Source organism: Pipistrellus hanaki (assembly GCF_964339955.1).
Source record: "Pipistrellus hanaki genome assembly, chromosome: 13".
NCBI lineage: Eukaryota > Metazoa > Chordata > Mammalia > Chiroptera > Vespertilionidae > Pipistrellus > Pipistrellus hanaki.
The window spans coordinates 37,934,170-38,057,368 of NC_140515.1; the positions used below are offsets into that span (position 1 = coordinate 37,934,170).

Genomic DNA, 123,199 nt, shown 5'->3' on the forward strand with positions numbered 1-123,199 from the left:
TCTTTACCAATACACCTCCTAGGGTAATGGAAATGAAGGAGAAAAAATAAACAAAAGGGACTACATCAAAATTAAAAGCTTCTGCACATCAAAAGAAACCATCAACAAAACAGTAAGAAAGCCCACTACATGGGAGAACATATTTGCCACTGTTATATCCTATAAGGGCCAAATCTCCAAAACTTATATTATAGAAAACTCATACATCTTAACAAAAGAAAGATAAACAATCCAATCAAGAAATGGACAAATAATTTAAATAGACACTTTTTGAAAGAGGAGATATAGAAGGCTGAGAGACATATGAAAGCATGTTCAAAGTCACTAACTATCCAAGATATGCAAATCAAAATGATAATGAGATAACATCTCACACCTGTCAGAATGGCTATCATCAAAAATCAACAACTGTGCACTCTGGTGGGAATGCAAACTGGTGCAACCACTGTGGAGAACAGTATGGAGTTTCCTCAAAAAATTAAAAACGGAACTCCCATTTGACCAGTGATCCACTTTTAGGAATATATTCTAAGATATCAAAAACATCAGTCAGAAAGGACATTTGCACTCCTATGTTCATAGCAGCACAATTTACAATAGCTAAGATTTGGAAACAACCTCAACCTAAGTGCTCATCAGCAGTTGAGTGGATTAAAAAACAGTGGTACATCTACACAATGGAATACTACACTGCTATAAAAAAAGGAACTTTTATCATTTGCAACAGCATGGATGTACCTAGAGAGCATTATGCTAAGTGAAATAAACCAGTTGGAGGAAGATAAATATCACATGATCTCACTCATTTGTGAAATATAATGAACAACAAAAACTGTTGAATAAAAATAGATCCAAGACAGAGAAGCATCAAATAGGCTGTCAAACTTCAGAGGGAAGATTGGGTCCAGGGTCGGGGGGCAGAGGTAAGAGATTAACCAAAGAACTTGCTTGCATTTATATAAGCATAACGAATGGACAAAGACACTAGGAAAGTGAGGGTATGTGCTGGGTGGGGAGGGGAGGGTACATGGCTGGGGAGAGGTCAATGGTGGAGGGGGGGAGATACATGTAATACTATATGTAATACTTTAAACAATAAAGAATTTTTAAAATAAATAAAAATAAAATGTACTACAAAGCAAAAAAAAAAAGAAAGAAAGAAAAAAGAATAGCACAGATTGCAGTGAGCAGGCAGCACACCAAATGATTTCATGGAGATCGCCTTTATTTTCACATTCAGTAGTCAGGATGAAATTCCACATTAGATGTGCCTTTTTGCGAACCCCAGCTTTGACGAATACTTCCAGGTTTTCAAGTGGTAAAAAAAAAAAAAAAAAATCAAGTTGCAACTCACTTCCAAATTAGCTTTTACTCATTGCGTACACGTTGATTTCTCTTTTGCTGCATAGCCAAAAAAACGAATGTTAGGTCAAGTTCAAATTTCTTTATCATTCAGGTCTACATCATTTAAATAATGTTCAGGAAAGTTTCGGTTGCTTTTTTAAACTACTAGAATGCAGTCCTTCCCCAATCACAAATCGTTTTTCCCAAGTCCTCCGCCGGCAGGAAACAGTTCAGTGGTTAGGAATGGACCTCTGTGACTGCAGAGCGGGCTTCACCACTCAGGAGCTGCCGCACTGTCTCAGGAAGGCAATCTCGATTTCATCCATGATTAAAGCAGAGGCGACCGTAATGAGACTCTGCCCGACTCTATAGGGGCGTTGGGACACATCAAACCTTACATTCTTCCTTGGTTTCAAACCGGTTGGCGTTGCCCCCACAGCTGCCATACCAGAACTGTTAGCAAGCCCGCTTGTCCTTGTTATAGTACTACTTCAGGGTGTAATCCTGGCACTCGCCTTCCATGGGACCCATCAAACAGGGACCTGCCACAAAACAAAGGCGAGGGGTTGAATTTCCTGTATGACAATGACAGGAAGGGAGCAATGGTTTGGTGGCACAGGCCTGAAAATGAATCCTAGCCCCACTATCTACTTGCTGTGTAGCCTTGAGCAAGACACAATCTTTCTGAGCCTCAGTTTTCTAGACCAGTGGTGGGCAAACTGTGGCTCACGAGCCACATGCGGCTCTTTGGCCCACAAAATACCACGGTCTGGGCATTAAAAGAAGTTTAAGTTTAAAATTTTTGGCTCGCAAAAGAAATTTCAATCGTTGTACTGTTGATATTTGGCTCTGTTGACTAATGAGTTTGCCAACCTTTGTCCTAAACCATACAAACAATCTTAAAAAAAACAAAAAAACCTTCATAAGTTGTTGTTGTAAGGTGTTACATAACATGTGTGAAAGGTGTAATACAATTTCAGGTATTATTTTGCACAGTACCTAACACATTTATACTCAACGCATAAATGAGTGAGTGGATGAATAAATAAATCTTTCTGATACTGAGAATTCCTTACTTGTTTATTATACTTATTTCCCTCTTTATTCAAACCATCTCAGTCGCTTCCTAATCTCAAAGCCTTCTAATAGCCTAAGCAAATACAGTTTATGTATTATTTATTGCATCTTGACACTTACCCAAGAACTTAATATTAAAAGGAAAACAGGATGTTCCTGGGAAATGCAGAAACCGTTGGGAATCAACAAGTGACAACCGAGCAAAATCTGGGATACAGTGGGTTCTAAATCAGACATTAATTTTCATTGTAGGCCAGCTCCTTACCTCCCGTTTCCCTGGGCCTTCCAATCACTCCCACATAAGGAAGTTATCTTGCTTCAGAAAGTGAGCATTAAAATTGTGGTTTGTTCCTGGGAAGCTACTGATACACTCTCATTAGTGTAATCAGCACAGACTAGTTCTCTTGAATGAGTGACCAGATGCGCTGGACCCAAGGGGATGAGATGCACTCTTAGTGGGGTAACGAACAGTCCTACGCCTTGAACAGGCACATTGGAATTGGTCTGCTGCATGGCTCTGACTTAGGGGTTGGGGGGGGGCGGGGGTAAACAGGCAGTGAGGGCTCAGGAGAAGGATCCAGAGAAGGATACATGCAAATGCTCCTCCAAAAATATTATTGGAGTCAATAGAAAAATATTCCGGTGGTGAACTTTTGACTGTACTCTCTGGATCCAACAAAAAGATCAAATAGATTGAGGGCTCAGCAATCAGCTGACACCAACTTCTACCATTACAAACCAATTCCAAACTGACAGGCCAAGGACTTGTTTAAATGGATCCTTACTTTGCCCTGGATGGGTGGCTCAGTTGCTTAGAATGTCAGGCCATACACCAGAAGGTCTCAGGTTCAATTCCTGGTCAGGACACACAATCAGGTTGTACAATAGATTTGATCCCCATCAGAATGCACATGGGAGGTAACTGATCAATGTTTTTCTTCTCTCTCTCTCTCTCTCTCTCTCTCTCTCTCTCTCTCTCTCTCTCTCTCTCTCTTCTCCCCTCCCTTCCCCTCCCCTCTCCTCTCCTCTCCTTCTCTCTACCTCTTTTTCCCTTCCTCTATCTCTAGAATCAATAAAAGACATATTCACAGTTGAGTATTTATAAATAAACAAACAAATCAATCAATCTATCTATCATTACTTTTCCTAGTGAGACTTTGTGGCTTTTGGCTTTAGAAGTCCCACCCTTGAATTTAATCTGGGAGACAACCAGCGGTTTATTCTTCAAGAGCAGCATGCCTCGCCGAAACCAGTTTGGCTCAGCAGTAGAGTGTCAGTCTGTGGACTGAAAGATCCCGGGTTCGATTCCAGTCAAGGGCATGTACATTGGTTGTGGGCACATCCCTGGTGGGGGGTGTGCAAGAGGCAGCTGGTCGATGTTTCTCTCTCATTGACATTTCTAGCTCTCTATCTCTCTCCTTTCCTCTCTGTAAGAAATCAATAAAATATATATTTTTTTTAAAAAAGAGCAGCATGCCTTACAGACCCTCTGCAATGAGGGACATATTCTATGTCCGCACTAACACAGTAGTCACTGCTCATGTGACTGTTGAGTATTTGAAATATGGCTGTTGCATCCAAGGAACTGAATTTTCAGTTTTATTTAATTTAAATGATTTTCTATTTAAATAGCCCATGTGGCTAGTCGTCGGTCAGCACAGCTACAGGAAGTCAATCCTCGATGCTTTAAACTATCATCTCCAAGGTACTCTGTGCAACCTAAAGGAGCCTCAGAGTCGTAAGTTTTCTTTTATCAGTATGATATGGCATTTGGGGGGGGGGGGGGGGGAGGAGGGGGAAAGAAAGTTTTCACCCAAGCAATTATTGCTATGTCCTAATGTTACATTCACATTGTTTTTACCAAGAGTGTTAACATTGGCCTTTCTTAAAAGAATTCTATAGCAGCAATCAATTTTACTCAAACAAGTCCACGGAACCAGGAGTGAAGAAAAGGGGAAGAGAAAGGAGAACACTGGATAGGTTTGAAGAAAAGCTACAATGAGATTGCAATACGCCTGGCCTGGTTCTCTCTACTGACACATATGTCTCATGATGTAGCCCTTCTTGGAGGAGAAAGCCATGTGTGTGTGCTTTGGAGATAGCACTGAAATTGAAAATTATACCAAGATCAGCCTGGGTTCTATGACAATTCTTTACAAGTACATGCAACAAAAGGTTGCAGGTACCATGGAAGAATTTAGCTTAAGATACAGGCACACAAAGAAGGCCATGAAAATTTAAGACTACATAGGGGCCAGAAAGGACTCTAAGTAGTAGTGAAACTTGAACTAAATATTAAGAGATGAGTAGATGAGCCGAAACCGGTTTGGCTCCGTGGTGGAGCGTCGGTCTGCGGGACTGAAAGGTCCCAGGTTCGATTCCGGTCAAGGGCATGTACCTTGGTTGCGGGCACATCCCCGGTGGGGGGTGTGCAGGAGGCAGCTGGTGGATGTTTCTCTGTCATTGACGTTTTTAACTCTCTCTCCCTCTCTCTTCCTCTCTGTAAAAAAAAAAAATCAATAAAATATATTTTAAAAAAAAGAGAGAGAGATAAGTAGATGGAATCCAGGTGGAAGGCAGCAAATGGACAGATGAGCATGAGCAAAGGCATGGGGACTTGGAATAAAGAACAGGAGATCAGGGCTACTGCAAATGGTGCAAAAGGTGTATGTAGGGAAGTGGCAACCAGTAGGCCTCCGAAGACACTGCAAGGTCTAATCACAGAGGACTGTGTGCCTTATGCAGGCATCTGAACATTGTCTTATAAACCAGGGGAATGTCCAGCTCGTGAAATTATTTGGTCTGGCCCTGCCCAGGCATTAGGGTGAGATAATTAAGTGTCTGACCAAAGATAGCAGGCTAATTTTTAAGTTGCTATGTTTATATGACCCAGAAATGATGTTATAAATATCCAAATGGCCCTTGGCAAGAAAAAAAGTTCCCCGCCCCTATAATATAAACCATTGGGAAATAAAGAAGACAAACGACAGGATCAGATTTCCATTTTAGATAACTTAATTTGGTGTTCAGAATGGAATAGGAAGTAGGACCAACTGGAAGAAATGAGACTCGTTAAACAGCATTGCAATTACACTCAAGGTGAAAGCCAAGGCATTAAAAGGGAAGATTGCGGGAAAGGGAATGGAACTGAGAGATGCTGAGGAGGAAGTCACACGAAGATGTGGTCACCAGTTAGAGGCAGGAGAGGAGAGGAGAGGAGAAAATTAGTGATGTTTGGGTTCTAGCTTTCCATTCCTGGGTCAGTGGAGGTTCATTCCAATAAAGAATAAAGGTGAAGAAAATTTGAATGGGAAAGATGAGTCCCATTTGTTTAATTAAGTTTGTCTGAAATGACTGCGGGCATGTGCAATGGTGCCATCTGGAGGGCAGCTGGCTAAGCTGGTCTGCAGCTCAGGAGAGAGTGCAAGATGGAAGGTAGGGATTTGAAGTCATCAGTACAGAGGAGCTAGAGGAAGTCATGGCGGGAAAACTTGTCCCTGTAGGATGTGCAGAGTCCTTGGAGGACTGAAGAAAGGACGTTGGGGAAGGCATTGCAGGTTTACCATCAAATTCGTGAAGCCTAAGCTTCAGGGCCCCTCATTTGTATCAAATATTCACTTTTGATTTAAATGTTAATAATTTCATATGCTTTCTAAATTAAAGAGGGCTCCTAGATGATAAATTTCAGGTTTTATGAAACTTGGTTCTTTCTGTGGGGCTAGACCTGGAAAGAGGAGCCCAGGTGGACTGGTCAGAAGTAGAACAAGAGGAGAATATCTCTGGGGCGAAGAGAGGACAATGTTTGAAGAAGGTTGCAGCCAGCAATGGCCCCCTCCCAAAGAGCTCAAGTCAAGACTAGAGACAGCTCTTCAGAAATCTGGGGGACCCTCAGGCCTTTGTTTTTGTCTGTGAGTAGGACTGAATTAGATGGCCTGTCAGCTGTCCTCCTCCTCTTTCACCTTGACTTTGTAGGAAAGGCTCCTTTGGAGCAGGGGTACTCACTCGTGGCTGCTCAGTGGAATTGCTGGGTAGCTCCCCAGCCCAGCAATTCTGATTGAATTGGTCTGGGATGCGGTCTGGGCTTTGAGAATTTTTAGAGATTCCTATTTTACAGCCAAGACTGAAAACAACTGCCTCAGCGAAGTACCTGACAATATTACATACTGAGAACACAATGGTCAACAGGTGAAGTGCGATCCTGAATTTTTCAGCTAAGGAGGTAGACTGTGCTGCTGGGAGTGACCACTCCTCTGTCCATCAGTTTTGTTATTTCCTTTAAACATCTGTTTACTTTGGAACCTAAGTGATAGGACATATCTGCATCTTAATACCTACCTTGGGTTGTAGGCTTGTTACGTGGCAAACACATAAATTAACAAGTTTTATCCTCAAAACAACCCTGTGAGATAGGTATTCACACAATTCTCACTTTACGGATCATAAAACTGAGCCACAGAAGTGTGGCCACTTAGCTAGCTGCCCCAGATAGAGAACCATCTAGGCACATTCAAAACCTCTGGGCAATTATCTTATTTATTGTAAGCAGGACTGACCACCCACTCACTAGAAATTCTTCCAGCCATCTTTTTCCCTACATTTTACAAACTTGAGAGTCAAATCCTCCCAAACCTCTTTCTAATGCTGTCACTGAGTTGTTCACTTTGTTGAGCCCATGTAAGGGGTCACATCGTATCTGCATTATTACCTGCGATAGCCCTAAATCATTGCTAGTTGTTTTAGATGAACCCAAAGGTTCCTGAAACTTGGTCAGCACCTATGTGGCCATTCATAGATGGAGGAGCTTCCTACAAGCCAGTGCATTGTCCTACAGGTCAGGAGTATGTTTGCTGCTTCTGCAATAGATCATTGCTTCGCCACAATGAAATACAGACATTTCATAGGATGTGCTCCCATCCGACCCACTGAAACAGCTTCTGTTCAGCACCAAGTTTACATGTAGGTGAAAGTTAGTTCTTAAATATGGTCTTAAACTAATTTCTTTAGCTGCATATATGAATTTGTATATTTGGAAGGAAGGTATATAAAAGCCAACATTTGTAAGCTAACACACATAGTATGCAGGATTAAAAAAAAAAAAGATAAAGATTTTAAAAAGTAAACTCAAGGAGTAAGGAATAGTTGTTTTTGTTTTTTACCAGAAGTAGTGTCTGAATTTACTTCTCTCCCATTTTTCTTCTGTTTTGCAGACATTTCTTGTTTGTTTTCTTCAGTGGCATATCCATTCTTTACATAATTTTCAAGTGTTTCTGGCTGAGTTATAGATGTCATCATTGCTGTTCTGTTCTCCTCTAGAAAAAAATGTGTTGCTTCAAGTGCTTCCAAATCATCAGCAAAGCCAGATATGCCACGCTGGCGCTTGGGCAGCCTGTATAAAAACAATCCGTGCCAAACTGATTAACTAAACCATGAGACCTGAGAGATTCATTTCCCAATCGACACTACTGAGCTCAATAAAGCTGTGGGTTTGAGCATTTCCCAATGACTTCGTTATCACATTGGACAAAAGTAGCAATAATATGTTTCGCATTATTAACTTTAATAAGATGGGCATGGGGTGGAATGGAAATTTTTAATTTTTGCTTTTATACACTTATGTGTTCTTTCAATGTTTTATATTGTCCTGTCTTACTCTTAAGGAAAGAAAAGACACACCATATCAGAGTTGTCAAACACAGGAGCATTCTCTCTCCAATAGTTTGGGTCAGGTCAAGGACTGACCCTGCCTGTGACCTTTCTCTAGGTCACAGGCAAACCACAGCTCGCGAGCCACATGCGGCTCTTTGGCCCCTTGAGTGTGGCTCTTCCATAAAATACCACGTGCGGACATGCTCATATAGTGCGGTTGAAACTTCGTGGCCCATGAGCAGAAGTCGGTTTTCAGCCTGGGCAAGTCTATTTTGAAGAAGTGGCATTAGAACAATCAAGGGGCCAAAGAGCCGCATGTTGCTCGTGAGCCACAGTTTGCCAACCACTGCTTTAGGGAGTTGTCTCCTGCAAGAGACAGAGCTATGAGACAATCTCAGCTCTGCCCTCAGCCTACCTCTGAATAAGTGATTGCATCCGAGTGTCCCCTCGGCTGGGGCCCCCACATTCTTCAATGAGCTCTGGGGGTGGGTACTGGTTTGTTCCACCTGAAAGTAAAATTTCAAAATAAAGTCAAGTCAAATAAAGCATAAAATAATATAAAACTTGAAAATAAACTAAACATAAGGTAAAATGAAGCATAAAAACAAAATATTATCCATTAACACAAAAACTTAAAAGACAAAATAAACTCAAATAAAGCATAAAATACAGTAAAACACACAACAAAGCAAAATAAAAAGCAAAACAAAATAAAAATGAAATGAAGCAAAACATAAAATTAAAAATCCATTGACATAAAATTAAAAAAATGTAAAATTTAAGCAAAGCATAAAACAAATACAAAAATAAAATTTAAAAAATGAAAACATAAAATGCATGCTATCATATGAATAATGTAAAATCACAACATAAAAGACTATAAGAAAACAAAGTGCAACCTAACATAATAAAACATTAAAAAGATGAAATTAAAACAAAGTAGAAAGGGGATTCCTTCAGTCTTCGTCTCCCTCAAAGAATCACTAAGCCATCAGCCATATCTTGCAAATCTCTCTTCCATCTCCTACAACAATAAGAAATCTCAAGCTTGCCAAAACCGGTTTGGCTCAATGGATAGAGTGTCGGCTTGGGGACTGAAAGTTCCCGGGTTCGATTCCGGTCAAGGGCATGTACTTTGGTTGCGGGCATATCCCCAGTAGGGGGTGTGCAAGAGACAGCTGATCGATGACTCTCTCTCATCGATGTTTCTAACTCTCTATCTCTCTCCCTTCCTCTCTGTACAAAATCAATAAAATATATATATTTTTTTAAAGAAAAGAAATCGCAAGCTCAGAGTGCTTCACTGACCTTTCTAGGGCCCCAGAGCTCCCTAGTGGCAAAAGTAGGACTTGAACTAAGCCATTGATCTTTGTGTCTCTCCAACTTGAGGGGCACAAATGCTGTGTCAGTACTTCTAGGTGTCCATCAGATCCCCTTTGAGCCCTTCACTGAGGGGCAGATCTTCCTCAAGTCTCCCAGCAGGAAGCCTTGATATCACACCCACTTATAAACTGAGAAACTCATGTCTCCCAGAAGGAAGGCCTCACAGGTCACTTTGAGGCGCCCTGTACATGACCTGATTTGGATTAGCAGTGGTGGATGGAGCCCAAGACAAACTCCTGGAAATGTGACCAGATCAATATCCACCGCCAAATCCCAATGATCTCCATTATCATGCTAGGAATACAGCTTTGGTACCTGCTGCTCATGAATTTGATTCAACTAGTTTGGTTCTGATTGGAGGTGAGGAGATGGGGAAGAATTCCTGTCCAGGTGCACTGTCAGGGTGCCCCTTAACCTTCACTATTGGCTCCATCCACCCAACCTGAGCAAGTCCCAGAAAAAGAAATGTCATATATTCTTGTTACTCAAAGCGTGGACTACCAGCATCAGCATCATTTGGGAGCTTGAGAAAAATGCAGAATCCCAGACCCAGCTCAGACCTACTGAATCCGAAGCTACATTTGACAAGACTCCCCAGGAGATACATGTGAAAATTAGAGAAGCACTGTTATACACCACTGGATTCTGGGAAATAGTAATAGCAATAACTATGCCACTTAATTGTACAGCACTGGTGCTTTCGAACCCCCTCCATGCACATATTTGAATGTAGGCTTCACAAATAAGGAAGAGATTGTCATTTTCATTTTGGTAAATGAGAAAATTGAGAGGTTTTGGGGAGACTTGAGGCTTCCCAACAACCAGCTGAGAGGTTCCAGACAAAAAAAACCAACACTAGGCTTGGCACAGTGTCAGGGCAATGGCAGCTCAGGCTTTTCAGGAAACAGGGTGCTCCTCTACCATCTTCCCAGAGGTTGTGGGGCTGCATGCACCTCAGCAAGGATGAAGGTTCAATGGGCGCCTGCTTGGCCAAATGCCAGGCTGTGCAGTAGTTCTCCCTCCCTGAAACCCGCCCCGCCCCCCAGGCATCCCCGTGCTCAAAGACTGCTCACTTTTTAGGAGGTTCAGGAAGGCCCATGTGAAGCGCCTGGCGTAGGCCACCTCTGGGTCTGAGATGCCCTGCAGGTACAGCAGGTGCTGCTCAGAGGGGGCGCTGGCCACTCCAGCCAGCTCAGCCAGCTCACGGGTCCCCACGCCCGGACCCAAGGCCAGCACAAACAGAGTGATGCCCTTGCACTTGGCCTCCAGGGACAGAGTCCTCAGCTTCTCCCGGTCCCAGCTGCTCGTCTCACTGGCCACGATGGCGAAGAGAACCTGTGCCCTCCTGGGCAGCGGGGCTGCCTGGAGCACCTTCTCTAGTGTCCACTCCAGGGCGTAGCCCAGGGCTGGGGCTCCCTGCAGGGGGTGGCCCATGGCCTCCCGGATGTGCCTCTGCATCTGTGTCTGGTGGCCATGGGAGGTCAGGAGGAAAGCCTCCAGCACGGGGGGCTGTGACGCTCCCGGCCGGAAGCCTGGAGTCGTGTACGTCACCAGAGCCACGCGTGCTCCGTAGAGAGACGTGTCGGGCTGCGCAGCCACCTCCAGGTTGTCGAGCACAGTGTCCACTAGATGCAACGCGGCTTGGTACACATCGGTGCCGACGCTGTGGGAGCTGTCCACCACGAACGCCATGTCCACGTCCACTGCCAGGGGCCCAGGGGACCTGCACTCCGGGGCTGGTCGGCACTTGTCTGGGAAGGAAGGGCAGGAGAGGCCAGAGTTACCATGCATCCCTTTCCTTTCCGTGCAAACACACTTCCAGACTCTCGGCAAGAACAGGCGCTGCTAAACGGTATTTGCATTGTGTTGACAAGGGCCGCAGATGGGCGCTGTAAGTAAATGCCCGTTTTTCAGGAGAAAGAATTGAGACGACGATCCCACGTTTAATATTTTTAACTACTGGGCCATGTGGCTTCTTCATTTTTAGGTTCCTAGACATCTGCCTGGGTCAGTCCAGGTTCTACCTATTCCTGGGTGGGTGGCCTTGAGCAAATTACTCAGCCTTCCCGCTGCCTCAGTTTCCTCATCTGTCAGACAGGGACAGTGATGAGAATGATAGTACCTACCTTGTGAGGTTTAAGTTTTTAAAATGATTTAATATTTGTAACTGCTCAGAACAATGCCTGATACAGGAAAAAAAAAAAAAAAAAAAAAAAAAAAAAAAAAAAACCCTCAAGTTCAATGAATACCAGCTAGGTCTATGCTTCTTCGGGAGAGAAAACTGAGGCCCAGAGTGTCAAATGAGATGATGGATGTGAAAGCAGTTCATCCGCTGTAACATTCTCTGCCAATGGCAATGATTGCATTTGACTTGACCCAGTTCTCAGGACCAGATCTCTGATGGCAGCGATACATCTTAGTGTGGATCAAGAAGAGGAAACAATTAAATCCCCTTTTGATTTCACAAATAGGACTCCAGCCCTGTGGACATGGATGAAAACCCTCTACACATGGGCATGCATGGGTTTCAGCACAAAATTTTCTCTGGCACAGGCTGGTGTGACATGTGGGACAGAGTGATGGATGCTGAAGACAGAGACATTGAATGACCTGCCAATATCCCATGATGACCTGCCAAATCCAGGCCTAAACCCAGGACTCTTGACTCATAGTTCTGTGGTCTTCTGCCCTTCACACTACGGTGCCACAAAAGAAAGAACACAAACCCAGCCATCCACAGGAACCTGGCAAGACAGGTAAGTAAGCAGAGCAAGAGGCAAGACAATAGGGAGGGAAGGAGAGAGGAGGCACTAGCAGGCACTTGCCCCATCCAAAGTGGGTAGACACAGCCGAAACTGGATTGGCTCAGTGGATAGAGCGTCAGCCTGTGGACTGAAAAGTCCCGGGTTTGATTCTGGTCAAGGGCATATACCTTAGTTGCGGGCACATCCCCAGTAGGGGGTGTGCAAGAGGCAGCTGATAGATGATTCTCTCATCGATGTTTTTAACTCTCTATCCCTCTCTCTTCCTCTCTCTGTAAAAATAAAATAAAATAAAATAAAATAAAATAAAATAAAATAAAATAAAATAAAATAAAATAAAATAAAATAAAATAAAATAAAATAAAATTAAAATTAAATAAAATAAAATAAAATAAAAATAATAATAACAAAGTGGGTAGACACAGCTCAGCTCTGGCTGATTGTGGCCACATGGGAACCCAGCATCTGTGACTCCAGACCATTCTGACTTCCTAAGAAAAAGGGATTTCCAGATTAACAGGAAATTCCCAGATTCTAAAACTCTGCACGTGCCAATAAAATAAGACATCTGCAGAACAGACCTGGCCTTTGGCCACCAATTAATTAATCCTGTTCTATGCACATCAGTCCAATCAGAAATGCTGCCCATGCTTACCATAGCAGAGGACGCAGCGGGCCATGTGCTCCACATCCTGCTGGCTCTTGGTCTCCCAGGAGAATAAGTGAAATCTGTTGGTTCCATCCATCTAATCCAAACACACACACAAGTTTGTCATTTACTGAATTGAATTTAGGCCTTGTTTTTGTTTTGTTTTTTTTTCAATTCAGATGAGAAAAATATTAATATGGCATTTTTAAAAGAAAATAATTATACATTTTAAATAATATTATATATATATTAATATAGGCATACATAGGCATTATATTCATATATATAACTCGTATATATATTGGCATTATCTATTACAGTTCTTAATAGTCATTTAGTTCTCTGGTTCTAACCTGGAGGTTGGACTGTGGATACAAGAGCTGTGGGTTTTCAGGCTCCTGATGTGTATAAACCTCAATCAGTATAATGTTGTGTTGAATGAGGGTCAGGGAGCTGAGGGTTCGATCATTTATAAATTCCATAAGTCTTTAGAGGTTGTCCACAGTCTGCAGGATGCAGTGTGATGAGAGCTATAAACATGAACAGCGCCTCTCTTTAAGGAGGTGGCTATATAAATCATATTCCATTAGACTGGAAAGAGGCAATTACCTAAGGGAGGCTTTCTGGTATTCAGAGATGAGATATATCAAAGCCAGAAGGCAGGAATGAGGAGGAATCAGGGAAGGCTTTGTAGGAATGGCAAATCTGTTTATCTCCTTCACTTCACCTTTCCAGTTAGGATTAGTTAATAACTGATATCGAGGTTTAAACATAAAATGTTGAATAATAGCAACAATAAATCCAACAAGGTCCATGTGACAAGTGGTTAGATGATTAGCAAACCCACTCCCTCTTCTTCCTACACTACATTTCCCACCCTCCCCTGCAGTTCAGTGGGACCCTAGGGTCAGAGTCTAACCAATGGCATGCAGGTGAAAGTGATGTATGTCGTTCCTAGTGCATGCACTAAACCCTCCTGCTCCCATGGACCTCATGTAGAAGACCCAGAAGGAGGCTTTGAGGCCAATGGGTATGACGAGCGCCGCTGATAAAAGGAGCCCAGGTCCTGAAATGGCTGCAGCAACACCCCCCACCCAACCTCCTCTCACACATACCCAGTCCTGCGTGCACGTGTGATAGATGACAGAAATAATACTTTATTGTCTGAGCCACTGAAACTTGGGTATGAATGGTTTCACAGTCAACCTGCCCTGATGAATACAGACTTTTTGCAGAACTTTCACCTCATGATGAAATTAAACATGCTTTTAGATTGCTTCTGTCAGGAATTGAGGTGTGGTTTGTAAAGAGGTGGATATCTAGGTCTAGTCATGTCCAATCTCTGTCTACACTCTGTCAGATCATATAGGTCAGGGCCCCACTGAAGGTCAGTTTCTCCTCCTTCATCCCTGTGGCTCAGACCAAGCAAGCTAGGGACCGTCGCCTGGCAACAAGGTGCTAGGCATTTGAAGATGTCATGCTAGCCCTCAGAAAGATAGGTAGGCAAGGCTTACTTTGAAAAAGAACTTTCTGTAGCATATGCTCCAGACATAGCTCTTTACTCTTTCTGTTTAGGACTACAGCATCCCTCAAACATTCAAGTGCAACCCTTGCAGGGGGAAGAAATATAAAGAGTTGAACTTTTGTTTATGCTAATGTAAACACATAAAAACACATAAAAATTTATGTGTAACACATAAAAAGAAAGAAGAAGAAAACCCAAACATAAGAACTTTCCTAAATCTCCTGAGAAGAAAGGCGAAATGCATCCTCTCTTATTCTTCACATGACAAAGGCAACCTAAATTATGCTTTTTTGTGACTTAGAAATTTAAATCAGCCAGGACTAATTAAACATCTACTACATAAAAGTGCTAACAAGCCATATGGAAGATTTAAAAAAAAAAAAATGACACACAGCCACAACTACAAAGAGCTTAAATGGAAAGATAGACAAACCATTTTCAAGAAAATGGCCCAATAATATGTTTTAGGAACACAGAAAAGGGAGACTAATTTCAAGGGAAAGGATAGAGAGACCCCGAGGAATATAACAGCATGTGGCACTTTTGAAAGAATGATTAGGATATTTACCAGGCAAATAAGCAGGGAAAAGCATGATGGTATGGAGGAACAGCATATACAAAGGCCCAGAGGTAAGCAGGTTATCTATAGAATTCTTCTCAATTCTATAGGTTATAACCTCAATCCCAGAGATTGGAAAACCTGACACTCTTTGAGAGATGGATGAGGCTAACATGAAGTCTGAGTGTAGAGTTGCCAATATTCAACATTCATTCAGATCTGCTTCACCAAACCAAATGGATCTAATTAATCGCCAAAGATTAGAGAAAACAGTGTAGGCACGCATATGACACATGGATCGCTTTCCGGGAAATTACATGAGGCAATTTGGAAGGCTTTTGAAATCAGGATCCCCGGCAGGGGATATAGGAAAACAAGATAACCCTAGGAGCATCAATATTTACCCCAAGAGTTGTGGGAAAATGCTAAGCTAGGATACATGAGCTTCAAATCACGGGAAACATGAGTGAAGTGTGTTCTGAAATGTAGAATTTATGTGAATTTTGAGGTAGTATGAAAAACTTCAAAACAAGTTCAAATAGTTCCCCAAGCGTGTACAAAGGAGTGATTTATTAAAAAAAAAAAAAAAAAAAAAAAAAAGTTGATGGGATACAAATGGCTTTTGTGTCATAATTCAGATCCTAGTCTTTGATCTAGCATGATTGACTACGTGGCCTTAGACAAGCCTCTGGCCTCAGTTTCCTCAGCAACAGAGTTTTAGGGTAGGACTCAATGCTGCTAAGTTTTCTTCCTGTTCCAACGATTACTGTTTTCTGTTTGTGTCTCAAGGTCAGGACACTGTGTTACCTTTTACTCTGAACAGCTAAGAGAATGCACTTGTGCATCTGTTTCTCTGTTTGTTGGAAAATGACCAAATTCAAATGAAGTGGAATAGTTTAAAAACTTGCATCGGTGGAAAATCTTTTCTGCCCAGTCACCGTGATTCAGTGGTTGAGCATCAACCTATGAACCAGGAGGCCATGGTTTGATTCCCGTCAGTGTATATGCTGGGTTGTGGACTCGATCTCCAGTGTCAAGCATGCAGGAGGCAGCCTATCAATGATTCTCTCTCATCATTGATGTTTCTATCTCTCTCCCCCTCTCCCTTCCTCTCTGAAATCAATAAAAGTGTATTTACAAAAAAAAAAAAAAAAAAACCTTTTCTTAGGAAGAATAATTTTATGATCATGTTTAAATTTTTCCTTTTCCTACAAAAATAAAATTATGGGAATAAGTTTACAAAAACACAATGGAATTTCATAGGGAAGCTATGATTCAGTATATATTCATCTATATTTAGTTGTTATTCATTAACATTTAATTACTTGGGTTTTGAACTTGCCAGCATAGTCCTAGTCACTGATAAGGAAGTAGACAAGATAATTCCTGAGAAACTTGGAGCAGAGAGATAGTGTTAGGAGAGAATCCCAGTGTGAAGAGAGAAAACAGACTCTACAATGCCTTCTGCAAACTCCCATCAGCACCCAAAAAGGAAATCTCAAAAATTAAATACCTTAAATACAAATTGAAGTCTCAGTGCTAAGTAACATGTCCAGACAACATAGGAGACAAATTCACATAAGTTCACAAAATTCACATAAATTCTACTCAAGGTTTAAAGCTTTACTAAAGTTTGAATCAGCACCTTTGGTAATTCTCTCAACCAACTTTATTCCTGAACTAGAGGCCCAGTGCATGGATTCATGCACCAGTGGGGTCCCTTGACCTGGCCTGCAAGGATTGGGCTGAAATTGGCTCTCCAACATCCCTCGAGGGATTCTGGATTGCAAGAAGGTGCAGGCCAGGCTGAGGGACCACACCAGTGCATGATAAGGGCCAGGAAGGGACCAAGGAGGGCTCCAGGGCATGTCCATCCCTTCTTGCCCAGTCCTAGTTGGGGCCAATCGGGACTGTCTTTCCCAGTCCCGATGGGTCAGACCCCAGCAGCAAGCTAACCTACTGGAGCATCTGCCCCTGATGGTCAGTGCGCATTATAGTGACTGGTCAAACGGTCAAACAGTCAGACACTTAGCTATTAGGCTTTTATTATATAGGATATCCAGTTATGGTCTATAGGGACAAGTTGTATGCTAAAGACAGAAGTATAAGGGGTCTGAGGGGATGAAGCACAGGGATTTACATTAGCATTCTCTTTTATTTAATAAACAGTTAGACATTTCCTGAAAGGATATAGGCAACCCTTGGACCTGAGCCCTCACTATTCAAAAACTCTCCATAGACCCTAAGCTAGAAATACCCACAGGGTCTCAGCTGTTGTATTCAGCTGCCAGAGGCCATGGAACAATGTTCATTCCTGGGAGTGAGTTGGGGGAGACTTTTGGCTTAGACAGAAGGGAGGAAAGGGATATAAATAAAGTGCTGGGGAGGAGGATTTGGCAGAAGAAGGGCTAACTGGACCCTAAAGAGGGAGAGTTGGAAAAAATCTGACATCCAGTTGAGGTAAGGGCTCAGGGAACAAGGAGGGGGAAACAGAAACAATGAGGGAAGGACACAGAAAAGAACAATTCTGTAACTGACCCGGGAGCCTGAGTCTAGTTTGGGCTCCTGTCATTTGGTGTGGTCCCACCAAGACTGCCATGAGGTCTTCCTGGATTCCCCAGCAAATATTTGAGGTCAGCATTGGATTGAGATTGCTGGATGGCAGGGTACAACTAGGGAACCAGACATATGGGGAAGCCAATGCCAGGACTATATAAGTTTAGAACAAGTCACTTCACTTCTGACCTTTCCTTCTCTGGAAATGCAGACTAGCATTAACTTGTAGGATAGTTGAGATCATACTGACATTCCTCAAACTTTAACATTTATGCAAACCATCTGGGAATCTTATTAAAAATACAGACAGTTTTTTAATATAGAGCTTGAGATTTGGCATTTCTCACACACATGGGTGATGCTGGTGTGGCTGGTCCCAGGACCACATTTGAGTAGTGAGGGGCTAAGATGACAAAACATGAAAAGCATGTAGCAGGGCAGTTGGAACTCCATAGGCATTCACCAAATAAAAGCTATCCAATTTAACCTACAGATACTGGGCCAAGGTTCCCTCTTAAGGACCTTAAGAAGATTGTAATAATAATGGCTTACACTGAGTGTACACACAGAACGTGTCAGATGCCTCTGTAGTACTATCTCTTATAATTCCCACAACAAACCTGTGAGGTTATCCCTGTTTTATGGGTGAATAAATTGAAGTCTCAGTGCTAAGTAACATGTCCAGACAACATAGGAGACAAAGCCAGAGTTTGAAGCCTCATTGCCTAATTTGTTCCTCAGTTGCTGATCCTGCCTTTAGGGGAGTTACAACCCAACAGAAAACAGCAGTCCCCAAGGCCTCAGCAGAGTGGTATCCATGGCCTCTAAAAGGACCTGTCTGGACAACCCAGTATTTTCTTAAAAAGAAAAAGTATATATATATATATATATATATATATATATATATATATATATATATATAAACTTTTATGAATTCTGAAATTATACCAACATTTTTAAAAACCCCAGATTCTCTTTGCCCTTCCTCTTAACATAGGGGTGAGCAAAAGTAGGTCTGCAGTTGTAATTAATAATACAATAATTAATAAATAAGAATATAATAATAAATTCTGTTGCCCTGGACATTGTGCCTCAGGTGATTGAGCATCATAAAAAAGAATGATTGTGTGTACTCACAACTTTGATAAGTCTACTTTTGCCCACCCCTGTATTTTCATTTTCTAAAGCTGATTTTACTTTTTATCTTCATGATAGTCAGAAATCCAAATCCATTCTTTAGGGTTATGCTTTTGTTTTGTTTTTTTAAGAACAATACACAAATAGAAATAGGGCCAGTTCATAGATCTATCTCATAGTATTGTTGTAAATATAAAATAAATTAATGCGTGGGAAGAACTTTGAACTTTCTTCCTATTTTTGAATTCTGAATTAAAATCCCATTACTAATGGGAATTCCAAACCTTGAGCAAGTTAACTTCTCTTAGTTTCATCACCTAATACATGAGCCCATAGTAATAGTAGTCTCATTGGGATTAAGTGAATCAATAAGTGGGAAGATCTTAAAACCGAGCCTCGCTCCATAAAAATGAGTTATTTTCTTAGGTAATGTTTCAAGGGAGCATGTGCTATATTTTTTATAAAGAGAAATTGCATTTGAGATCTGGCCCACAAATTACATTTTTTCTGTAATTTGTGTGCCAGATCTCAGATTGTTAACTTTTTAAAAATTGGGTGAATGAAGTCATGTTTTGAGACACTTGGACACTTCTTGACAATGGGATTACGCTCAAATAGTACAAATGCTGTAATACTGTTTTATCCAGGGCTGAGAGGACTCAATGGGTGGTTTAAAGAATCTTTTCAATATACCCACAGCCTCCAAGCATGTTTAAATGGACTGAGACATTATGGCATCTGTTTATATAATTATTTCAAATTGAATAATCATCATTTTGCCAGAAGCATCTGGATGTTGTTCTGAAAAATAAAATATCATAGAGGTGAAAAACAAAATCTCCACAGAAATAGTCAAGGAAAGCCCTCAGGCAGGTCAATCAGAAAAAAAAGTCATAGGATATTCACACGCACCTAACTGGACTCCCCAATGGATAGAGCACATGATAGGGGAGGTTAAGGTTGCAATATGCCCAGTTGTAAAGAAATCAGAATTTTTCTAAAAGGCCCTGAAAGGCGGTTCTTGTTTTTACAGTTTATCTCCTTGCTAATATCACCAGAAATGAGGTCATTTATTACATTTGAGCTGGCAAGCACCATTTAACATCCTTTCTAAATTGTTAAATATAAGAAACAGAGTGGTCTCCCAGCAACCTGGGGCAAGAATATGCCCAAGAAATGGAGAGGAGAGCAGATAGAAATGACAGGACTGAGGTCCATGAATATTTAAGCTGGCAAGTTCTTCTCACAGGTCACTGTAACATTTTACTCCGAACCTAAGGCAACAAAGAGGGCAAGAACATTTTGGGGAAGGATCATCTCTACATCAGATCCAAAAACTGCTCCCAGAAAGCAGCACTGCTGAGCATTTGGGGGATGTAACTTTACCGTATATATCACTCTCCAATCATTAGGAAAATGCCTTCCAGAAAATAGATAATTACACCTGGCAAGAAGCCTAGATAATATCTAGTTGTGATCCTCTCCATTTTAGAGCTGAGCAAAATGAGACTCAGCAAGGTGAAGAGACTTTTCCAAAGTCACCTCCTTATCAATGATGAAAGAGCCAAAGACAAAAGCTACATCTGCAATGTAAACCATTGTTTATACTCTGCCTTTATTACTCCTTTCAGGAGGTTATTGAGAGTTGCTTCCATTCTCATTAACCCATCCCTGTCCAGACATCCTGCTAGGCAAGAGGGATGTACTCTGAACAAGGAATGCGCCCTCTGCATTTTAACTTTGTTTCTCAAAGCTCAAAATATTTTGTCCATCCTTTCCATCAGTTTTCAAGTTGTCACAGTTTTATCTACTGACTCTTAGAAGTATATTCACAGCTGTGTCAACAAAATCTATTACCTACTGCTTCTGTTGCACACTCAACCTTCAAAGAAAATTAAGTATTCTAGCCCAAACTCATTAGCTATTAGGTTGAATGATAGGACATTCCCACGTTTGCCAGTCAAAAACAATTGAATATTGGCAATGTCACATGGCTCAACCTGACACTCATAAGCATCCGGGAAGCTCTTAAACAGAGAATAGCAATTTAGATCCAAGATGGTGGGTGGAGTAGGTGGATGTTACACTCAGTTCCTTCCAGGATCAAACTGGAATTGCAATTAAAATACAGAGCAATCAACCCGAATAACCAACTGAAGACTAGCTGAAGAGAAGTCTTATAACCAACGATTTATAGAAGAAGCCACATTGAGACTGGTAGAAAGGGTGGATATGTGAAAAGGGCTGGCCCCAACCTCCCGGGCAGGAGCTGAGATTTCAGAGGGATATAAAAACTGTGAAGGTTTGCCCTGAGAAGTGTAGGGCCTCATCCCAACTTGGACTCTGCAACCAACAGCATATTGGGGGTGTAAACATATAAAAACCCAACCAGCTCTTCACTTAAAATCAGTGCACATTCCTTGCTTTCCTCTATGGATATGTATTTTATAGACCCAAGTGAGAAAAGAAAACTTTATCCTGTGGACCCCCACAAAACAACTTAGAGCAGTGGTTTAACATAAGCTCTGAAGGCAGACATCAGTCTGTCACCAACTAGGTACTTGACTTTTATTGAGAGACTTAAGATCTCCAAGCCTCCGTTTTCTCATTTCTGAAATGAAGATATACAATAAACTTAACTTATCGAGTTTGGGGAATAATTGAATAATGTTGATGAGGCACATAGCACAAACAAAGTATGTGCTCAAGAACGGCAGCCGGCACTAATAGTAGAATCCATAATGAATACACCCTCCATGCACACACATCAATTTCTGGGAAATTCTTCCTTGGAACAGCTCTCATCCCTCCTGTGGTCCTTGATAGAGGGGGAAGGACCATGTACTAACTGACCCAGTTCCCCTGCCACCCAACGGGTTCCCCCACATACCACCAGGGCGTCGGGGAGGTTGTGCTCCTCTGTGAAGGTGACGACTGCAGGGATGATGTCCTGCGCACTGAGCTCCAGGGTGGCCGTGCTGATGGACTCCAGATCAAGGGCCCAGCCCGCCTGGAAGAACACAGCCACTTTCCTCATGAGAAGGCCGGAGCGCACACGTTTGAATCCATGTCTTGCCACAAACCTCATGGCGGCGCCAAGGTTCCTGATGCCCGATGACCTTTCCAGGGGGATTTTCCTGACTGCCTGGAGGAGGGCAGGCTTGCCCTTGTAGTCCGAGAAGCGAATCAGGTGATCTATTTTGTTGTTGTACGAAACGATGGCCACTCGCGCCCCCTTGGGGCAGTTACTCTCACTTATTTCCATCTTCATCAACAGAGACAATAAAATGTCCCTCATCCTCTCGAAATCCACCTCAGAGATGTCATTTGACATGTCCAAGGCAAAGATCACTTCGGTCGGGAACACTGGGCATTTGGAAACACCTTGACACATGGAAACACAGCTTTAAGATTTTCTGCAATGCCACTAACAAGCGAAGATGTGAGCGAATAAGAAAAAATAATATTTACCTGTTGAACACGCTGGAAGGGAAATTATTTTGGAGAAAAAAGAGGACATTGTTAGTTTACATGAGTAGTGGTATGTTCTTCATGCCAGTGCTTCCGACTAGTGGTTAGAGTGTGGGCCCACACACTGAAGGGTCTCGGATTCGATTCTGCTTAAGGGCATGTAGCTCGGTTAAATGTTTGATCCCCAGTCCTGGTAGGGTATGTGCAGGAGACAACCAATCAATTTGTCTCTTTCACATCAATGTTTCTCTCTCTTTGTCTCTCCCCCTCCCTCTCTTCCTTCCTCTCTAAAGATCAATGGAAAAGAACATCCTCAGGTGAAGATTAAAAACAACAAAAGAACAAAGCTTCTCTTTGTCTGCTTTGTGATAAGAAACACCATGATGCAGACATGCAGGAGTGCAATTATCACTGCATTTCATGGGTTACCATACTGTACAGTGGAATTTTCCCCACCATTGAGATGATATGCCCTTTGACCATTTCATTGCTAAGGCCACATTGAGGAAGATTAGTTACCCAAGTGGGGACTGAGCTAAATGTATTTATTTATAGGAGCCTTTCATAATGGACAATGGTGCCTCCCAATCTCAGTCAAATCCATTGGGGACTTATGTCCCCAATCCATGATTCATTCTCTTTTCACACCACTGGCTCCTTTTGGGTCTTTTTCAAACAACTTACGGCAGTTTTCTCGTGTGAAGTTGACAATTTCACAAGGCTGTGAAAAAGATGGAGAGAGAAAAAAGGAAACAGCATTTTATTTGAAGTATACTGATATTCCTCCTCATCCTGGCGACTTAGAAATGTCATATGGATATCATCAGTACCCATCTGAAGCTTTTCAAGCTGCCACAAAAAAACTCAAAAATTGTTATAGCAATTAAAACCGTCCAGCAGTTATAGTTCTGGATCCCGTGGATATTTTAAAGCATTTATAAAATATTTTACATACATATAATCCCCCTATTATTAGAGATAGGTAGATAAGAGGGATTCTTTTTTCTTTTCTTTTTTTATCGGCCTCACAAAGCAAAGAAATCAAGTCTGATTTTGAAAAAGTATAAATCCAGGAATCTCAGCACAGAAGTCAGAGAAATGCCTTCAACTTTTGGACCTCTGTATTAGCAAATCCTGGCACACTTCTTTAGAATGACTGCCAAGACAGGTACTCCTAGCACCTCCCCTAGAATTCTGCTTCATCCCTTTGACCCCCTCCTCTCTGTCCTGTTCTTCCCTCAGCCCCATCACTTCCTGCTCCTCAGTTGTCCCCACTTCCTCCCTCCATCCACCAAATAGTATGTTTGTACTTGGAACATAAAAAAATCATAACTTTTGAGATTATTTCCATGTGTTCCATGAGACACAAAGGCCAGGGCTGTGCTGTATGTTGGCATATAAATACTTTATAAGCAATTTTTGAACTTCACAAAAAAGCATATTGTGTAAGGGAGTGGCCTCAGTCTCTCCTTTCATGTCAACTGATGTTACTCAAAAACATCCAGATCCCCTCCAGGATTTAAAATATTATTCTACTCTTTTTATTATAGATTTGGTAAAGTCTATAAACTTGAAGTACTAACAGAATTCATAAGAGACAAAACTAAAGAATCTTTATAGATTTCTGTTTTGTCAAAGTGAAAAGGCTCTGTGTTCTGAAAAGAATGCAGTTTAGGATTAAAATATTCACTTACCATCATATCTGCCAAGCCTCTGGGGCCCCTGATGCCCTGGAAAGAACAGAGACAGATTTAAGATGCAAAATTCTGAGGTCCAGTACATTTTTATCCTGAGTTGTCAAGAGGTTCTTACAGTTCACTAGGTCAATGGACCACCTCTGCCCTTCACTCCTGGCCCTGAAGTTCTGTCTGACCCCTTAAAAAAGGAGGTCAGAGTGCCTAGGAGGTATGTCCTAGACCTTGCAGCCCAGGATGCCCAAGTACATGATACATAACTTCAGGGGTCTTCAAACTACGGCCCGCGGGCCACATGCAGCCCCCAGGGGAGTCTGATCCGGCCCGCCAGGTTTTTTGGGCAGTGAGCGCAGCCGAGGTGTTACAGTAGGAATTAGTAGTTCATATAGTCCGGCCCTCCAGCTCTCTGAGGGACCGTGATCTGGCCCCCACTTTCAAAAGTTTGAGGACCCCTGTTTTAGAAGATCGAGTCATTTTGAGACAAAGCCACAGTTTAGAATATAATTCAGAAAAAGAAAGGCCATTCAAAACCTCAGGGTCATTCATAATAGTTTTAAAATAGAACCCAGTCCTCCCCTACCCTATCTCCTCCAGCCACTCACCACCACCCTGTCTTTGCCCAAGAACTTAAATATTTCCTAGACTCTTCAGTATGAGAGCTGCCTTATTTAGACTTTACAAGGTAGTAATAGCATGTCACCTTGGGCAGGTCATTATAATCTCAACCTTTGTATTCTAATCTGCATAATGGGCATGGGTGGTCCTTCTAAGATTTTCTTTTTAATATATTTTTGTTGATTTCAGAGAGGAAGAGAGAGGGAAAGAGAGAGAGAGACATCAATGATGAGAGAGTGTCATTGATTGGTTGCCTTCTGCACGCCCCCACTGGGGATCAAACCAGCAACCCAAGCATGTGCCCTTGACAGAATCGAACCTAGGACCTTCCAGTCCATAGTCCAACGCTCTGTCCATCGAGCCAAACCAGCTAGGGCTAAGATTTTTTATTCTGTGACTTTGTTGTACCTTCACAATAGTGAAATCAATAGGTTCAACCCATGGCTGACTCACTCTAGGATGAGCCATGGGGCAAAATGACAATAGCCCCAAGTCTTTCCTTTCATACCAAATGACCTTCCATGGAATTTAAAAAATATTTGTGGGCTTGCAACATTGTCAGTTCAGTTAAGATTATATAAATGTCTCTTATGTTAGGATTTTCTTCTAGTTTGGGCATAAATGTTGTTGCACATCTTATTGACACTGATAAACTCATTCTCCGGTAAGTATTATATATTGGTTTATGTATTATGACATATTCATACATCTCCAGCCACTCTAATCTCTTCCCCATCTTCCAAGTAAAACATTTATATTGAATCAATATACTCCGTAAGGACTTGAAGCGAATGTAAAGCAAATTTGGTCCATTCCCTAATAGATCCTCTTGCGTGTCCCAAATGTTCACTTCTTCTTAGAGATGCCTCTTATCAAATCTCTATTCATTTTTACACAAGGTTGAAAGTAAGAGAAAAGAGAAGAGTCCATGTTACCCGTGGTCCTGGAGGGCCTTGGTCACCTGGAGTTCCAACAAATCCTGGGAAGCCAGCATTACCCTAAAAAATGACAAACCACAGGAATAAGCTTCCCACCTTGAATATAACTCTATTACAGCCATCACTTTGAGATATCAAGTTGTTGTTATGCCTAAGGTACAATGAGTCTACTATAGACCCATTAGTTTATGCACTGTGATCAGTGGAGTGAGGCATGGAAACTAGAAAGAGAAGGGATCTCTATGGAAACCATCTAAAAACCCCTCTCCCCCTGCAACACACAGATACCTAATTCCAGTCAACATGTATACATATTTCCAAACAGCCTTAAAGGATGTCATATTCAGTTGAGCCTCCAGGTCACATAATTAAAAGATGCATAAAGTATAGAGTATTCATTGAAGATGTGGCATCAAGAGAGAGAAAAAGCTCTTCTACCCCCTTCTGGCCTTCCATGTATGAGAAAAGGTGTATGCTAACCATGGATTCACTGCCCATTTTACCGGTATTTGAACTGACACATCATTACCTGCATGTGATTGATGTTTTATATTTTTAAAATTAGAAACCAGAGAGATAGGTTTAGCTGAGCTAGGCAATATTAGCCAGTTACAAGCCAAGTTAGGCATAGATCAAATTTTTCTTTATGTCCTTGCCAGTGTATAAAAATACTAATTATTGAGTTCATAAAATATATATATCCTCTTTTCTTTCCTCTTTTCTTCCACTGAACACTGGTCCATGTCCTCTTCCTACAAAGCCTCGCTCTCTAATGTCTATCAGCTAAACACAACCAAGATCTTAGATATCCACATGGTTACTCTTTCCATAATGAGCTGCTAGTGATTGTGGCTCTTCAAGTTTGAATCTTCTATCCCTACCATTAAACATCTATCCCTGAAAGAATAGATGTTTAATAGTAGACTTTATAAAGCACAGTGAAAATACAACTCAAAGTCCACCGAGATGGCAGCCACATTCATGAGCGTATAGTCCTAAAAAAGCTAATAGAAGGGTATGGTTTCGAAGAATCTCAAAGAAACAGCAACATTTGCTCTGCAGCTAAAATAATACCCTTCTCAAATTATATCTAGGTTTATCAAAGACAGACATGCCTCCAAACTTATTTTTTAAAGGTTGATATTGCATAACTGAAACTCCAATTTGTATTTTCCTGTTATGGTTGGAAGCTGCATTTGTATTCAGAAGGTAAGCAAGAATGGGATCCAGTGGGAAGTGAGGTAGCCCAAGGAGGGTGTGAAACATGCCTGCCTGAGGATGACCTGGGCTTCCTTCTAAGAAGCCCAATAAACCAATGGAAATATATACCTCTGAGTAGAGTGTCAAGAGGTAGGTCTTCATAAATCTAGGGAAATTCCTTTGATTCTTACCCTCTTCCCTCTGATTCCCTTTGCTCCTTTCTCTCCTCGATGGCCTGGGTCACCATCTTCTCCCTTTATAGAATTGAAAGCAAAATCTTGAGTGTAAAGAAATATGAGCACAAACAAATGACACATTCTGCATACCAGCTGCCAGGCCCGGGAAGCCATCTTCTTACTCGTGTTCCAGGATAGCCAGGAAATCCAGGTTCACCCTATGGTCAGAAATGAGATAAGGCTTTGTTTAAAGTCCTGTTGTTAAATCTTTCTTTGGCATTCCTCAGGGTGGGGAAAGAAATAATAACTTTAAGGAAAACAACTCCAAACAGGTCGCATCTCTGCTAGTGGTTCTCAACCTGTGGGTCATGACCCACAGGTTGAGAACTGTTGCTGTAGAGCCTTAAGACCATCAGAAAACACAGATATTTACATTACAATTCATTAACAGTAGCAAAATTACAGTTATGAAGTAGCAACAAAAATAATTTTATGGTTGGGGGTCACCACAACATGAGGAACTGTATTAAAGGGTCTCAGCATTAGAAAGGCTGAGAACCACTGACCTAAGGAATAATGAGAAAGAAAAATGTAAGGATATTCAATAGTTAGAGCTCAAGAACATTTTCAGAAGATCTGGCAAAGTAGACTGAGAAAGAGCAGCCAGTGAAAACCAGGAAAGTGGGTGTTCCGGCAGATGAGAGGGGAAAGGTCTCAAGAGCCAGCCCAGGAACATCTTTGTCAAATGCTGCTAGGACATGGAGTATGATGGGGGCAGAGAACTGGCCATTGGATTCAGCACCATGGGCTTTACCTCAACTAAAGCGTGTAGTTGAGTGGGGAAAGCCAAGGAATGAAGGCTCAATTGTCATTAGTTAGTGAACCAGAGGAAAGAAAGTAGAGCTTCTAACCCCGTCCTACTGTCATTTGGGCCTAATGGTTCCTTGTTGTGAGGAGCTGTCCTGTGGATTGTATATAGGATGAAAAATAGTATCTCTGGTCTTTACTCACTATAGCATCCCCTTCCCTAGTTTTGACAACCAAAATATCTTCAGACATTGCCAAACACTCCCTGGAGGGTAAAAATCACCCTGGAATGGAACCATGGGTATAAACCTACTCCTTCAAAGAGTTGCCAGAGAGAAATGGGGCTAAGAAAGTATATGTTTAAATCAGGGGTTTGGTTTGAGTGTTTTTTACATGAGAGATATTCCCACCTCTTTTCATGCTGGGAATGATCTATGGAAAGGAGCAGGTGTGCTACAGATCGCTCAGAGGAGAGGAGAGTGAACAGAAAAGGAAAATGTGATCTGCTGGCTAACCAGCAGCAAGGACCACTTACAGTGAGACCATTATGACCTGCCAGGAAAAACTCATGCAAATATGGAGTGACTCTGTGTGTCCCACGATGTTAAGTGTATCACTATAAGCATAGACTAGCATTGGTGATTTCCTCAGAGGTGGTCTGTGGCTCTAAACATGCACATTTGAATTCTACCCAAATTCCCTGCTATGCAAACTCTCCCCTAGAGAAGAAAGACTTCATTTGCCAGGATGGGGCTCCAAAGAACTAGTCTCCACACTCAGCTCTGTCTCTAACTGGCTATGTGACCACAGGCAAGTTATTGCACTTCTCTGAGTCTCAATTTTCTTATCTGTAAGTTAACAAGGCTAAACTAGATGATCCCTGAGGTCCCACGCTGTTCATCATTCCCCAGATATGTTCTAAGGTCGTAGTCGGCAAATTGGGGCTCACGAGCCACATGCGGCTCTTTGGCCCCTTGAGTGTGGCTCTTCCACAAAATACCACAGCCTGGACGAGTCTATTTTGAAGAATTGGCATTAGGATAAGTTTTAATAAAAATTGGCTCTCAAATAAATTTCAATCGTTGTACTATTGATATTTGGCTCTGGTGACTAATGAGTTTGCCGACCATTGTTCTAAGGGATCACTATGTTTGAGGCATTTCCCTGCTCACTAAAATGGCAGTGGTGCTATCTAGCAGCCACAAGGGAAACAAGAGAGTTGCAGAGAAGCCAGCCCAGAATCCTGACATTGTTAAGTAGCTGAACATCACTAAACACCCCAGTGACTTATTTCATGCAGCAGTAATTGTCACTTGCAAGTTAAAGAACCAAGAATAATTGTGGCTATCGACATTTGGTTTACTTAACAAGATCCATGTGACTTCCATGCTTCAAAACCTCTGTCTGTAACTCATTTAACTACATGTTAAAACAGCAGCTTCTTATGGGAGTAGAAATATGTAAATATACTTATTGAGGACCACTCTGTGCCAGCCTCTGTGCCAGTAATACAAACCCGAGGAAGATGAAGTTTTGCTATCGAGTGCACAAACTGGGAGGTAGACAAATACTATGCAGGAATAAATTACAAAGGAAAGGGTCTACTGTGGAAACATGCTTTGGGAACACAGAATATAGGACAACAAATTCAGTCTCCCACAAGAAGTTGGTATTTGAGTTGGTTTAGAAAATGAGTAAACACTGGCCCAAGGAGAGAGATGGGGAAGGACATCCCAAATAGAGGCAAGAGTGTTTGCCAAGGTAAGGAGCTGGGAAAGAACCTGGCATGCACAGAGCTGGGGTGGAATCACTGGTGCAGGTAGACAATGAGGTCAGGAGTTTGATTTTTAAATAAAGAAGAGACAAAACCAGCTTTTCGTTTTTAAGGAGGAAACTCTGGCAGCTACAACATGTCACATACAATGTGCAGAAACCATTCCTGTCATGCCACTTGAGTAATAACTCTTACTCCAGTAAAATAAAATAAAAGCTATATCTTTAGTTCAGAATACTCTGTAAGGTAACTCTCACCTTTGTTCCTTTTCTTCCCGGAAGTCCATATCCATCAGGACCAAAAAGACCCTAAGAAAATGACACAAGATGAACTGTAGAATCACCAGATCAGTACTTGGTTGAAAATATGATCTGAACCCTTGGAAAAATCAGCAGTGCAAGGAGGTGGTGAAGGCAGAAGGGGCTTAATGGAGGTTTATCCCAGCTTCATGGGATATACCCTAGACTACTTTCAAAAGGATAAGGATAGAATAGCATTTAAAGTTTTTAAAGACCATCATATACATAAATGTGTTATATTTTCTTTTGGTTTTAACCCCCTCTGCAGCAAGATAACACCATGGGTGTAGGAAACCCAATCACTATACAAAGTTCTCCTTGAGCAAACTTGCTTTCCTTGTAGGATAAAGGAACAATGGAAGTTCCAGAATTGGTAAACTCTAGGGATAAAGATAGACTTTGGGGAGAAAGATTGGGATAGAGGCAATGTAGTTTAGTGAATATGTTTATTCGCTGTAAACACAGACAGACCTAAATTTTTAGTCCATTTCCAACACTAGTTGTATGATTAGCCTTAGGCACATTATTGAGCCTCTCCAAGCTTCAGTTTCCTTATCTGTTAAATGGGGATAATAATATAATCTGTCTAGTATGGTTGGGAGATTGAGTGAGATCATATATGGAAAGTCCTTAGCATGATGCCAGGCACAAAGCAAGTACTTGGTAAGTGGTCCTTATTCTGCTGCCGATGGTGGCAGTAATAGTGATAATGTTGGCCAGGAGGTAGTAATGGTTGTGATGGTTATGATGGTGGCAGTGATATTGGTCAGGGTAATGGTGGTGGTGATGGTAGAGGTAGTGGTGGTGGAAGCAGAGGTAGTGCTGAAGATAATAATTATGAAAATGTTGATAATACTATAGAATCTTAGCATCTGTAGATATAGACAATGAGCTTTCTGTAATAAAGAGTGAATGTAGAAACTTATAGGCACCTTGTGCTGAATAGACAATGAATGCATCCAAATCAAGTACATTAACGGAGAAGAAATTCCTTTTTATTTTAAGCCATTCTTATAGCTAAGGAGGAAAGTTTGAAATCTTGTTAAAATAAGATAAAGAAGGTTGCCAAAAATGAATGGCAATGAAGAAAGAATGCGAATGAGGTTCATTTGCTGTTACTCTATGCAGAGCCTTCAGCATCTGTAACCCCAGAGACCTAACCTGTGTGTTTTGGAGATGTCCAACACCCTCCAACATCCCTGAAATGACACCTTCAAGGAAGACATTGCTCCCCAGCTTTGTCCCAAAAAGAAATCAATAGAAACACACTTTGCTATTATTTTAAATCAGAATATTTCAATAAAGTCAAACAGTGTTAAGTTCATTATCTGAACTGAGTGTAGATGCAAAACAATATTTGCCTTACATTTCACTTGACAGTAATCTTGTTCTATTTTTTTTTTCCTTGCTTCTTAAATTTCCTTAAATTTAAGCTTCTGAGACCTGCTTTTATTTTCTCCTTGCCAATAAATGTAGTGCTGGATGTAAAAAAAAAAAAAAAAAAAAAAAAGCAACAACAACAACAAACAAAAACAAACAAACAAACAAACAAAAAAACAGGTCCTTCCTACTGTTGATGAGAGAAATCTCAGAAATATGAGTTTCAGGAAAGACATGTAGCTCTGTTATAAAGCCCATTCCAATAAGGCATTGAACTGAAAATAGTCATAAAATAACTAACAATCTTACATTCAGTGCAATGACTAAGGTGAAAATGCATAGCTCTGTCTTTGGAAGTGTTATCTGTTGAAGTAAACATTTTATGATCTTTGGTCTTCAAAGATTATGTCTATGCTCTGGATCAGGGGTCTTCAAACTACGGCCCGCGGGCAGAGGAGTCTGACCTGCCCACCAGGTTTTTTGGGCAGTGAGCGCAGCCGAGGTGTTACAGTAGGAATTAGTAGTTCATATAGTCCGGCCCTCCAGCTCTCTGAGGGACCGTGATCTGGCCCCCACTTTAAAAAGTTTGAGGACCCCTGCAATCAAATCCGTGTCCCTAAAAGCTTGCCCCTCTCCATGGGTGCATGGAACAGAATAACAGATCTCAGTGGGGAAGGGAATGGAGAGAACATGTAATATATATATTTGGGTGGGAGTTTGATAGAGGGGGGCAAAAAAAGGAAAAATGGGGGAACTTCTGTAATACTGATAATAAAAATAAATTTTTAAATCTTTATTGTTGAAAGTACGACACATGTCTCCTTTTTCCCCTCATTGATCCCCTCTAGCTCACCCTGCCTCACCTCACCCCCAGACCTTCATCACCCTATTGTTTGTATCCATGGATTATACTTTGGTTGATCTCTTCCCACCTACTTACCCACCCTTGCCTTTCATCTGATATTTGACAGTCTAAGGTTGACCTCTGATTGGCTGTCTTATTTTGTTTTTCTGAAAAAAATGTTTCATTGAGCATCTCTGTATTTCTAAACTACTCAAATGCTTGTAAAACATCCTTGTCAAACATAAGAGGCTAACTGGCACTTTACTCTTCCATAATATATGAAAAGACAAAAGAAACCCCAAGACATCGTTGGATTCTTTATATATATGAAAAATTTACGGAGCTTTCACTCTCGATTCACACCAGCTCTGGTGATGATGTCATATTTGTTACCCCAAATATTCAGAATGAATATTAGAATTTTATGTGAAATACAAACAAATAAGAAATTCAATCGAGTCCAAAACAGAGAAACTAGACTTACTGGTTGCCCTCTTGGTCCTTGTTGACCCCGTGGGCCTCTTTCTCCTGCAGCACCATGCTCTCCCTTACATAAAGAAGGATGGAGATGACATTAATTTTCTCCTATGAGTTTGTAGAATTTATATAGTTTTTCTTAGAAACTTTACAGTCACACTTTTTAAGTCCCACTGGCATCATCCTATAGTCTAAGGTAAATATCTTCCTCTAGACTTTTGTTAAATATTAAGAAACTAAGAATATAATTAAAAATTCAGTATTGAAATTTGCAAAACCAGGTATGCAGTCCCAGTTACAGAATTTTACATTGCTATTAGAGGCCCGATGCATGAAATTCATGCAAGAGGAGGTCTTCTTTCCCGCAGCTGCCAGCACTGGCTTCCCTCTGGCACCCAGGACCCGGGCTTCCCTCGCTTCATTAGGAAGTTCATCTGCACAGACGTCTGAAAGAATGTCCCATCTAATTAGCATATTATACTTTTATTATTATAGATGGCTTTTTCTAGGTGTGAATGTGTGAATCTGCATTTATGGTGAATGCATATATTTATCTACCTATTGATATGTTTTTGTCTACTGATCCAAGGGACCATCTATTCATCTTTCTCTGTGTCTGTCTATATGTCTTTCCTTCTCTGTGTCCATCTATCTAACTATAAGGTAATGGACAGTCATTATCATCACCAACCACATCAGAAACACATGCTGGAAATGATCACAAAAGGAGAAATTCATATAGGAAAACCCTAGTTGCAATCCAGGAAGAATATATTCTCTAACATTTACCTTCATTCCTCTTGGTCCAGCTTTTCCTCTTGAACCATTTGGCCCTGGAGGTCCAGGATTCCCCTGTAACAAGACCATGACCAAAATCACCTAAAGAGCCACAAAGTTAAATATTTGACTCCCTTGTTGTTATTGAAATGTTTTAGAAGTGGTGATATGCTCATGAATCCTCTTTAATGCAATTAATTTTACCCTCCAACATAGAAAATGCATAATGTACACATTTTACCTCAGTTGGGGGATGGGATGGGGAAGTAAGATGTTCTGTGCAAGAGGCCATGTCTACCACATACCAAGAATTGAAGGAACTACCTGGCCACTCAAGGGGAAAACAACATTTGATTAAGAGGTCAGGAAGTCAAATGCCAGGGCTTTGACCCTTCCTGAATAGAAAATACTATCAAATCAGAATGGAAATAATGCAATCAGTTATAGGACTAGAATTTTCATTCCCAACCAAGAAAGAGAATGAGGACAAAACTAGGGCTTAGGCCCTCCTGGAGCTGCTATCTTAAACCTCTGGATACCTTTATCCCTCACATAAATCAGGCTATTCAGGCTTAAGGTATTTCAAATGCTTCCTTTGTTACGAAGCCACTCCAGTCATCTGACCCAATCTGGTCTGAACCTAATATGAACCACCAGGATATTGTATGAGTTGTAGAACAGGTACTAGAGAGACATAAATTAGAGGCCAATTCAGCCTCTTACCACCCAGATGACAAGTAACTTAATCCCTTTGAGCCTCAGTTTCCTCATCTATAAAATTGGGATAGTAATGCTTCTCTATATGCTCTTGAGTAAATTAGCCACTCATTCCCCTTTTATACTATTTTTTGTTGTTGTTGCACCATAGGCAAGTACGAGCTTATGTTACACACCCCTGAGGTTCAAATCCAAACTCATTCCCACTGTGTACTTAGAGTAGAAGGGGGCATATACCTGATGATCAATGTCTACTGCATCAAATTAGCTTATTTCTAGAAATTTCTATGCCCACAGATCCCAGAAAGAAAAAAAAAAAAAGTGTGGCTTTATGTTATTTGTCCAGGAACACTCAGGTGTATGAACTGGCCATTGCAAACGAGCAGCTGTGTTGCAACTTATCATTTTCCAAACCTACCCGAGTACCCGGTAAGCCCTTTTGTCCAAAAGTTCCTGGTGGTCCTTGCCTTCCTCTTGGCCCCTGGTCCAAAGATAAAATTAAAATTCAACCAATTTTTACAGAGCTACATAATGTTTCTCACGTAACCACAAAATCATCTTGGATGCTGATGGAAGCACACATTAAGGTATCCTGGCCCATTACTATCTCATTTATTACATTTTAATCAAGCAGCACTTGTACTCTGGAGCACCAGGGTACACTTACTCCAAACTAATTCCAACTGAAGCACAGGACGTGAGTCCTCAGCATCTGTATTTTTAACCATCTCTCCAGCTGTATCCGGTGAGTACTAAAGTTTGAGAACATTGCTTTTATATTTCAATCCACCCAACTAATTTTAAATCTTAAAAGGGGAATGAGAAAAACTGTAAGGATAGTGATCTCCTCTGAAAACTCAACCTTTTCCTTATATATACACACAGGAGTTAAACAAGAAATTGCATTCTGACTTTATCAAGAACCAAAAGTACACTTAAGTGACTTACTCTCACTGGGCACGTTGCTGGAGAGTTGCTCGTTTCCTCCCCAATCTATTTTACTTTACTGATTTCTGACACTTTAATTTTTTCCAGCTTTTCTGAGAAATGCTTTCCTATTAGAAGCATTGATCATGGTTTCTATCCTCCTGCGTGAAGTATCGAATCACCTCTATGGGTATTGAATCATACCCACATGCCAGTGGGAAGTAAGAATTAAGGAGAGGTTTTATCGATTATCCAGCTCATGGCTCACCACAGAACCTGCTCCCCCTGCACTCAGCAGTATAATACAGTGAATATAAAGGAGAAGGCCAGGGAACAACAGTGGCGGGAGGTCCACATTTGAAATGAGCCAATGATAAAAAAAAAAAAAAAAAAATTTTAAATAGAGGCAAAAATACATCTCTCAGTTGTTTCCCCCGGTGTTCAGACACTATTTTCTATTAAATACAATCTGCAATTACGCATTGATTACCCACTTCTTCCTTTAATATCTTTGTCAAGTGGAAAAATGGCAGAAACCTTCTCAAATTATCTTCTGACACTCATAGGATCTTTTAAAGTTAATGAGAATGATTCAGTGGGTTAGTAAAATTTGATGTGTTTAAGTTCCTCCATGTGGGGATACTTAGAAACAATTTGACTTTTAAAAAGAAAGATGGATAGAGTACTCCAGAAGTGTTTACAGAATGAGGAACTTGGATTAAATTTAGAAGATTCCAAAAGGACTGATGAGAAGTTTAAATTTTTAGTTATCACAGAATAGTTAAAAAAAAAAAAAAAAAAAAAAAGCCCAGTAGACTGTACTTGAGGGCAAGATCTTTGCCTTAATGGTCTGAATATCCCAGGCCTATTGGCAAAATGCCCTGTGGATAATATATACTTCATAAATATGTTGCTGATTTTTCCTACCATGATGAATACACATTAAATGAAGTAAATATGATTTGAGTAACCTAAATAGGCAGTAATTAAGAGGAGAGAGTTATATCTATACTTCCTAGTCTGAATCCCATCTTTATCATTTATTAGCTGTGTGAGATTGGCCAATTTACCTAACTTCTCTATCCCCCTCCACTTCTCCCCAGTAAAATGGGGATAATAAACCCCCACTGAAGGATTTAATGCGTTAACACAAGAGTGTAGGGCCGTATCTAAGACATAATAAGAGCTCCATAAATATCAATGATTGGGGTTTAACCTGCCCAGAAGAGAGGCTATATAACTTGCTTGAAGAGGCCCTGGAAGGGAGGTTACCCAAGGCCATTGTGATATATGTTAAATCCCTATCAAAGAACCTAAGTTAACATTTTAAACCAATACCCTTTACCATTAGAAACAAGTTCACTGATACAACCTGTGAGCCTGGATACCCAGGTTCTCCTTGGTAACCGCCTTCACCAGATTCTCCACGCAGACCCTGTCAGAATGAATAAGACTTAGTGAGTTCCCAGGGCATCTTTAGTGTGTTCCTATTGAAGGCAGCCTCCCCTGCAAGATGTCACCTGAAAGTCACAAGAAAAAAAAACAAAACAAAACAAAACAAAAAAAAAGAGTTCACTGTCTGTGCTCAGTCCTCTTAGGATGTGGAGTTGGAGAGAAATAGGGCGGAAGTTCCACTTATGCTGGAAAAATGTAAGGCCAGATTCTTACTCTTTCCCAGGCTTCGCACATCTCCTTCCAATGACTCAGCTGGTAATGGAAGCAAAAGTACTTTGTTTAAATTACTCAAATTCCCATTTTACATAAACTGGTTACTAAAAAGACCATCCATTCCTTTTAAGGAATGTGGGCTAAATGCTTGCTTGTCTTAAGGACACTTACCCCATGTGAGAAAACTCAGAATGTTGAACACAACCATGAATGTGACATTCTGGAACCAAAGCCCATAAAGCACATGGAAAACTAGCAAAACAACTAAATTTAAAAACTTACAGGGTCTTAGAGCAGTAACCTAGTTCTCTGGGCAAACGATGAGCTGTTAAAATGATTTATCTGATGACTGGTTTAATTTCTCCTTCAAATTAATATTTTCAGCTCTACAGAGAAGATACATTTCCCAAGATTGAGGATAATGCCTTTAATGTGAATTATTCTGCCTTTTTTTTCCTCATGTTGATTAGGCTATTGGTTGATTATTCATAGATTTGCAAAGAGAAAAAAATCTTAAGCTCAGAATTAATCAATAGGTAGATCAATTACTTATGCTTAAGTTTTTAAAACTATTCAGGTAAATGAGAAGCACTTCTATTAATCATTACTGTTTTATTACTCTACACTTCAAAAGTTTATTTATAGACTTATAAATATGAACCAAGTTTTAAAAGGCATGAAGCTAGAAATTTTGAAACAGGTCATGAAATGTTGCCTAATTTGCACATTACATTAGTGACATTCATAATCCAACATTTCTAAAACAATGTGACTCTATATAGCAAAGCTCAAACTCTTGTATTGTAATTCCATGCCTATATATTTATATTAAGAAATCATTTCAGCAAAGCAAAGGCAAGAACAAAACAAAAAACCTAAAATACAGTTTTTCTTTATATCACTGACATGATATGTAACAAGACAGAAATCACCTGATAGCTTAGTAAATCATTGTTCTTTCACAGAGTAAGATATAAGGTATTAAAATGATAATAGATTTGGAAACATAGAAAAGCAGAATATAAAATAGTATGTACGTTATAATAGTCCCTTTATTATTTATGCAAATAAAGGAAACATAAACATGAAAATAATTGCAGGAGAGTGGTAGGGTTTTGAACATTTAAAAAATTAATGATATTTTAAATTTTATCATATTTAACAAATTAAGGTTTTCCTTATTGCCAAAATATAATGATTTCCATAAATAAAATCTCATTTAGAATTCCATTTTATTAGGCATCTTGCAAAAGCCAGAATGTCTAATTTCATAAACAGTAATAAACCATATTTTCCCAAAGCCCAGGGAATGTTGTAGTTTAGAGTTCAGTGCTTCTATAAGCTATGTTCTTCCAATAGTACTGGCTGATCTTAAGCAAGTTATAGTCTCAAAAACTTAAATGAGTCTATTTGACCAATGCTCCAACATTGGTTATCTAGCAAACTATTGACATGCTGAATAAACATATTAACCCTGGAGTTTACAAGTATATTTCTCTCTCACTCTCTCTCTCTCTTTTTTTTTTTAATCAAAGCTTCCATAGGAAAAAGAGCAATCAATGTTCACAAAGATTATAATGTATTTAAGAGAGCAGCTTCCTATTAGAGACAGCAGTTCACACACATTTTTCTCTGCTTCCAAAATGAGAGGTTGCTGCTCAAACATGTCCCAATAAGAAAACAGTACAGAGGCCCCGAGAGCAATCAGTCCTGATGAAAGGAGGACAGACAGCCCAGGAAAAAGCAATCCAAGAAAAAGAAACCTCCCATGTTTGAATATATTGGGAGGTTGTCAGTTTTGTGAAAGAGCTTTATGGTGAACTAGTAAAATGCTCATAGGACACAAAACAAATGGGGAGAAAGGGTGACTCGGGCAAACACAGGTTATAGAGCTGTAAATATTGACCTGGTCATTATATGAACAATGACTGAATTGATCAAAATTAGAGAAAAGAAGTTTATTCCAAAATACTTGGGGAAAAGTGTATAAAGAAGGAGATAGGTCAAGAAAAAATCTTTATCCTCCACAGTAAGAAATCAAACAAAATAAAACAGAAACAGACCCATAGATTTAGAGGACAAATTGATGGTTGCCAGAGGGATGGAGAGTAGGAAGATGGTAGAAAAGGTGACATGGGATTTAAAAAAGAAAGAAAGGAAGGAAGAAAGAAAAGCCAATACTTAACTATCAGAGAAAAATGAAATAATTTTTCCTACCGCACTGCTTAAAACTCAAAAAATTGCCTTATAGAACTAATCTTGTATCAAGCAAGGTATACCACATAAAAGTGGAGGCAAAACTCTTCAGTAGGTTCCATCAACAAGAAATTAGAGGTCCACAATACATTATAACCTAAAGGGCAGCCTGAACTAGAATCTGCCATACACTGAAAACCCGACATAACTATTTTACAATAAATTTATCATAGTAGTACATTTATTTAAGTTCAGAGAACTAGAGAAAGGAGGTTATAAAAACAAAATTTTCTTTACTCTTGAGTATAAAAGACTTCAAGAGCTTAGAGAAGCCTTGGTCAGGGTCTAGCTATGAAAATACGATAAAATACACCACAAATGAACCCACAGTACGAGCCTGAAGGGGAACATATTCTGATACAGGAACATACTGTGTAAATCAAGGTCTAAATCCCAGTCAACAAAGGGGAAAAAATGAAAGAAAGAAATCAATCAATAGAAAAAGATCCAAAACTGAAAGCCAAGAAGTAGCAGAATAAACACATCACTTAGAAAAAAGAAGGCAATAAAACTGAAATAAATAATCCAAAGATATGAAAATGAATGCTCCTGAAGATCTGGGAGTCAGGAACATGGGGGACAAATGGGCAAAGAAATGGTTTTCATTATAAGCTTGAGAGTGCAAGTTGACTTTAAAGTTAGGCACAGGCGTGGCTCTGACTTAAATTAAATAAAAAAGAAAGACATAGGAGATGGAGTGATGTAGAAAATAAAAACAAAAAAGAACCAATTGAATAGAGGACCCACTGTTCAGGGATTTAGATAAACTACACATAGCATCATAAAAGAATTAAATAATTCAAGAGTAGGAAATTCATGCCTCGAACCACTAAATTTTCCCCAAAAAATATAGCTTAGTCTATTATAGTCTCTTACTGTCTTTTTGGTGATAAAAACAATGGGATAAAATTATATTTCAAGACATTATTTATTTTATAACTGTTAAGATTTAACTAATAGCACAGAGGTTATCTGAGAATTTATTTCAAATCATAAGCATTGTTTAAAAGAAATAATATTTTAGTTGGCATCAACAAAACTTGTTTGCATTTTTGAGACTTGGGATTTCTCAATATCCATGCTTTTTCAACATTTTTGGTTTACAGACATATGAATCCCATTATCTATTTGTACCTATGTTCTTATCCTACAGACTCACATTCATATTCTCCCTCTCTTTCTCTCTCTCTCTCTATCTCTCTCCCTTCATCTCTCCTTCCCTCCCTCCCCTACATTCGCCCATCCCCAGGCTCACAGGTGACATAAGTCAATTTCTGACTTCTCCATCCTTCAATCATACATCCTTCAATCATAAGAATACTAGGAAAAAAATGCTAGCATAGTATGATAAGACTATGTTAGAGGTAAATCTACACAATAACATTAACTCCTATTTTAGGAGCATTCTGATCTTTGCTTTTGAATCCTTTCACCACCAACTATTAGCCGTGTGGCCTCTGACACATTACTTTGCTAAACCTGCATATTATTTCCTCTCTTATCCATTAAAAAGTAAGCAGTGATGCTTATGACTCATAGATGCATTAGAAAAGTTTACATGAGATAATATAAATAAAGATCTAACACAGGGACTGGTAGATAGATGCTTAGTAAAATACAATTTCCACAGATATCCCCACATCCCACCCTCAAATCACATCATTTCCCCTTTGGAAATAGTAAAACTCAATTTTTTCCCTTTAGTTTGTGACTATGAGATCCCCTTATACATTCATAGGAAGTCTTCTTTAAGTGGAAAAATCAGAGGTAAAAGCTATTCTCTAAGGTATTAGCTTATTTTCAATCTAAATAAAATATTATAGCAAGTTAGAGAGGGAGCAGAGAGGCACCATATAAACTTTCCCATCTTCACGGGAAAGGTCCCCATGGACATTTCCCAGGGATCCTCATGAAGCCTCAGACAGCCCAACTAGCACTCCCTTTGACCTCAGGCAGAACTACTTAACATGCCACAGGTATGGAACAAGAAACTATTCTTCCAGTCCAGAAAGCACTGACCTTCAATCCTGGCAGACCTTGTCTTCCTCTTGACCCCTAAAAATAGAAGAGAAATGAAGACCTCAGAGAAGAAAACAGCCAATTTTCACCCCAGCCAACTGTTCTCTTCCACAGAAGCATGTGGAGTACATCCCATGAGCAGTTATACCTACCCGAGAACCAACATTTCCCGTTTCCCCCCGAGGGCCATCATAACCAGAACTTCCCTGAAAAGTAAAAGGTAAAGGAAATATTAGTTTAGATATCTGTATACTTTTTCATTTATTCTCTAGGCATGGGCTGTCCAATACAGAAGCCAGTAGCTACATGTGGTTATCAAGTTTAAATTTAATTTAATTTAAATTTTAGTTCCTCAATTACACTAGGCACATTTCACATGTTCAGTAACTTCATGTGACTAGTGGCTACCATAGTGGACAACACAGGTAGGTAGGTATATATGTATGTATGTATATATATATATATATATATATATATATATATATATATATATATATGATCTAAGAAAGTTCTATTGGTCAACCCTCCTTTAGAATGCTGTCTTACTTCTGGTGTTTTAAAATATTCATGTTGTAGGCATCTTTTGCCAAAGATTGTTCATTTGACAACTCTTCAGGGTTCACCATGTTGAGACAATAGTCATACATATTTTCCAGCAAGCTATCCTATATTATAAAAGGGTAATATGCAAATTAACCATAATTCCATCACAAATATGGTGGTGCCCATAGCCACAAGATGATGATGCTCAGTCCTCTCAACCCTGCTGGAGTCCCCCAGTCCCTGGGGGGTGGCTGCCAAAAACAGGCAGCATGAATGGCCTAGAAGAATGTTTGCTTCATTGCCATGGTGACAAGGCAAGCGTTCCACCCCGGCCACGGAGGGTTTCTAGACAGCGGGCAGAGTAGCCAGGCTCTGCAGAGAGCTACTGGCGCACAGATTCATGCACAGGTCTACTGGTGCTTAATATTTGAAAAATACTAGCACTTCCCTTTCTACCTGCATCCTATTGGGTACAGAGTGGCAGACAGAAGCAGAAGGTAGAAATGTGTCTCTGCATAGGTGAATCAATAAATACAGATGATGGTGGAGGGAGAGGTTACACACCATCACAATGAGGAAACTGTCTAGTGCTCTCGCTTTCTTTAAGGTCAGAAGTGGGAAAATGTGTGGTGTCCAGAGAAAGAATGAGTTCATCTTCCAGGAAAAATGGAAACCACATGATCCCAAAAAGGAACATATTAGACTATTATTCAGTGAAGCCGCATGCTAACTCATTAAGAATACATAAATTGGGAAGGAATGTGAAATGCAGAAACAAAAACATTTTGTTCAGTGTTCTTCCAACTGTCATATTAAATTAAATTCTAAAATAATTTATACCACAATGTGAAGGAAGTGTTAATTAAATTATGGTAGAAATGTTGACCAAAAAAAAATAATGGTAGAAATTATTATTGAAATAGTATGCAACAATTAAAAATTATCTTTAAAAAATAAAAAAATATCTTTATCAAAAGTTTATAAAGTAGCCAAAACCGGTTTGGCTCAGTAGTAGAGTGTCGGTCTGCGGACTGAAGGGTCCCAGGTTCGATTCCGGTTAAGGGCATGTGCATTGGTTGCGGGCATATCCCCGGTAGGGGGTGTGCGAGAGGCAGCTGGCCGATGTTTCTCTCTCATCAACGTTTCTAGCTCTCTATCCCTCTCTCCTCCTCTCCTCCTCTCTGTAAAAAATCAATAAAATATATTTTTAAAATAAGTTTATAAAGTAGAAAATTGTCCTATAATGTTCTTTTCAAATGTGCTAAATTCTGTGAAAGAATAATTTATTCCAAATATAAAGAAAGATAAAATGATGATTCCTCATTTTCTTACATTACACTAGAACATTTTTAAATAAACCCATGAGATCTTCATCTGACTTTCTCAGGGAGAGCAACTTTGCCATCAAAAAAGTTAGGAAAGTTCAGAAAGTGATTATTTTCTTGGTAACTGGAACTATTTAGTTTGTCCTCTACATTTTATTTTTCTGTAGCCCAAAATACCTGTTGTGTTATTTTGCAGATTTTTCATATTTCCCACAACTTTTGTGATATCATACTATGTTAGCACAGTTTTGGTAATATTACTATACTGAAAATCCTCTTTTTCTTGAAATATTAATGTTTATTGCATTTAATATTAGTATATTTAAGATTGTTTTTCTTGAATAACTGGTGTTTATTGCATGTAACATTATTATATTTAAAGTCGTTTTTCTTGAGACAAAAAATACCATGGGGATTTTTTTAAATTAAGTAGTTCATATCATAAAGATGGCTTTAGATATAGCACTCTCACAACTGGTCTAGATATAATAAGGTTATTTTTTTAATGTTTATCATTTTCTCATTCCAACAGTAAATAGGTTTTTTGTTTGTTTGTTTGTTTGTTTGTTTGTTTTGCAGCCAACATAAGGAAGGAATTATTTGGGCTGATGCAGGAACCATTGGATAAAAGAAATTTGGGAAACAAAAAATGTAGTCTCAGATCATTATTGCTTAGATTACTCAATCATTCGAAAGGGGGGAGGGGAGAAATATATTCACAATAGATTAATCCGGTGAACAGCATCATAATCAAGTGACCAAATTAATGTATCAGTAATGGGACAGACTGACAGTGTTCCTCCTGGTGAGAAGGGAGCACCACTTCTTAATCTCCTGCCAAAAATGTTTAACCTGAATCTAGTCAGAAGGAAATACTCAAATCCTAATTGAGAGATGTTTAACAAAATAGCTGTTCTGGAATGTCAACGTCATGTAAACAAACAAACAAACAACTCAACAACAGTTGTGATTCAAGGAGACAAGGGAGGCAAGACAACTACACCCTTAATTGGAACCCGGGACAACAGCAGTAAAAATAGCAATAGAGAGCACTACTGCCACAAGTGTGGAAATCTGAATGTGGTCTGTAAAATAGAAATAACTTTGCATCAATATTAAACTTCTTGAGTGTGATGATTGCATTGTGCCTAAGTAGGAAAATGTCTTGGTTTTTAAAGAATATTTATTGAACATGTAAAAGCAAAATGTCATGATCCCTTCAATTAATCCTCAAACGGCTCAGCAAAAGATGTATATATAACAATTGGTGTTCATTGAACAATTATACTTGCAACTACAACTTTTTCTATAGATTTAAATCTTTTCTAAATAAAAGTTGGGGTAAAAGTTATACAGGCTCAGCATAGAATCTTTCAACAATTCAGATAATAAATAAATAAAAAAATGAGTAATTTAGGGTTGTTTATTTCTCCAGAAAATAGATACAAATATATTGAATCAATTAGGATTCTTGTTGAATACAGAGTTTTATAATCTGGGTTGTTGTTTTTTTTAATTAATATTACTTCATGAATGTTTTACTTGTTATGAAACAGTCTAAATTATTTTTCATGGCTTAATATTCTATCACGTGGATTTACCATTGTTTATATAAATTAAATCTTACCATGGGACATTTAAGTATTATAGTGATTAAAAATCACTACATTGATGATCTATGGAGCTGAATCTTTATTCTGATTCATGATTAACTTCTGGATGAACTTCTAGAACCGGAAATACTGGATCAAAGTGTTACCCTAGACAGAACACCAGGGAGTCTCCCCGATTGGCCAAGCTGGCAGCAGAGAGAGGTTCTTATACCCAGCATGTCAAAAGCTAGAAATATGATTGGATAGGGCCTGTGCTTGACAAATGAATAGAAAAAATGCCCCCCCCTTCCTGTCCCTATTAAGAGCCTTGGGCTTGAGTAGGAAGAGGGATGATCTTTGAGACAAGGATGATGTGATTGGTCTTTAAAAGCCTGCTTCCTTTTGCACCAGCACCTACCTCAGGAATTTGGCTTTCATTGAGACAGACAGCCAAACCTCCATTTTTTTAAATTTTTTTTTGGCTTGGATATGAAAGGACATACACATCTTAAGCCCTGGCATACATAGTTGGTGGCTACATAACACTCTCTCCCCTTTCTTTCTTGCTAAGAAAATCTCAGTTTTGTTTAGGGCAATAACATGCCCAGCTCCAAGGGGTGAATTATGACAGGTCTAAGCCAATCATGGCAATTCCCTTTGTCAGAGACTTGCTTTCTCTGGCTTTCTTAAAACAGACAAAGGCAGATGGGGAGCAAGTACCCAGTCAATGGACTAAATGAGCTAAAAAGAAGATTGCTGGGAGTGCCGGGATGAAAGGAAAGCCCCTTTCCCTCTGTATGGAAAGGTGAAGGTAAAATTCTTGGGCTGCCAAGGCCACGGGCCACCCTGAGGATGGCACTGTGGAAAGCAAGGGCCTGAGTCCCTGATGACAACACTGGGTTTTGATGGCATCACTGAGCTCATGTACCAAACCTGGAGTCCCTTTTCCCTGGGTTATCAAACATGCCTATTTAGCTAAACACTGCCAGTCCGGTTTTCTGTCACTTGTATATTCAAAAACATAAATGTCCTAAGGTTTTTGTCAAAAATCAGCAGTCCTCACTGAGGTGTGTTACACCTGATTGCCTCCCAAAAAGGTTCTATTGTCAAGTCTTCTACACTAGCTAGTATCCTTTTCCATGTGTACCAGTTTTCATGCTCCCCAGAAGTGCTAAAGCATGACGGGTTTTTGTGGAGGTCTTTTGTTTTGTTTTGTTTTGTTTTGTTTTGTTTTGTTTGTTATGCCTTCCCCCATACTAGATTTCAGAATTTGGTTTGAAAGACCGCTTCATCAGGGTACCTTCTCCATACAAATTCCAACATCTAAGCTGCCCTTCTACATTAGACTCAAACAAATAGTAGTGAAAGAGTGCCCCCTAGAGGTCTGTCTTCTAAATTCTTAGAGCACCCTTCTTTAAGCTCATCATGGAGAAAAGAAACCATGGCAAACACAAATGCAAAATAGCATGGCACTGCTTCAGAGAATTATAATTTTAGTTTGCATGCACAAGTCAGGGATCTGAAGTTCCTAAGGTTAACCCTTAGGACCTCTGAAAGCTGTGAGCACGAGGCTCCTCCCATGGCTATCTAGACTGAGTTCCTTCCCAGTTGTAAAACCATGAACAAGTCAGGGAACCAAAGCTCAATTTACACGTGGACCGTGACCTTTCTCCTCATGATAACCACTAATAGGTGGAAACTTTGAAATGGCTTCTCTAGTCAGCCCACCTTGCATGTGATGAAACTGAGACCCAGATGACTTAAGGATTTCTGCTCTTCTCTTAGCTCCAGTCCCATAGCTGAATAGGTTATTATTATTGAGCGGATGGCTGCAGGGCTCTCTAAGCTCAACTCACCAAAGAAAACATTCTCAGTGAAGGTTATCCAAAATAACTAATTGACAACAGAATGAGATAATCTTGCAGCAAATCTGACAGTTTTCTCACATGATAATAATCTTGTTACCAATTGGATTTCATTCAGGGCCTGGACCTATATAAAATGCATGTGAACTAGCCACAATCCAGAAAAGAGAACTGATGCCCTAAGGTTTTGTCAAAGGAGACCGATTGGAGTTGAAAGCAAACAGAGGTTGCTCTGCAGTTGTAAACATGCTGGTGTGCAGACCTAATTCCTGGAAATTAGGAATGATGAGGTGTGAGGTCTGAGACACGTGGGTTATTTTAGTCACTTCTCAGTCATGCGTTTTAATGTCTGGCACATGAAAATCTAAAAAGGGCTTCTGACAAGTTAGCGTCTGTCGAGTTCACGCATCTTTTTCCTTCGGTGATGTCTTTTGTCACAACGCTGCTAGTCTTTGGCACTAAACAAAGGGTCTGTCTTTACAAAAGGCTAGTGCACAATTCACATCCATCAACACTGGCAGAGATGGAAAGCAAGCCAGCAGTGTAATGACCTTGAGCATCTTTTAAATCAAGGCATTGTTATCAAAGTGGAGGATTTTAAAACTGGAAAGATTTTGGAGATCACTGAGTCTGATCCTTTCATTTTGGATATAAAGAAATCAAGAACAAAAGAAGCAAAGCAGTGTGGATTACTAGTGCTGTGGGAGATAAGATTTACACACACACACACACACACACACACACACACACACACATCTATGAGACAAGGATGCAAGGACAAGGATATTAGTGGGGATTACAATTCAGAGCTTCTGTCTCTGACAATGGAGTTCCACAGATTTGCTCTCTGATTTTTTTATGTTGATCCAACCAGAATGCTAAGTCTTCTGCACCTGCTAGTATCCTTTTCTGTGTGTACCGGTATCCCCAAGCAAACAGACTTACCTGATGTCCACGCCTTCCCTTTGCTCCCTTAGGGCCCCGGATGTAACTATCAATTCCGGAATCTCCCTGAGAAAACAGAAGATTGCTTACCTCAAATGGATAGGAAAGACAGAAGAAATATTATAGGGAGCATGATCTTTTTTAAAAAGAAAAAAGGCACCAAAGTAGACCTTTTTTATTTTTCTTTAAATTCCTTATTGTTTAAAGTATTACATATGTCTCCTTTTTTCCCCATTGGCCTCTCCCCGGCCATTCCCACCCACACCCCCAGCACATGCTTTCACCCTCCTATTGTCTGTGTCCACAGGTTATGCTTATATGCATGCATACAAGTCTTTTGGTTGATCTCTTCCCTCTAAGGTTGGATGGTCTGTTCAAAGTAGACCTTTTAATTATCTAAGCCCAACTCAGTAATCCCAAATATGCAATGCAATTAAAATTCCAAACTCTGTAAGAACCCAAAAAGTTCTGTTAGATGAACTCCAATCTCATTTTCTTTACTATACCAACATAGGCTGACTGATGACTCATTTGTGAATAATTCATTGTTCTCTGCCTTTGTGCTCAAGCAAACAGTTTACAAATCCTGGGGTTAAAGCAGCAGAAATCCCTCAACCACCACTCACAGATTCTCCCCTCAAACCAGGCTCTCCCCGTTCTCCAGGCTGGCCAGGTGGTCCTGTCAGGCCCTTAAATCACAATGGAAAAAAATATATCACTTTTTAAATCATCTATCATCTAAAGGAAAGAAAAGGAAGAAATGAGAGTCAAATTAAAAGAGCAACTGAGCGCTTGAACTGTAAGACACTCACGGCCATAGAGGTTAGGTTGAGACACAGAAAAGAATACACTTTTATCAGAAACCTGTGATATGCTTGACACTAAGAGTGCAGTAGCTCATTTAACCTTCACAACTCACAAACTGAGGCTTAGGGACGTGGAACCCGACCTCCCTATTGCCAAATCTCTCTATCTTTCCACTCCTCTGTGATGCTCCCACACAGAAAAAAAGAAAAAAGAAAGAAAGAAAAAAAAAACATGTAAGAAAGAAGGCTTTCTCTATCACAAACATGGGCAGCATTAGCAGAGCAAGATCTCATGAAAAAATAAATGAATGAATGAATGAATGAATGAATGAATGAATGAATAAACATGAGAAAAGAGAGGAAAAATATTTCCAGAGCTCCTAACTGCTATAGTCAGGGGACCAGAGAGGCAAAGCAGCTTGCCTTAAGACTATGACATGATAAGCAAATTATTATTTCTCTTAAACCTGCCATTCGTGGTACCATATCTGTGTAGTAGTTCCCACAGAGCCACAGAACCTTCCTCAGACTTTGTTACGTGCCTGGTTCTGGAGGGTGTACATCCCACTCTGAAAATAATGAAGTGGACACCTGAGAAATGGAACGCTCTCTAGGGTCCTACGAAAGCTACCTCATAATGACGTGAGCCCCCTCCTGCCTGTATCCTGGCCTGTACAAGAAAAGCAAGTTAGTTCATTCTAAATTCTTGTTCTTCTGCTTAATTTACTAGGTGGACAGATTTCTTTGACTTCTCTAAGACAATTTTCTCACTTGTAAAACAGACATACCTATCTTATAGGGTTGTTACAGATATTAAATGGAATGATAAATTAAAATGCCAAGTGCAGAGCCATATGGTTCATATGGTTCCTATTATGATTTGTACAACTTCTAGTTCTTCCTTTTTCTGATCCAGACACTGGCTCCAGAGAATCTTCCAAGCCTGCAGCTTTAAACATCCATCCCTGCGTAGAAACTTTCAATAGTATCTGATTATGCCGTAGCAAAACACAAAACCCTTAAATGTGGCATGACATTGACTCCAAACATTCCTCCCACTCTTTACGCTTTTTATCTCAACTTCTTCTCCTGTTAAATTAGAATCCTTGTTTGTTCAAACCCACTCTGAGTTCTTCTAACACTAAGCCTTTCCTTTTTCTTCATCTGAAATACAGAAGGTGTCTCTCTCATAAAGCTCTTGGGTTAAAAAATGTCTTGAGCCTGGCTGGAGGCTCAGTGGTTGAGCATCGACCTATGAACCAGAAGGCCACTATTCAATTCCAGGTCAAGGCATATGCCTGGGGTTGCTGGCTCTATCCCCGACCCTCAATCCTTTCTTATCATTGATGTTTCTATCTCTCTCTCCCTCTCTCTTCCTCTCTGAAATCAATGAAAGTATTATTTTAATTTTGAATGCCAGAGTCCTCTCCACCCTTCAGCAATGCCACTGACCTAAGTATGGAAGGTTGGTCTCTTGCCCCTTTTCTCTCCCCCTAATCATCGGGTTGTTACTCATCTTTTAAATTTCATTCCATCTTTACACTCTCCAAGAAGCTTTCCTCACTACACAGGCTAGATCAGATCCCCTGTCATTTATCTTTCCTTCATGCATTTATCTCGCCAGTAATCTTACACCTATTTCTGTGATTATTTCATTAACTATCTCTCCCCCTTAGAGAACAATTCTGAGATACAGAATGCTCCCCATTCTACAGTCATGCCTAAATTACAATAGAAGCTCAGATCTTGATGATTGATTACATGAAGAAACACCACTCTATTTTAGATTCCTCTCCAAGTCACTGTGCTCCCATTCATTCTTTATTTGCACCATTCTTGCAGCCTTTATTTTTTCCTATCTTGTATTGTAGTTCCTCTTACAAACATCTTATCTCCTGTACCAGTTAATAAGCTCTTTGTTGGTCATAATCATGAATTACTGGCCTTTGAACTCTAATTTGTGTCTAGCAAAATGCCCTACAGGTAGAAAACACTTGAAGTTTATTGAATTTCACTAAATTCGATGAAAACTAAAAGCTTTCTAATCTTGAAGAAAGAGTGGTTTCCTTCACCTTCTCCAAAATCTGATTGACAAACTGCAGGTTGGAAATTAAACCTCAATAAGGAGCCATTTCTTGTGAGTTCCTGTTTCACTTATCAGGAAATCAATCCATGTCTTTCAGTCAAGTCCAATTCCATGTGGGATATAAAAAAATAAATAAATAAGTAAATAAATGTCATCCTCCTTATCTAATTCAATCAAGCAACAGAAGCTGGTTTTAGTACCATGTTGAGGTGCATACCTCAGGCTGTATTCTATAATTAATTAGTAATGTCTGCCATGGGCACGGGAAGGGAGTGTTTAGTACATAAGCCTTCTCTTACATAGAAATACAAATATCAGCATGAGGCAGGGCATAGTTACTGTTAAGCAGATAGGACAAATAATGTACATTGGAAGAATATATAGAAGGGAGAGATCTCTGTGGACTAACATGGTCAATGAGGGCATCATGAGGAGGAATGGCAGGAGCTGGAAATTGAAGAAAAAGTGATAATCAAATAAGCTCTGAAGATGGAGACAGAGAAAAGACATTCCAGGATGGGGTACCTGGCATGAGCCAAGACACAGAGGTGGGCCTGCATACAGAAACTTCAGGGGACAATGAGTAGTATAACTTGGGAAGGATTCCTTTTTAATATTTTTCAATTACAATTAACATACAACAGTATATTGGTTTCAGGTATACAACGTAATGATTAGATATTTATGTAACTTACAAAGTGATCACCTGATAAGTCTAGTATACACCTGATGCTATAATAGTTGTTACAATATTATCGACTATATTCCCTACACTGTACTTTACAGCTCTGTGACTATTTTTATTACTGTCAATTTGCACTTCTTAGTCCTAAGAAGGACATTTCTTTACCAAGATCAGTGAAGACTGTTGTTGAAAGGCCTTGGATATAAGACCAAATCATTGGCTACAGGGAAACATAAAAGCTAGTGAGATCAGGAATGATAGTTATGGTTCTGATACAAAAAGCAAAACTAAGTAACTTGGTTTACATTACTCATTTCACTAACAGCAGATTCAGGCCTTAAGTTATAGGTTCCAAATAGTCATCTAATACTTATTGCCCTCTAACTCCCTACCTGGTAGTTAACCCACTAGATGATTCTTTCCCAAAACTTAAAAGTAAACTGTCAAGGTCAGCTTAGCCAGTAGAAACTTGAGTCAAAATACCCTCATACTTTACCCGATTTCCCTGATCTCCTTTTTCTCCAGATGATCCTGGGATCCCACGATTACCCTAAATAAATAAATATGCAAAGAATCTTTGTTACCTGAGTCACATCAGAAATGTTTTTCACATAGTTTCAAATTCTAGCCAATGGCAGAAAGTCCTTCTATTTTGAAGATAAGGGCAAATATATAAATTAACTTTAGACATTGTTGAGTACACATGTTAAAATTTTCTAGACTGCCCAGACAATGTTGCTCAGGGAATTGAGCATCGTCCTATGCACCAAGAGGTCACTGGTTTGATTCCCAGTCATGACCATGCCCGTGGGTTGTGGGCTCAATCCTCCATCTGGGGCATGCAGGAGGCAGCCGATCAATGATTCTCTCTCATCATTGATGTTTCTATCTCTCTCTCTCTCTCTCCCTCGTCCTTCCTCTCTAAAATTAATAAAACACATTTTTAAAATTTTTTTCTAGACTAATTGTGAAATGTATAAATAGAGGGTACAAATGCAAACTCATCAAGGGAGGAACATAGAATGAGAAACTTTCTGTACCTGTTCTCCATCCAAGCCGTCAACACCTTCCTCACCAGCGCTGCCCTGTAGAGCAAAGGATGAGAAGGTTAGAGATAAGAGGACCAGGTGTACATGGCTATTGCTTTGATGTTCATTTCCATACTAATTTTGTTTTTATCAATTAGAAGATTCTAGACCTTCCAAGGCAGTATTTACAAAGTGCATTCAATTATGATAAAGCAATGATTATTTTCTTTCTGAAATAGTCATTGGTGTTATATACTGTTTTTTCCTGGTAGTTTCAAGGGGCCAAAGTAAAAGACAGAAGGGGAAATTTTCAAATTGTGAATGGATAGAAGGATTTCCATTTTAACTTTTGTGCTGGACACAAGTAACTCTTTCAGAAGACTGAATGAAACATTTCCCTTTGGTTGTCTGCGATGTTAAAGATGACCCTTTTGTCATTGACTTTTGTTAATTTAAAAATACCAGCAAATATGCCTGAATTAATCTGTGTAATGAAACCTGATCTTCAATTAAGAAGGAACTAAATGGGAGTGTATCCATATGTGTGCCTTTGGGGAGACTTACAATTAAAAAGGCCCTTGAGAAGAGAAATGAAAACCTGAACTAGATAAGAATAAAAACTGGCAATTGCACAGTGACATCTGATCAAATATGCAATCACTTTCATATTATGGGCCCTTCAGTTTGCTAACTATTTCAAAATGATAGTTAACATCTTTGTTTTAAAATACCTTCTGAAAAAAATTCAGTTTTGCACCCAAAATACATGGTGAAATAATTGATTTACTCATACTGTCCCCAAGAGGAAATCAAGTTTCAGACTTTTTTTTTAACCAAAGTACAGCCAAGTTAGTGCATGAAAATAAGCATACCAAACTCCCAGAAATTACATGATATATTTGCTACAGGCCAAAGCAGGGAATCAGTGCTACCCAGACACATGAGTAAAGAAGTTTTATCACCCCTTGTCTCTCTCATTCACCCCTTTGCAACCACTCCCTCGACAGACTGGGTACCTACTAAATGTCCTATATAATAAGGCTAATATGCAAATTATCTCCTTAATTGGAAGTTTGACTGGGAGTTTCACCAGGGGTGAGGCCGGCTGGCCAATGGCCTGCAGCTCCTCCCCCTGGCCGGCCCCACCCCAGATCGGCACCCCCCAACCCCAATAGGGGATTGAGGCCAGCTGGCCAACCTCCTGTGTGCCGTCCCCTGGCCAGCTGATGGGGCAGGTTGGTTGGACCCCACCAGTGCATGAATTTGTACACCAAGAGTCTAGTCTTTTAATAAATGAATGAGAAAATGGATATTTTGCTTCTGAATCTGAATGTAAAGTTATTCCCTTATTGTGCTAGTTCACTTCTTACTAGCCCTGTCCTTATTTCCCTCTTCCATTTGACACTCATCTTCACCAATCCCTCCCAACCACACCTAAAATTCAGGACCAACTCTTTCAGATCATCATGTGATAAATTGGGTGGCTCAATTATTATAGAGTTAGCAGGCCTTGTGTGAGTGTGTGTGTGTGTATCTTACAACCTTAAACCTGAAATATATGTCTTATAAACAGCCATTCATTAGCATGGCAAGTTGGCTCTGAATGACATATGACACATCCCCTTGCCTAAAATTTTAAGCCCCACCTCACTCAAGCAAAGGAAAACCAACTGGACATATTTATTTTAATGACTCAGTATTTTATTTCCCAAAGAAATTGTTCTCCAGTGTAAAAAGAGGGAAGAAAGTCACCTACCTTCTCTCCTGAAAATCCTCGGTCTCCCTAGAGTTAGGAAGAAATAAAAAGAATTGAGCTTGAATTCCATTTTTTAAAACACTGTATAATTTAGGAAACTATATGTTCCCCGGTTTCAAAAAAGTGCAATTATGAGATCAAAAGGAAGATTTCTTTTCCAGTGACTCTAATGGATATCACAGCACTCTGATCACTGCCACTTTCCTGTGCCTGGGACTTGGAAGAAAATTGCACCTTGCAACTTCTCACAGAGTGGGGGTGAGCAGGTGACAGCAGTGACCCACCACTTATGATTACAACAATCATTTTTCAAACAAAAATGACAATGCACTGACTAACACACATGAGAGGGCTTCTAGGAACAACAGAACAAATTAATGGAAAGAGTAACTTGTTAAAATACACAGAACATGGTCATTGTGGTCAGAAAAACTCTCTACAAGACTCTGGGATGGTAGAAACTTTTTTTTCTGTCCTTATTACAGGAGATTCCCTAAACCTAGAAGGTTCAGAGACATTGAATGCAACCACTCACAAAGAGTGCCCCACCAACTACCCATGAGCATTGAAAATTTCAGTGTTTGCAAGCCTGCCTTCCACTGGCCTGTACTGTGACTCTTTCCCAGGGTTTTGTTTTGTTTTGTGTTTTTGTTGTTGTTGTTGTTTTTGTTTGTTTGTTTGTTTTTTTGTGTGTGTTTTTTGTTTTTTGTTTTTTTGTTTTTGTGTGTGTGTGTGTGTGTGTGTGTGTGTGTGTTTCTGGTGCCAGAGCCTGTGTACCCACAGAACAGAAGTGTGGGGAATGGCCACCCTCTAGGAGCAGCCCTCGACTAATACCTGATAGGATCGGGTGTATGAATATCCCAGCTCCCTCACCCCTTGAGTGGGATAACAACGAGGTGCATGTTCAGTGTTGGCTGCCAGAGGTCCTCGGCAGGATGAAGCTCTGCCTACCCTTGGGGATAACGTAATTGATGATGCATCCTTTAGGCCAGCATTTTTCAACCGCTGTTCCGCGGCACACTGTTGCCTGATGTGCCGTAGGTGCAGACAAGACAAGAATTTTATAATTTTTCACTATTTTGTTTACTTAATATTTCATAATAAAGTAATTATAAAATACTTTCTTTGTGTTTATTTGATTCCTATTCAAGAGAATTACTTTATATATAGTCAATATAGGCACAGAGTTAAATTTTTTAACATTTTCTAATGGTGGTGTGCCTCGTGATTTTTTTCATGAAACAAGTGTGCCTTTGCCCAAAAAAGGTTGAAAAACACTGCTTTAGGCCACCTTCCCTCCCTGTCTAGCTTCCCCACTGCCTGCTAGTGGTTACTGCAATCTCTTCCCAGTAAACTATTTACACGTGATTCCTTTTCTCAGGCTCAACGTCTGGGAAACCCTCCATCTCCAGAGAAGCCCAGGTATCATATCTATGCTGAAGAATTAAGGTTTTCCTCACACTCAAAGGACAAAACAGAGATGAGGGAAGAATTCCACAGTTTGAGGTCACACTTACCTTCAGTCCTCTCATACCCGGGCATCCTTCCTCACCTCGGGGTCCAGGAAAACCTTGGGGCCCTCTTGCTCCCTGTGAAATGAAGGTGCACGTGGAGACAGTCAAACACCCAACTACTTCAAACCAGCAATGATGACTAATAAGAATGACTAAAACACGACGCGGTCCTTACACTTACTCCTACGTCCTCAGAGACCAGACTGGATCACCAGCAAGACAGTCAAAATGTTCACCCATCAACAATCCACATCGGTAACCCCAAATCACACAAATCCAAATTATCTATCATTTTGATTAATTCAGTCAAGCCACATGGGCGAAACTTGGGCCTTCAAACAAAACAGGGGTGTGTCTGAATATTTCCTCCAGGCAGCTAAAACTAGGTGGTTTTCTTGTAGTCCCACGGAGAATAAACCACTATTTCACTCTCTCTTCTGGATGAAATCCTGCCCATACTTAAGATATAGATCACTTCTCGCCTCCTCTTCTAAGACTTTTCTCTTATGTCATGTGTTACTGTTTTTGCGTTTCATTGTTTCCTGCTATGTTGTAAGCTTCTTGGTGACAGGGACAATATTTCATTTATTTATCTCTCGATTTCCAGCCTTAAGCACGGTGTCGCATGGTGTCAGGCACACAGTAGACATCTGGTCAGGGTTTGAAGAATTACTTCCTGAATTTTATTCATGAATATAACCTTTGATCTAGGTATTAGATGGGGAGGGAATGGTAGATGCCATGCCTTTTGCCAAACTGATAGAAGATAAATTAGAAAGTATTGCATACCCCATGAGCTTTCGTCAGACTACTTACAAACATGGCTGCGTCATTAATAGTTAAAAAAAAAATTACCGTCAATTTAGCTCAGGATCAACAACTACTATTACATGTATGCACATTAGACATAGGCCACATTTCCAGTTATCACAAATTCACTCATTCAAACAACAAAATGACCATACTTTCTTATTAAACACCTTCCAGAGATGATATAGCTGCACAATTTATCTACCTGACATTTGTTATGATACCTGGTTATCTTTACATAGATATTTCAAATCCACCTTATTTTTTAAACCCATTTTTAAATAGCATCGATGAGAAAAACTTTCATAACTTAAGTGCAATTAAGCATTAGTATTAATATTTGGCCCATTTTACCATATCCAGTCACAGGAAAAATTAAGATTTAGTGCTCACATGTTCACCATCTTCACCAGGATGACCAGGTAACCCAGCAGGCCCCTTCTCTCCCTGAGAGAAAAAGAAATCAAAACACATAACTTGGACTCTAAATTCTTCATTTCTCAAATTTGCATGAAATAAAAATTGTTACTAATAGATAACCTTGTCTCACTGAGTTGCCATTTTATTGAGAGTCTACTAAATGTTGAGCACAATGTGCAGAGACATATAGAAACAAGTATTCCTTGTTGATTTTACAGTGAAAATTTGAATACCTGTCTGTCTTAATTTTTGGCACATCAACCTAAATTTATTTTTCTAAAACACCTTTTTAAGCCATTCTATTGTGAAAATCCAAAACAAACCTAGTTTCTAATTAAATGTGTAAGGGAAACTGTGATTCTTAAAGAGGGTGTTGACCTTGTTTACAAAACATCAGTAAACAAAGGTGTTACCAACCATACTACTTATTTCCGTAGGACTCAGCTATTTAGTCTCTCTTATTATTTTTAACTTTTTAGAGACCTAAAAACACAAAGCATTTATTCTCAAGAGAGGTTGGCTTGCCATGTTGTAGCCAGACTTATTTATTTAGTCTGACAAGTGGTAATAAGTCTATTTGTAATCAACAAAGATATGACAGTCAACACAACCAACCACTGAATTTTAACAAATAAGAAGGAGCAGAGAAGTCAAACATTCAAAGCACTCTTATCTTTGACCTCTGAGGCATAGTCCTTAAGTTGCATTAAAAAATATATATCAAGAGGTTCCCAAGCTTAATTTCCTCATTCTCCAGTCTGATGTTTCACAACAGCCTGAGGAGGGAAATAACCTAGTGCTAAGGGGTAACAACAATTTATTTTTAAAATAATTACACACTTTTATACTATTCAGAATTGAGATTGATCCCTAAAGTCAGTATGAGCTCATTCCAACAACTTCATGGAAAGCCTTACAAAGAGAGTGTGTAAAAAAGATGGACAAAGCCAAGGGGATTGATTCAACCTTACATGTGGATTTGTGACCCTACCCAATCGTGAAGTGGATAGACCCTGTGAGAACAGAGCCTGTGTCCCTAGATGTGTGTCCCTTGTGTCCCTAGATGATATACTTCCAATGAGATATTCTTCCTTAAAAGTGTGTTGTAAATTTCTTATCACTTAACTCAGAGTTGACAGAAAGATGCAAATTAACCACTATTAAACCAGTGATTGCACCCTTCCTCCGAATTTAATGCTGTAGTCTAGGAGGCTGGAAAGGAGGGAAAGGGGCATTGACTACTATAAAAAAAACAGGTGATGGACAAGTGAAAATTTTGGAGACAAGAACTCCTGTGCAGTGAGAGAATCTATAAAAGTATTTGTCAAATAAATGTAAGGAGGCAGCATAATAGAGTGGAAAGAATGTGAGTCAGGCAAACGGGGACTTAAATTAGAAAATCCCTCTTCTTAACTGAAACTTTGGGAAACTGATGTTCCCTCTCTGAGCCTCAATTTCAAACCCATGGACTAACATTTGCCTCCAAGGTTTATGAAGAGGGTAGAATGAGTAAAACTGTGTTAAAAATGTTAACACAGAGCCTGGTATGTAGTCATCTACAGTCATCTACCTGAAATGCCATCTCTCTCCCTCCCCATCCACACCCAGCAAATACTCACCTTCCTCCCCGGGCTCCCACTGTCACCTCTGGGCCCATCTTCTCCAAAACACTTTGAGTACATGTTGCAGCATGTTCTTTCTAAAATTGTGTCCTGAAATTGGAGAACATCATGCTGAGTGAAACAAGCCAGTCAATGAAAGAGAGACACCACTTGACCTCACTTATTTATGGATGATAAAGAACATTATAAACTGAAGAACCAAAAGATAGATATAGAGACAGTAACGCAACAAGCAGACTGTCAAATTACAGCGGGGAGGTTGGGGAGATCTGGGGGAGATAAAAGATCAACCGAAGGACTTGTATACATGCATATAAGTACAACCAATGGACACAAAACTCTGGGGAGGGTGGGTATGTACAGGGGGGGGGGGGACATTGGTACATGTACAAAAATAATAATTTAATTTTAAAAAATGTAAAAAGTCAAAAAAATAAAATTGTGTCCTGAAAAGCAGAACCCATATCACATGAGATTTTTTTAATCTATTAACCTACATCACATTACACACTAAAAGACAAAATTCCCTCAAGTTTGTAAAACCCTGTGGAACATATTTTTTTTTAAATACTTACAAGTTGCTTCAGTAAGATGGTTGGGAGGGATGGCAGTGTGATGCTCAGGGGTTGACTATACGCGAATCCTCTGCCAAATTCTAGCTCCTGAAGCTCTTCCAACTTATGTACACCTTCCAGGCCAATAATGAGGAGTCCAGAGAATCCTTCAAAATACCGGCAGGTGGGCGTTTGAATAGTCTGCCTTTGTCTCGGCCCCAGATAGTCATCCATCACCCCGCCCTTCCCAGTTTTGTTAAAATCAAATCTAACTCACGGCATTCCTCCTCCAAGAATTGGTCTGATATTTTCCATCCCACCAGCCGAAAGTTAAGCAGTTAGGTGGCACCACAAAGAACTCTCATCGTTCCCTTCGGGTCCCTACTTTTTATTTCCTAGAGGGTTTTCACTTATAATTGTCTTAGACTGCATCCTTTTAAACCCATTCCTGGTGTCGATTTGTGGTTTACTCTTAGAAACTGTGGCATCATGGGAACTTTTCGCAAACATTCTGGTTCCTCTCCTTAAGGGCACATGATATGATTTCATTTCTTTGGGGGAAGTTATCAACTCTCATTGAGCCTCAATTCCTTCCCTGTGGAAATATCTATCTACCGAAAGTTAGAATTTTCCACGTGGCTTGCTCTGACCAATTAAATGTGTACAGAAGTGACATGTGTCACTCTCTGGGAGAAATGTGAAGCAACGTGCCTCATTTCTTTTTTCCTACCACAGGAATAAAAACCCTTTCTTCAGCCTGGGTACTTGAGTGAAGAGCATACCACGTGGATGGTATTTTTTTAAATAAAATACTTACAAGCTGGCAGTCTGACATTCTCTGAGAGCTCCAGGACTGTGAGGGGGCACAGGCTGGGTTGAGGGACACCCAAACTTCCCCCTCACCTCTGCCCCACCCCTCGTGTACCAATTTCATGCACCGGGCCTCCAGTAGTCTATGAGTAAGCGTGGGGCATCAAATGAATACGTTCTTGCTACGGAAAGCCACTGTGATCTGGAGGTTGCTAGGTATTGCAGCAGAACCTAGTTTATTCTACTAAATCAGTTCCTGACAGGTCATCTGGATTTGTCCACATAGCAGAGAACACATGAACAAGGAAACTTCAAATGTGGCTAGAAATCACTGTTTCTAGAATTTCAGACCAAATATTAGTGTTCATATTTTGAACAGTAAATTCACACACACATCAGCTTTTGGCTATTGTTAAAATAAATAAAATAAATTAATAGCTGCTTAACAATCTTGTGTTTAAAAGCTATCACACATATTCTTCACCATTCCTGAAAACACATTTCTGGAAGTGGAATTGCTGCTTCAGCACATAGACCACGTTTGCAGTCTTGTGTCACAGACTCCCAAATCTCTGCCAGAAACTTTGGATCAATTTAAACTTCCAGTAAATTTAGCTGGGAGCAAATTATCATTTAAAAAAAAAATATTCCAATGCATTGTTAACCCAGGGAAAACGTCATCCCCAGAACACGATGAACACACTCTACCGAGGAGGGAGAAGGAGGAGGGGAACTTGAACAAGGCATGCTGCTGGCTGTTCACCCTGAGCTGGCTTCGGAGCCTTTACGGAGCACAGGCTGGGGAAGGCCAGAGCAGCCAGGCACAGCTGTACAGAAGGCACTGCTCAAGGACACCCAGCGGAGGGAGCTGGCGGGCGCTGAAAGGCAGCCAGCGCACCACTCCCCCAGCCAGGAGCCCAGGCACAGGATTGCACCCACCCAGGGCACTGGGCGTCTCTTTCCAATTTCACAAAGATGCCACATAAACCAGGAGCCACCCTTGAAGATGGAGAAGGAATAAGGCAGCAAACGAGGGAAGAAGGGCAGTGGAAAGAGCGAGGCCCAGTTTTAAGCTGATTCCAGAATTCAGGGAAAAGAGACATATAAACCCCTATGTAGCCTGAAGGAGCTATTGACACCCACTCACCCTGGGATAGGAGTTGCACCTTCACCCCTCTCCCCACCCTCAAAAGCAGATACCATGCTTGGAACCAGTCAGTCCTGGCTAAGAGAAGCCCTGGGTCAGTGTCAGGGATGTGGACCACAGGGTCTCTCAGCCCTGAACAGTCCCTGATTCATACCAAGAGGGAGCCTGGGTATCAGCCTGGTGGGCACTGAGCTCCTATCACCTGGGTTAAGTCTGTAGGCTTAATAGAGACCAGTGCCATCTGGAAATCAGGTATCTCAGCCCCTGTGAGAGGAATGAGGTCCATGCAGGGCAACCCATTGCTTACCTTTGCCTCGGAGAAGCTCAGATGTTTTCTTTAGTCTCTCTAAGTCATCATCCAGTCCATCGGTAAACACTAAGAGGACCTGTGGTTTGGGGGCAGGGGTGAGGGGGGATGGGAGAAGTTGGGACGGAAAGGAGAAAGGGAAGTGGGTAGGGAATGGGAAGATGGATGCTATAAGTTGCACATTTTTTTAATGCAAGAATAAGTTTAGCTTTCCTCGTTGTAGCCAGCCTTTCACCCTCTTCCCCTTTACCTATTCATTATTCATTTTATTACACATTCATTTTTACTTCAACTTCCCTCCTCCCTAGGTTCCTATCCCCCCCCCCAAAAAAAATAATAATTTTGACCAGTTTAACATGTTTCACTTAAAAATACCTTCCAAAAATTATCTTATAATACTCATCTTTATCAATGTAAAAATACCAAAAGTATTATTGCATTTTCTACATTTTAAAATGTGTTGCCTTTACTCACAGAAAATTTTTATTTTAAAAAGTAATTTATACTAGTCAAGAAATAAATTCATCGGATGCATGACTGAAGGGGCAAAAAAATCAATGTTTGGGTTTTTTTTCAATCCTGACCTGAGGATATTTTTTCCATTGATTTTTAAAGAGAGTGAAAGGAAGTGTTTGGGGGGGGGGGGGGAGGTAGAGAAAGAGAAACATCAATGTGAGAGAGAAACATCGATTGGTTGCCTCCCAACTAGGCCCAGGACAAACTGCAACCCAGGTATCTGCCCTTGACCAGGAATCAAACCTAAAACCCTTTGGTGCAGGGGCCAATGCTCTACCACTGAGCCACACCAGTCAGGGCAAATAAACGTAACTTTTAAAACTTGGGGATGTCATTTCTTTTTTTTTTTTAATTTAAATTCTTTGTTGTTTAAAGTATACATAAGTTTCCTTTTCCCCCCATTGGAGATGTCGTTTCTTAATAAATGTCACACGAGATCTCGCTATCTCTGTGGACCTTTGTGTGTGTAAAGTTTGGGGACACTAAGAAGGGATGAGGTGGGCTGCACTTGAGAGTCAACAGCTATTGCCACAGACAGCTCCAGGTGCTGACTGGAAAACTAATGGGCCCTACTCTTCTTGGCAATCAGTGACCATAGGAGCTAATCGTCTTTGGAATGGATCATTCCTTGGAAGAATCTGGATCACTTAAACTGTGGCGTCTTCCTTTCATCCCTGTTGGCATTATTCAACATCGAGCCTCTTGGGCTTAGTAAACATTTGTTGGCTGAATGAAAGTACATTTCTGTTGATTTTTACTGGGTAGGACTATGGTTTTCCTTTATGTAGGATCTCCAGTGAAGAACAGTTTACTTGGCTTCAGTCACAAAAGCCTTATCCCCCTGACCCTGCCTGATAGTTCCATAACATGAGTTTTCAGCATTTATTACCTTCACTTTAGCCAAAGAGAGGTGGATAGCATTATCTCCCAGGGTCTGCAAAAAATCCACATCCATGCGGTTGCTCTCGGCAGCCTGATGAACCAAGAACTTCTGAACGATTTCATCACTATACTTCTCAAAGCCTGAGTCGAAGGTAAGCTGGCCATTTGAGCCGGGAACCAAGTAGCGGAACTTTGTGTTGATCGAACTACAGCTGATGTTAGGAAGCAAGGCCAACTGTTGCATCAGCACTGGCAGTAACCCTTGAAGCTTCTTCTGATGTCGCCTTGTGGGAGTAGAGATATCAATTGCTACAGACAAATCTAGGTTGCATCCTTTGAAGATGGAGGAGGGGGGGAAAAATCAAATTAGTCACCTATAGTTGCATGACCAGGCCCAGATATCAACCAAAACTGCCCTGAAAAAAGAACCCCAGACTACCCATAGGAGTATAAGTTAAATAATGGTTATTGTTTAATTTAGGGGATGGTTTGTTACCCGGCAAAAGCTAGCAGATACAACATACACTGTTTGGTACCTCTATACCTCTACAAATCCTATTCCCTCTACCTGAAATTTTCTTTCCCATCCCCTCAACCCCAGTCTGGTTAACTCATACATATCTTTCAAATAGCAGTTTGAGTAGCCTCTTCCCTAAAGCTCTTTCTCACTCATGTCCCCAGCTCCTCAAGGTGAATTATCAAATGCCTATGGTTTACTTTACTTCATCTTCTCTACTACCAAACAAGGATTCCTTGAGAGTAGGACTAGGTCATCTTACTTTCCCAGGACCTAATACAGATAGATGCTCATTAAATATTTGACAAGTGAATGAAGAAGAAAATATAAATGAGCCTTGAGTCTCTTTCAGCATAAGCTATACTATTTCCTTTTCCCCTGGAAGTTTTCTTCTTCGTTCACCACCCATCCATAGACCTTGTTTCAGGGGAGCATCTTAGAAAAGATCAGAACTGACAACCTCCCCCAATTTTCCATTACTTCTGCCTGAAAACTTTTAAGCCCGCCTAGAAGGGTATAGTGATAATGTGGAGGTCTATTGACCTTTCAGTCTATACCCACCCACTCACTGGTAAACAAAACCACACACAAAATTCTACGGAAGAGATAAAAGTTGATGGTCACAGATGTATCTGGATTAGAATGTGAATAAATTACTTAAAATGTAACTTATTGGCCATAACTAGGCCCACTATTATTAATTACTTCTGGACAACAAACTTGGGACTGTCCAGGGCAAACCAGGACATGTGGACATTTTCTCCTCAGACCAGCACACATTGGAGTATTTGGCTCAGAATCAATGAAAACAAAACTTCACTTTTGGGGAGGGGAGGACACAATTATGAGGAAAATAAATATTGGATCCATCTAGTGAAAAGGGTTATAAACGGTGGTTTCAAGTTTCTCAGGGATCTGAGATCCAGGGGTGAGCCATACTCCTAGCTAGCTAGCCAAATCTGTTTCTGGGGTTGCCAAGATAGAAAATGTCTTCCTCCTTTCCTTTCATATAAAACATCTTGGTTTTGCCAAGGCCGGTTTGGCTCAGGGGTAGAGCGTCGGCTTACAGACTGAAAGGTCCCAGGTTTGATTCTGGTCAAGGGCATGTACCTTGGTTGGGGGTGCATCCCCAGTGGGGAGGGTGCAGGAGGCAGCTGATCGGTGTTTCTCTCTCATTGATGTTTCTAGCTCTCTATCCCTCTCCTTTCCTCTCTGTAAAATAACAATAAAATATATATTTAATAAATAGATAAAAATCTTGGTTTTGTTTTTATTGATTTTAAATCCTCGGTAAGGGCATGTTTATTGATTTTAGAGATAATGGAAGGGAATGAGGAAGAAGAAGAAGAAAGAGGAGGTGGAGGAGGAGAAGAAAAAGAGAGAGAGAAAGACACACACCAATATGAGAGAGAGAGAAACATTAATTGGTTGCCTCCCAAAGATGCCTGGACAGGGGATTGAACTCACAACTTAGATATGTGAGAATTAAACCCACAATGCTGTATGAAACAGCATCCCAACCAACTGAGCCACCCATCCAGGACTTGTTTTGATTTTTAAATCTCTAATTGAAATTCACCAAAAGGAGTTTCCACAGATGTGAATCCTATTTCTATATCAATTCTGATTTCTGAAAAAAGGAAGTTCTTTTTTGTGGTATGGTATATTATTCCAATATTTCTAATTTACATTTCCTGCAGGGACATTTTCAGCTGACTTGATTCTGTAATGCAAGGAGTATTTTCTTTCCCTGTTAATGGAGAGGGTATTAACCTTGCCAAATAACCTTTAAGGTCTTTTATGATTCAGTGTTATGATTCTAGAATTCTAGAATTAATTAGATTCTAGCCATTATTAAAATATCCTGCTAATTTTACCAAAAAAAAGTCAAAAGACAAAGCTGAAGATAAATATAAATCCTATTTACTACATTGTACAAAATGAATTGAAAAGAGAAGATGGAGTCCTATATCTATTTTCCTCTCCCAGGTAATACCCAGGTGCACATAAACACAAAAAATAGGACTTTAATTTTTGAAGAATCTGAACTGCTTAATGGAGGACATCCCATAATCCATGCTTACTTAAAACATGTTACACATGCACTCTTCAATGATTTCTGAGTTCACCAAGGATACTGCAAAGTAGTGATATTCTTTAGACAATAAAAAAAATATTAATTTAATACTCTAGAAAATTGGCTCTAGCTTTTGACATTAACTGTTGGGAAGTCAAATCCTGCCTCCATTATTTCCCATCTATTTCTTAACTTCTCTTGTTTTTCTCATGATGATTCTGGAAACTGGGTATCAGAACAATAACATATGTTTCACATAGGGTTGATGTAGCAATATTGGACTATGGGTTCCATTATATATTCTCCTATGTGATTCCATACAATACTATACTTCACCATACTATACTATACATTATTATGCCATATTATTCCATTAGATGACATTCTATGCTATTCTGTGTATACTACTATTATTAAGAGTAGGTAGCAAAATATTAATATAGGAGGGGAGCAAATAGAATTAGACATTATCTACATTAATAAAAGAGAAATATGCAAATATTTCCACAACACCACCAGCCAATCAGGAGTGAGTATACAAATTAACCCAGCAAAGATGATGGGTTAATTTGCATACATGGGCAGGGCAGGACGCCTGCTATGAGGGGGGAGGTGGGGTGTGGAGGGAGCTACAGGAGCAAAGACTGAAGCTCCAGCCTGAGAAAACACTGAAAATTCCAACCAGATTGAAGACTCAGGCTGTAGCAAAGGCAGAATGCAGGCTGAAGCAAAGGCCTGGGTCTAGGGTGCCAGAGGAAAACCTGTGCTGGCAGCCAGAGGTATGAATGCCTATTCTTGCATGAATCTTCATGCAACCAGCCCTAGTTAAGTATAATAAACCAGGAAGCATAATCCTATTTAACCATAAAGCTACAGCTTTACACTCCAGAGGACAGCAGCATTGCCTCGTCAAGGGGATTAACACCCCTCCCTTTCCTCATGCAGGGAGTGGCCTGCCCTCTGGTAACAGATTGTTTGATTGGAGCTGAAGGAGATAAGTACATGCACAAAAGAGGTCAATATGGCCCAGGGGGAGGTGCTTCTATGAGGTGAGTGCAATAGGAGCTAAGATGGCGATCACAGAGGCCTATCAGACTAGACTGGGAAAAGAATAGATTGGTTAGGAAGTGAACCCATTAGAAACCCATGAAAGCTTGGGAAATTGATTGGCTAGTTTGAAAGGAGCTCCTGATCCTTCCCAAACCCAAAATAATATAATCCTAGCTAACAAATCCCTTCTCTCTCTCTCTCCCTCTCCCTTTCCCTCTTCTTCTCCCTCTCCTTCTCCCTCCCTACCTACCTTCTTCTCTTTTTTCCTCCCAATAACACACACACACACACACACACACACACACACACACACACAATTTGCCCTTTTTATTCAAGTATTGTCTCTGTAGCAATCGAGTGGGTCTACCAGCCACTTGGGCAGACGACACAGTTCATTGTTTTGGCCTCATGAAGACAAGATTGGACTTTTTTCATAATGTGATGGAGGAGATGGGACACTGGAAACCCAGGGGCTGCCTTCTATTTCCACCCGAATACATCTTACCATGTCACAACCTCCTGTACATGTGTCTGTGGAATACTTTCCTTACAGTGTCTGCCAGCAGCACTATCATGACCCTCATAATGACGTTTTGTCAGTGACAGACCACATATATATCTCTGGTCCCAGAGGATTATAACGGAGCTGAAAATTCCTATTGCATAGTGATGTTGCAGCCATGATAAGGTCATAGTGTAATGTATTACTGTTTGGTGCTGGTCTCAGTCGATGGATAGTAATGCAATCGCTAGAAATTCCCGGGGTGTATTCACCTGGACCTCAATCATCTTCCCACAGACATCTCCTGTTTCTAAACCAATTTTACAACTGGGCCAACACTCTGGTTCTTATTACTCTTCAGCAAGCTGCCCTTCAGCAATAACTATTGGGAGACTTTAAAGAAAAGAAGAGTTTATTACTTAGAGGCCCTGGGATGTACAAGGCCTGCCAGGGGGAACACAGCAAGATCACAAGTAGAGAGGGAAAAAGAGAGAGAATGCAGAAGTCTGCGGTTTTGCTTTTATTGGTGACAAAGGTGAAGAAGGAGGGGCTAAGGTTTTGCAGCTCATTCTTTATAGGTTAATTTATTTTTATTTTTTTTAATGAATTTATATTGATTTCAGAGAGGAAGGGAGAGGGAGAAAGAGAAAAACATCAATGATGAGAGTGATTCCTTGATTGGCTGCCTCCTGCATGCCCCACACTGGGGACTGAGCAACACTGGCCAGGCTGCCCTCATGTTTTAAATTAACTTATAAGTGTGGTGTCATCTTTAATTTGTAGGACAGTTATTTTTAAAAACTGACATCCCACCTGGCCAGCTTGGCTCAGTGGTTGAGCATCAACCTATGAATGAGGTCATGGTTCGGTCCCCAGCATGGGGTATACAGGAGGCAGCCAATCAATGATTCTCTCTCACCATTGATGTTTCTCTCTCTCTACCTCTCTCTCTTCCTCTCTGAAATCAATAAAAAATATTTTTTTTAAAAAATAAGAGTGTGAATTTAAAGCACAAGAAAAGAAAAAACAAGTAGCTTAAATAGTCAGTTATAAAAGTCAACCGAGATCTCTAAAACAAAGTAGCCTCGGTTGAGAGGTGGGGGGAATGGTTCTTTATCTCGAGAGGGCAGGCAATGTGTTCATTCCAGATAGACTTCTTTGAAGCAGATGCCTCTTTAAAATGGATGCCTTGGCATTGGAAGCTTAAATCAGGCACTTGCATTACAAAAAGAAAAGCCAACAGTCAGAGCTTAGGCTACCATTACTCACTTGTTTGTGGTGATAACAGTGTAAACAAACCTACTGTGCTACCAGTCCTATAAAAGCATAGAACCTACAATTAGTAAGTATAGTACCTACAATAGTAAGATATACTATCTAGTATACTTGCACTCGATGATGTCCACAGAACCATGAAATCACCTAAGGATGCTTTTCTCAGAAGCTACCCTTGTTGTACACGTTGGTAGTTACAGAATAGTCATGGGGATGGAAAGCACAGCATAGGGAATACAGTCAATAATGTTCTAATAACTATGTATGGTGTTGGATGGGTAGGAGATTTATCAGGATGACCACTTAGTAAGTTATATAATGTCTAATCATGGGGGTGTACACCTGAAACTAATATAATAATGTATGTCAACTATATTTGAAAAATATAAAATGATTTTTAAAAAAGGTATCCTCGTTAAGTGACACATGCCTGTATATCATACTATATAATGCTCTTCTATATTATACTATGCTTCATTATGCCGATGATACTAGTCTCCTGCTCAAAGTATGATTTGAGAACCAGCAGGCTCAGCACCACCTGGGAGCTTGTTAGTAATACAGAATCTCATCCAAAACTACTAAATCATAATCTGCATTTTAATAAGATCTCCAGGTGATTCAAATGCATGTTCAAGTTTGAGAGGCCCTGTTATGCTCTACTCTACCACATATACCAAAAGGCAATACAGAACAGTATTTAGTACACAAACTCTAGAAACACACTTCCTCAAGTTCAAATCTCAGCTTTGCCATTTACTTGGGCCAAATAACCTGATTTTTCTGTGTCTTGGTTTCCTCATCTGTAAAATAAGTATCTATTCAACAGCGATATGTGAAAATTTCATGTTTTAATATATGGAAGCCCTTGGAACAGCTGTTGGCACCAAAATAAAGCACCATCTATAGGTTAGCTCTCCTGATTATACTGTAGTTTGCTGTAGACTCTCACTCCCTGTGAGGAGGAGGTACAGTCATCCATGAAGACATTCTCTGAGTCAGTCACCCACTGAAAGCCAAGTCTTGAGATAAGATCAGAAGGACAGACTCAGACTGTTGGGGAGCAGAAACCTTGTCTCTGGACCTTGCTGTTTTGATAAAAGCTTGAGGAGATAAAATGGGATTGAGAATGACCTCAACCCCATGGAAGCAGATTAGCAACAAAGTAGAGAGACCTCTGTACAGAGCCACATAGAAAAGAGTGTTCTCTATTTCATATGAACTACTATCTAACCCAGTAGTCGGCAAACTCATTAGTCAACAGAGCCAAATATCAACAGTACCACGATTGAAATTTCTTTTGAGAGCCAATTTTTTTCAACTTAAACTTCTTCTAATGCCACTTCTTCAAAATAGACTCGCCCAGGCCATGGTATTTTGTGGAAAAGCCACACTCAAGGGGCCAAAAAGCCACATGTGGCTCGTGAGCCACAATTTGCTGACCACTGATCTAACTGGTAGTATTCTCTGCTTCTATTTCCCTTTCAATATGCTCAGATCTTCAGTAAGCTATGTGTACGTGCTCCATCTATCTACAAGGAACAAGGGGAAGAGGTGTGAGGATGAGAGAGACAGTTCTGAGAAAGTTCAGGCCTTTGGAGACCAGAGTGCAGACAGCCAGGGAATGATTTAAAAAAAAAAAAAAAAAAAAAAAAAAAAAAAAAATCCCCAGGGGAAGGTGAACCACAGCGTTAGGCGTTTGGTCCACTTGTCCTCCCCACAGGCTGATCTTCCCTCCCTCCTCCAGCTGGAAGGATCTGTTTTACTCTATTAAGAGAGCCAACATGGTTCCTGACACCAATGACGGGCTCGTAGATCAAAATAACGAACCCTCTATCACTCACCTTCTGGAACGCAGACCTTATAAAAAATTTCCTTCTCCAGATTCTGCAGGGACTCAAAATTTTCTTCATGGTACACTTTGCCAGGGTCATTAGTCATCTCCAAAAGCTGAGAGGGCTTGGCTTCCCCGACTCCGATGGCAAAAATAATTATGTTTTTGTCCCTGAGGGCCTTGGCTGGGATGGCGACATTATCCTGGGAGACCCCATCGGTGATCACAATCAAATACTGATGAACGCCGGGTCTCCCTCCTCTCGAGCTGTCAAAAAAAATCAGCGTGAAATTCAAGGCCTTCCCAGTGCGGGTGCCATCGTTCATCTGCTGAACACCTGAGATGGCTCTGTCAATGTCCACCTTCGAGGAGTACTGGTTGAGCCTGAATTCTTCTTGGGGGGTTGAGCTGAACTGCAAAAGACCGATCTGAATTTCGTCAGCGCTGATATTAGACAGATTCACCATCCTCTTCATGAATCCCTTCATCTTTTCAAAGTCTTTTGGGGAGATGGATTCAGAGCCATCTATCAGGAAGATGATGTCAGCTTTCTTACTCTTACAGGCTGCCGGGAGAAAGGAGCAGAACAGAACATTCACTCAGAGACTGGAACCCATTAATCACAAGTCCTCAGAGACAGTCTGAGGTGGTACATGTACAACATAAAAATATTTCTAAAGGGAGTGAAAGAAGAAGTCAATGAAATAAATTTTCTATGAAACATTTAAATATTTTAAAGGGGTTAGAAGAGGAAGCCAATTAAATAAATTTTCTATGGTCTAGCACAGACCAGTATTAAAATAGACACAGCTGTATGATAAAGATATAAAATTTGACCGGCTTGGTTCATTCTAGATCATGGTCACTCTGTGTCAAATACTCACTTATGGGCCAGTGAATCCACACTTTAAGAATGAAGCCTACTCACATAGACTAGACCTGTGGTCGGCAAAATACAGCTCGTGAGTCACATGGTTCTTTGGCCCTTTGAGTGTGGCTCTTCCACAAAATACCATGGCCTGGGCGAGTCTATTTTGAAGAAGTGGCATTAGAAGAAGTTTAAGTTTAAAAAATTTGGCTCTCAAAATAAATTTCAATCGTTGTACTGTTGATATTTGTCTCTGTTGACTAATGAGTTTGCCCCTGGACTAGACACATCTATTTAGAGAGAGAGAGACTAAAGAAAAAAGTCTTACTCTCTGAGGAGCAGATGTCTTGTACCACTTCTTGTTGGATGGCCTTCAGTGAATCAAACTCATGCACGAAAAACATCTTGTCATTTGCGATCTCCTTAAGCTCAGTGGTGTTAGCGTCTCGGACCCCAATGGCATAAATGATGACCTTGTCTCTCCTCAGTGCCTCTGCCGCCTCAGCCACTGGGTCCGCAGACTGACCATCCGTGATGACTATGAGATACCAAGGCACGTTGCGACGAGCCGTGCCTGCAAAGACCTGAGCCATGACCCTCAAGGCCTGACCCGTCATGGTGCCGCCCCCGCTCTGCCAGATGCCATCGATGGCTGCCTTCAGTCCGGCCACACTGGGATACTGGCTGAGGATAAACTGACTATTAATTCCATCTGAGTACTGAACGACTCCAAACTGTACTCTGTCCGGCCCGATATGGAACATCTTTATCACTTCATTCATGAACACCTTCATGTCAAGAAAATCATCTGGAGTGATGCTGCCAGACCCATCGATAAGGAAGTAAATATCTGCCTTCTGGACGTGCACACAGCCTAGGCAAAAAGAAGCAGCAGCTACCATTAGAACAGGGGTGAGATGGCATGTCATCCCCAGCAGAACTGAGCCCCAGCTGCCTGCAGCTGTAACCTGCTTGCTAACTCAGCCGGGATTGGCTGCCCGCCCCCTTCCTCTCTCATCCCCACTCCCCTATCGGTGTGCCTCCAGGATAAGCCACTTGCAACCCGGTCCTTTCCCCAGAGTCTGTTTCTGGTGAACCCCACTTGAGCATGAAGTCAACATTACTTGACATTTCTCAAATTGGGAAGTTGAGAATAGGTTAGAAGTAAATTATCAGAGCATATTTAAAGCTGTGAATTGTCTCAGTTATTCAATATTCCTGCTTCCCATGCAGGTCACACTTTTTAAATATCTGGATCCTTTCTGGAATTTCATGTAATGTAATTCCTTTCAAGGAATTTAAAACTTTCTTGTGTAGATCCTGTCTCCACCGCTTACTAGGAGATTTACCACTTTGCACGTCAATTCCCTATGGAAGATGTGGAACAAGAATCTTAGCACGTACTCGGTGAATTTATTGGGAGGATTGAATAAGGTTATGGAAACATAGTTGAGCTGAGTATGGAAAAAGCCATGGTTATAGATCACCCAGGGTTTTATTTCTGTCCCCTCACAGATGCCTCATAAAGGGTGAGATGTAACTTTCTCCTCACTCCTTTCAGTCAGGGTGACCCAGCTTTGTGTTATTAATATCTTGATTCCCTTGACCCAGGGAAGAATCAATAGCCTTTTCATGTGTTCTAGCTGAAAGAAAAGTGGTCTGAGGCATGCGTTGGATTCTGTTGCTCATGCCTTCGATCAGGAGGACTCTGGTCCAGCCAATATGAGACATACTTATATTTTTTTAAAAAAAAATTATTACTTATCTGAATGAACTTCAAATTTGTCTGGGCATCCCTAGAGGGAAAGGCATTGAGAGGGGATGTGTCTTAAAAGGGTGCGGAGAGGAGGGATCTGCCCCAACCATGTTTGTCAAATGTTTGAGAATGAAAAGAAAAATTATGAAAAAAGAATGCAGATACTCGGACTCTGTTGGAACCCAGCACCCACTGGTGATGGGTAGATAGTAGCTGAGTCTGAGAAAAGGGCCACTGGGCAGGAAGGGCATCTCTACAGCGGTCCCCTGCGGCAATGGCCCAAAGATTTTTAAGTTAATTATCTACATTTCAAGTTGTCCTCTTCTTTCCATAATTCTGAAATACAACCATGGGTTGACAAAAAAATAGATAAGTAGCCAGACAGACACAAAGATATTTATAACAGCCAGTAAGTGGCAAATTTGGGATTTAAAATTCAGGCCAACTTGCCTATCCAGTGTTGCTCAGGGGTTGAGATTCAACCCGTGAACCAGGAGGTCACAGTTTGATTCCCCATCAGGATACATGCCCCAGTTTCGGGCTCGGTCCCCCAGTGGAGGCCTGCAGGGGGCAGCAGATCAATCGTTCTCTCTCATCATTGATGTTTCTATCTCTCTCTCCCTTTCCCTTCCTCTCTGAAATCAATTTAAAAAATATTTTTTTATTAATTCAGGCAATTTGACTCCAAGGTACACATACTTTACCTCTATGTTTTCTCTGGTGGTTGTTTTCTTTTTAATTACGTATACAATAGGAGGTCTCCTAACTAACCTCCTCTTACGTGGCACCCAAGATCATTGACATGCTCCCTTCCCTCTATAACACATGAGCAATAGTCCCACAATGCTCTGAGTGCCTTGCCCCTGGAAGCTCCCAGCTGAACATCACACAGTTCTGCTTTGCTTCATGGAAGAATAAGCCTACTAAGAGCAATGTGGGTTTGTCCCTACCCTGTTTATGGCAGTTTTGTTATTATAATTACACAACAAATCAAATATTGTGCAAATCAATAGGATATGAGTATGAATAAAAGGTTTACTGCAACTATGAAAACCAGGTTACCTGCTTAGAAAGCCAATAAAGGCCAGTTGTTATCAGAGAAACTGTTGGTATACTGGATAGCACCATAAAAGATGGGATTTCTGAGATCATAAAAATCAATAAGTATTTCTGTGCTCAGATTGCTTCAAAAGTAGCTCAGTTATCTTCCCCCATTTAAAGAAAATGGAAACTATAGAAAATACACTATTGGGTGATTGATGAAGAAAATATTCAGAATTCCAATCAGCAGGGCTCATATTCAAAGAAGCGATGGCCCTACATGAAAGATTGGGAAATGGATCTTCATTTTTTTTTTTTAACTTAAAAGTTTACATTTCAAAAATGTCTGCATCCTCTTAGAAATAATTTCCTGCTGCATGTGACTTAAGATTTGGTCAATCCACTGTAAATATACATATAGTTTCATCTAACTGTTAAAATGGATGAGGGGTAAGATAGAAAGAGGGAGGAGTTGCCGAAACCGGTTTAGCTCAGTGGATAAAGCGTCGGCCTGCTGACTGAAGGGTCCCAGGTTCGATTCCGGTAAAGAACATGTACCTTGGTTGTGGGCACATCCCCAGTAGGAGGTGTGCAAGAGGCAGGTGATCAATGTTTCTCTCCCATTGATGTTTCTAACTCTCTATCCCCCTCTCTTCCTCTCTGTAAAAAATCAATAATATATATATATATATATATATATATATATATATATATATATATATATGTAATTTTTTAAAGAAAGAGGGAGGGGTGTTCACTATTTACTTCACATTCTTCTGCACTGTTGAGAATCAAGATAAACTCATTTTAACTTTATAAGTTTTGTGTTTCGGTGTTTTAATAAATTGACTCCAAAATCTTTTCTTGAATGGGATGAGGGGTTGGGGTGAGGGACAGGAGAAGAAATGAGTGGATGCATAGAGCAAGCAGAGTAAAAATGATTATATATATATATAAATTTGGAAAAGGTCCTCCTACCTTCTGGCTCAGCATAGCCCATTTCAGTAATGGAAACTCTTTTGCCCACCGTCTCAGGGCAGAGTTTATTTTTAATCTTGCTTCCCACAATGGAGAGTTGCAAAAAGGATTCCAGGGGGATGACGTGCTTCCAAGGGGGATATGATGCTATCTTCTCCAGGTCCTCGCTCTTGGAGGCAAGCTGGGTGCCCGCTGCATAGAGGGTGACCCCCGCCCTGCGCAGGAGAGAAGCCGGTCTGGACACGTTGTCTTGGGAGAAGCCCTCCGTGAGGACCACAGCTATCTGCTGCACGCCTTGCTGGGACCGGCTGCCCTTCTCGGGGATGAAAACCTCCTTCCTTAGGAAATCCAAAGCAGCACCAGTCTTGGTCCTTCCTCTCTGTTCCCGGTAAGTTAATCTGTCCAAATGCTCCAAGATTTTGGCTGGAGTCTGAAATGTATCCAGTGAAAACTCAAGTCGTGGCTTGTCGCTGTAAAAGACCAAGCCAATCCTCACATTGTAAAGAATGCTTAGAGATCTGACGGTAGTCTTCAAGAAATTGACAACTTGTTGGAAATTCGATTGCCTAGCCCGGCTAAATTCCTCAATCAGGAATACTAAGTCAGCAGGGATAGCGGTGGGACATGCTATGAACAAAAACAAAAAGAAGGGTTGTAGGCACCAGAACAGATTAAGAAACACAACATTCATTTTGTATATAAAAGTCATGCTATATTTTATATACCACGAATCTGTGTGCCAGTAGCTCACCAGTAGCTAGCTCTCTGCCACCTTCCAGTAGCTCTCAGCCCACTGCCCGCCCTCCTGTAGCTCCCTCCATCCTCCCCACCGCGCCCCCTTCCATAGCTTGCTGCCCTGCCCCCTCCTGTAGTTCTCCGCTGCATGCTTGTAGCTCGCTGCCCCACCCTCCTGCTGATCCGTGATCCAGTCGTTACACAGTTGGTCATTACACTTCATGGCATAATGACCATTTGTATATTACCTCTTTATTATATAGGATAATATTTATATTTTTGTTTTTCTATACTGTAATATTTAGTATTAAAATTGTAATAATATGTTCTATTTCTACTTCATATATTGCCCATAGGAAATTATCAGTTCTTTATTAGCTCTATTTGGGTTTTCCTCTTCTCGTCTCACTTATGTTTGTCTTTTCTGCCTATAAAATTCCAAGGACCTTCAAGCTGTAGGTGTTGAGAGACCTAGGCAGAGCTATGATAATTCAGAAAAAGTGGGGGTTGATTGCTTCTGGTTGTGGGGATACACTAAAAGCCACACCCAGCTTTTAGTTGTGGGGGTGCTACACAAAGAAGTAACTTAAGAACGAAAGGATGAAGAATTCCAGGCTGACGGAACAGTGTATCCAGGGCAGAGACAGAGGTGAGAAAACATGGGACATATACAGCAAATGGTAGTTAGTTCAGCTTGGCTAGTGATTAGAATGATAAAAAATAAAATAAAAAAAAATAAAAAAGACTCAGTGGTTCTCAACCAACAGTGGTGCTCATTCCCAGGAAACATTTGGAAATATATGGTGGTATTTGGGATTGTCATAAGATTTAGGGGTGCTACTGGCAGGAACCAGGGATGTTAAACCTCTAGCAAGCCTGGCCGGTGTGGCTCAATGGTTATGCGACAACCTATGAACCAGGTGGTTTAATTCCCAGTCAAGTACATGCTTGAGTGCAGGCTTAATCCCCAGTGTGGGGCATGCAGAAGGCAGCTAATCAATGTTCTTTCTCATCATTGATGTTTCTATCTCTCCCTCCCTCTCCTGTACTCTCTCTGGAATCAATAAAAATATATATTTTTTAAATAAAACCTCTAGCAATGCAAAGGACAGTCCTACATTATTAATTGTCCCACCCAAAATGCCTATAGCATCTCCCTTAAGCATTTTGAATGCCAGCCTAAGGAAGGACTGTATCTAATCTCTGATGAGAAGCCTGAATGCTCCTTCTGGGAAAGGTATATGGTAACCTGGATTATAGTACAAAAATATTTACTCCTAATTCCCACTTCCATGGTGGAAATATACGTTTTCTATCAATGGACAATAGCATGGCCATGTGACTTGTTTTGGCCAATGGAATGTTAGTAGATGATGAGGCAGAGGTCTCAAAAGTGCTTACGTAATTGCATTTTCTCTCTTAAACCTTTAAAGTTATCATGGGAAGAATATGCCTAGAACAGCGGTTGGCAAACAGTGGCTCGTGAGCCACATGTGGCTCTTTGGCTCCTTGAGAGCGTGGCTTTTCCACAAAATACCACGTGTGGGCGCGCACGTATAGTGCAATTGAAACTTTGTGGCCTATGCACAGAAGTCAGTTTTCTGCTTTCAAAAGAAATTTCAATTGTTGTACTGTTGATATTTGGCTCTGTTGACTAATTAGTTTGCCAACCACTGGCCTTGACTAGCCTAATGATCGCTGGAGGAAGAAGGGAGAAAGCTAAGGAGCAGAGTCAAATGGAGACCAGCCAACCCTCAGCCAAATCCCAAATCTGAGAATAAACCAAGACAAGATTAGCAAAGCCATTTAATTGAACTCAGAGAAGATCTGATCCCTGGCACATCTGTGAAAACAAATACTGCTTTTCAATCTCTGCCTTTTTGGATGACTTGTTATGCAGCATCCATCATTGTGACTATAGTTAACTAATAAGGTTTGTGCCTGAGGCAGCTCCAGGCCCTCTTCTCTTCCCCATCTACCAGTGCCAGTGCCCAGTGCTGAGGAATCCAGGGTATCCCCCCTCTCTGCCCTTTCTACAGACTTTCCTGTTATGCTGCGACTTCCCCGTGGCTCACTTACCTAGAGGTCAAACCTTACCTACTGTAGTGTCCTCCTGGGCCTGTATCCTGAGCCCAGGCTGCCCCCTCCCTTGGATCATCATATTCACATCTTGTATCGCCTGTCTCACTCCATCTTGTCCTCGCATCTCATAGACCAAGGTAGGGGTCCCCATCCCCTCCAGATCTCCTCTGTCGAAGTCCTGTACGCCCACAGTCATGACCTTCACACCTTTCTCCCTCAGTGTCTGTGCGGCCTCCCACACTTCATCCTCCGATTTGCCTGAGGTAATGACCACTGCATACTGGGGGACGCCCTGGAGAAACCGGCTTCCCGCCGCCTCCTGGAAGAAGGTCTGGTGAAGATATCGCAGAGCTTTGCCTGTCCTCCGGGAGCCTCCCCGGACAGCAAAGTGCTCATGGATGTGAGCGGTCATCTCATCCTGGCTCTGGTAGGTATTGAGCAAAAACTCCGTGTGACCTTGACCACCATACTGAGCCAGCCCAATCTGGTACTTGTTCCTGCCAACATCTAGCATCTTGACCGCTTTGGAGATGAAATTTCGCATCCACTCGAAACTGGCCTGTGATGTGTTCTGTGAGGTGTCAGCAAGAAAGACCACATCTGCATAGGCCTGGGTGAATTCTGGAAAAGGAGGGGGGGGGGGGAAGGAAAGGCACAGAAGAGAAAGTCAATCAAATCAAGGTATCCTGGAAATGGAATACAAGGATGATTTTGTGAGGGAGGAGTCCATAAGAGGAAGAAGTACTCTATATATGTAACACTGTACATATTGTACTTCCACCTCCTCCACATGAGACTGTCACGAGGCTCTCTCCCTCTTAGACTCCTGCTGCCTGTGTTGTCTGCTCCATTAGACTAAAGTATCTTTCAATAATTCTTTTTCCACCAGTGGAGGAGACAAGGGAAGTTAACATATACTGAGCAGTTACTTTGTGCTAGAGATTTTTATGTACTCTATCTGCGTCAATCCTCAAAAATCATCCTGCTGATAGGTATTATTATCTTCATTGTTCAGATAAGAAAACTAATGTGAAGTGTAACCGCTTGTCCATGCTCACATAACTAGAAAGTAGCAAACATAGTATTAAAACAAACAAATGGGGGGAAGGGAGGGAGTGGGAAACATGTCTTTTGGCCTGGCCAGTGTGGCTAAATGGCTGAGCAACAACCCATGCACCAATAGGTCCCTGGTTTAATTCTGGGTCAGGGCACATGCCCAGATTGCGGTTGTGGGCTTGAATCCCAGTGGGAAGCATGCAGGAAGCAGCCGATCAATGTGTTCTTGTTGTTGTTGTTTTCTCTCTCTCTCCCTTCCTCTCTCTCTCTGAACATCAATTTTAAAAGAAAAAGTTTTTTAAATAATTTTAAACATATCTCTGGACTTCAAAATCCATGCTATATCCTGTTATCAACATGGCAGGGTGTTCTTTACTACACATGAGAACTTCCTTCATCCCTCCCTCCCAGCTCAGATGTTCCTTCATTCAGGAAGTGTCCCCAGGTTCTCCAGGGATGGCGGACAGCTCCTTCTCCTACCTCCCACTATGCTCAGTGTATCCTGGTTCATATTGTCCGTAGGCATCCTGATTGGAACGTGAGGTTTGACCCAGCTTCTTACCTTTTTTTGTACCCTCCGCTGCTGAGCACAGTGACTGAAGAATGCCTCCTGAGACATCCTGCAGGATGTTGAAGTTTTCTGTGTTAAAAAGAAACTTCTCAAATGGCTCACTGGCCATTTTCTGCAACTCCTGGACATCCTGGACATTGATGCCTACCACATACACAACAACGCCGTCTTCTTTCAACCTGTCAGCTGCCTCCTGGACTTCGTCGTTTGACTCCCCATCTGTCACCAGGATAACTATCTGAGGAACCGAGTCCTTGGCCCGGCTGCCAGCTGCCTCAGTCAGATAGTTGCTCCTGATAAACTCCAGGGCAGCCCCTGTGTTAGTGCCTCCTGTACGGTAGGGCAGATTCTGGATATGCTCCAGGACCACACTCTTCAGAGGGTACTGGTTCAGCCGAAAGGCTGGGTAGATGTTGTCATTATACTGAGCGAGGCCCACTCGGACCTGGTCACTGCTGATGTCAAGTCCCAAGACGACAGAGTGAAGGAAGTTCTTCACTTTCTGGAAGTTCTGAGGTCCGATGCTGGTTGAGCTGTCTACTAGAAAGACAATATCTGCCAGGACCGCTTCTTTGCAAGCTGCAACAGAGAGGACAAAAGGAATAGGGTCTGTGGACCTTCACTCAAAATGCTTAGAACCCATGGAGCCAAATGGTATACAGAAAAGGAGAGCAATGCCAAGCAACCTATGCTCAATGGTCCTCAGACACCCCAAATGATGCTGTGCTCAGAAAAGCAACAACATCCCCTGAGCCTTGCCTTCACTCCACTCTGTCATTTTCTCTTTTTAAAAAAATATTTTTATTGATTTTTTTTTACAGAGAAGAAGAGAGAGGGATAGAGAATTAGAAACATCGATTAGAGAGAAACATCGATTAGCTGCCTCTTGCACACCCCCTACTGGGGATGTGCCCTCAACCAAGGTACATGCCCTTGACCGGAATCAAACCTGGGACCTTTCGGTCCACAGGCAGACGCTCTATCCACTGAGCCAAACTGGTCTCGGCCACTCTGTCATTTTCTGAGGCTTCTGGCAAGCTCAGCTGATACCTCTAACCTTGAAATCCATTTCTCTCATTAAGAGAAAAATACTTCTATAAATGTAGCAGCATGCCGAGAAGGGGGCTGTTCTCTCTCAGTGGGAACAAATTTCATTTCTAGGAATTTGCTGGCACCAACAGGTCAGAAAGCTGGAATGTATCCCAGGTTCTAGGATTCATTTCATTGTCGCTCTACCACTTAGCAGCCCTGTGACCTGTTATCACTCACCTTTATGACCCTCAATTCTCTCTCTATAGCACTGAAATATTTCCTCCAGCTCTCACAATCTCATGGGATTGTTTTGAAGATGAAATAAGATAATCTACTGTAGCAGATAAGATCAGTGTTCTGCCCTGGTCCTTTCCGATCCCTTTTTACTATTTCTATACGCTGCTCTTCAGAGGACTTTTCAGGTGCCAGAGCGACTTTGCCTACAAAGTCTAGCTCCTTGCCTTGGGTCAAGACAATCCTGAGTTCTCCTGTAGAATCAGGCTAAAACTACCCTCAGTGGAACTTCTACCTAAGACCAATCCCTTCCTATCTTTCCTCTACTTCTCTGTCCTACATCCTTAACAACCTGCTTTGGGAGGGCTTCCATGACAAATAATGTTTATCCAAGTCCTTGCCTTAGGCTCTGTTCCGTATGAACACAATCTCAGACCCCTTTCTATTGAAGTGGATCTGCTCTGAAAGACTTGAGATCAAGTCCTAGCTCTGCCATCAGTTATGTAACCTTGGCTTCAGTTTCCTCACATGAGAAATGCAAATAAATAATACTGATTGTCTTATGTAACTATGTAAAAATAAATACTAATTGCCCTGTGTATCTAACAAAACAAAAAAATCATTATGTATCTATGTACCAGTCCGATGGGCAATGCAAACAAGTTTTGAAAACTACCTTGTCTCCGAAACCAGTTTGGCTCAGTGGATAGAGTGTCAGTCTGCAGACTGAAAGGTCTCAAGTTCAATTCCAGTCAAGGGCATGTACCTTGGTTGTGGGCACATCCCTGGTAGGGGGTGTGTAGGAGGCAGGTGGTCGATGTTTCTCTCTCATCAATGTTTCTAACTCTCTATCCCTCTCCCTTCCTCTCTGTGGAAAATCAATAAAATATATTTTTTTAAAAAAGAAAGAAAGAAAACTACCTAGTTCCAAGCAAACTAGTTATCATTATGTGTGTAAAACCTCTTTGTGCACCTGGAAGTCCTATGCAAAAGTAAGACACACAACTTAGCCATCCAAGAGCAATATTATTACCACCCACCTGTGGCATCAAATGGTTCAAACGTTTTAGCACTTCTTCCTTTTCACCCACCCTTATCTAAAAATATCACAAAAAAAGAATAAGTAATGAAGGCTCTATCCTATTGTGGGTTTTGATGGAACCCACAAGTGATCTTCTCTTTCTCTGTTCGAAGTTGGTGCTTTCTTATAGAGTTTAGCAATTAATTTATAAAGAATGTTCACCAGTTTATGCCCCATCAGCACCAATAGAAGTTCAAAGATGATGACAAGTGTCTCACCACAGGTAATGACTGAAATGCGTATGGGCATCTCTGATGGGCTAAGCACTATGATAAGCCCTTTACCTGCATAACTTTAATTATTTCAACAACTCTCTGAGGCAGATACTATCATCCTAGAAAGAAAATTTATAGATTCAGAGAGATAGAGTAACATGTTCAAGATGACACATTCAGAAAGTGGAGAATCGGGAGTTGAACCCAGATTTTTCTTTCCCCTAAATGCGTCCTCTTAACCAGAACACTACAACACACTCACTGCAAAATAAGCCAGCTTCCTGGCAGTAAAATAAGCCATCCTCCTTTTGGAGAGAGGGGGGTCTATGCCCCTCTCCCTTCTTTGCCCCCCATCCAGGCACTGTGGGAAAATTAATCTAGGAATAATAATACCACAGGAACAAATATTTCTTTCATCAAAAATGGACTTACAGTGGCGGGAGAAAAGGGGTGGGGAATCAGGTGGAAGGGAGCTATGAGGGGGTAGAGAAGAGAGGAACACCTCTAATAATCTGAACAATAAAGATTTATTTTTTTAAAATGGACTTATATTACATGTCTATATAGAACCATAAAGGCCACAGAATTAAAAAAAAAAAAAAAAAGTTGATAAGTTTAGGTCCACGATTGGAGAAGAGCCTAGAGTACAGATGGCTTAGCAAAATTTTAATATTAAAAATCAAATATGCACAACTATGGAAAGTAAGGGCAGTGCACGGGATGAGTAAAAGATGAAGCCCTGCATTCTGTGGCTTCTCTATCAGGACTAAGAAGGGAAAGGCCTTAGTACCTGGAGAGACGTGGTCGACAGGTTGAGCTGCCTTGACCAGAGTGTCACAGAGATCCTTCCGCAGCTTGGGGGTGAGTCTGCCCAGGGCAGAGAAGTTGGGAATGAAAGAGGCAAACTTCTCCGGGGGACTGCTGGCGATCTCCATGAGCTCAGCCCTCGGGGCACCTTTGCTGCCAACGGCATAGAGCAGGATGCCTGCCCGCCTCAAGGCAGCCACAGGCTCCCGCACGGGGTCCTCGGAGGGGCGGCTGCTGAGCAGCACGGCCACCTGCGGCACCCTCTGGCCCGCCCGGCTCCCCGCCGCCTCCTGGAAGAGGTGATCCAGCAGAAACTGCAGCGCCAGGCCCATCCTGGTGCCCCCAGGGCCCCTGGGCTTTAACTGAAACCTCTGGATGTGCTTCAGCACGTCGATTTTGCTGGGGTAGGTGGAAAGCTGGAACTCAGAATGGGGCGCATCGCCGTACTGGGCCAGCGCCACGCGGATGGTCTCTCTGCTGACATTGAGGCCATTCACCGTGGAGTACAAGAAGTTCCGCACGTGGCGCGCATACTGGGGGTCGATGCTTGCGTCCACCAGAAACACGACATCTCCCACAGAGGCCTGGCTGCAGACTGGGGAAGAGAGTCAAGTTGAGATTAAAAACATTACAAAATTAGAGGCCTGGTACATAAAATTCGTGCATGGGGGCGGAGGGGGCGTGTCCCTTAGCCCAGCCTGCACCCTCTCCAATCTGGGACACCTTGAGGGATGTCCGACTGCCCATTTAGGGCACTCGAACATCCCTCTCACAGTCCAGGACTGCTGGCTCCCAACTGCTCGCCTGCCTGCCTTCCTGATTGCCCCTAACTGATTCTGCCTGCCAGCCTGATCATCCCCTAACCACTCCCCTGCCAGCCAGATTGATGTCTAACTGCTCCCCTGCCAGCCTGTTTACCCCCAACTTCCCTCCTCTGCCAGCCTGGTCATCCCTAACTGCCCTCCCCTGCAGGCTTGATTGCCCCCAACTGCCCTCCCTTGCAGGCCTGGTCCTTCCCAATTGCCCTCCCCTGCTGGCCATCTTGTGCTGGCCATTTGTGTCCACATGGGGGCAAGATCTTTGACCACATGGGAGCAGCCATCTTGTGTGTTGAAGTGATGGTCAATCTGCATGTTACTCTTTTATTAGATAGGAGGATTGGCAGCTATTGGCTGTAAATCCATCTCTCCCAAATTTACAATCCACGGATGGGCCTGCATAGCTCTTTGGTGATAGCTAATACCACATGCGGCATAAGCATATGATCATCTTTGCTTTCTCATGGGCATCATCGACCCTTGTACACCTGCCACATTCTGTTCTGTTCTACAGACATTTGACCCAACAATTAGATCCTTAACCATGGCCTTCCATTCATCCCTTAAACTTAATAAAGGAAAACAGGGAAATAAAAGAAACTGTGAGTCTGTTCACAGGTGAGGGGAGTCAGAGCTGAAGGGGAAATTTGGAGAGCCTTGTGTTCTTTTTCCAACAAATAACAGTCAATGTGATTATATATGAATATTTAAAACTCAATATTATCTCAGCAGGGCTTCAGACAACTCAAGTATTCCTCTCTAGATGAGACTTTCATCTTGAAAAGTCCCAACAATCTGTTAAAATGACTGCAAAAATTTCAGAGGTGTCACTAGCATTTGGTGAAGTTCTCCATCTTGTGATGACAATTAGTCCTGGGAATAGCTCTGCCAAAGGAGACAAAGAAAAATACAGAATCAATAGACTAGGCTCACGTTTACAAAAGCTTTTTAGAGTCTCGTAATTTATTCAAAAGTATAATATTTTTTAATATCTTTCTTTTTTGTCATTTGAAATTAAGCTCTGAAGGAAAAGGGGGACTCATTGCTCATTAAAAGCTTCCAGATTCTAAGTTCTTTTTAAAAATCCAATTCCCTTTTATTTATTAAGAAGGTCCTGAAATATTTTTTCTTAAGATTGTCACTACCACTGGGTTCCTGGCAAAGTCATCATTTTGGTTTAAGAATCTGATGTATTACCAATTCTCTGTGAGTTGATGAAGCCAAAGCTAGATGCAAGAAAGATGATCACCCAAAATGTCTTCCAAGTCTCCATTCTAGATATGTCCTAGAGAGAAAAAGAAACCTCATAATTAACATTGTCTTTATGCACTTAAAATGGATGCATCATATTGTATGTTAATTATATGTCAATAAAGTTGATTTTCTTTTTTTCTTTTTTTGAGTTTTTAAGTTGATATTTTTTTAAAAGCCTAACTGTCTTTCCTTAGATGAAAGCTTTATAAAAATAAAGAAAGACATTTACACAGTGGAATACTAAAAAAAAAGAAATACTAAAAAAAAAAAAAAGCCATAAAGAAAAAGGAAATCTTAACTACCTTTTGCAACAGCATGGATGGACCTGGAGATTATTACGCTAAGTGAAATAAGCCAGTCAGAGAAAGATAAATACCATACAATCTCACTTATATGTGGACTCTAAGGGACAAAATAAACCAATGAACAAAATAGGTCAGAGGAATAGATACATGAAACAGACTGACAGCTGTCAGAAGGGAGGAGGCTGCAGGACGGATGAAAGAATGTGAAGCAAAAACATCCTAATATATAAAAAGTCAGGGCCATCACTACCAAAACCACCAGACAGACAACTGAACACAGGCTACATGGAGCGACCAGCCTGGCAGCGGGGTTAGTGAGGGACAACCAAATGAATGAACAGCAGGCAGTGTAGGATGACCAGATCAGCGGGGGGGGGGGGGGGGGGGGGGCAGTTGGGGGCGACCTAGCTGGCAGAGGGGGGCAGTTAAGGGTGATCAGGCCAGCAGGCAGGTGAGCAGTTAGAAGCCAGCAGTCCCAGATTGTGAGAGGGATGTCTGACTGCCACAAGGGGTCTCAGATTGGAGAGGGTGCAAGCTGGGCTGAGGGGACTGCCTTCTCCAACATGTGTGTGTGTGTGTGTGTGTGTGTGTGTGTGTGTGTGTGTGTATAGTCAGTGGAGGTGACAAAGAGGGGATGGGGATGGGGATGGAAAGAGACTCTGCTTGGGGTGATGGGTGCATGATGCAGTGTGCAGATGATGTTTTATTTATTTGTATACTTGAAAACTCTATCATTTTTTCAAACCAATGTCACCCCACTAAATTCAATTAAAATAAAAGACAAAAATATAAAAATAAAGAAGGACATATTGTCACACTGTTTCAAGGAAAATGGTCTTGCTGACCCAACTGGCAAAGAATCTTGTAGATACCGAGTGTATACTTCAGACCTACTTCCCTGTTAAAAGTTGTCCAGATATGACTATAAAAGGAGAAAGCATATAGGGTCTGGGTAGAACTTGTTTCCCACGGTGACTTTATTTGCTAGAACATAAACATTTCTGGATGATCTTGCTGGTATTTTTATACAAGCACTGGATGGCCTGATAAACATTTGTGGCATGAAGAAATATTCAAATCTCTCAGGAGCACATCTGCCTGATAAAATCAGGCTAGCTTCAAAATACTTCACATCTTCCCAGAAGAAGCAGAACATCAGACTTCCCTGTCCTAAACTTGGAGGCAGTTCCAAAGGCCCCCATGGAAATCATCCACTCCTAATTCCATGTCTATTTTTTTATTCTAAGGAAGTCCAGGGGTTAAAAATGAGAACAAGCCCTGACTGGTTTGGCTCAGTGGATAGAGCATCGGCCTGCAGCCTGTAACTTGGTTGTGGGCACATCCCCAGTAGGGGGTGTGCAGGAGACAGCTGATTGATGTTTTTCTCTCGTTGATGTTTCTAGCTCTCTATCCTTCTCCCTTCCTCTCTTTAAAAAAATCAATAAAATATTTTTTCAAGTATTCCCGTTCACTTGAAACCCATACTCTAAAAAAATAGAGGAACACTGATACTTTGTATTGTGTATTAATAGTTACTTTGTTTTGTGTGTTTTGATTTATATTTTTATTTAATTCATGTGGTTTTCACTTTTAATTGATTGCTGTTTGTAAACGGCTATGCTCATATCTCCATGTGCCTCACCTCAAACCTGGGAATGGCCAGCAGTGCAAATCTCACTCTGCTCATTTCATTGATGGAAATGAAGAAATCAGATCCCAAAGGTAAGTAGCATCCCAGAGCTATATAGGAATGCACTGTCAGGTTCTGTCCCAGGCAACCTGACTCCAGGTCCAGGGTGCATGGCTGGACCTCAAAACATCTGCTTCAAACCCGTCAGTGAAAATCTGTTAAGTCCAGACTGTCATTAACTTCCCTGTGTCCACTTCATGTAAAATGGAGACCTGTGAGCAATGTACCCTGGGGTAAGAGTATGAACTCAAGGCTTTAGTTCCTTTATCCACCAACCAGGTCTTCAAAGAGCAGTTTTATGTCTAAAACACTATAGTTGGTGCTCCAGAGAATGGAATTACAAACTTTGCTTTGTGTTTACAGAACTGAACAGCCTATTTGGGGAAAGAAATTTTACATACCAGAAATGATAAGAAATGCAGTAAACTTTAAGGATCATTCTTTAAACTTACCACAGAATTTGAGCAAGAATCTCAGTGTCTAAGTCACTTTTAAATCTTGGGCCTTTTAAGCAGCATATTGTATGAAATGATGTCATGATACTCAGAAATAGCCACCCACCCAACATTTGAGATCCTCTTTTCAGAATGTGTAGGTATAGTCACCCTGCTTCCCTGAGGACACATTTCTACTGTGCAGGCTTAATTTACTCCTTAAGAGTGACTCACGTATACACATCTATTTTTATCCCGCACCAACAGAAAATACAGGGAGAAGTCAGGACTTCAAAGGGAGCCCACAGGCCTTGATTCTGTTTCAGCTTGACCGTGTGTTCTGTGTGGATTTCAGCAAGCCAGTTCACCTCTCAAGGTTTATGTGATGATTCAGAGGCTTGATGCTGATTTGAGACACCTACTCCATCATCCACTATATTACAATCATTCCCTAAGAAATTGGTCCAGTGAATTTACAAAACATATGTGATATAATTGGATATTTCTGTCCCTCAGTTTCTACATTAACTTCCCATTAGTGCCTCCTCCAGGACGCATATAAGTAATTTGAGGAAAGATACTTTAAGATTATAAATCTCTTATTCCCCAATGAATTTTCATCTAAATTCAAGTAAATGGCCCCAGCTGGTTTGGCTCAGTGGATAGAGTGAAGGGTCCCAGGTTCGATTTCAGTCAAGGGCACATGCCTGGGTTGCAGGCTCGAACCCCAGTAGGGGGTGTGCAGAAGGCAGCCAATCAATGATACTCTCTCATCATTGATGTTTCTATCTCTCTCTTCCTCTCCCTTTCTGAAATCAATAAAAAATGTAATAAATAAATAAATAAATAAATATGCAAGTAAATGAATGCATGAATCTTAAAGAACAGACTATCCTAATGGGTTAAGGACAGTACGGGAGGAAAGAGCTTGAGGGTTTGACAGTGCCAGAAAGAATGATCCAAAATAAATTCATACATTATGATTATGATTATTATTACAATAAACTGCTATATGTCAACCTTTTTTGAGTATTCACTATCTTTAATATAATTTATTTAATTTTAAGTGTATGTAATATAATTTTAAACTGTCTGTATTTAACAACTGGCTTGCAGAGTTTCTAAAAATTTATTGTCAGCTTTCACAGGCCTGTTAAGGAATTAACAGGCTCCACATACCACTGTGTACTTCAACTTTTTTAAGTCTTGGGTTAAAAAAGTTAGATGAACTATAAAATTAGAGTATCTACATTTTAATATTACATTATGACCTAGATATTAGCATAATGCAATAAGTCATTAAAAAATTAGAAGTCTTTTTAGTTGTAAATAAAGCACCAGAGCTGTGTATGGAAATCTAGTGGGAAAGTCAAACGCTTATAAACATTGTACAGCTGTTCATACGTGCATGCTATATCAACAAAGAGAAAATTGTCTGTATGTTAGGGATTTACTATCTATATTATATATACTATTCCATGAAGATGTTTATTGAATTTAAGCTGCTGAAGGGGGTTTGCAGTTGAACACGTAGGGCCATCGTGGAGGCAAAAAACAGAGCCATTAAATGAAATGAGATTAGGTGGAGATAGCATCAGATAACAATTCTTTCTGGAAATAATTCTCATAGGTTTGGAGTAGAGAAAGATTTCTCTCAAAGTTTGCTGTTTAAACAGTTAACTTATTAGGACAATTTATTTTTTAAGATTCATTTGTTCAATTAAAATAATTACTTTGCACCTACCATAGTAATAATTAATTCAGGAAAGAGTCATTAAGAGATGCTAAAACAGTATTTTTACACAGTCTCAAAGTATCCCCTCACAAATTACTTATAAATAAAGAGAACAAAAAGTGTCTACAATGGACAAACATGGTGGACATGACTTAACCAAAGTGATCAAAATTAATATCTATATATATATATATATATAAGGCTAATATGAAAAGTGTCACCTCAGGAGTTCGTCCCAGAGACTGGGAATTTGATCACTTGCTATGACATGTGCTGACCACCAGGGGGTGGTGCAGAATGAATAAAGGCCCCAGCAGGCAGCCAGAAGGCCCTGAATGCCGGCAGGCCTAGGGACCCTACCCATGCATGAATTTCGTGCATCAGGCCTCTACTCAATAATAATAGGATAAACCAACATCAAGTACCTCCTGATGTTATTACACATGAGAAAACTCAACATCACACTGACTTATATGGTAGCCCTCCTCAAGATCCATGACCTAAATCTAATAATGAGGAAACCGTCATTTAAATGAAAACTTGAGGACAGTCTAAAAAAGCAACTGGCCTGTGCCTCCCCAAAATAGTAATATCATGAAAGACTATGAAGAGCTGAAGAACCAACTGAGATGAAAACAGTCTAAAGAGATATGATAGCTGCCCTGGATGGTGTTAGTCAATGGTTAAAGCAGAGGTGTCTCTCTCTCTCTCTCTCTCTCTCTCTCTCCTTCCCTCCATCTTATCCCCTTTTTCCCTTCCACTATCTCTGAAAGAGCAATGAAAACAATATCCTCAGGAGAGAATTAACAGAACAAAACAAAAAAAAACAATTTAATTTAAAAAGAGATATGGTAGCTAAAGACAATACATGATCTTGGATTGCAAAAAAAAAAAAAAATGCTATAAGAACATTAAGTGAGACAATAGGTAAAGTTTTAATGTGGACTGAAAATTATATAATAATTCTATTTTAATGTTAAATTTCCTGCTGCAGAGGTGGGAGAGGCTCCCACCATCACTGCTGTGCTGGCCAGCCATGAACTGGCTTCTGGCTAAGCGACACTCCCCTGTGGAAGCACACTGACCATCAAGGGGCAGCTCCTGAGTTGAGCATCTACCCACTGGTGATCAGTGCACTTCATAGCAACCAGACCTTCCTAATCGTTCCACTATTAGGGTCAATTTGCATACTACCCTTGTATTATACAGGATTAGCAGTGCTGTATATACCAATCTCCTTCAGCATTTCTGTTCTCTCTCTGTGGACCCCTTAACCATGAAAGTAAAGATTCCATCTCTAATGTCCTATGACGGTGGTTCTCAAGCTTGAGCTTTGCATCAGAATCACTTAGAGGACCAGTTAAAAGCCAGCTTCCTGAACCCCACCTCCAGAGTTCCTGTACAATAAGTCTGGGATGGGGCGTGAGAATTCCATGCTAAGCTGGTCCAAGGGACCACACTTTGAAAACCATTCTTCCATGCATTTAGCATGCAATGATTTCTGCCCATTGATCTTCAACAGCAACTCTAGCTCCACATGGAGAAAATCAAGTGTCTATTATTAAGTAGGTGGAGAAAGGGAAGAAATGATCAATTAAAAAATCTTTTCTCTATGATTAAATAACTGAGAGATAAACAGAAACTGCAATATATTTGGATGAAAGGCCCAATGAAAATATGCAAAATTAATAAAACACATTTTTATTTAATTTCCAATTATACTTTACTTTGAAATCTGAAGCTATGTTCTTTATCTATCTGTCTCATATTTTAAGCACCCATAGATTTGGCTTTCCTATAAGACAGACTTACAGCGTACCGCATCTGGGCAACAGGAAACCCCAGGAGGCAAACAATTGGGGGAACATAAACAGAGTTTTTGTATACAACACGTTAAAAACCACACAGCATGCCTGACAGTTAAGACAAACTAAAGGTTAGCCTTAACCTTTTGCATAAATATTAGCATTTGCTTTCTGTGCCCATTCACAAATCTTATGACTGCTTGAATTATATATACACAACTTTTTGCAAAATATTTGAGGGAGGCTGTGTCAAACATTTCAATGACAATTAATGTGTCATTAGGCTCCAAAAGAAAAATATAACAAGATGCAGAGTCTTGGAGCATTCCTCCAGGGAGGGGTAGAGATGACAATGCCACAGTTCAGCAAAGCAGTAAGTGGGTGCTGATAGCATGATACTCCCATTAGCTATGGTAATTACAAGATCAGCACATAGTTAATTTATGACGTGCTTAAAATTTTGAAACTGAACCAAACCTCAGCTGTTGGGCATTTTTTTAAAACTATTCTAGGCCCTCTTCATATCCTGATTCATCTAGTTTCCTATAAATCCTGATTCAAACATCTGTGATGTCATTTGCCATATTGCATTGTCATTGCCTGCCTAATTGTTTATCTTTCTCACTGGGCTGTGAACTCATAGAAGGTGGAGACTGGTCTGAGAAATCATTATAGTGCTGGTTACATTACCTCTTTATTATATAGGATGTACATAGTTGAGCAAACTGCTGAATGATTTAATCCAATAAAAATATTTACTCAAACTCAACTTATGTGTGGCTTATAAACTCCACCACCCCAGCATCTCATGAGTTGGGTCTTGCCAGGGAATTGGGAATAACTACCCTGTCTTTCTGAGGCATTTCATTGGGGAAGGGTGCCAACAATCCACTAGGAGATCAGTGCCCCTCTCCAAAGGCCATGGGAAGGTCAGGGCATTCTGTCACTCCTTACTTCCTGCCACCAGGAAATATAGAAAGATCAGGTCTTGATAGTGAATAAGGGCAAGATCTGTATGATCTTTATTTCTATGTCCCTTAAGAAGAAGGTTGCTCCAGACACCGAGAGAGAGTGTAGTGTGGAACAGTAAAATTTGCACAGAACCTGACTTTGCATTTTTTGGTCCAAGTGTTATCCCTGCCACATTCTTATTATGGGACTTCTTGGAAGTCTCTTAAACTCTCTAAGCCTCAGCTCTGGCAGCATCAAATAGAGGCAATGATACCTTGCCGTCACCACTTGGCAGGATGGTATGAGCTAATGGGGGAGGAAGGACTTTGTAAAAAGCCACAAAACGTAAGAGGTTACCATTACCTTTGTCAAGTGATATTCTACGGAACAAAGTCCCCAAAATTCCATCCTTTCTCATTGACAGAACCAAGCTTCAGCAGTTTTTATTCCAAGAGAAATGCTTTGCTTGAATCAAAGGGCTGAGATGACATTTTTTGCTTCCTATGTCTAGGCTATAACCACGCTGTGATGAAAGTGAGATTTTGGGTTATAACAGATTTTTATAGCAGTGAGAGAAAACTCCCTAAATCAAAGAACTAGGGTACCTGGTGTGACACCAAGCTGGTGGCAGTGTGGTCACTTGGATGACACATGCTCTTTGAAACTAGCTGCCTATGTTCTTTGAGCTGAATCTTTCACTTTGGTCTCCAGGACTTCAGCTTAAAATAACAAAGTGCCATTGAGCTATACTTTGTATCATTTTTTTTATCTTAAATAGTGCTTAAGAAATTTTTTAAAATATATTGAAAAAGTACCCATTCAATGCATCAACTGGCCCTCAGAAAGATAAAGATATTCCTTTATTGCCCTGACCGGTTTGACTCAGTGGATAGAGCATCGGCCTGTGAACTAAAGGGTCCCAGGTTCGATTCTGGTTAAGGGCATGTACCTTGGTTATGGGCACATTCCCAGTGGGGAGTGTGCAAGAGGCAGCTGATTGATGTTTCTAACTGTCTATCCCTCCCCCTTCCTCTCTGTAAAAAATCAATAACATATATTTCTAAAAAGATATTCCTTTATAGGTTGTAAAATGAATTAACTAGGCTAACTTTCCGAAGATTACAAAATTGTAAGATAGTGTGTGTTTGCCAAGTTCACTTAGTCTATGCAGATTCATCATGTTACTTATTCCTTCCTTCTCTCTAAAAGGATGAACTCTATTTCTTGGCCCCAATATATGTGCATATATGCACACACACCCACACATAGACACACACCTGGCAAGCTCCTTTCAAAACCCAGCTCAGATGTTACCTCCCTAACCCAAGCCTGATGGCAAATCACTTCCTATTCTGTTCTTCTCTGAACTTTGTGCACTTATTTCAATGAATAACCAGGCTTTGCTAAGACTGTGTCTTCATCACTTATATATGCTCAGCACCTAGAACAGTTCCCTTCTTTATTCTTAAAAAAAAATTTTTTTTTTTAAATAACCTCCCTCCTTTCATTTCAATTCATGTCAACTGCAACCTTTGCATAGCACAAACCCAAATCCATTAACTCCTCTCTCACATACACCTCCTACATGTTTAACCTGCCAGGAAATCCTGTTGGCTCTCCATGAAAGCTGTATGTCCAGAAACGGATCCTCTCCCACAACTTGTGTTGAGCCACCGTCCCTTCTATTGCTTCTAATCTTTCTTCCTTAAGTCTAGTCTCAATATATATACAGAGAAATCCTTTTAAAAACTACATCAGCTCTGCTCAGAGCCTTTCAACGACTCCCTGCTTTGCTCAAAGTAAAAAGACAGAGAAGATTACAGGGCCCTGTGTGATCTGGCCCACAGTTTTCTGACTCATCTCTCACTCTTCTCATTAAACTCTTGATCACATTGGCCCACTGGATTTTCTTCAAAGAGCCAGTCACATTCCCTGATAGGGTCTTTGTGTATGCTGTTTCCTCTGCCTCTAAAACTCTTTCCCACACATCTCCAAAGATGCATGGTTAATTCCCTCACCTCCCTTGAGTCTGCTCTAGTGTCATCTTCACAGTTAGTCCACCCTAGCCATTCTACTTAAAATTCTATCCACCTTTGTTCTCCCAGTACACACAATCCCCCTAGTCTGCTCTGCTTTTCCTCTTTTCTCATAGTTCTTATCACCTCCTAACATGCTATATAATATTCATCATAGTTTTTATTATCTGTTGTTATAGTCCCACCTTTAGATAGAAGCACAATGAGAATTTTTTTGGTTTCCATGATGTATCCCCAGGGCATTGGTGCTGGACAAATATCTTTTACTTAAATTCATTTGCTCAAAAAATATAAATAACTTCCACCCTGGCCGGTGGTTAAGAGCGTCGGCCTGCACATACCAAAGGGTCATGGGTTCTATTCCCACTCAAGAGCATGTACCTGGTTGCAGGTTTGATCCCCGGTCCCAGTAGGGGCCATGCAAGGGGGAAAGAGGGAATAAATGACTTCTTGTTTTTAAGATAGAATGTTCTATACAAAGATTTAGAGACACTCTTGGGAAGATTGGTGCCCTATGCCATTACTTTTTGATAAATGAAGGACTTAAAGCCAATTGGGGTTGCTTTGACAGTTTAATTACAGTTATATTTTTGTTCATCTGTGTTAAAAATATAATCACAGCAATAGTATAAATCTAAACGTTTGGCAAGTTTGTAGAATGGGTAAAACCAGATCATGGGCGTAGTATTGGAAGATCCTTGGTTTAAGATCTCTGAGAAATCTAAAGTGAAGCCAGTCTGTGCCTGCAACCCTCGCCCAGGGGGCAGGGGAGGGGTGCGATCAGAAGGGTGAATCTTCTAAAACTCACTGCCACAAAAATTCACTTAGTGAGTTGCTCAAACATAAGACCCAAGATTAGGTTGGAATGTTTGAGCAAAACAATTTTCTGTATGATCTTTTTTAAACTGATAAGAACAGATACTACACTTGATCTTAGCCAAAAGGCCGAGAAGCGATATGTATGATCTTTTTTAAAGGAGTTACCATGTTTTTAGATTCTGAATATTTCAGGCCAAAACATCAGGAAGATAACATCTATCACTTCACTTTCTAGTGACTCTGTAGCATATCATACTTTTTGTTGCTGCAAAAATCTAGACATGGCTTTATTACTCTTACTCAGTGTCAAGATAAACACATCCTTAGATCTTTCAAAGCCCATTCCCATGAATCTACCAGACAGAACTACGTGATGGTGGACTACTTTCAAAAGCCTGTGGGTTACCCACTCAAGGAATGAGATTTTTAAAAAGGACCCTCCTGTATCTGGTATTCCCTGAGCCCATTTCTTTATTTCTGCAGATCAATACCAAAAAAGACCAAAAGGGGATAGATTTTTCTCCTATAGATCATGTGGAATAATTATCAGCCAAAATTTTTTTCCCTTTCACCCCACAGAAGTCATCTTTAATAGGCATCACCATCCCTATGTTTGTCCAGTGAATTTAAGTATAGAAATATCAGCCCCCATTATCTAGAAATTGCATACAAAAATATAAAACTGATCAATTTCATCTTAACTTTTCTTGCAGTTCTTTACAAAATAATCATTTCCTTGAGTCTGGCAAATTATGTGCATGCTGAAGTATTTAGGGAGAAGTGTACTGATGTATAGAATTTACTTTAAAATGCATGAAATAATAAGATGAATTAAGTGAATAGAGGGATAGATATGTGAAAACAATTATATTAAAATGTTAATGGTGAATCTAAGTGTTGAGTATTCTCTGAATTCTTTCAATTTTGTTGTATGTTTGAAATGTTTCATTAAAAATGGGAATAATCATTTAACTTATCTATCAAAATTATGTCTGGTTGTCAAATGGAAAGGAAAATAATCGTGGTCAAATTGTTTGAATCCTGGCAAACTAAAAGGGTGAAAACTTTTATTTCTACCTAAAAAGTGCCCGTATTGGCCCTGAGAATGCTTTAAGAGAGTCATTTTTACCTAAGTTTTATCTCTCTTCTAAGTCTGTCCACTCATTAGGTCTCTAGTGTTTTCTTCTTCCTTTGGCATTCCATTCTAACACTAATCTTCATTCTTGAAGTCTCCCAACGATTTGCATCAGTGAAATAATTCATGCAACACGTGTGAGTCCCTTAAGTCAGTTTATCTTTTCCACATAGAAGATAAATTCTGGAAGCAATCTCATGATATCTTACATCTTCCTGCTCAATAAAAGCCCAGAGAACTGCAGGTCTCTTTTTGTCATAGTTTTCATTTACAGTTTCCTCTCTCTGTGTATATCTAACATATTCTTTGGATTATTTTCTCTGCATCTTTCTCCCTGACTCAATGGTTTTCCATCCCTTTGCTAGTCAACATCTTTCTTTCGGTCTTTATCTCCTTCTCCTCTGTCTATATGTCTCTGTCTCTGTCTCTGTCTCTCTCTCTCTCTGCCTAGAAATGAAAAAAGAACAGTGAATTTGCAAAAATAAATGGAAACAAACTAGAGTCCCCAATTAAAAACTATCCCCGGGAAAAGGCATTTCTTCCTACCTGGAAAAGCCTCGCGAGCTGGTCCTTTCAATTTCTCCTTCTTGTCTTCATCCCTCAGGAAGCTGTTCCAGCCTAGAGTGCAGGAAGGCTCAAAGATACACATCAGCATTTCCAGTATTTAATACTCTCCCAGGGGGGAGGGAGGGAAGCAGGAGGAGGAGCAAGGACTGTGTTTATGGTGAGTAACACATTGCTTGTGCTTATACATGCTTTATTGCCATTAAATAAAAATGGTCCTTCACGCTGTAAGCACTGATCTTGAAAATGAGTTCAAAATCTTACCAGGAGAGCATTCTCAAAATAATAATAATAATTATTATTATTATTATTATTATTATTATTTAAACTAGCCTTTTTCAAATTTAATTAAAATTTCCTAGAATTAAAGTTGACCCTAACTATCCCTATTTTAATGATTTAGTCCCCACCTAAAGTCCCTAGACTATAAGTTCACTGAGAGCAGGGACTGGGTACCATTTAGCTTTGTGTCACTCATATCTCCTAGGTATCCCTTAGCAAAGAGTCTTGCACATATTAGGTCTAAAAACATCATGTATAATGGATGTTTGTATGGATGTGTAGACAGATGGATGGAGGGAGGGAGGGATAAATTAATACACTGAACAGGCACTCCAGGCCGAGTAAGGCTCAAGTGCCTGTATTCTTCTTGGATGCTCTAAACCAGCTCACACCAACCAGGTTAGGGATCAGGATGTAGTTAAAGGAAATACATAAGTAATTGCATTTGTGCGTATATAGGAGTTAGGGTAAGAATTAAGCTACTATAACAAGAGACCTAACAATAATATGGCTTAAAGAACAATGAAGGTCATTTCCCTCTCACCCAATTTAGCCCAAGTAGGGTATTCCAAGTCAGAGAGAGGCTTTCCTCCACACAGTTATTCAGGCACCCAGGCTAGTATTCAATGTGTCATCTGAGGTTCCTGCAAGTACCACCAGGGTAGCCAGTGGGAAGGGAGAAAGAGCCAAGAGATTTTCTCCTAAATCAGCAAAGCAGAAGTTGCTCGCATTCCTTCCACCACATTCTATTGGTCAGATCTTAGTCACACCCAGAAGCAGAGAAGACTTAAGATTTGATTTCCAAGTAAGGCAACCATGTGCCCAGCTCATCTCTATTATCATAGAAGAAGAAGGAGAAGGAGGATAGATGGGGAGGTTGGGGGAGGGGGGTCAATGACCATCGCCACCACATTTTGTATTCAATGTCTCACAATGTGAAGGGCCATTCTTGTGCTGTTTAGTTTCTGGCTTGAATGTTTGAGAAAATGGAGTCACATAAAGTTTCCTGGAATAAACTGCCAGTATATCACTAGCAAAGTTAACTCCAAGCGTCCCTGTGTTTTTCCAAGGTTGTTAAATTGGGCGTAAAACCTACAGAGCATCCTACACAGAGGATAACTTCCGAAATGACAGGTTACTTCGCTGTTTATCAATTGTCCCTTCATTATGCACGATGTGGGGATAACGGCAGCATTTTGTTCTACTCAGAAATAGAGTCACTTCACGTATAGCTGAGGCAGTAAGTGCTCACTAAATATTCTGATTCCCTCCGGGAAATAATCAAGTTGTCACATGTAAAATTATTCAGCAACAAGTGTTCCGCTCAGATATTTAATGCCAGCCAGTGAGTGCTTTCAGTCTTCTATTCCCTCCTTCTGCTCAGAAAGCCAAGTTCTCAACAGCCTCCTCTTCTCTCGTCTCCCTGTCATTCCCCAAGGCAGTAGCTTAGAACCTAAGATGTCTTTAGGCTCACGGTGTTGAACTCTAACACTGACCCTGGATAGGCCGTAAGGTCCTTAATTTCTTCTGTTACCTCAGAGCATTCGTCACTTTCCTTTACTCTGTGTCTTCTCCTTGACCTTCAAGCCATTTTCCCATTCCTCCTTGTGTGCTATCCCCCTAGAGGGGAGACGTTTGCTATCTTAGTTTGGGTCCCCCAAAAAGCAGAACCTGAGACAAGGACTTGCCTGTAGGCAATATATTCAGAAAGCAATGCAGGGAAGCAAGAGAGGGAATCTAGAAAGTACGGCCTAAAAGAATAAAAACCAAAGTGTGCCTTAATGAGGGTGTGACCTCTGTAGGTCACTGAGTTCCAATCCCACTGGATACCCTCAGAGAAACTAATAATGGCCCTCAAAAACGTCCCATGGAAAGACATTTGGGATTTGGACACCAGATGCTTCAGTGAGTGAGATTACCCCTAGAGAAAAGAAAGGATTAAATTCTAGACACTTCCAGGCTGCGCTGTGAGCAGGCAGGAGCGAGCAACCTTAGCAATAAAGAAAGCCCGCATGAGGAGAAGCTCAGCTCTGCGGTGGGAAGCTGTGCGCATGCTCAGGAACGATATACACCTGCAGTAGGTGAGCTCAGAGCTGCGCTGGGCAAATCTGAGACATCTTATCAATAGTATCTGTTACACTTTTCAGCGTCTTCCAAGCGGAATCTCCTCACCTTAAAACCTCAGATTCTTCCTCCCACTGATTATTCTTGCCTTGAGTGGGACCAAATTCCTCAGATCAGAGCTTACAACTCCTTCCTCTTTCCTTTCGCAAACGTTTATGCCAAAATCCACTATGGCCCTTATCCTGGAGTTCTGGGTTTGTCTCCTTCCATGATATTGCCCTCACTAAATTGGGAGCTGCTCCAGGATAGAAATTGTATCTCCTCTGAGATGACTGGCACGTAGTAGAAGCTCAACAAATATTTTCAGGGCGAATCAATGGCAAATAATTGCCTCAGGTACATACCCAAACTCCCAAAAACCTTTTCCAACTTATCCTGGTAACTGCCATAGCATTTCTACCTTCACACTCTCTGTGATGCTTGACTACAAAAGTCATGCTCTTATTTCAAAAGAGGCCTTACTCAAGTGTAGTTTACAGTTTTTCTTATGGAAAATAATACAATAATTCATTTTAAAAAAAAAAAGAATAAACTGTGTACACGCAACTGTAAACCTGCTTTTGCCCCACCATGTATGATGAGGTGGGGAGGGGGGAGAATTTCTCCTGCAAAACTGGAGGGAGGGTGAGATGCTTTCGTTAATTAAGAAAGAACATGAGAAAACTTGTTCTCTAAAATCACAGACCATCAAAACGTAGCTGTGTGCAACCACATCTCATGAGAATGAACACCTCCTTCTTGCCCCAAGGATCTAAGTCGTTTTAACAGAAAAACAGCCTCAATTTCCAACGTAGGTGCAGAGCTTCGGAGAAGGATTTTACACACAACATTCCACATTTATCCTCACTTTTTAGTTCCCAAGGAAACTGGATCCTGAGCTTTCTCATCTCAGCCCAGGCCTGATGTCGACACAGCGTCGCTTTGCTTTGAACAAATACAGTAATGATGCAATAAATGTAATACGTGAGTTAGAGCATCTTTGTGGAGGATTTGGGAGATTAGATGCCAGCAACCATGAAAAAGAAGGATCATGGTCAACTCCATGAGCCAATATGATACCCCACCAGAAGAATGTGTGCTTATCAGTGGACAAACTAGCTCCCATTGGTAATAGCCTCACCTCTTTCTCAAATTTTCCTTGATCTGAAAAGCTGGACGACATAGGACTAAGTCTTTTTAAAAATATATTTTTTTATTGATTTTTTTACAGAGATGAAGAGAGAGGGATAGAGAGCTAGAAACATAATGAGAGAGAAACATCGACCAGCTGCCTCTTGCATCCCTCCCCCCTACTGAGGATGTGCCTGCAACTAATGTACATGCCCTTGACTAGAATCAAACCTGGGACCTTTCAGTCCGCAGACCGACGCTCTATCCACTGAGCCAAACCGGTTTCGGCCATAGAACTAGTCTTGTTCCCCATCCCCCATAAACACAGAGACATGGAGGAATTCCTCCTTTTGGCTCAGAGAGGAAAGCATCAAAGATTTGAAACTACCCCCTCCATCCTCACACCCCAGCTGGGTCCTTGAAGAGATGAAGAGACCCGCTATCACCAGCGAAGGCTGGCTAAGTACTCACGGTGGGAATGGAGCTTTGCTGTCTTCTTGAAATCCAAAGTTAATCCACAAAGTTATGTTCTTTGAAGAGACAGGAATCCTGCATCCATGACAAAAAGCAGACGAGAAGAGATTGAGAAACCAAACATAAACAGAAAAATAGTTAACCTTTGTACAGTCAAAGCCTGGGCTGTAGGCTCATTCCCATGATAGCCTCATTTTCAGAAACTGTACTCAGCATATTCAGTAATTCCGCCACACAACTCCCACGGACTGCTGGAAAACAGGTCTGGACCCACTTTGGAAGAAAATTTGGCAAAGTCACACACTGGGATAGAACTTGCGCTAGGAGGAATAACATTACTTCCTCCAAAAAGATGCTTGATTTGCATACAATGACTAGTTAATTACAATAAGGTCAAGGGTTCATAGTCAGGGGATCGATGATCCCATGGTTGGCCATTAATTCCACCTCCAGGGACAAATTCAGTTTACAACTTTAAGTGATAAACACTGCTCTTCATAATAAATATTCTAACAAATATAGTTCCTTATAACACAAACTAATGGTCTCAAAATTACTTGTGGGTGATCCCCTCAGATTTCTATTAAGTAAACTTTGAGCTATCGATATTACAGGAAAACTGCCTCTCTGCCTTTCTGGAAAACCAGCTTAGCTCGAAAATCAACTTTATGATGGTAAGATAAAGGTTAAAAATCAGTTAAACCCTATGTTTTTGTTGTTTTGTCTTCTTTTATTTTTTGCAGCTGGTGTATAAATATTTTCTAATCTTCCTAATCTGTGTAAAGCAGTGTTTTGCCTTCTCAACAGCACTTGCATTAACAACTTGGTATTCTATCACACTTACTGCTATGAAATTATTAAAATTAATTTTAATCAAGGCTGATTCAAAGCTATTGTGGCTTATCACTTAATTCCTATACCAGTCAGAGAGAGCACAGTTGAATTTTTCCATATCCTGGATGGGATGTGGTTGGGAAATTCTTTAAAGCACTTTCCCACAGTATGGCATGTGGGTTTTAGTTCTCAATTATGTCCTGGAAGTGGATTGCCCTGGCCTGAATGGTCACGTAGCATTCAAAAGGCCATGCACCAGAGCTGGCTACAGCCAATGCTTCAGCTAACTTTATCTCCTACCGACACCAGGAGTTTTGTTAATTAGCACAATGACCATTGGAAATAAAAGAACTTTTTGGTGAAACCTGTGATGTTCTAAATATGTGGATTTGCCAAAAATACTAGAGATCCTCTCACCTTTGTACAAACAGGGTCTAAAAATTTGTAAAGCCTCTTGCACTTTGGTAATGTCACTTAAGACTTGATTTTCAAAGGTTCTGTGTCCAACTGCTGATCTAGAGAGATTCTTGGCCCCTCACTCACCTCAGTGGTGAGGCAAACTGGCCCCTAAACTTTGCCCCATTGGCCTCTGGAGAGCCTTTCCTTTCTTTTTCCTTTCTATCTTTCTTTTTTTTTTTTTTTAATAGTGTTTGACGTACTTACTCTTTTTTTTTTCCTTATTTGATTGATTTTACAGAGAGGAAGAGAGAGGGATAGAGTTAGAAACATTGATGAGAGAGAAACACTCATCAGCTGCCTCCTGCATGCTCCCTACTGGGGATAGAGCCTGCAATCAAGGTACATGCCCTTGACCAGAATCAAACCCAGGACCCTTCAGTCCATGGACCAACACTCTATCCACTGAGTCAAACCATTTAGGGCAAGGTGTTATCAAAGACAAAGAGGTAGCACTTTCTTGATCTTGCCAAATAGGTGGTCTGTAAACTAATTCTAATCCTAACCCGACCCTGCCTGTCTGTACCTGCTTAAATATAAATGTCTAGCTGGATAAATTCTGTTTTAAATTTGCTATTATGTTAGAAGACTTATAGCTCTAACTTCTAACTGATGGATACTACAGATATTAACCAAAAACTAAAATAAAATAATAACAGGAGAGAATCCAAGATGGCTGCTCGGGTAGGTAACTAGCCGCAGCCGCACACAACAATTTCAATAAAATACAACTAAAATATAAAATGGACATTACCCAGAACTACAGGAAAGTCGACTGACTGGAAATCCTACAACAAGAAGCAAGGAGAAAACCAGAAGGAAGCGCGGAGGAGCTGTAAGAGCCCAAGGTACGGAGACACACGGCGCACGCGGAGAGGATGGAGCCGGAGAGGAGGGAGGCCGAGTGCCTGGCTGGCGTTCCCAAGCGGGAAGCAGAGAAAAGCTCCGATTGTGCTGGGCCCAGCTCCAACTGCTCTGAACCCCAATTCTAGGCCAGACCCTGGGGACCCAGGCTCACCCATAGGGAGCTGGGCTGTAAGGCGGAACCCCAGGGAACGGCGAGAGGAGGTCCCAGAGGCGCGCACACTGCGCGCAGAGAAGGGACAGCCAGCTGTGCCGCGGGATTGCCCTGACGGGAAGGAGACAGGGGCTCCAGACTGCTCTGAACGCCACCTCCAACTCCACTTCCAACTGAACTGAACCCCAATACCGGGCTCATTGGGGGAGAGCATAGACAGTTTGGCAGCAGGCGAAAATCGAGGGCACCTTTCTCTCAGAGGCGCTTGCAACAAGTACTGAAGGACCCTGAGTCTCAGGAGTCACATAGGGCGGGGCTGACGGAAGCCAAGGCTGTAGGCTCCACCCTGAAACCCCGCCCCATCAGGAAAGCTGCCTGCGAAAATGCCAAAACCAAATAGATCACAAACAAAAGAAATGGAGGACAAAAAGGGACTGGATATAGAGTTCAAAACCACACTTATAAGATTTTTCAAGAGTCTCCTAGAAAAGGCCGATAAAATAAATGAGACCTATGAGGATATGAAAAGGGATCAACAAGAAATAAAGAATACATTGTCTGAAGTAAAAAATATTATACAGAGTCCTAAAAACAGAATAGAAGATCTCAAGAATCAAGTCAAAGATTTGGAACATAAAGAGCCAGAAGACACTCCTCTGCAGAAGCTAGAAGGCAAGAGAACCCAGAAAATTGAAGATAATGTAAGAAACCTCTGGGACAACTTCAAACGATCCAACATCAGAATTATGGGGGTCCCAGAAGATGAAAGAGAGCAAGATATCGAAAACATACTGAAAGAAATAGTGACAGAAAACTTCCCCCACCTGGTGAAAGAATTGGACTTACAAGTCCAGGAAGCACACAGAACTCCAAATAAAAGGAATCCAAAGAGGACCACACCAAGACAAATCATAATTAAGATTCCAAGAGCAAAAGACAAAGAGAGAATATTAAAAGCAGCAAGAGCTAAGCAGGTAGTTACCTATAAAGGAACACCTATACGATTGTCAGCTGATTTCTCAACAGAAACCATGCATGCCAGACGGGAATGGCAAGAAATATTCAAGGTGATGAATAGTAAGAACCTACAGCCAAAGATAATCTATCCAGCAAAGCTATCACTCAAATTCGAAGGTCAGATAAAGAGCTTCACTAATAAAAAAAAAAAAAGCTAAAGGAGTTCATCACCACCAAACCAGAATTATATGAATTGCTGAAGGGGGTTCTTTCAGAAGAGAAAGTAAATAAAGATAAAAATTATGAACAACAAATACGTAACTATCAACAAGTGAATCTAAAAACCAAGGAAACTAAAAAAAAAAAAAACTAAAAAAAAAAATCTGAGGAACAATATTAACTGTTGAATATAATAGAATCAAAGTTACTCTGGCCTGACCGTTTGGTTCCCTGACATGATCCGGTACTTCCAAGAGGAAGAATACAAGTCCAAGATGAAGGTGTTTTTTGGCGAGCACGTGTTCGGCACCACTATCAACTTCACGATGGAAAACCAGATCCACCAGCATGGCAAGCTTGTGAATGACAAGTTCACAAAGATGTATTTCAAGCACGTTCTCTTTGAAGACACGTTCTTTGATGAGTGCTATTTTGAAGATGTGACATCCACGGATACCTATTTCAAAAACTGCACCATTGAATCCACCATCTTTTATAACACAGACCTCTACGAGCATAAGTTCATCGACTGTCGCTTTATCAACTCGACCTTTCTGGATCAGAAGGAGGGCTGTCACATGGACCTGGAGCAAGACAACGACTTCCTGATCTACCTGGTCAGCTTCCTCGGCAGCCTGTCTGTCCTGCCCGGGAACATCATCTCCGCACTGCTCATGGACAGGATCGGGAGGCTCAAGATGATCGGTGGCTCCATGCTGATTTCCGCGGCCTGCTGCTTCTTCCTGTTTTTCCGGCAACAGCGAGTCTGCGATGATCGGCTGGCAATGCCTGTTCTGTGGGGCCAGCATCGCGGCCTGGAACGCTCTGGACGTGGTCACCATGGAGCTGTACCCCACCACCCAGAGAACAACCGCCTTTGGCATCCTCAATGGATTATGCAAATTTGGAGCCATCCTGGGAAACACCATCTTCGCTTCCTTTGTTGGGATCACCAAAGTGGTCCCCATCCTTCTGACCGCCACGTCCCTCGTCGGCCTGATTGCTCTCCGGCTGCCAGAGACCCGAGAGCAGGTGCTGATGTGAACCAGCCGCTGGGAGAGGAGACGTCGGAAGAACCTTTCCAGGGGGACCCTCGGGGCATCCACACTTCCTGTCCGTCACCGCCCTGAGGACTTCGGAAGCCCCGGAGGAGATGTTGATTTTGCGGCGACGACCCCTAGTCTAGGACCCATCTCAGCTTTAAGATATTGGTGACTCAGGTGACTGGTTTGGGGTGTCCTGAGCTGCCCTGGTAATCATAGAAGGAGGAGGAACACCCTCCAGGGGGGCTGCGTGCTAAGCAAGAGGTGCAAGGACGCCTTTGCACTTGAAGGTGGATGTGAGGGCGAGGACACTCAAGCTCCTTCGTAAAGTTCTTCGGAGCCCCGTGACCTAACACGTTGCCTGGGCAACACGTTAGCGTCATCGTATATACATTTTGGGCTCCAAGTACAGGATATGTCTATTTTTTTTTTTTTTTTTTTGCATTGAAAAAAAATCACCTATCATATTTTCCATCTGAATATTGGCACAATCGCGGGGAAGATACGCCGATATAGAACAACGAATATTTGAGCATTATCTATAGAAGCCTACTCCCTACCCCAATTGTCCCGAGCTTTTCTGGACGATTGGACGATACATTGAAGGAATATATTTATTCCCTTTTTGATTTAGACAAAGAAACCTAACGGGATAGGTAACCTGTGAACTAACTTTGTACATACTCTCTTTGGGTTTCATTTGCAGAAACGGTATCTGCAAACATTTGCTAGCAATTATAGCCATATTTGGGGAGGACTCGGGGACGGAGGTCCCAGGGTATTGGGTCCGAGGGGATGCAACGCAAGCACAATTTCTTATAGCCATTCTGCTTGCTCGGCAGACCCACATCACACAGTCCGTGCGTGGGATCTAGGCACATCTGTTCGTGTAGGCTTGCCTCTCTCACGCAGATCGCTTGTGAAACTCCGGGCAGTGAGCTATGGACTTCAGCCGCTGGCTGTGAGCGGCAGCCTGAAGATCTCATGCTTTGAGGTGATAAGCCATACTCTCAGCACTGCAAGCTGCCACTTTCCCGACCAGCAGTCTCCAAAAATCTTAAACCGAGTGATGATGGCTCAGGGTTCGAGGGGTGCTCGGGTCTCATGCCAGCTGAGGGCCATCTTACTGCGGTTCTTTGGAGCGACTGAGGGTCCAGGGCACCTTTCTACCCTCAAGCCGATATCGGTTTTAATGGTTAAAATATTTCCTCTGCTTCTCTTGGGTGCCACCTCTCTGTTTACCTTTATTTTATTTTTTTTTTTTCTGTACAGCGAAGACACACGGACTCTGACTTGCCATCCCGATACTCCCAACTATATACATACGCCACCGTGGGTTAATGTTTCTCCCAGTGCTTTATATTCGTCCCCTAACAGGAGTGCTGTGTCAACTGGGAGAGGCCCAATGTAATATAGCTGTAATATATTTGCCATGTTCTTAGGATGGGAAGTGCAGTGGGTAGCTTCCTACAAGAGAGCCGCGTCCTCCTGGGACGACATCAGCCCTCGTGGCATTGCTCTCCAACGGGATAGCGGGATTGGATGGGCAGCTGGCACAGGAGGCATTCACAAGGCCCTCAGAGGCTGCCACCTTAATTCCTCCTTAAGGTGGATCTTGTAGATCTAAAATGTGATTGCTTTTTCAATGTTAATGTTGGGGTGGCTGCAATAATTTTGGGGTGAGCTCCCTTGGATGTCCGAGCACTAACTTCTGCACCCTCTTTCTGGCTCCGTATGCCAACCACCTAAACAACCAAGGGCAATTCTCATCGCATCCCTGCGTCTCCCCATGAAGAATTGTCGGGCACGTGCCCACCTCTCAAATACTGCCACTGCTACCGAGACAAATGCTTCTTTCACTACAGTGTCTGCGGCAGGGCGTGGGGCGGGGGATGGCAGGGAAGGTCCGGCATTCCTGTTCTCCTCAGAGAAACGGAATCATGGAGAATGAAAGGAATGAGGTTCTCCTTCGCCCAGCACATCTGTGCCCAGTTCATGATGGACTCGACAACGCCCAGTTTGGGAGTGGTTACCTTTAAGGGTCACCCCTGTATTGTGTCACTTCCTGATGCAAGAGTTTCCATCTTTTGTCTCATTGAAAATAATCCGCGCGAGGGGTTGTGTCAACTTGTGGAGAGTTTAGCCCATGGGCCTGAGGTCACGGTCCACAGACCCCCTCCGTGCCTAAGGTCTCCTGGTACCTTGTGTGCGCTCATTAAAAGATAATAAAAACCGTTGTAAACAAAAAAAATAAAAAAATAAAATAAAATAATAACAAACAGCCTAGTAATTATGAAAAACCACATCAATTTAAGTCAGGGTGTACTATTGAGACATCTCCATTTATTTTATTGATTCATTTGTTTCTTCTTAGTTATAACAAGAATTCAAATAGCTTCTATAAGAAGGTATGTCAAATAACAAGCACAGAAAAAAAAGGATAGCACGTGACATAAAGACAAGAAAGGAGAAAAATAAGCAGAAAGTGCTGGCTGAGAAAAGGAAGAGCAATTGAGTGCAGATCTTAGCTTTGATCTTCTTCTTAGGGCAAGAATTATTAGTGGTCCAGAATGGACCCTTAAAACAGCCTTGGTCTACCCCAGAGGGCCACACACAAGCAGAAAACATGACAACTTTGTCACCTTGATGACTTTCCTCCCGCACTGCTCACCTTAACTTGTCTAGAGCTCTATCTCTCCTTCTGCTGCTCCTAATGAATTTAACCCTTATCCACTTGACTGGCTTCCCATTTACTGCCTCAGAACCTAAAAATGATCAGTGTTCTTTGTAAAATCATCCTTTGAAGGTAATCATAGTTCTCATATGAAGAGATACTAAGCACCTTCCAAGTTTAATTCAACTCATTAATACGGGAACAAGCAGAGAAACAAAGCCAGTTCCATGGGAAATGAGAAATGTAGTTTATAAGGTCAGTGGGAAAGGAAATGCTGAGATAAGAGTGCTGAGTCAGATTCAGTACAGAGTAATGTCCTACAGAGGAGAAAAAAGGAGCCCCTTCTCAGTTGTACACAACTTAATCTCCCACTTTTCAGAGCTGTAAACAAATGGAATCTAATTGTGAGTGGCAGATCAAACAAAGTTACATTCCCAGAGGCTCAGATGACCCGGAGGCAGGTTTATTAGAAAATTCTCTAGAGCCGAAACCGGTTTGGCTCAGTGGTAGAGCGTCGGTCTGCGAACTGAAAGGTCCCAGGTTTGATTCTGGTCAAGGGCATGTACCTGGGTTGCGGGCACATCCCCAGTAAGGGGTGTGCAAGAGGCAGCTGGTCGATGTTTCTCTCTCATCGATGTTTCTAGCTCTCTCTCTCTCTCTCTCCCTTTCTCTCTGTAAAAAATCAATAAAATATATTTTAAAAAAGAAAAGAAAATGCTGTAGAGACTTATTAACGTGTCAGGCAATCATCTTTTTACTCTACTCCCAAATTTCAGATAATTTTCCAGAACACTTTGTTTTCTCCTAAACAGTGCCCTGACTTTCCCTCTAACTGCACTTTTATGATTTTGCCAAAAATACTAGAGATCCTCTCACCTTTGTACAAACCTCAAAAACAACCCCCCAACCACCACCCCTGTCCCCCCTTCCAACACACACACACACACACACACACACACACACACACACACACACACCATGCCCCCTTGCAGCTGGGGCATATCCATGAGGTTTGCTCTGACCGTTCTGATGGGCCTTATGCATTTTCTAACTTCTTTGGTCAACAGTAGGATGTCAGTTCATGGGTGAAGCAAAAACTTTCCCAACCATGCAGACCAAAGGATCCCAACCCTTAGTACTCCTAAAATCCTCTCTGGGGAATTCTGATTCCATAAACTTGGAGTAGGGTTCAAGTGTTTTGAACAATCATCTTCAAGCGATTCTTGCCTTTCCATAAGTTCTCCCACCTCAGCTTCCCTACACGCATGATTCATTTCACATAGGAATTTGCAATAGGATAAGTGATTTATCCAGTCTGTCCTTCCCCACCTCCCACCCTGGTTGGAGGGATCAGCACTAGGATACCTTTGACCCCTCCTCCAATCAAAAGCCTTTGTCTCTTCACACCTGAGGATCCAGCTGGGTGTTCACAGAAAGGTAGCAGCGGCCATTCCTTGAGCTGAGGAGGCAGGCAGAAATGTCCTGAGACTGTTGTAGGGGGCAGGAGCAGCACCAAGTGTCTGACAGATGGAGTCAGACAGAACCTGGTTCAGCAACCTCAATAGTTGGGTTCTGGCTAGGAAAAAATTCATAGCCAAGACCCAAACTGTAAGAGAACATTTATTTGGTAACTCACAGAGATAGAAGGAACTCCTAGTAGAAATGGGCTTGGAAACAAGAAACAGGGGTAAAGGAAGGACCCTTGGAGCTTGGGAGTGAGGGAGCTAACAGTAACCTGCATAGGGCAGGGAGAGGGAGGGGCAAGGGAAAGGCACTCCTGCTCCCTGGAGGAGGGTGTACTGGGTCCTAAGGGTTTTGAGGGTGGAGAGTTTATGGGAAGTCCCAGAGGAAGATCTCAATAGAATATTCAGCAGTTTTCCAGGTGTGTCCTTTCAGGTTGTGGACTCCACTGATTGGCTGGCTGGGGCCAGGGCAGCGGGTCATTATCCTATGCAGCTGGTCCTGATGTCAGCCGTGGCTGGCTTTGTTGCTTATCTGGGCCTGGAGCTGAAATATAACTGAGGCCTAGATGTTACCCCTACTAGGAGGGAAAGGTCACGGGGTCCAAACCTTAAGACCAGTGTTATGCCAGAGGAGGAAAAGTCACCCTGGGGGCAGGTACACCCTACAAATGTCGCTGCTAGGCACCTGAGGCTTTCCATCCTGGTGACCTTATGTATCTGGCCCATCATCCTTGCTCTGATCATGTCTATAGAACTGCCTACCGCAAACTATACCCTTGATTTGTGTTTGGGGTCTCCACACTGGACAGAACCTGAGCCTGAGTGCCCACTGAGCCCCAATAGATGAGGGCCTGTAGGGGGAGGGAGTCCTTGAACACAACACAGCCCTGTGCTTCTCCTGTTTGCCATGAGCCAGCAGGAAGAACTGAGAGAAAAAAGTACCAAGAGGAAAGTTAGCGTAGTCGTTGAGAGAAGGGACTCTGGGGCCAGGCAGTTCTGGGTTTATATTCAGGCCATGCCTCTTATTAGCTGTGTGACTTTGGGCCAATTAATCTATCTGTATCTCAGTTTCCTCATCTCTAAAATGAAAATAGACAATATGAAGTCTCAATTTCATATGGTCACTAAGAAGTTTAGTAGCTCAGAGTATCATCTGCATATGCCAAGGCTGAGGGTTCAATCTTCAGGCAGGGCATGTACAAGAACCAATCAATCAATGAATAAATAAATGGAACAACAAATTGATCTCTCTCTCTCTCTCTCTCTCTCTCTCTCTCTCTCTCTCTCTCCCTCCCTAAAAATATTTTTTTTAACTTTTAAAAAAAGTTAACAGGCAAAGCATTACACCTGTGCCTGCACATAGTAAGTGTGGCATAGGTGGTTTCTAGTAATAATCTAAAGCTCAAATGCCATGGACTAAAAGTCACACCTCACCCATTCCAGGCACAATGATGACTCTGTCCTCAAGAACTGTGTTACCTATGGCAAACCCGTTTCCCTTCTGACTGTCCCTTTGTTCTTCAGCAGAAAGTTGAATTCTAAGATTAAAGCTTGTTTCTATAAAGCTGCTGTGGGGTTACGGGGGGAGAGGGAATCAGTGTAGGTAGAGAGATTTGAACCAAGTATGCAGAAAATTAAGAACTGAAGATGAAAAATATTAGTGTAAATATATATAATTCCTCTCGATATACAGCTGTTTTGTCTTACCTATTTCGCTAATTATCTGTGCAGTTTAGTTTATTTTTTAACCTTTTACATTGCAAACACAAATACATGTTCCAGGGTGTGAGTAGAAAATTTTAAAACATCCATAAAGACTCAAGGAAAAGGAGACATCACCCATAACCATAACCCACCACCCAGAAATACAAGGGTCCCTTGTAAGAAGGAAAGCGTACCTCGCTTTGCTCTTTGACGGCTATTTCCCCTCTTAGTTTGTCTGGGAGTTGCGTGGGATGAGCAGGGAGCCTCTGAGAGAAAGAAAGAATTCCAGTCCAGTAAGCAAAACCACATGCCACCAGCAGCTGAGCTCATCTCTCTGGTCTGTATGGGGCAGGCCTTTTTTGAATCCGAAAAATAAAAGCTGGATTTTCAGCAGATCTTAGCCTCTGGCCCCAGCTTCTGAACACAAAGGCTGGAGATATCCATGCCTGGGTAAAGATCATTCAAAAGGTGGATTGAACGAGCTCTCTGCCAGAGGAAAGAGACGACTCCATTTCCCCATCTATCTGATCACAGCTGTGACCAGAATTCAGGCTTTTGAGCACCTTCCGTTAAAGCACAAGGACCCGATCCAGCCACACTCCAGGCGAAGAGGTGCACCCCTGAGCTTCACTGTCCCTGAGCACTTTTTTTTATCCTAATCTGGAGAGAGGCAGGTCTCTTAGTTAAAACAGAGCCATCAACCCAGTGACTTTGTTCAGCAAATGAACAACAACAAAAAAAAATCTTCTCTCTCATTTCCTAGACCAAGATTTCTCAAACTTGAGTGGGCATCAGAATTGCCTATTAAAACACAAGCCTTCAGAGTCAGAAGGTGGAACCAGGTGATTTACATTCCTCTAACAAGTTCCTATGTGCGGCTGAATCTTTGGATCCAGGGACTGCTCTTCCAGAATCATGTCTACAGAGGGGAGAATATTATACTATTCTGTATAATAAAAGCCTAATATGCAAATCAACCAAACAGCAGAAGGACCTGTGGAACAACTGGTCGCTATGATATGCACTGACCACCAGAGGGCAAACGCTCAATGCAAGAGCTGTGCCCAGCCTACAGGCTGGCCAAGTCAGGTGCCAGAAGGGACTCCTGATCGCCCCACTGGTGGTCCCACAGATCAGCCCTGATCGCTGGCCAGGCCTAGGAACCCTGCCCATGCACGAATCTCGTGATTCGGGCCTCCAGTATACATATATCAGATAGCAAATAGTAATGTGGAGAAAAACAGAGCAGAGCAAGGTACAGGGATTACTATTTCCACAGGAATCAGAGAAGACTTCTTTGATAAGGCAGCATTTGAGGAAAGACCTGAAGGAAATGAATGAGCAAGTCAGCTTTCTGAAGGGAGAGAGTCCAAGGCAAGTAACCACAAAGGCCTCTAGGAGCACACCTTGGGAGCTCAGAGCTGTTGCTAAGCAAGAAGACACCTTGGTGTCAGTCATGCCAGGAGCACAGCATGATAAGTGCAGCCTGGGCTGGATTTCAGCTCTCTCTGCCCCCTTGGCTGGAGAGCGCAATCCATCCAACAGATTGTAGTGGCTCTGGGAAGGCTCAAGACATAGCAAGAAGGTCTAAGTGGCTGGAGCCCAGAGAGTGAATTGAAGAGTAAAAGATAAGATAAATAGGGAGGGTCATGTAAGTTATAGAAAGGACTCTGGCTTTTATCCTGGATCAAGTGGGAGCCATCCGAGGGCTCTGAGCAGACAAGAGGCATGATGCAACTTAGACTCACTCTGCCTACAAGGTGAAAGTACACTGATGGAGGGCAAAGATGGAAGCAGGGCAACCTCTGAGGAAGCTATAACTATTAAATTTCTAGAAGCATTATTATTGCAGGGAGTGGCTTCCAGTAATAAGCCTAGTGGTGCCAAGCCCTGAGGGCCATTCAGCCTCACAGGGCAGCAGTTGTAAGAAAGTCTTCTTTATCCTCTCTCAGCTAAGTATCACTATTATGCATTTGTCCTGCATTATATTATTGAACGTATCAAGAACTCCATGAGCGAAGTACTATCAATACAGATAAAGAAACTGAGACTCAGAGGGTATGAAATATCTTTTCCGAAATCTCATACCAAGCTCTCTCAGACCCCAAAGAAAGGCCCATGCATCCTAAATAGTAGCTAAAGTGTTGCAGTTAAATAATGAATCCCTTTTTTAAAATGTAGGTTAGTCTTGGCTCAAAACTGGCCCTGACCAATGGACACAAAACTCTGGGGAAGGAGGGTATGTATCGGGGGGGGGGGGGGGGGGGGCGGGGGCAATGTTAAAATATGTACACAGATAATAATTTAATTTTAAAGAAATTTAAAAAAAAACTGGCCCTGTAATAATGTCATTCTTACTCATTTTCTCCCTCGCTGTCTTGGGCTGGAGCGGACTGGAGTTGAACCAGTGATCTAGACATGACATCTACTTCTGGAAAAACTCTGGAGCCCTCATCGGCAAGGTTTTCTGGAGAGGGTGAAGATACAGTTCAAGAACCCGTGTGGAGAAGTGTCTGCGTTACTATTGCTGCCTAACAAAGGGCCCCCACGCTTCGATGCCTAAAGCAGCCATTTCATTCAGCTCACCGTACTGTGGGTCAGGGGTTCCGGAAGGGCTTGGCTGGCAGTTCTCCCTCTTGGGGTCTCGGATACAGGTGCAGTCATATGTCAGCTGGGGCTGTGGTCATCTGAAGGTCCCACTCTTCTGGGCGTCCAAAGTGCCTCCCTCGTTCCCATGGCCCACAGTTAGTTCTTTCTGTGATGGGAATTCAGCTGGGCTGTCTGCTGATCAGAGCACCTACACATGGTCTCCCCAGCTTGGTGGCCTCAGACGGAGGGGGAGAGCTTTCTCTCGTGGTGGTTGCTTTCCATTTATTGAGCACCCAATAAAACCAGGTGGAAGCTGCATGGCCTTTGATGACATAGCCTCACATGCCATCACTTCTGCCACAACTACTTGTCAAAGCAGTCCCAGCCCACCCAGACTCAGAGGGAGGGGACATAGACCCCCCCCCCCCCCACACACACACACACACATACTGCTCAATGAAAGGTGCATCAAAGAATTTATAGATTTGTAGAACTTCCCCAAAGATGTCATCTGGCAGTGTTCAGAAACCACCTGCCTACCTCACATCCTTTGCTGGTGGGAAGATAACTTGGCATAAGCCCCACAGAAACTAATTTGAAAATACTTATCAGAATTATAAATGCATCTAGTCTTCGACTCAGCAATTCCACTGCTGAGACTTTATCTTCCAAATGCAGCAACTCAAATCATTACATGTCATCTCCAATATTTTAGGAGTGTTAAAGAGGCGGGGCCAGAATTTCCACTTTAAAAAAAAAAAAAAAGACAGGGAATTTTCTCCATTTAAGGACACCACAAAATTATTTAAGTATATTAGATAATCCTATCATTATTTGGCCTTCAATGTGCCCAGCCTGCTACCTGCTTTACATCCATTATTTCTCATCCTTTGTATAGCTCTCTCTGTTAATTATTTCTATTTCTCTGGAGGTTTGGAGTGATGTGACCTGCCCACGGCCACACAGCTGGTTAAGCAGGGGACCTGCCCGACTCCACGTCCCGATCTCCAACTCACAGAAGCATAACTCAGACCTTAAAGTGATATGCTTTTACTTGAGAATCTCTAGTCTCTCTGCAATTTTCAAACCACTGCACAATGTACTAGTAAGAGAATATTTCATTACAAGTTGTTTCCTGCCAGAAGTAACACGTAAAGATGATTCCACAGAGTTCTTTGAAGGAGAAAGACGATGAGATTAATGTTTGTGCTGAGCATTTCCTTAGAGATGGAAATTGTTCTTGCAGTGTGTAAGTAGAACAAGTGTCGGTTTGCATATCTTGTTATGAAATTCACGGAAATGGAATCTCAGCACAGTTTCCCCTCATCTCTACTCTTGCCTCCATTGTGCAAGGACAGCTGGATGATTTTCAGAAGAATAGAGACTAATATAGATCAGTAATCACCTCTTATTGTCCAAATACAGAGTAGACATAGATAATAAGCAAAAATTTTGCCTCAGTAAATTAGCCAACATCCTTGCCAACCCCCGATTCCTCACATACATCATTAAGAGGGAGCCATCCTCCCTGGCTGGCGTGACTCAGTTGGTTGGGGCATCCCTCCTCCCCCTCCACAAACACCAAATAGGTTGCAGGTTTGATTCCTGGACAGGGCATATACCTAGGTTATGGGTTCGATTTCTGGTCAGGGTACGTAGGGGAGGCAACCGATCTCTCTCTCTCTCTCTCTCTCTCTCTCTCTCTCTCTCTCAAAACAAACAGCCAGGCCACAGTGGCTCAGTGGTTGAGCATTGACTTATGAACCAGGAAGTCACAGTTCGATGTTGCAGGCTTGAGGCAGCTCATCAATGATTCTCTCTCATCATTGATGTTTCTACCTCTCTCTCCCCTCCTCTCCGAAATCAATAAAAATAAATTTTAAAAAATAAAATGTATGAAGCATCACTCTTTCCCAACTTTCTTTCTTTCTGCTTCACTGAGTCCAGTCCCTGACAGGTCTGCATAAACCAAATCCATTCCCTTGCTCATGATTTTTGTGTGCTATTTCTCTTCACTTAGGTTCTCTTCTCTCTCCTCCACCTTTCCTGATTCTATCCATCCTTTGGGCTTACATCTAGATCCATCTCCTCCAAGAACCCTCCTGTAGTGCTGAAGGCCTGGGGCGAGGGGGGGTGGGGGGGCTGGAGGGAGTCAATGGGGCAAAGGGGGACATAGGTAATACTTTGAAAAATAAAGAATTGTTTTTAAAAAAGAAAGAAAGAAAGAAAGGAAGGAAGGAAGGAAGGAAGGAAGGAAGGAAGGAAGGAAGGAAGGAAGGAAGAAAGGAAGAAAGGAAGGAAGAAAGGAAGAAAGGAAGAAAGGAAGAAAGAAAGAAACTTCCTGTTAAACCTCAGCTCATATTCCTCTCCCTTCCCCAGTGCCCTATGCTATTTAGGACATTTAGGATCCAACTTAACACTTGGCTTGCTGTGATCTTGAAAACTCTCTAATGCAGTGGCCCACAAATGTCGGTGTGCGTAGGAATCTCCTGGAAGGTTTTGAACAGATTGCTGGGCTTCATTCCCAGGGTTTTAAATTCAGGGATAGAGCCCCCAAATTTGCATTTCTAACAAGTTTACAGGTGGTGCTGCTGCGGCTGCTGGTCTGGAGACTACAGCGTGAGGACAGCTGGTGTAGATGGAAATTGTTCTTGCAGTGTGTAAGTAGAACACACTGCTAGCTCTTTGTTAGCAGTTAACAAAGTTACCTGTGCCTCGGGTTCTTCATCTGCAGTAAATTTGCTTCAAAGGGCTCTTGTAACAAGGAACTAAAATTATCTACTTTAAATGTTTAGAACAGAGAGACAGAGACAAAGAAGCATCAATCAGACCATCAAACCTCAAAGGAAAGGCAGGGGAACGTGGGGAGAGATCAACCAAAGGACTTGTATGCATGCATATAAGCATAACCAATGGACACAGACACTAGGGGGGGTGAGGGCATGAGCGAGGGGGGCGGGCACTAGGGGATAAGGACACATATGTAATACCTTAATCAATAAAGAAAATAAATAATAAATAATAATAAATAAAAGAAAGAAGAAAATAATAATGGGGGTTTTTTTGGGGTTTTTTTATGTTTAGTCCAATTCCTGGAGCATAGTAAGAGCTAAATATATGGTAGGCATTATGTCTAGCTGGGCAAAAAGACAAAACTTCCTGGGGTTACCTATATAACAAAGCTCTTAGTAGGGTTGCTACATCCCCTACACGGGCTGAAAGGAAGCCACGTGAATCTTTACTTATTCACTTATTTACTAGTAAGTCTTTATCTAGAAGGGACAATGAGGAAAACACCCAAAAAAAAATGCTGTAATCCCACTGAGAGTGGTTTATAAGACCCATCTCGATCCTAAACACTTGTGATTGATTCAACTTTCAACTTAAAACAACTGTTTTCCAAGTGGTTATTCTGTAGAAATATTCTTTTTACTTTATTGTAAATTATAGCAACTGTGACAAAAAGCAAAAGATTGTTTCTTTAAATTTTTTATTTATTTGAGAGAGAGAGGGAGGAAGAAAGAGAGAGAAATTCCAGTTTGTTGTTCTACTTACTTATGCAGTGATTGGTTGATTTTTGTATGTGCCCTGACCAGGGATCAAACCCACAACTTTGGCATGGATGATGGTCTAACCAACTGAGCTACTCTGCCAGGGCCAAGAAGCAAATTATCTCATAGTTTGTCCCAAATTGTATTACCTTGGTTTTTCAATAGGAAAAAGAAACCAGAAAGAAAAGAAAGTTGAATCTTAAGAAATCCTTAGGGAATGGTTTCTAATAATAAAACCAGTTCTGACTAGTACCTTTGTTGACAAAGATATCTGAAAAGAGTGCAGAGCGTGTGGGAGCCTGGGCGATGGGGGCGTGACTCCTTTGCAGCCTAACCCAACCAGGGAAAGGGACACAGGTGAGTTGGCGTCCAGCTGCGTCAGCCCCTTGCCCCCCTGGCTTCCAGTATGAAGGGAACTACAGACCCTCCATCCTCTGGTTCCACAGAGCCAGTGCCTGCCCAGCACACTGGCTACAGTCTCAGGCCTGGACTTTTTCTGGAACCTTCTGGGAACCAGGACATAAGGAATGGAGCTGACAGAGCAGAGCCAGGAAGTCCATTGCATATGTCCTCCAAAACCCTCCCTCCTCTGTTTCCCTGCCAGTTCCAGACCAAGGCCTCACACCGCTTTAAACTCAGCATCTCATATGCAGAGGTGCGTAGAGGAGGCAACCGTTTCCTGGGACATGGTAGGTGCTCAAGAAATGCTGATTTGCCTAATCAAGACATTAAACGAGCTCCGTATCGAAAGGTGTTTTTATCTGTTATGACACTGGCACAACGTAGGATGGCCATGGTAAGTTGGAGAAACAATTTTAATCATGAGAAATCGGTGGGCAGCAAATTTGTGTGGTTGTGGGTGGTGTTTTTCCCCATACCTGTACCAGTCAGGGCTTGATCAGAAAAGCAGAACCACTAGGAGAAATCTAATTAATAATGGCTTTATTGAAGAGATTTGAACTGACACAATTGTGAGAGCTGGTTAAACAGTTTATATAGCCCTAACTGGTTTGGCTCAGTGGATAGAGCGTCAGCCTGCGGACTCAAAGGTCCCAGGTTCGATTCCAGTCAAGAGCATGTACCTTGGTTGTGGGCACATCCCCAGTGGGGAGTGTGCAAGAGACAGCTAATTGATCTTTCTCTCTCATCGATGTTTCTAGCTCTCTATCCCTCTCTCTTCTTCTCTGTAAAAAAAAACAATAAAATTTTTTTTAAATAAATAGTGTATGTAGAGCTGTTGTTTCCACATCTGGTGTTGGGCATTGAGTCAGCCAGGATGATTGGCAGAAGTCAAGAGAGCTGTGAAGGGAGAGAGCAGTCAAGAGAGCTGTGAAGGGAGAGAGCAGTCAAGAGTGCTGTGAAGGGATGTTCGAGGAAAGCACAGGATGGATGGGACCATGTCAGTATATCATCGCCTCCTATCTGGTGATGCGAGTGACCTGTATCTGCAGGCAAGAGCCCCCTTTGTCACAAAAATAAATACACGCCTCACCCAGAATTTGGAGAAGCCACAGAGGAAATTGGGCAGAAGCAGAAGAGTTGTGGGCCCATGGCTGCCCCACACCAAGCAGATAAGCCAGCAATGAACTGCCACAGTCACCAGTGCCCCACTGGAACCTTCCCAGCCTTAAGACATAGTTACTGATGCACTTCTTACCTTCCAAGTTTCACACAAAGGGTCTCACGAGGCCCACGCTAGACAAAAACTATGCAGGGGAGGAAACTCTGGGAAATGTGGTTCCAACTTAGAAGAGTCAGAACTACAAGTTCACTAGGACACCAGGGGAGCTAACACTCACTAGCTGTGCAGCCAGAAATCAGGTTCGCCTGAGGGTAAGCTGCCCTGCTCAATCAGATGGACAAGCTGCCAATCAACCTAGTGAGGAGAAGAGGAGCAAATTCTAAGCTGCAACCTTGTACATTTTTGCACATATAAATTCATTTCAGAGGGTGTGAGTGCCAATTAGACAAGCAAGATGACTCAGGATAGATACCTGATGAGCCAACCCAGCAGAGCAAGACAAGGGTCATATTCTAGCATCAGAAATTAGATGGCATACAATCCCGAAAAAATGCAGATTACCCAGTGACCCTGGCTTGGGAGAAATTCCAGGGATCTGTGTTTCAACAAACACCTAAAGAGATTCTCATACCTTAGTTCACACTTAGAAAATGGCTTCTCTAGAAGTCTAGCAAGTCGACTTGCAAAGTCCCCAATCTACCCTGTTTGCAAAAGCCACTGACAGTAGGTTATTTTAATGGAGAGAATGTCAGAGAACATCTTTATAGGAAGGCAGCAGTGGGAAATCAAAATCTGCTATTTATTTTAGCATGATGTCCTAAAGGTTATTTTAGAATTCTGTTTAATGAGGGTTCATAAATGTTACTTACTCTATTAATATAGAACTTGATGGCTGCCAAATTACATCCTCCACTCTGACTTGTCTAACAGCCCACACCCTCTGCCACCTCAAAGCAGTGGAGGGTTTGGAACGCCACCTAGTGGTCACTATGAGCACTTGCTAAGTGAAAAGCAAGAAGTCCCCAGTACTTGGTCAGAATGTGACCAAGCTGAACTCTGGAAACTGCTAATGGTTTAAATTTGGTTTTTCAGTTAAACAGAACTGGAGAATTTTCTGAGTCCTCCCTTGACTGCTTTCTAGAATAGTTAAGAACGTTGACTTTGGAATGTAGCAGGCTTGGTTTAAATCTCCGCTCTATCACAAAAAGCAATGCCTGAATTTGTGCCTGGCCTCACATCTTAGCTCACCAGCTTCAGCTGCCAAGTGGTGGCAGCATGCCTTGGCTTCACAGAGCATCTCTCGGTGTCTGTCCCGGTGCTTCTCGAGGCAGGGGATGCTTGGGACAACTGTGGGAATCTATGACATTCACACATAGGAACACACCCCTGTAATAACCCCAGCCACAGAGATCCAGAGCCCATAACAAATTTTTCACTTTCTCAGGCAGACAATTCTGAGCAACCGTCTACCCGGTTCCTCAGGAGATTCCAGGAGAAAGTACTAGCAAGTCCCCGTTGCCCAAAGTGATGACAAATTCAAGAAAATCCACCTTGTCTTCGTTTTTCCTCCTTCCGTTCATGTCCCCTGAGAACGTGTGCTAAAATAAACTACCTGTACACAAGCCCCTGCCTCATGCTCTGCTTCCTCGGGGAACTCAGGCTGACATGTAGCCTGAGGCAAATTCATTTATTCTCTGTGAGCCTTAGAGTTCTAGCCTGCAATATGCGGTTATTGCAATCTGCAAAATCCCCACTAAGATACTGTGAGAATTAAATGAAATCCTGTATAAAAAGCACTTTCACAGTGCCTGTTCCATAGCAGAATGTCTCCATTCTCATAGGTGCTGTGGACTCTCATTGTTTAATTTGCGTTTCCCCAATGAGATGCCACCTGGAGGGTCTTTTCACATGCTTCTTTGTCATTCGTCTCTCTTCTTTGGTGAGGTGTCTGTTCAGAACTTTTGTCCGCTTTTTAACTGGGTAGTTCATTTTCTTATGTTTGAGTTTTAAGAGCTCTTTGTATGTTTTGGATAACAGCCCTTTGGAAGATATGCCCCTTGTAAAAAGGCATCCCGGTCTGTGGCTTATCTTCTCATTCTCTTTAGATGAGCTGGGTTTTATCTCTAGTTATGTTAGTAATAAACTTTAAAAAACAATAAATAAACTATAAAATTTTACAACTCAGTTTCTTCTTTCGTCCAACAAATATTGTAGTGCTCCTCTGTGGGAAGCCTTTACCAGGCACTGGGGAAATAATGACAAATAAGATTGCAGACCTTTCTGTCAAAAAACTTCCTGAGTAGTGGGGGCAGACTGAGGCAATTACGATGTACTAGTAATGTTGGAAATAAGGCGAGCCCCCCAAGTCAGGGATTCTGATAGAATACAAAGCACTCAGGAGCCAGGCAGCAAGGCAAACATCTTAATTTCCATGCAGAAGGGTGCACACACATGGTCTGGAAGCTCCTGCACACCAAGCAGGTGGTCTGCTCAGCTTTATAATCCCTGACACACGTGACCTGTCCTTTGCTCTTGATTGGAGCTCAGGCACACAGTCTTTCGCGATTGGCTAATTCAAAGGGTGGCCCCCAGGGAAGCTGCAAGCCATGCGGCCAACATGGCGGCTGAAAAGTCACCCGGTCCAAAATGGCGGCTGTCTAAGCTGTTCTTTGACAGAAAAGATGACTTGTTTATTCTCACAGTAAGATGAGCAGCTTCATAACTAGAGAAGGTGAGGGCAGCCTGGTCCATTCCGAGATGGGGAGTGTTCAAGGGAGGCTTCCTGAAGGGGTTAGCTTACAGAAAGAGAAGCTGGCCAGGTGCAATTGGGAAGAAACGGTCACAAGCATTTCGGCAGCAGGGACAGCATGGGCAAAGTTTTAGAGGTGACAGAATACATGGCTTCACAGGATTGGCCACAGCGGTAACACAGTGTGCAAGGGGCAGTGGGGGTGTGGAGTCAGACAAACAGGCTGGGGTCAGATCACAGAAGGAGTGTACCCCACTCTAAGGGATTGGGTCTCAGCTTATCTACAGACATAGGGGTCCCTGGAAACATTCTTTTTCCTGAGAAGATCGCCTTGGAACAAAGCCAGCCCAAACCAGACCAATGCTTCATAAAGGGAGAAAATGTGTTATTAGCATCTAGTTTGCTGAAAGATTTTTCCAACCAAGAGTGTAGAGAGAGAGTGTGAGGTTGGAGGGGTGTTAATATGGGCTGTAGTGCCACTTCCCACACATCTCTTGGTGATGCATGTTTATATATATATATTGATTTCAAAGAGGAAGGAAGAGGGAGAGAGATAGAAGCATCAATGATGAGAGAGAGGGTGGGGATTGGTAAGGTATGTACACAATATAATATCGGGTCTAGTAATAATTAATGTCGTTTTTAAACATTCGTTTAAAATCTTGCTTGGCGTTGACTTGTATTGACATAACCTTCAAACATGTGGTATCTACAGAACGTGTGAAGTGCAATTAACAAGTTTTGCTTGAAAAAGTTTGTGTTTGGTTTGGTTTTTGTTGCAAAACTAGGGCTAAGAAGATGGCGGATGAAGAGCATATTCGGCACTGCATGCTTTACGAGTTCCAATTAGGAAGAAAAGCAAGTGAGGCTGCAAAAAACATCTGTAGTGCTCTTGGTCAAGATGCAGTTAGCGCCAGAAAATGCCAGCGTTGGTTTGAGAAATTTCGCGAGGGAAATTTTTCGTTAGATGACAAGAGTGGTCGAGGCCGTGTGTCCAATTTTGATCAAGAAGCTCTTCAAGCTCTTTTGGTGCAAAATCCTCAAATTACCCAACAAGAGCTTGCGACAACTTTAAATTGTTCACAAAAAACAATTTCCAATCAATTGCGTGCACTTGGCAAAGTCCAAAAGTTTGGAAAATGGGTTCCTCATGAGTTGACCGACAACAACCGTAATCAAAGAGTCACAATTTGCAGTTCGCTCCTCTCTCGTCAAAACTGTTTGCCGTTTTTAGAGCAAATTGTTACCGGAGATGAAGAATGGGTGCTATATGTTAATTTGAAAAGGCGGCCTCAATGGTTGGACAAAAATGAGGCTCCGCAGCCCATGCCAAAACCTGACTTGCATGCGAAAAAAGTGATGTTGTGTGTTTGGTGGAATTTTAAAGGAATTCTTCATTATGAACTTTTACCATCTAACCAAACCATTACAAGTGCAGTGTATAGTGCCCAATTGGAAAGGTTAGCCCAAGCTTTAAGAGAAAAAGAACCCGCGCTGATTAATCGGAAGGGCGTAATTCTTCACCACGATAACGCACGACCGCATACTGCAAGAATCACTGCTGAAAAACTGCGCCAGTTGGAATGGGAAGTTCTCCCTCAACCTGCATATTCTCCTGATATTGCCCCTTCAGATTACCATTTGTTTCGTTCTTTGCAAAACTTTCTTCTTGGAAAAAAATTTAATAATGAAGAATGCCTCAAAAATGCATTGACCGAATTTTTTTGCATCAAAATCACAAGAATTTTACAACAGAGGGATGAAAATGCTTCCTGAGCGTTGGGTACAAGTAGTAGAAAACAACGGCAACTATATTGTTGATTAAATTTTGTTGTATTGTTTAAATAAATTCGATTTAAAAAAGTATTAGAAAACGACATTAATTATTACTAGACCTAATACCTGAATTTAAAAAAAAAAAAATGATGAGAAAGAGTCATTGATTGGCTGCCTCCTGCACAACCCCACTGGGGATCGAGTCCACAACCCGGGCATGCGCCCTTGACCGGAATCGAACCTGGGACCCTTCAGTCCCAGGCCAATGCTCTATCCACTGAGCCAAACAGGGTAGGGCATTGGTGATGCATGTTGATGTCAGCAGGTATGTGTGCAAGTTCCTGTATCTGTCTAATGCTTCTTAACAACGTTCTTCCTCCCCACGCCCCAAGCAGAGAAAGCCAGACCTTCAGTCACTGTGGCCTCCTAGATAGATATCCAGGCTTATCACTTCCAATCTTGTTGCCATCGTATGAGGGAAGCAGTGCTGCTAAGACAAAACCCAACCAGCATTTCCAAGAAGGAACACCCACAAAGGAGATCCTGTGTGCCACTGGCCACCATAGTGGTCACAGTGGTGTCTCTCCTTTGAATCCGCCATGTTTAATCCAGTATAGGACTTGTAGTAAACATTCGATAAATGTGTTATGTATACTGAGCTTAACATACTAACAAATGACGTCCAAGACAGCATGAATGTACTTGACAATTAAATGTTTGAGTGTTTATAGGTTAACAGAAAACCTCTGTCATTTTAACTTTTTCCATCTGCTTAGAAAGTATTTGCTCAATGGAATAAATTTTTAAAATACTCTCCTAAATCTTTCCCAGTACCTTTTTCTTCTTTAGATAAATAGGCCAAGAGAAAGAGAAAGTAGAAAAGGAGAAATTGAAAAAAATACAAAGAACTGGAGTTTTCCTGGGATTCCCCTGATGCCAATATATTTGCTTTTTTTTCCCCCATAAAGTGACTCTTTAGCACAAAGCGAACACAAAATCAATTCTCTACAAGGTGAAATATGTCATCCTTTCCTGGAATGAAGCCTCTGAAATGGTATTTTAGAAACTAGTTTACTGGAAGATTTCAGTCACCATAAAAAGGAAAAAGAAAAACTAAATATGTTGGTTTTGAAATTTATGAGCTTTGCTCTCCTGTAAGAATTAATGATAATAATAACATTGGTACATTTGTTTTTCCAAAGATAGCTGCAGCAATATCTCCACCCCGCATGCTCTTCTACCGTGTCACTCCCCTATCAAGGGGTGGCATTAATGCACCCCCCCTTTTTTAAAAATATATATTGTATTGTATTGATTTCAGAGAATATGAGAGAAGGAGAGAGAGATAGAAATATTAATGATGAGAGAGAATCAGTGATCAGCTGCCTCCTACATGCCCCACACTGGGAATGAACCCAAAACCCAGGCATGTGCCCTGACCAGGAATCGAACCGTGACCTCCTGGCTGATAGATCTACGCTCAACCACCAGGCATTGTCCCTCCTTT

The 123,199-nt window shown here is 41.4% G+C and overlaps 2 protein-coding genes across 2 annotated transcripts; one reads left to right on the forward strand and one right to left on the reverse strand.

The window, feature by feature from the left end:
- Window positions 1-1,248: 1,248 nt before the first annotated feature.
- On the reverse strand, window positions 1,249-95,213 carry LOC311631543 (collagen alpha-4(VI) chain-like). The gene is made up of 38 exons (XM_084901732.1): window positions 95,130-95,213; window positions 83,617-83,704; window positions 81,585-82,196; window positions 78,224-78,811; window positions 76,621-77,226; window positions 73,789-74,415; window positions 70,342-70,887; window positions 69,156-69,710; window positions 61,898-62,223; window positions 60,493-60,571; window positions 58,250-58,395; window positions 57,672-57,764; window positions 56,026-56,079; window positions 54,826-54,897; window positions 53,309-53,335; window positions 51,565-51,609; window positions 51,021-51,074; window positions 47,574-47,636; window positions 46,948-47,013; window positions 40,830-40,883; window positions 40,678-40,713; window positions 36,107-36,169; window positions 34,226-34,288; window positions 33,103-33,165; window positions 32,321-32,383; window positions 29,571-29,621; window positions 26,915-26,950; window positions 26,748-26,810; window positions 25,354-25,416; window positions 23,804-23,839; window positions 22,794-22,830; window positions 22,110-22,121; window positions 21,529-22,022; window positions 12,868-12,958; window positions 10,524-11,201; window positions 8,483-8,573; window positions 7,578-7,807; window positions 1,249-1,886 (listed from the first exon to the last, which is right to left on the reverse strand). Exons 2-38 carry the CDS (start codon window positions 83,690-83,692, stop codon window positions 1,831-1,833), a joined length of 6,915 nt encoding a protein of 2,304 aa, XP_084757858.1. The 5' UTR covers window positions 83,693-83,704; window positions 95,130-95,213; the 3' UTR covers window positions 1,249-1,830.
- A 2,510-nt stretch (window positions 95,214-97,723) lies between these two features.
- On the forward strand, window positions 97,724-105,914 carry LOC311631457 (synaptic vesicle glycoprotein 2B-like; the record flags this gene model as incomplete). Its single annotated transcript, XM_084901576.1, is given in 3 exon segments — window positions 97,724-97,747; window positions 102,819-103,373; window positions 103,375-105,914. Coding segments are annotated over 3 exon segments (870 nt in total). The 3' UTR covers window positions 103,666-105,914.
- Between the last annotated feature and the right edge of the window lie 17,285 nt (window positions 105,915-123,199).

Bases quoted from the DNA above. Each gene is read 5' to 3' on its own strand.
- LOC311631543 (XM_084901732.1), bottom strand. From the start codon at position 83,692: ATGGAGACTTGGAAGACATTTTGGGTGATCATCTTTCTTGCATCTAGC. The intron at 53,336-54,825 runs GTAAGTGTGACC...TCCTAACTCTAG, and splicing joins CGGGTATGAGAGGACTGAAG to GGAGACCGAGGATTTTCAGG. The intron at 26,811-26,914 runs GTAAGAAGATGG...AATTCTATAAAG, and splicing joins CTGGCTATCCTGGAACACGA to GGAGAAGATGGTGACCCAGG.